The 142,905-nt window shown below is 49.0% G+C and overlaps 1 protein-coding gene across 9 annotated transcripts; it reads right to left on the reverse strand.

The window, feature by feature from the left end:
- Positions 1-14,462: 14,462 nt before the first annotated feature.
- On the reverse strand, positions 14,463-105,719 carry SLC28A3 (solute carrier family 28 member 3). 9 transcript variants are annotated; one of them, XM_089315055.1, is made up of 20 exons: positions 105,305-105,719; positions 82,604-82,718; positions 48,592-48,690; positions 44,537-44,631; positions 42,384-42,475; positions 41,977-42,027; positions 40,456-40,645; positions 39,010-39,154; positions 37,015-37,128; positions 36,414-36,491; positions 33,332-33,412; positions 30,995-31,075; positions 28,396-28,521; positions 26,730-26,860; positions 24,615-24,783; positions 23,931-24,128; positions 18,343-18,424; positions 17,257-17,355; positions 16,905-17,025; positions 14,463-15,942 (listed from the first exon to the last, which is right to left on the reverse strand). In XM_089315055.1, exons 1-20 carry the CDS (start codon positions 105,499-105,501, stop codon positions 15,819-15,821), a joined length of 2,388 nt encoding a protein of 795 aa, XP_089171181.1. In that variant the 5' UTR covers positions 105,502-105,719; the 3' UTR covers positions 14,463-15,818. The 9 variants fall into 9 exon arrangements, 8 of the variants coding, with proteins under 8 accessions (XP_089171181.1, XP_089171198.1, XP_089171183.1 ...); XM_089315072.1 differs by lacking the exon at positions 82,604-82,718 and adding an exon at positions 42,885-43,025 and having other exon boundaries at positions 105,305-105,384; XM_089315057.1 differs by lacking the exon at positions 48,592-48,690.
- Positions 105,720-142,905: the final 37,186 nt, after the last annotated feature.

Below are 142,905 nucleotides of genomic sequence, written 5' to 3' on the forward strand. Positions count from 1 at the left end.
AGGGCGTCTTGTTCTTGTTCCTTGAATCTGGCTCAGGCTCAGAGCCCAGGGGGCGGCTGCGCCCCAGCAGGCTGCTTTTCAGATTCTACAGAGGATGACTCCTGGAGCACCTGCTAAGGGCTTTAGTGAGTTTCAAAGGCTTTGCTATTGTCATCCTCACGATGCTTCTCCAGCAGTTCTTGTCTTAATCATCACTTCTAGCACAGGGCCAAGCTGCACGGGTGGGATGACACCGCCCCACGCTGGACTGGAGTCTTCTCTCCTTGCTCGTGGCTTTCTGGAGAAAGCTCAACTCTCCAAATGAGTTCCAGCTATTCTGAGAAGAGACAAAAGTTCGGCTCTCGGCTCTGAACTAACTTCGCTGTCTCCTTTGGGAGCCTCTGGCAACAGCAGCTTCCTTCTTGGGGAAATGAAAATGAGTGCATTAAAACAGGTAACTTCCCACTTACCACCTGACTTCTTTAAAAAATTATTTTATTTATTTGAAAGAGTTACAGAGAGAGGGAGAGACAGAGAGAGGTCTTCCATCTACTGGCTCACTCCCCAAATGGTCGCAACAGCCAAGGCTGGGCCAGACTGAAGCCAGGAGCCAGGAGCTTCTTCCAGGTCTCCCACGTGAGTGCAGGGCCTCGAGCACTTGGGCCATCTTCTACTGCTTTCCCAGGTGCATTATCAGGGAGCTGGATCGGAAGAGGAGCAGCTGGGACTTGAACTGGTGCCCGTATGGGATGCCGGCATCACAGGCAGCAGCTTTAGCTGCTACGCCACAGTGCCGGCGCTGGCCCCAGCCCCAGCCATCTGACTCACATGGGTGACCTGGACTGAGTTCTGGGTCCAGCCCTGGACACTGTAGGCATATGGGGAGTGAACCAGTGGATGAAAGATCTCTGTCTCCCTGTTTCCATCTTTCAAAGAAGTTTAAAAAATAAAATAAGAAATTGTTCAAGTATCTGGTTTAAAAAAATCATGAAATGAGGAGGATGGTAGGGAAATCCAGGTTTTTCAAGCAATTGATGTAGTTGAATTATATAAAGATGATTGATGTTTGGCTATTTTATGAATTATTTCACCTTTGTAAGAAAATATTCTAATCGGATGGTTCCAGTCATGGGGGGTTACTCCTGACACCCAAAATTTCTCTATTTATGTAATTGAACTTAGCATTCACTTGACTAGTTTTTATTTGGTAAGGATTCATTTATTTAGTTGAAAGGCAGAATGACAGCTGAGACCAGGCCCCAGGCAGGAGCCAGGAAGTCCATCCAGGTCTCCACGTGGGTGGCAGGAACCCAAATCCTTGGAACGTCATCATCTACCTCACAGGCACATTAGCAGGGGGCTGGCCTGGAAGTGCTGAGTAGCTGGGACTCGAACCAGGACCCCTGATGTGGAACGTGGTGCCCCAAGCACTGGCTTGACCTGCTGTCTCACAGCACCCAGCCCAGAGTTCACGGTCACCGGGAAATTCTGTTTTTGCACATGGGAACTTGATGACATGCCCGGTTGACTGTTCTGAATCAGAGCGGAGCAATTAAGCAGAAAAATGAGCTTCACAGAATTGTAGGCATTAACAGGTTTTGCGGTAGTGATGGTTGGAGCAGAGTGGTTGGTTGTCTTGGGTGTCAGACTTCAGTCAGCGCCCGGCCTGGGCAGGAGCTGGAGGCTGCTCCAGCCCACAGGATGGCTTGCCTGTCCTCACTGGTGACATCCTGCCCCCTTGTGGCCGGCCAGCTCTGCACCAGCTTTGCAGCACCGCCCTGAGAATGCACAGGCTGCCTCCTGCAGAGCCCAAGGGTGCAGAAGCCGCGCCTGCCGGTGATGGAAGGCACAACTCTCTGGGTTCTCGTCACTCTCTGTAGACTGTTGCACTGACTTTAAGACGTCTGTGCCGTATCTCAGCCCCTTCCCCTTCAATTCTTTAAGCCCGGCTTGCAGAGCTGGCCGGCTGGGGTGAAAGACAACAGAGCAAGGTGCACGGTTGGCAGTGTGGCTCTTGGTCTAAGCTCTTCTTGCTTCTGGTAGACCCCAGCTCTCGGGTTGAAAGGCTAGATGCTTTACTGGTTCTGCATCCTTGGGGGAGCACACAGAGCACCGTGCCCTCAGCTAAGAGCACTTGACTAGCATCCACGCGTCCATGACTGCCTTTCACAACATCTGTCTGTGGCAGGTACTACTTTCTGTCTTCATTGCAGAGATGTTGAGTCACTTGTCCAAGGTCACTCAGGCGGGAAATAGTAGAACCATGACCCAAACCTAAATAACCTGACTCTTAGCCCCTCTGCTCCCTGTCTGTAAAGTGAAGAAAAAAAAAAAAACCAACACTTCCTTTATTCCCTGCACATGGAGCAGGTGGTAAGGTGGGAGGAAACCAAAGGGCAGAGAGTGTTTCGTACTGAAAACTCTCTACCTAGAGGTTGCTTGATTTTCAAAAAATGTTTATTGTGGGGCCGGCGCTGTGGTGAAGGGGATAAAGCTGCTGCCTGCAGTGCCGGCATCCCATATGGGTGCCAGTTCGAGTCCCGGCTGCTCCATTTCCAATCCAGCTCCCTGCTAAATGAGCTTGGGAAAGCAGCAGAAGATGGCCCAAGTGCTTGGGCCCCTGCACCTGTGTGGGAGACCTAGAAGAAGCTCCTGGCTCCTGGCTTCGTATCGGCTCAGCTCTGGCCATTGCAGCCATTTGGGGAGTGAATCAGTGGATGGAAGACCTTTCTCTCTCTCTCTACCTCTTTTTCTCTCCCCCTCTGCCTCTCTGTAACTCTGCCTTTCAAATAAATAAATAAACAAATATTTTTTTGTAAAGAAAGAAATGACCTTAGGGATATAGTTACAACTACAGATATCTGGGCTCCTTTCCTAGAGGTTCTGATGCAATTTATGAGTTGGGGTCAGTTAGACAAATATGGACTAGACAAAACGTTCGACAAATATTGCACTAGCAGGTACTGCTTGCCCAAAGTGGAACAGTATTTCAAAATGGAATTAAACTTTTCCTTAAAAAAGAATGCAAACAGGGCAGGACGGGATTTGCCTTAAATGCCTCATTTTCAGGTTTGTTGGAGGGCCCAGAGGCTCGGTTCTGCCTCGCTCCCGTCCCTATTATGAAGCAGAGCCCTCAGACCCATTGCACACAATTCGGTGCCAACGTAAAGGTTAATGACTTGATGAAGGGCTCTTGGCAGGCAGGCAGCTCCCGCCGCCTGAACGCCAGGCGCCAATGGGCGTGCAGCAAACATCCTTCGAGTCCCTCACCATGGCAACCAGCGCGCGCCGCTGCCCGGCTGTCCGTGTCATAGCAACGGGAGAGAGCTGCAGCTGGCTTGGGTTGCGAAGAGGACTTTCAGCCCGAGCTCCAACTCCTTCCTCTCTGCTGGGCCCTGAGTGCGAGCACGTCTGGGTCCTGGGTATTGGTGGCCCGAGAAAAACAGGATGGGAGGGCAGACTCTGGGACTCCAGGGTGACAGCGCTGGCAGGACCTTTGGACCAGCAGGAAACCACCGGGAAGCATGAGTTTTGGGGGGAGGGGAGTGAATCGTGTTCACAAAGGCAGCTTGGAAAACCGGCCCGGAGGAGGTGACAAGTTCTTCACCCGATAGGAAAGATCAAGACTTGAGGAAAATCAATCAGCTTTTTGCATTTGAGCATTTGGAGTAGGATTTCGGGGAGGGCGAAAGAGAGAAAGAGAGAGAGAGAGAGAGTGAGCGCAAGCCCTGAATTTTTCCAGTATTCCACTATGAAAACATTTTTTAACATGGCAAACTGGAAAGACATTAATGTGAAAATTTAGATTCCAAGATTAACATTTTTTTAAAAACGTGCATTATCACATAGCTATTCATCTGTGAATCCCTCAACACATCTTATTTTGCGGAAATAGCTTTGATTTTTTAAAAAAAGATGTATTTATTTATTTGAAAGTCAGAGTTACACACAGAGAGAAGGAGAGGCTGAGAGAGAGAGAGAGAGAGAGAGAGAGAGAGAAAGGTCTTCTATCCAATGGTTCACTCCCCAGTTGGCCGCACAGCTGGAGCTGCGCCAATCTGAAGCCAGGAGCCAGTAGCTTCTTCTGGGTCTCCCACGTGGGTGCAGGGGCCCAAGGACTTGGGCCATCTTCTACTGCTTTCTCAGGCCACAGCAGAGAGCTGGATTGGAAGAGGAGCAGCCGGGACTCGAACTGGCGCCCATATGGGATGCTGGCGCTGCAGGTGGTGGCTTTACCCACTATGCCACAGTGCCGGCCCCAGTAGCTTTGATTTTAATATTCTGATTGCTCCTTACCAATTCTGGTATTTACTATCCTCTTTTTTTTTCTCCCCCTCACGCACCCAAAGACATCACCTTTAGTGATGACAATGATGATGATAAACCACAAACACTGGGGCTGGGTTTGTGGAGCAGCAGATTAAGCTGCTGCCTGGGATGCCAGCATCCCATACTGGAGCCCCAGTTTGAGTCCTGGCTGCTCTGCTTCTGATCCAGCTCCCTGCTAATGCACCAGGAAAGGCAGTAGAAGACGGTCCAAGTACTTAGGCCCTTGCCACTCACGTGGGAGAGCTGGATGGAATTCCTGCCTCCTGGCTTCAGCCTGCTGAAGCCATTTTGAGAGTGAACTAGTGCATGGAAGATCTCTCTGTCTCCTTCTCTCTCTGTCACTCTGCTTTTAAAATAAATAACTAAATATTCAAAAAAACACGTTTATTGAACACATACTATATGACAAGCACGGTGTTATCCATGTTCTTATATTTTCATTATTTGTCCGAATGAGAAGGAAATATAATTACCCCTGTTTTTATGATAAGGCCCAGAGATGAGTGGTTCAGCCAGAATTCCAATCCAGTCTTAGCTGAAAATTAGCTCTGGCAGGCCAGTTTCCCGGGGTTAAAGACCCTGGATTTCCTTCTCTAAAATGGGTAGTGAAAACCTCACTAAGGCTGGTGCCGCGGCTCAACAGGCTAATCCTCCACCTGCGGCGCCGGCACACCGGGTTCTAGTCACAGTCGGGGCGCCGGATTCTGTCCCGGTTGCCCCTCTTCCAGGCCAGCTCTCTGCTGTGGCCAGGGAGTGCAGTGGAGGATGGCCCAAGTGCTTGGGCCCTGCACCCCATGGGAGACCAGGAGAAGCACCTGGCTCCTGCCATTGGATCAGCGCGGTGAGCCGGCTGCAGTGCGCCAGCTGCGGCGGCCATTGGAGGGTGAACCAACGGCAAAGGAAGACCTTTCTCTCTGTCTCTCTCTCTCACTGTCCACTCTGCCTGTCAAAAACAAAAACAAAAACAAAAACACACAAAAAAACAAAAAACACCTCACTGAGACCGCCCCAGATCTATTCTCAAGGCCGTTGCTGGTGTCACTTTCTGCCTGTGAAGAAGCCTTGGGCTCAGGTGTTATGGGAGCCGTCACACTCCCAGAACACTCGGGGCACCTGCATTTCTGTCCACAAGAGTGAAGCAGACAAAATTCCCCGCCCCCCATGTGTCATCCTGTCTGAAATGTATTGAACTCTTCTATGGGCCAAGCATTGATCCCACATTTTATTTAATTCTTAACTCTCTGTTGTAGACATTATAATCTCGATTTTAGCATCCAAGCAATGGATGCCCCTGGGAATGGACAGATCAAGGGAACAGAACGCCCACACAACTGCAACATATAGGACTTTACAGTGTGATAAAAGTGCACTGTTAGAATCGCAGCCACATCATACCGTCTACCTGCACAAATCCCAAATGCATTGAAGAATTTAAATAAAAAGTAAAATCATAAAAATTCTACAAGAAAAATTTCTTTCTGGTTTTATAATGGGGGTTATTTTCCTATGGCACAAGATCTAGAAACTATTAATAAAAAATCAGTACCTTTAAACATGCAAATTTACATGTGGAAATTTCTGCATGGCCCAAAGGAACCAAAGAAAAATAAAAGTACCAATGACTAAATGGGGAAAATATTTTCAATTCATAGCCTAGAAAAGGGATCATGCTCCCGAATAGATAAACAGCACTTACAAGTGTCTGAGGGAGATGGCAGTGGAGAAGTAGAAAGGACAGGAACGCTCTGTTCCTAGGAGAGGAAAAGTGTGTAAGTAACACTGAGATACTGTGGCATTTTGTGAAGCTCTGGAAGTTTGATACAACGCTGTGCTGGGCATAGCCATCCGTCAAATCTCTGTGGCAAGCGAGTTGTCCCAGCTTTCACAGTTACTCAGGTACACACCCTAAGTTTCAGCAATTTCATTTTTGGGAAATGTTTCTTGTTTCTGATGTGACTCATGCAGAGGGTATTCACCATAGCATTTTTTATTTTTTTGCAAAGTATGGGATACAACACAGACAGGAAATGGGGCACTGAAAGATAGATGTCTGTGGGTCTCTTACTTGTTGGGGAGTTCTATTAGTTTTCCCTCACTGGAACTAAACACCCGAGTCGGAGTCCCTATAAAGAAAAGAGGTTTGCTTAGCTCACAGCTGTAGAGTTCAAGTGCATGGCACCAGCTCCATGGCTTTGTGATGGCAGGAGTGTGTGGAGGAACAGATCACAGGCAGAGCAGGGGCCAGAGAGTGAGAGGAAGGCACAGCTCTCTCATGAGAACCAGTGTGGGGTCCCACAAGAATTATGTTTATCTCTGCTGAGGGTACATCTCCAATGACCTAAGTCCCTCCCACTGACTCCCCCTCTTCAAGTCCCCTCACCTGCCGATATTGTCACACTGGGGACCAAGCCACTGACACTTAAACCCAGAGGGCACCAACCACATGCAACCACAGTGTGTGTCCTGCAGGGGACCATTCACAATTTGTGGAAAGATCTGACTCTGGCATTTACTACACATTTGTTAGCAATCATGAAAAGTGGGAAGCATTCAGATTGGACAAGCACAGAGGCTGTTAAAGTGTGGAGCATCCATCCATATGCTGGATGCTGATGGTATAGAAGCATATGTGACAAGATTCATGGCTTATGACATAGTAAAGGGGCTCAAAATTCATCACCGTAGGGAACTTGGTTGAAAAGTGTCACACACGCACAGTGAATCGCTATACACCACAGATTATAAGCACTCCTTATATATAGTTTTGTCATCAGACATGAATAAAGTATTTTCCTTTTAAGACTATATTTTTCTACAACAAATATGATGACATTTGCAATGAAACATCTTTGAAAACCTATTTGGAAAAGGAGTAGAGACAAAACTGCCATCCCAAGTCGCCTGTCCTTAACAATTGTAGGGACGACAAAGCGGTCTGGGGGAGCTCCCATCTCTGCCTTCTCCCAGACCCATACAGGCTCTCAGCCAGAGGCTGGGGAGACTACCCAGACATCTGCACGGTTCTCGTGTCTATAGCCTGAACAAAACTCCCCTGAAGCCTGTTCCTGGTATTGCCGGTCAGAAGGAGGGAGAAAGCATTTAGGAAATTAATTTCATCCTCATATCTAGAGGAACAGAGAAGAACGCCCTCTCTCTGCCAATTCTAAGTGGAATGTTGATTGGGTTCTTTCTGAATACTTCAATAGCTTTTGAGGGAGAGAGAAAAAAATTCTCTTTCCAGCTGCAGCCTCCAGCGAGCACGGTGAGTTCTGGCTGGCGGGAGACGCCGTGGGCCGTCGCTATGGAAACAGGGATGCAAGCCGACCTCGCTGAAGGCACAGGGCTCTCCTCACTACCCAAGAACGAACTGTTTCCTTCTGTTTGCTTCCCTTCCAGGATAACTTGTTTTCCGGGGCCAGACGTTGACGATTGCATGGACCAAGGCACAAAATAACTCTCAACTGTTTGAGATGTCCCTGTCCCAACAGGCTGCAGGTGGCATTCGGACGGGTGAATTCGAATGAGGATTAGAAGTGTTTTCAAGAACTGGCCAGCCTTTTCCATACATGGAATTAAGTTTATTATAAACCGAGTGACAGAATTTTCAGCGGTTGAACCAGCCTGTGTAACTTGCAAGCGGCTTGGGGCAAAATCTAGGAGCCCACAGAGCTCACTATGCACCTGTTATAATACTCCCAAACGACCAAGCAGTTTCCACCTTTCTTTTCTTTCTCCCTTGTAGCCATATGAGGTCATATGTTAATGTCAGTCCTACTTTTACCGGAGTTAAGTGATTTTTTTTTTTCAAAATGCAGTGAAGTGCCGTTATGTGACACAGACACCAGCTAATCAACCCTCTATTCAACTGTGGGTGACCTCATGGAGCTCTGGCTTTTCTGTTAACACCCCTTGGCGTCTCAGGCATCACGTCCTTCCAGTCTGTGGCCTGAAATCAACCATCTTCTAAGTCCCTGTGCAGAACGAGAAAGTAAAGACGATGAGAGAAAGAAGAGGAGAGTCAGGAGCAAAGCCCCATGTGGGTGAGTCACCCCTGCGCTCTCCGCCTGGGGCTCCTAAGCTTCAAGTTGTTTAAAACATCCAAATAAACAAAGTATTCTGCAAAAACAGCACACAACACACGTGTCCAGCAAAGGTAGAAGGGACACACAGATGTGGTATAGACAATCAGCCCAGCAGTAGGGACAGAATGAGCCACCTGAGAAAATTTATATACGCTGTCCTGAATGAGAACAGCAAGAAGTAAAGAAGCCTGCTTTGTATACTTCCACTTACAGGAAGTCATTTCTGAACCACTTATTGTGGAGGGGAAGGAAAATCAGATATTGCTTGCAGCGATGGGGGTGAGGTTGACTGGACATTCCAGGAAGCTATTCCAGGGAGATGAGCCATGTTCTAGGTACTGGAGTTCCCCATTCTGGATGGACGCATGGGCAGTTAGGGAGATAAGTACCCTGTAGCTGAAGGGATTCCTAGTAGATCAGGAAACACCGTCCCAGGTCTGCCTACAGCCATCGTAATCTCTGGGTTCGATGGCTCTGCCTGACTGGGGGATGAGAGGGGTGAAGCATTTCTGAGTGATCTAACGTTCTTTCGTCCTCTTATTTAAGGATTTTTATTTATTTTCACTTTTTTTTTTTGAAAGACAGAGATACACACAGAGAGAAAGACAACCAGAAAGAGAAAGATCTACTGTATCACCCTCCAACAACAGCCTGCAACAGCTGGAGCCAGGCTGGGCCCAGGCCAGGAAATTGAAATTCAGTCTGGGGGCCGGCGCTGCGGCACAGCTGATAAAGCTGCCGCCTGCAGTGCTGGCATCCCATATGGCTGCCGGATCGAGTCCCCGCTGCTCCACTTCCCATCCAGCTCTCTGCTATGCCTGGGAAAGCAGTAGAAGATGGCCCAAGTCCTTGGGTCTCTGCACCCACGTGGGAGACCTGGAAGAAGCTCCTGGCTCCTGGCTTCCGATAAGCGCAGCTCTGGCTGTTGCAGCCAACTGGGGTGTGAACCAGCGGATGGAAGACCTCTCTCTTTCTCTCTCTCTCTGCCTCTCTTTCTTTCTGTGTAACACTGACTTTCAAATAAAATAAATAAATCTTAAAAAAAAAAAAAAAAAACACCTCAATCTGGGTGCCAGGGACCCAGGTACTTGAGCCGTTGTCTCCTGCTGCCTCCCAGAGCGCTCATTCGCAGGAAGCTGAAACTGAAGCGGATGAGCTAGGGGTGAAGCAGGGACGCAGAGCCCCCAGGCAGCGTCTGAATCATTGTGTCTTGCTTTTTTACTGGAAGCCCGTCCAGGATGTGCAGGTTGCAGATCCTCATTCTGCATGTTAGCATGGTTTGCGAATCTTCCATTATTTTCCTAATCCTGCTTTCTCATGGGAAACTCACGGTCAATTACATTTCCCGATTGTTATTTGAGCCCTGTTCTGTGTTACACCACTCCAAACATGGTGCCTTGTGTCTTCCATTTTCCAAAATGCATCGTGACCAGGAAGGGGTGAGTTGATGTAGATGTAGAGTTTAATTTCCAGGGTTTCTGGAAAGGAAAATGCCAAGTAGCCCACTAATTTTTAAAAAGATTTTATGTATTTATTACTTGTTTAGAATAATTTATACATAATAGAGATTTCATCTTCTGGATTCACTCCCTAGATGGCTGCTATGACCAGGGCTGGGCCAGGCAGAAGCCAGCAGCCAAAACTCCATGTGGGTTTCCCACGTGAGCGCAGGGGCCCAAGTACTTAGGCCAATTTCCACTGCTTTCCCAGGTGCATTAGCAGGGAGCTGGATCGGAAATGGAGCAGCCGGGACTGGAACCGGCACTCATATGAGATGCTGGTGTCACAGATGGCAGCTTAACCCCTGTACCACAATGCCAGCCAGGAAGAAGCCCACTAGTGCCCAGTGCTTGAAAGTATTCCCTGGGGGCCGGCGCCGTGGCTCACTTGGTTAATCCTCCACCTGCGGTGCCGGCATCCCATATAGGCGCAGGGTTCTAGTCCTGGTTGCTCCTCTTCCAGTCCAGCTCTCTGCCGTGACCCGGGAAAGCAGTGGAGGATGGCCCAAGTGCTTGGGCCCTGCACCCGCATGGGAGACCAGGAAGAAGCACCCGGCTCTTGGCTTCGGATGGGTGCAGCGCTGGCCGTAGCGGCCATTTGGGGGGTGAACCAACAGAAGGAAGACCTTTCTCTCTGTCTTTCTGTCTAACTCTATCTGTTAAATTTAAAAAAAAAAAGAAAGTATTCCCTGTACATCCCCGGGGGGGGGGGTGGGGGTGGGGGTGGGGAGGGAGTGCAGGCACAAGGCCTTTGGGATCTAAAGGAAAATGTGATACTCACCACACACTCGTGTCTTCATTAGAGCTAGAAAAAGAATGGTTAGGGGCTGACTTTTCTTCCTGCCTGAGCTACGCCAACATTAAATAACAGGCTATAAAAAGTTGCCTTTCTCGGGAACATACGGTTCATTAGCACTGCAGGGTGCACCTGTGCCAGACACCGTTCTTCCTCAAGTCCCGTGTCCCCACTTGTTTAAAATGTGAGTGATCACCCCCCTGTCCCTCAGTCGAGTACACTGGGGTGGTTTAACGCTTCCTGGCACACCGTGTCCTTGTTGGCCTTGGATACCTTCCTCTCAAGCACGCCTGATTTTTTAAATTGTTCTGCAGTTGGAAATCAGCCTTACCAGGCAGGTGCACATCTTAAGCTCTTCACAGTGCCCTACCAGCCTAATGAAACCACACAAATATAAAAGCAATTAAGTGGCAGCATTTGCAAAATGATTGCTTGTTAGTAATCTGCGTAGTTACAGAGACCTTGTCATTCAGACCTAGCGGCTTGGATATTTTGGTTTTACCAAGGGAGGTAAAAAAAACATTCAAAGAAAATTCTCCATATCCATGACCCCTATCTATTCTGGGCTGAGATCCCCAGGCCACTCTAGGGCCTGACAATTTGTTTGCAACCATATTTCCTGGGTTAAGAAGAGAAGTACCTTTCTCCCCCTACCTCCTCACCTTTTTGCAAACCAATAGAAAACAGCAAGTTCAGCAAGAAGTAGTAGAGCAAACTTCTGTTGCTCATTTTGGGCGGAGGATAAAGCATGAGGGGCAAGCATCCCTCCAGCTTGGATGTCTGTAAACGGAAGTGAACATGTCCCCGTGCATCGTGAGCCTCCATCAAGGGGCTCCACCGCCATAGAATCTCCTGTAGCATTCTCCAGCTCGTGTGCCTGGCCCTCTGTCCTGCTGTCTCCTCTCATAGCCAAGGCTGCCTTTCTCAGTTCAAGAATGGGTGCTATTGGAAAGGAATCAGGACTTAAGTGAACATGCTGAGATTAAGAAGAAATATCACACACACAGCCCAGAGACAGACTAGTAAAACATGGTAGCAAGCGCCCCCAAGGCTGGTGAAAATGAAGACAACGTGTTGCTCCACAAAGTAACCTAGGAGAGGGCATTTGGCCCAGTGGTGGACATGCTGTCTAGAACACCTGCGTCCCACATCGGAGGGCCTGGGTTTGCGTCCTGGCTCCACTTCTGATCCAACTTCCTGCACCCTGGGAGGCAGCAAGCCAAGGTTCAAGTACTTGAATCCCTGCCACCTACATGGGAGACTTGGATTAAGTTCTGGGCTTCTGGCTTCAGCCTGGCCCAGCCCTGACTGCTAGGGGCAGTTGGGGACCGAAGGGTTAAAAGTTCTATCTGTTTCTGTCATTCAAATCAACAAAAAATTTATGAATAAATTATAAAAGGTAGCGCAGCAGGTTAACGCCCTGGCCTAAAGTGCCGGTATCCCATATGGGGGCCAGTTCTAGTCCCAGCGGCTCCTCTTCTGATCCAGCTCTCTGCTATGGCCTGGGAAAGCAGTAGAGGATGGCCCAAGTGCTTGGGCCCCTGCACCCGTGTGGGAGACCTGGAAGAAGCTCCTGGCTCCTGGCTTCCTATCTGCTCAGCTCTGGCCGTTGTAGCCATTTGGAGACTGAACCAGCAGATGGAAGACTCTCTCTGTCTCTACCTCTCTCTGAAACTCTGTCTTCCAAATAAATATAAATAAACCTTTAAAAAGCTATATGTAATGCTGGATTTATATTTCTAGCAGACAAGATTGCTATAGAAAAATAAAAGCACCAATATGTAAACTCAAAGTATAATTTACAGTAGAAAAACCCCAAAGCCTCAAACTCAGTGAATATATGTTCACAGTGGACTAACCTGATTAATACACATATATAGCATGCTACAGGCTGTAATACAACTTTTGAAAAAAAAAAAAAACATTTTGCCAGTGGAATGGAAGAACTCCCCACAAAGATTATTCTAAAAGAAATATCAACGGCATAGAAATGGCAGTAATGCCAGGTTCATAAAATTGCCCATCCCAATTCTCAGTAGGTGTGTCTGCTTGTAAACTATGGTTTCAATTTGAAAAAAAAAAAAAAAAAAAAAAAGGAGGGACAGGAGCTATGCATGTATCATGTTATTTAACCTGGGTTCACTGTGTGTGTTGAGCACAGGGGTGATAAGGGGATAGGGAGAGGGAAGCAGGTGAAAGAAATGGAAACACTGACTCCCTCCCTCACCCAGCGTATTTACATAGAAAGATACCGGTGTGTGTGTGCACACACAACAAACAAGGAAGAGGGGAGGGTTTGATGCTAGAACTAGAAGGAATGACTTGTAGAAATATCACCAACTGAAAAGAAGGAATGTGAAGGTAATATGTAAATTGACTATCCTATTTGCATAACGAATGCTTCATATGCATATGTATAAGTTCACATAGCCAAGGAGAACACTATGCGTGTGTCCTGCTCAGTTAACAACGGCAGTCTGAGGGCTGTGGTACTGGAAAGAGAGCCAGGGCAAACGGGATGGGGAGAAAGACATTTAGCCGTGCATGTGCATATATACGCTTCTGTATTGATTCTTCATTTTTATTCCAAATAGCTACGTATTTTATAAAAGTTAATAGGGTAGAAATTATTAAGTTTTCTTTAAAATAAAAAAGAAGAAGTCTCAGTGAGGGCTGCAAAACATTCAAGAATAGTAATGACAAAAGACAGAATTTGAAAATTAGTTGGCCAGGAGCCGGTGCTGTGGCATAGTGGGTAAAGCTGCTGCCTGCAGTGCAGGAATCCCATATGGGCTCTGGTTCAAGTCCCTGCTGTTCCACTTCCAATCTAGCTCTCTGCTATGGCCTGGGAAAACAGCAGAAGATGGCCCAAGGCCTTGGGCCCCTGCACCTGTGTGGGAGACTTTGAAGAAGCTCCTGGCTTCAGATTGGCACAGCTCCAGCCATTGCAGCTATTTGGGGAGTGAACCAGTGGATGGAAGACCTTTCTCTGAGTCTCTCCGTCTCTCTCTCTCTCTGCCTCTCAAATACATAAAAATAAAATATTGAAAAAAATTAGTGGGCAAGAGAGCAGCAGAGAGGTTCTGTTATGAAGAGATACTTGGGAATAAAATGGAAGAGAAAGATGCAGAGTTAAAAGGGATTGCAGGGGCCGGTGCTGTGGCTCACTTGGTTAATCCTCTGCCTGTAGCGCCGGCATCCTCTATGGGCATTGGTTCTAGTCCCAGTTACTCCTCTTCCAGGCCAGCTCTCTGCTGTGGCCCAGGAGGGCTGTGAAGGATGGCCCAAGTGCTTGGGCCCTGCACCCGCATGGGAGACCAGGAAGAAGCACCTGGCTCCTGGCTCCTGTCTTCAGATCGGCGCAGCGCCAGCCTTGGCGGCCATTTGGAGAGTGAACCAACAGAAGGAAGACCTTTCTCTCTGTCTGTCTCTCTCACTGTCTGTAACTCTACCTGTCAAATAAATAAATAAAAGATCTTAAAAAAAAAGGGGGGGGGGATTGCAGAGAAGATAGTAGCCATAGCACAGAAGAGAACCAACATTGAATAACTGGCACTCCCGAGAAATTTTGTCATCGGCTGCTATGCAACCTGACGGCAGAGCTCCGAGACTAGAAAAATCTAGACTGAGGTTCAAGAAAAATCGATACAAATGATCAGAAACTGGATACAGTTTGGTACACAAGTATTATACGTCACAGAAAAAGAGTCCTTTGGGCAGTTAGCTCCCTCCCCTTCGCCACAAACCTTCTTCTTCAAAAAAGAAAATATCAAATAGTTTCCCATGGATTTACAAAAATTTATTTTTCTGAATGGACACCAGGGAAAATATAAACAAAATAAATTACTTAAGGTATTTCAAAACCTTTTTTTTTCCCAGAATGTTTTTCTTGAGGTCATCTTTGAGTCATCTTTGATTCAGTTTTTTATTCCACATGATTGTCACACTAGTAAGGGCAGTAAAAACATTTCCACCACCGACTCTGGAATTTTCTTCTGAGATGCTGAGATCCATTAAGCAAGTTTGATGCTAACGTCTTCCTGGCCAATGAAGTATTAACGGAAGGTTTCCAGGTCTCTGCCAGGACTTGTCTTTCTCAGCTGCTCTTTTCATGACTACTTGATGGAAGAGTTGCTGTTTTCCCATCTTGTCACAGGGATATTATGGGATCTGCACGTGACTTATGCCGCAGAAGGTTGGCTCCTTGAAGGGAGACGTGGGTATCACGTATCACTGTGACCTATCACGCTGCTTGGCCCTGTCTCTGACAAGGTGGTCACTCATCAGTGGTCACTCGCTGTGCTTGTCATAGGACTGCCTTGGCTGATAGGGACGTAGTGTAAATTAAGGATGCGACTTCCTGGAGACGTTTTTGTCACCACCTGCCCCCGCCTGCCTCCCTTTCTAACTTTAGACCAATATGCCCCCATATAGGGTTCTGAAATTGAAGAAACGTGGAGTGCAGCCTAAGTCAAGCTTCACAAACATGCATGGGAGTGAAAAGGAAATTGGTGAACTGCTGAGGTTTGGGGGCTGTATGTTACTGCAGACCAATTTAGCTTGCGCTGACTGTTACAACCCTTTAAGCAAGGGGAGTTGAAACCCTTGTTTCGGTAGGGTCTGTGTGATCTCCTGAAGCATTCGACGACCTCTTCAGGACTTCCTGAGGGTGACTGGTGTTGACCATTTCTCCCTGTGAAATGCAAGTTCCGGCTGTTTCAGGTAAGCTACGGTGGATACAGAGCGATCTCACCTGAGAGGTGCTGGCAGTCAGCCACTTAGATGTTATGAGGATGTGCTTGAATCACAGCCCAGCTGTTGCAAGCCACGATTTACATCTGTATTCTCATGAAATGTTCTGAAAATCTAAGCTAAGAAAATCTTGTTGGAACTGGAGATGGCTTCTCAGGGGGGAAGGGATGGACTGGGGGTGGGCAGAAGGGGAGGAGGAAGATAGTGTAGCCCTGAAGGATGTACTCTTCTTTTTCTTCTTTCCATGCAGCTAAAACTGATTCCCCACTGAAAGTATCAATCCAGGCCCCATAGCCTCCCCCCGCCCCACCCACCCTTCTTCTGTCTCCAAAGGAGAAATTCAGCACCAGTGCTCAGAGTTCTGGGGGGAGGTGTGTGAGCTCAAAATGTATTCGGGATCCAACTGCAGTTAAATGTCAATGGGTTCAATTTGCAGCAGCCCTTCAGAGCGTACAGGCTATAGTTTCCTCCTGGGATGACCTCACCGGGTCCCTTGGCAACAGCGCTGGTGGGAAACGAAATGCAACAGTTAAGCCTTGGATGGTGGAAACAGTAGGTAGATAGAAGCTGAAACATTAAAAAATATAGCACAGGCCAGGAAACTGACTTCCTGCTTCACATTCTGGTTAGGGCTAAGGACAGAGGAACCAACAAACTCGTTTTGGATGACCTCAAGGACACCCCCCCCGCCCTTGGAACAAAGCAAGGACAGAACCAATCCTTACAACACACTTGCACCTTAATGAGGGCATATAGAGTGGGAAGAATAGTTTTGCACATGGAATTCTGCACGGTGAGGGTGGTGGCATGCATTACTGGTAGTCTCTAATAGACCATAGCCTATCACCATTTGTCAGGATAGAGGAGGGTAGCCATGAAGGGCATGGTCTTTGTGGACAGATAGACTTCATGTTTGCACTCATTTTGCTTGAGTGGGCATAGCCTCCCTCAGTCTTGATTTCATCCAATGCAAAGCAGTGCTCTAGAGTTTAATTTGTCCGAGTGTCTGCAAGGGTTAGGTGGTGGTTTACTTCACAAAGTAGGCCAATGCAATACCCAAGCAGCACTAGTGAGTCTTACAGTTCCTAGTCTTAGCAGAGAAAAGTCAATGCGGAAGGCTGTTAGAGCGGTAGCACAAGTTCTTTCTTTAAATGAAGAGATAGACAGTTGTGGCCTGGGAAAGCAGTGGAAGATGACCCAAGTGCTTGGGCCCCTGCACCACATAGGAGACCTGGAAGAAGCTCCTGGCTCCTGGCTTCGGATTGGCGCAACTCGGCCGTAGTGGCCAACTGGGGAGTGACCCAGCGGATGGAAGACCTCTCTCTCTCTACCTCTCCTTCTCTCTTTCTGCAACTCTGACTTTCAAATAAATAAATCAATCTTTAAATAAAGAGATAGAAAGCGATAATAAGGGAGTGGGGTCTTTGGGTTGGAACTGATGATGACGGAGTGCAAAGAAGGCAATACCTGGTCCACAGACTTTGGCAACAAGCTACCACTTCAGGTGTGCTACTGGGCAAGCTGGAGTTGAAGGCATTCTCTAAAGCGTGCTGGCAGTTGATGTCTACGGGAGTGGCGGACAGGATGCCTAAGGGCAGGAGAGAGTGCCTTTGATGGTCATGGTCGACGAAGTCACGGAACCCTCCTGTCCCATGCTCCTCCACCCCATCTCACACATTTCACTTCACAACATGCCGCTCAGCGGTGCTGGCCCCCAGCTCTCTGCAGCAGCTTAGGCTCCAGTGCAGGCTGGAGACCCTGCCTCCCCCAGAGGCTGTCTCCCTGTAGGCACCCAGCACCCCAAGGATGGACGCAGTACCTGCGATGCAGGCAGTCATGAAGCAGGCGGTGGTCCCCGCGATCAGCGCTCTCACTGCCCCAGCAGCGATGTCACGCTTCCTGGATGGAGCCATGGATGCTGGGGAACATGGGAGGGGGTGTTGTGAGCGTGATGCTGGGAAGTTCAGGGCTCAAGAGCTGAGCGATGAGCTCTGCCTCAGAGAAGCTGTCTGCTGTGGGAAGAAGGGAAGAAGAGACTCTTCCACACCAAAGGGCTCAGAGGCTTCTAAGCTCTGCGTTAGTGTCTTCAGGTTCACCCGAGGGGCTCACAGTGTACCTGGAGCATAGCAAGTCAGATGGGTTGCAAGAAGAGATCATCTGATGAGCTGATCTGCAACCCAACTGCCCCCAGACATTTCTATGCCACGGCAGACATCACTAATAAATCGTGGCATTTGGGGCCAGTGCTGTGGCGTAGCAGGTAAAGCCACCACTTATAGTGCTGGCATCCCATATGGGCACCGGTTCAAGTCCCAGCTGCTCTACTTCTGATCCAGCTCTCTGCTATGGCCTGGGAAAGCAGTGGAAGACGGCCCAAGTCCTTGGGCCCCTGTGCCCACGTGGGAGACCCAGAAGAAGCTCCTGGCTCCTGGTTTTGGATTGGCACAGCTCCGGTTATTGTGGCCATCTGGGGAGTGAACCAGCAAATGGAAGACCTCTCTCTCTCTCTCTCTCTCTCTCTCTCTCTCTGCCTCTCCTCTCTGTGTAACTCTAACTTCCAAATAAATAAATAAATCTTTAAAAAACAAACCCAGGGGGTTTCCATTGTGTCCTCCGAGTCTTTCTCCAGGCAGGCCAGCATAAGCCTGTTGGGATTAGCACGCCTGGTGAAATCTCTGTCGCCCCTGGGCTGGGAGGAGCAGTTGCACATTGGACCTAATTCTTCCCCAGTTAGCTGACTTTGGAAGGCTATACTGCAGAGCTGGGACCAAAAATAGCCCCTGGGGGGTTTACTATTGTGGCAGGACCTTTCTGTCCTGACGTGGATACCATTATAGAGCAAGATGCAGATTCTCAGCCCTGTTTGGGTCACCTCTGGGAGCTGCAGAACATTCTCTTCACTTACTGAGTCCACCAATCACTATGCCTAGGGAACCGATATTGGCGAATCCACAGAGGGCGTACGTGGCAATTGTCTCGGCGCGGATCTGCAAGGAAGCATAGACAGAGACTCACAAGATGTGGCCCCGCCTCGTAAGTCAAGCAGACATCGTAGTGAGCTTCATATTTTGACTAAAGCATCAATAGTGGCAAAGAAAGACACAACACATGACATGGACTTAACCTGATACTTCCTGACATCCCCTGGAATTTTTTTTTTTTTTTAAAGATTTATTCATTTATCCAAAAGGCAGAGTTACAGAGAGGCAGGGGCAGAGAAAGAGAAAGAGAGAGAGGTCTTCCATCCGCTGGTTCACTCCTCAAATGGCCACAATGGCTGGAGCTGTGCCTATCTGAAACCAGGAGCCAGGAGCTTCTTCTGGGTCTCCCACGCAGGTGCAGGGGCCCAAGGACTTGGGCCATCTTCTCCTGCTTTCCCAGGCCACAGCAGAGAGCTGGATTGGAAGTGGAGCAGCCGGTACTTGAACTGGCAGCCATAGGGGATGCTGGCACTGCAGGTGGAGGCTTTAGCCCACTACGCCACACGCCAACCCCTCCCTTGGAATTTTAAGGGGGGAGGGTGGGAAGAGGTTGTGGGGATTCCTGGGTTTCATACGCGCAGCTCTAGCTCCTGACTTCAGTTTCCTGATAAGGTAGCGGTGATGGCTCAAGTCAGTGGGTTCCTGCACCCACTCAGGAAGCCTGGATGGAGTTCCTGGCTCTAAGCTTTGTCCTCTGCCCAGCCCCATCTGTGGCAGGTGCCTTTGGGGAATGAGTCAGCGGATGGCAACTATTTAGCTCTCAATAAATAAATAATTCAAAAAATTGTTTAGAAAGGAAAACATTCAATGACATACAAGAATCTGTTCAGCATCATTAGTTATCAAAGAAATGTAAATTAAAATTGCAATGCAGTGTTACTACTTATCCACCATACTGGCTAAAATTTAAAAAGACTGGCAATGTTAAGTGTTGACAAGAATGTGAAACAACTGGAATATTTCTGGGAGATATGTAAATGACCCAGCCTACTAGAAGAACAGTAGGGTTTTTCTTCCTAAGTTAACACCCACTGCCCGTGAGACCCAGCAATTTTCTATAGGTGAGCTAAAAGCAGGTATCCACAGAGAGACTGTACAAGAATATTACAGCCATGTTGTGCATAATAGCCCCAATGCGAGAAATGACTAAAGTGCCCTCCAAAAGTCGAATGGATGAACCCACTGTGGATGTCCATAACATAAAATGCTCTCTGTAAGAAATAGAAGATGACACATAGAGCCATACGAATGCCACACGAGTCCACTTATATAAACTCTGGAACGAGCAAGAATGATTTACAGCAAAAGCAAGATCATCGGTTGCATGACAGCAGGTGGTCAGGGGGAATTCTGACCACAAGGGGCCACAGGCACCTTTTAATCACAATGGGAAATGTTCTACACCTGGATGGTGGTCATAGTTACACACAGATGACCCTTCATTATAGCTCAGTGTGAAAAAAGGAGTTATACTGGCCAAAAAAGGAACTTCTCAGGTCATGGGAGCTTCCTGTCCATGTCCGTCCGTGGCATGTGCCTGCTGTGCCTCAGCTCTGACCACCTCATGGGGATGTTATCATGCTCACTCGGGAGAGTGAGAGTGGATGGTTGGTCCCTTCACCGGCAGTGAGAAGATGGAAGTGAATTTGTAAAGTGTGCATGTGGTCCTCTGGCTCTAACCCAACAGCTGAGAGGTGCTGCTTCAGGTTCACAGATTGAACTACAGGAGGCTCCAAGGAGTCACTGGGCCCTGCTCTGCAGCAGAGACTTACCCAACCTGGCAAAGCTACCCTTGCTATTGGGGCAATCATTTTTTCCCCAGTATTCTGGGGGAAAAGATAATCTATGTTTTGGTTGAAAGAAGAAACCAAGCCAATGCTACATTCGAAAGTAGCAGTGCCCTTTTTCCTTTTGCTAAACGGAATTTTTTGAAAGCTCACATTCAAGACTCAAGTGGTCAAGGTAAGCTTTTTGTTGATCCTAAGGCCTCTCTTCTCTCTCATGGTTTCTGAGAACTCCTTTGTTGATATTTTCCATCAGCCGCATAGAGCGGGAAGGGAGAGACTCTTCAAGTATTTGTGCAGTCCACTGTTCGTGGAAAAGCTCATCCTTGCCCACTGCTCTCTCTAGTGCTTTTCAGTCCGTTCAATTGGCTTCAGAACCAGACATGCTCGTTAAGAGACTGTGGGGAGAGGGATGACGTAAAGGGGCTTGGAGTCAGTTCTTCTTTCTCCTGCCTGAATCTGCGCAAAGGAGACGCACAGCACTTTGACTTTGCCCACAAATGCGCAAGACTACATGATGGAAATATGTGGACGGCCCCCCAGGGAAACTCCCAACCAACACACGCTGTGGCTGTCTTAGCTCGTGAGCAAAGATGACCTACGTGCAGGACAATCACCAGGCCATGACTTCCATTAGTGAAGACTTGCTAACAGTGGCCGTCAGCACGGGCTAGTTAAAATGAATTACGGCGTGGTCGTACACCAGAATACAGTGTCACAGGCACTGATGTGGAAAGATAGCGGAGACGTGTTATTAAGTGCAAGAAGCAAGGTTAAGAACGGGGAGCGTGACATGTGCCGGAAAGAAGAGCAGAGAACTCACTTTTCCCTCTGCATCTTTCTGCACCTTTCGACTACTACTCCATGATAAACATCACCTGTCAACAAGGGAGCGAACATGCAGAGAGCAGACAGACCTCCACACCCACAGATTCTCAGAAGCAGATTCAACCAGCCCTGGATAGAAAATATTCAGGGAAGAAATTGCATCTGTACTGCACACGGGCACACTTTCCCCCTTCTCATTATTCCCTACCCAAGGAAGCATAATGACTCTTACACAGCACGTACAGTCATGGGGTGGAGTGAGCACTGCAGAGATGACCTAAAGTGTATGGGAGAATGTGCCTAGGTTTCAGGCACATACTACACCATTTTATAGAAGGGACTGGAGCAACTGCAGGCTTCGGTATCTCGGGTGGGGCTCCTGGGACCAATCCCACGTGGGTACCACAAGACAATTGCATTGTCTTTACTCTAAGAGAGATGTAATGAACAGCTCATTCTAGGTACATGGGCGTTACATTCGGTTCTGACCTCTTGTTTTCACAGGGGCGGAGAAAGGACAGCCATTGGGTTGTAAAAGGCCCATAAAATCATTTGGTCACAAGGTTAGCATTATGGCACAGTAGGTAAAGCCACCATCTGCAACACTGGCTTCTCATATTGGCACCGGTTCGTGTCCCGGCTGCTCCACTTCTGATCCAGCTCCCTGCTAATGCACCTGGGAAAGCAGCGGAAGATGGTCCAAGTGCTTAGGCCCCTGTCACCCATGTGGAAAACCCGGATGAAGCTCCCAATTCCTGGATTTGACCTGACTCAGCCCAGGCTGTTGTGGCCATCTGGGAAGTGAACCAGTAGATGGAAGATCTCTCTCTCTCTCTCTCTCTCTGACTTTCAAATAAACAAATAAGTAACTCTTAAAAAAATCATTTGGTTTCGCCCTGGCAAGGCAACCACAGGTAGGACTCGATATTCAATAAATCCTTTTTAAGCTGATGATTTTGTATGGCCCATGAAAGATGTTATAAATATCCAAATGGTCCTTGACAGAAAAAACAGGTTCTCTGCCCCTGTAGGCGGTCACCAATGTGCACAATTAGGTGGACATCACTGGGGCTTTGCTCTGGGGCCCACACAGTACTTGTAAGCTTGTCGTGTGGCGCCTTTACAGGAAGCTGTTGGACGGGCTCCTGCACTCTTTAGCTGGCAAGCAGAAATTGCTGGGATTCAGCCCCGTTTGTTGAGTGGAGATCAGAGATTTGGAGGAACAAAACGTTTCCTCCCTCCCTCTGACTGAACAATAGCACAAGCCACTGGGCTTGTGCTCCAAGTGGTCTCTGTACACCTGGCCTTCGGCTGGGCTCACCCCCAAACTCAAATCAGCTCCACTGTCTTGTCTCTACCTTCCTTACCTTCCTGCTAACCTTCTCCCAAAACTGCTTAGCACTGCCAGACCCCCCCCCCCCCCCCCCCGGCTCACTGTTCATTAACAAAGCTATTTTCTCCTGGCAACTGGCAGTCGGGGCAAAAATAAATCAATAAAAAAAATAAAAAACCCACTTCCCTTAATTTAGCTTATTATTTACTTTTGGCAGGAAAACAGACTGGTTCTGGTGGCCTGCACACAGTGAGGATATTCAGCTAATACCACTGGGAAAGGACCCCCCCCACCTCCACCGCCGGAGGGCTCCCCCAGTCACATCAGATGTGCAGGACAAAATGCCCCCAAGCATGCTACACAGATGAGGGCTCTCCCGGAGAGGCTGTCATCTTTGTGTAACATGTAGGAGGAAATCCCATCGTCTGCACTTCCGGAGGCTGGGAGGGGATGGCGTGGTGCTCGTCGGGGTGTCTGTCTCAGAACCTCAGGCAGCCTGTTTTTCCTCCCCTTTCCTTTGAAATCCATGTTTGTGATAGCAATGCTAATTCCAAATGGGTCACTCCGATGAGCGATGGTGGTGGTTGAAAGGTTCACCACCCATTGCCCTAAGAGTTGCCCCATGGGATGCTATTAATCCTCAGGGGAAATAGCTGGACACTCAGCTGCAAACATGACCTCACCCGAGTACCTCACCCCTCCAAAGGCAGGCAGACAAGAGCATGCGTAACAGGCTATTGAGCTAAGTCCTGGCTTAATTGTGGAGTGGCTGTCTCAAGGTCATCTGATCCCAGAGCCTGAGGTTTCTCCTTCCTCAAATCCACTTGGAGAGCAGCAATGCTGTCCTACCACCTGCTGAGGTTGCCCAGTCACTGTATTACAATTAGACAGCTTCTACGTTCAAGGAACCCTTTAGCTAGAAGAAGCCATTAAGGGACCAGCGCTGTGGCATAGTGGGTAAAGCCTCCACCTGCAGCGCTGGCATCTCATATGGGTGCCAGTTCAAATCCCAGCTGCTCCACTTCTGATCCAGCTCCCTGCTAGTGCACCTGGGAACACAGCAGAGGATGACTCAAGTGCTTGCGTCCCTGCCACCCAAATGGAATTGCTGGCTCCTGGCTTCAACCTTGCCCGCCCCATCTGTTGTGGCCAGTTGGGGAGTGAATCAGTTAATGAAAGATCTCTGTGTCTCTCCTTCTCTGTAACTCTGCCTTCCAAATAAATATTTTTTAATAAAAGTAAGTGTGCTTGTAGGAGGCATTTGATAAATATTTATTGATTCGATTGTAGGCTTAGATCTTGTAACTCTGCGTCCACAGTGCTCAAAAGTAAATGACCACCCTATAAGGACATCCGTGTGTCTACACACCCACACACACACAGAGCAACGGACAGAGGACCCATACATACTGCCCAATTCAATGTAACGGAAAATCACCCAGTGCCATGGACATTATGATAAAAACCAAGGGCCCATATAGTTCCTGACACACAGGGGCACACGTAACCCCTGATGAACCTATGAATGTGATGAGGAAATGTAATGGAAAAGCAGAATGCTACTCACCGACATATACTGCTGCACACCATTCACAAATTTAGGTCCAGCCTCTTTTCTCAAACTGATCAATCTGGAGAGGTGCTCGTAAGCCACAAACTCATTGAAGAACGTCTTATAGCCTATGAGCTTGGCAACCATGAAGCTGTCTTGCCAGTCCACTCCCATCATGAAGGAAAAAGGCATGAAGATGTAGGAGCATATGAGCTACAAAGACCAAAAGTTGACACTGCAGTTGAGGTCATGGAGCCCCTAAGAAGAACGAACGTCTTTCTCACGAGACTCGGTTAGTTCTCGCGGGAAGGGATCAGCCCTTGGGAGAGCAGGTTATTACAAAGTGTGTCAGCTCCTCTGTTCCCTCTCCCTCTTTGCAAGTGCCTGCTTGCCCTTCTCATCTTTCTACATGCAAGGAGCAGCTCGTAAACCTCACCAGAAACCAAGCAACGGAGCCACCTGACCTTGGACTTCCAGCCTTCAGAACTGTGAGCGACATAAACCTCTCTTCTTTATACACACTCAGTCTCAGGGTTTCCGTGACAGCAACAGAAAACAGACCAAAGCAGATGTCAGGACGGGAACTGGGTTGTTTGGAGTAGCCTGGGTAAGTCAGCTGTCTGTCTTCTGTACTGTGTTAACAATGTGCTGCAGGACTTTAGACAGAAACCAGAGGACCAGAGCACAACAGAACTATACCTCGAAGCTCAGCTGTGGGTAGTCAAACATGTTTCCAAACCAGGACAGGGCTGAGTTCACAAAAGACAGCAGGGCCAGGAAGGCAATCAGATTCACAGTGATGTTGGCCACCAGAGCGATGGAGGAGGATGCTCCCTGGGTCGCAGCTTCCAGCAGGTTCCTCGAATCGCTTTTGTCAAAAAAATAACAATTCCAAAATTACCAGGGGCTGGCGGTGCACGGATATCACAGGTGTAGAAGTGGAATATTGGAGTTCATTGAAGGGTGAGATGAACCCTCAGATACATGCCCTTGTGGTCAAAACTCTGACCTGAATGCCTTGGAATTGTGATGGAATTGTGATGGGTTATAGTCGTTGAATACAGGTGTGAGCGTATGAATGTTTGTTCTAATTTGGGAGCATTTGTAATACAAACTGGAAATGATAAAAAACACTTACAAGCTTTAAAGAAAATATTTATTGCAAGTTGCTACCAGGGGCTGGAGCAGTGGCGTAGTGGGTAAAGTTGCAGCCACCTGCAGTGCCAGCATCCCATATGGGCTCTGGTTTGAGCCACGGCTGCTCCTCTTCTGATCCAGTCCTCTTCTATGGCCCCCATCTTCTAGCAGTAGAAGATGGCTCAAATGCTTGGGCTCCTGCACCCATGTGGGAGACCTAGAGGAAGCTCCTGGCTCCTGACTTTGGATTGGCCCAGCTCTGGCTGTTGCGGCCATTTGTGGAGTGAACTAGCGGATGGAAGACCTCTCTCTCTCTCTCTCTCTCTGTGCCTCTGTCTCTCTGTAACTCTGCCTTTCAAATAAACAGATAAATCTTAAAAAAAAATATTCTGACAACTCAAGGAAGGCTTGCATCACCATGGCCTCACATAAGAAATAAACTATCATGTCACCTTGGATCTCTGTGTGTTCTCCTAATCCTTTACTTCCCCTCCAATCTCAGAGACACCTGCCCTCCTGAACTCTACTGGACATGGTCTTCCTTTACAATTTTGCTACATGCCTGAACCCCTGAGTAGCACATTCTGTAAGGCTGCATGTTTCCATTTTGGAAAATATGCTTGGGATAAGAAGTGCTTTGGATTTCACATCTTTGAACATCTACACATATGTAATGAGGTATCTTGGGGATGAGGTCTGCCTAAACACACAATTCACTTATGTTCCATAGAGGAAGGATCTTCAAAAAGGTCATTATGACAATGTACGGATTTAAAATTTTGGGGGGCCAAAATAAACTTTTTTTTTTTTTTTGACAGGCAGAGTGGACAGTGAGAGAGAGAGACAGAGAGAAAGGTCTTCCTTTGCTGTTGGGTCACCCTCCAATGGCCGCTGCGGCCAGCGCACTGCGCTGATCCGATGGCAGGAGCCAGGTGCGTCTCCTGGTCTCCCATGGGGTGCAGGGCCCAAGCACTTGGGCCATCCTCCACTGCACTCCTGGGCCACAGCAGAGAGCTGGCCTGGAAGAGGGGCAACCGGGACAGAATCCGGTGCCCCGACCGGGACTAGAACCCGGTGTGCCGGCGCTGCAAGTTGGAGGATCAGCCTAGTGAGCCACGGCGCCGGCCCTAAACTTTCTTTTAAAAAATTGTTAATTAACTTATTTGAAAGGCAGAGGGAGAGAGAGGAGAGAGAGAGAGAGATCTTCCATCTACTGATTCACTCTCCAAATGGCTACAACAGCCAAGTCTGAGCCAGGCTGAAGCCAGAAGTCAGGAACTGCAACCGGGTCTCCCATCCAGGTCACACGGGCCCAGTGCTGCCTTTCCAGACACATTAGCAGGGCACTGGATCAGACGTGGAGCAACTGGGACTCAAAACAGCACTATAATATGGGATGCTGGCATTACATGCTATGGCTTAACCCACTGGGCCACAATACCAGCCTCCAAGATTATCTTTTAATTTCATTTTCCAGGAACTTTTTGAGGTGTCTTTGAATTTACAAGGAAGTATGTTTAAAATGAAAAGTTAAGGGGATGTACTGAGATTAGAGTGCTTAGACTTTGATATCATAATTCACTGTGTTGGCCGGGTATCCCATTTTGGCTGCACTTTGACTTCGGATTCCCCATCCCAGCTGTGTCATCATTAGTTAGGTGAGCATGTCTCACTCACCCATGTTCCATTTTCATGGCATTCTTGAGGGTTATTTTAGGCTTTTCTGTCTCAGGCCAAAAGAGTTTTGCTACAGCCAATGACGCAGGCGCTGACATGACTGAAGCCGTCAACAAATGGGTGGAAGGAATCTGAAATTTCAGGAGAAAGAGGACAAACAGGTTTTTGCTTTACTCTTGTGTTCAGAAGAACGGGCCAGAGGCCTTCCCTGGGAAGAGGTAGGGCAGGAGTTGACACTCAGCCAGAAGTTGATGCTTCTCTAGACGGCTGAAGAGTAATTCCAGCTCAGTGAGCCAAACCATGGACATCACTTGGGAGTCAGAGAAGAGGGAGGATTTGGTGCTGATGGGCAGGTACACCCTGGGGCCAAAGCATCGAATCAAAACCCGGTCATTTCAGAAGAAAAACGAACCCTTTCCAAGAAGACTGCTCAAGCTCTCCGCTGGCCTTTGGGACATTCCAGTGGTCTTTCATTGCACCCTCTATTGCGACAGAGCAACCGTGGGTGTGAGAGGCGACTGGAGAAGGGACTCTGGACCCAAGCGCCAGATCAGATAGTTCCTTCTGCACTCCAGAAATCCTTCCTCCTTTACACCACGTTCACCTACCCAGAGTCCCTTTACTCTGAGAGCTACTTCTGTCTTTCTCAATAGAAACCTACTCTCCCCTTCCCACTCCACTCCCTTGCACGGTCTTGGATTTTTCCAGAATTCCAGAGTCAGCACCTCCCTCCCCATCCCCCTCAGGCCTGGCACGATTCTGAAGGCAGCATTCTAGCCGTAGGATGCAGGGACGCATCTAGGAGTCGCCAAAGTGCCCACCCCTAACATGACTTCTGCCTTGTCTTTCCCTACCCCTTCTTCATCGTGGGCTCTCCCAGGCTGCAATGACCTTGTAAGAGACCCCAATGACCACAGTCACACTGTGAGAACTCTGTTGTTGGGTTTCTCCACTGGAAGCTACGTCTATGTCTTCTACCTCTGTCAGCTCTGTGCCTGGGGTACACACACCAGTTACCCTAACATTCTCCAGTCCAACACCATACATCGCCCAATTTCAAACTTGGTTGTGTAAAAATATATTGATGTCTTGGTTTCATCCCAAGAAAATCTGCATTAATGACCCAGGAGTGAGAGTCTTTGAAAAACTGGATGATTTTAGTGTGGTAGTAGGATTTAAGAACCAGTGCTCTGGGCTAGGGATCAGACAATAGATATTTTTAGCTTTGCAGGCCACACTACCCTGTAGCAGGAAAAGTGCCCCAGACAAAAACAAATCAAAGAATCTGGTTTCCAAGAAAGCGTCATTTACAAATCCAGCAGTGGTTTGGATGTGGCCCATGGGTCCCATTTTGCTGACCCCTGGTTTAAATCACCTTTACTAATGCCAGTAATTGTTTGTTTTTAAACAAATTTAGATTTTCAGCAAAAAGCAACTTCAGAATATGATTTTGAAAATTAGGCTACGTTTGGATACAACCCACGCCGAGGGGACAGGAATAGGAAAGTGAATTCCTCGGGGTCCACATTCAAATGCCACAACAGTGGTAACAGTGGTAATCAGGACACTCTCTTGATCTCCTTCTCCCGCTAGCAATGATAAAGAAAACAAAACCCAAAACAACAGCCAAGAAGGAAGAGATTACATTTTCCAAACGTCATCTCACCCCGAAAGAAATGTACGCGCCTAGGACACTTCCTGCGATGGTGGAGAAGCCAGCAGTCATGATGGCGTGCAGTTCAGACCTGGTGACGTGCGGTAGATACGGGCGGACCAGCAGTGGAGACTCTGTCTGGAGACAAAGAAGGCCGGCCTGATGCAGCGCTCGCTTTTAAACCTCGGGTGACGCCGACCTGCCCAACACTGCATTCTGCAGGCAGAATTTCTTTCTCTTTTTGATTCCCAATAATTGTACCAATTTTTTTTTTTTAACTTGAAAGGTAGAGTGACAGAGAGAGAGAGAAAGAGAGGAGGGAGAGAGAATCTTAGATCTCCCATCTGCTGGTTCACTCCCCAAATGGCTGCAACAGGTGGTGCTGGTCCAAGCAGAAGCCAGGAGGCTGGAGCTCCGTCCAGTCGCTCACATAGGTGGCAGAGGCCCCGGCACTTGGGCCATCTTCTGCTACTTTCCCAGGTGTGCTAGCAGGGAGCTCGATCGAAAGCAAAGCAGTCAGGAGTCGGAACCAGCACTTGGGTACGGAATGCCAGAATCAGAGGCAGAGGCTGAGCTGGCTGGGCCACCACTCTGGCCCCTGACTGTACGTATGGATAGGGTACAGTGTGGCATTTCACCATCACCTGGGGACAGGTGAAAATTCTTCGACTTACTGAAGCAGTAGTCTGCGTTTTATCCAAGCTTTCATGTGACCGTGATGCATGTTCAAGCATGAGACAAAACTCTATCCATACCTGGGTCATGTGGACTTGAGCTCAGTGTGTGTATAGAATCATGGGTGAGTTTTGCAAAATCTGCACTCATAGGGGGCCTCCTCCTCAGGGAAACAGAGACATAGTATTTAAAAACTAAACTGCAGCAGTAACCAGGATGGGCATCGGCAGGCACCTTCGTCCTGGGGAATGAGAGACCTCTCTCTCTGGTGGGTGGGAAGGACCCAGACGTGATGTAGCTTTAAAAGCTTGAATCTCATTAAAGGAAGACAGGCAGCCTACAGTGTGGGTCTCTCCATGCGTAATAGCTGTACTTTCAGCATATTAAGTATCAAATTGAGCACCACAGAAGCATGTGTGCAATTTTACAATTTTCTCCTCATTATTTCTAATTGTTCTATAAGATTGAATGTGTCGAGCCTCAATTTATAGACTAAATAGGGACCCAGTACGGGAGCCCTCTCACCCCACAGCTAGGAGCAATCAACTCAAGAAGGTGCCCTAATTAGTTCTGAGATTTTATGACTATAATTATAATAATTTCAACTCCTTGGGAAGGAAGTGTGGGCCACTCTTCCCCTCCCACTCTGTGAACTGTGCTCCAAGCTCACGGGGCCTGGCTCACCCCCAGCAAAGCTCAGCTGCCTGCAGCAGTTGTCAGCCTGGGGTATGGAGTCATGTGTTTTTCTGAGTGACTTGATTTTTGCTTCAAATTCAGTTTCCTTGGGCAGTGGTGCTGGCTAAGCATTTGCGTACTTCATTCCTGGGTGTGTGATTCCATTCTGCCCAAAGCTATATATCCTGAGTGTGGAGCAGCTATCACCACGTCTTGTTTGCACACCCCTTAGGCAGGCTGTTATTTGAGGGACACCCCCTAGCATCATATTTCTTTGATTCAATGGACCCAGGCCAAAAAAATAAGAAATATCGATCCATGTGATAGACCAAGAAGGAAGAAAATTGTAGCCTAAAGGCTTATCTTGGATGAGATGAGGAAAAAAAAAAAAAAAAAAACAAACAACACCTGAAAGCATTTGTCTTCAGGCTTGTCAGACAATTCCTGCCAGTTCAGACAGGCTGAGAAGGCACCAAGCATTTGCCCCACTGCTCCGCTGTTGGTGGAAAGCTCTTGGTCTCCATCATTGCCGCAGGTACCACAGCACACAACGTGAGGCTGCCTGTTACGTCTTTCGCAGTTTCAAGATGTTGAAATCTTTTTGAGTGCAAGAGCTGCTAGCCTTTGAAGAGTTGACAGAGATCTCAGTGACTCAATGAACTCAGAAGAGATTTGCTGAGAATCTAGATGTGAGAAGCCCTACGATTTAATAAAATGACTCAGAACTTCCTCTAAGAAGCCAATTCCATACCAACGCCATCCCTGGAAAGAATTTCTCTCTCTAAAAATCTGAAGATTGCCAATACCTGCCGTTTCTTATTTTGACTCCCTTTGCTCTACGCTAAAAGAAGTGACAGGGGCCGGCTGCTGTGGCACAGCGGGTTAAAGCCCTGGGCTGCAGTGCCGGCATCCCATATGGGCACTGGTTTGAGTCCTGGCTGCTCCACTTCCAATCCAGCTCCCTGATAATGTGCCTGGGAAAGCAGCAGTGGATGGCCCAAGTCCTCGGGCCCCTGTACCTACATGGGAGACTTGGCTCCTGGCTTAGGATTGGCTCAGCTCCAGCTATTGTGTTCATTTGGGGAGTGAACCAGCAGATGGAAGCCTTCTCTGTCTCTACCTCTCTATAACTCTGTATTTCAAATAAATAAAATAAATATTTAAAAAGAAATGACAAATTGCCATGTATTCTCCTTGCCCTTACTGGAAGTAGGCTGTCCATTTCAACAGGCGTCTTTAGGTTTTGGGTGTGATAACTTACTTGTCCAACAAATATATTGCCAGAAGCAACTACAGATTCAATAGGAGATGAGCCCATGGTAACCAGCATTACCCATCCGACCTAAAAAGGAAGAAAAGGACAGCATCAGTGAAGAGCTCTTTGCATCAACAACCCTTCAAAAGTTGCCGAACTGGAATAAAAAATGCTGAGGCCTGTAGCAGTTGTTGGTGGGCTAGTGATGGCACGGTATGGAAGCGTAACCCACGCAGCAGGTGGTGCGGCCGGTGAAATCCTCCCGTTGGAGCGAGAAGTTTCAGTTGCTGGGCAAATTTGAACGTTCCACAAATGGATTTCTTTAGATACTAGGGGTCTTTGCAAAGTTCATGGAACAAATGAGTACTATGAAAAAACGATGTGTAGATTATGAAAAATAAAATTGTTGGCACCCAAATAAGCTTACCTTCCAAATCTATTTTTCCCACAAGCTTTGTGAGGTACTCCTCATAGTAGACTACAAATACTAATGACAACTGCTAGCCACCATGCAGGCTTTACTGACCTATCTCAAGCCCTTGACCTAGGTAATGCATTTAATCCTAACAATGACTCTTGGAGAGAGGCCCTGTAATCATGTCCATTTCCTAGAAGTCTCTGTGTTCTGTCAAAGGCCACCCTGCTGATCGGTGGCGTGGTGTAGCGGAGGTTTGGCCTTCTTATTTCCTTCACATGAACATGGTTTTTGGTTCTTCTTTGTGTGTTGGTTTTTCTGCCAGGGACTGTGGTCCCCACCCCAGGATGGGGACTTCCTGTGGGATTCTCTCCCTCTGCGTTCCTTTGGCTTAGACAGGAGTGCATTGATGCTAAGTGTGACAAGGAGGAAACTCTGGTGCTTGGAGTTCTTGCCGGGTTTTTAATTCTCTGCTGGTTTTCTGGTTCTCTCTTTCCCTACGCTCTTTTCTCATGCTTCTTGCAGATCCATCTGACTTCTCGGTGGAGAGGAAAGGGGGGTTGTGGGCTGCCCCCTAACTCTGAAAGCATGCTTTTTCTCATGTGCACGCCGGCTAGTTCACAAGGTCCTTGCTTTCGGATCTGACATACAAGTGTAGGATGCGCAGTTAGCAGGGATGAGATGAACTCTTCAGCCTTTTTAATTTTTCAAAATGCCTGTGTGGGGGCTGGCGCTGTGGCACAATAGGTTAATCCTCTGCCTGTGGCACCAGCATCCCACAAGGATACTGGTTTGAGTTCTGGCTGCTCTTCTTCTGATCCGGCTCTCTGCTATGGCCTGGGAAAGCAGTAGAAGATGGCCCAACTCCTTGGGCCCCGGCACCTGCGTAGGAAGACTTGGAAGAAGCTCCTGGCTTCTGGCTTCAGATTAGCCCAGCTCTGGCCATTGCAGACATTTGGGTAATGAACCAGTAGATGGAAGACCTCTCCCTCTGTGTCTCTGTCTCTGACTCTGTCTCTCTCTCCCTGTAACTCTACCTCTCAAATTAATAAATAAAATCTTAAAAAAAAAAAGGAAGACTGGAACAGGCATTTAGCACATTTTTTTTTTTAATTTATTTGACAGGTAGAGTTAGACAGTGAAAGAGAGAGACAGAGAGAAAGGTCTTCCTTCTGTTGGTTCACCCCCCAAATGGCCGCCAAGGCTGGTGCTGCGCCGATCTGAAGTCAGGAGCCAGGTGCTTCCTCCTGGTCTCCCATGCAGGTGCAGGGGCCCAAGCACTTGGGCTATCTTGTACTGCTTTCCCAGGCCACAGCAGAGAGCTGGACGGGAAGAGGAGCAACCGGGACAGAACCCGGCACCCATATGGGATGCCAGCGCTGCAGGGGGAAGATTAACCAAGTGAGCCATGGCGCTGGCTCCTAGCACAATTATTAATGCTTGGGATGCCTGCATCTCCTATAAAAATAAAATAATGTAAAATATAAAATAAAATAAAATGTTTGTGTGCTTACAAGTCTCCCTATGGAAAAAAAGAGCAGCTTTTCCTGTTTGCTTTGTTTCACACAGCAGGAGCAGAAGTGTCTCGTTGTGTAACACCCTGAAGATAAGGGGCGACTTTGTCTAAGACACGTAGCAGATAACCAAGAGGGACAGAGAATGCTGTTTCCTCCCGGCTGGTGTCTGGCCTCAATTCTTCGGTGGAAGAAATAACTGCTAGGTTTTCATGAAGGCAGCCACCGGGCTATAAACCGAACCAGGGCCCTGACACAAACAGGTCCTCCCTGGGCATGGGTAGGATTTCGGGGTTGACTCTTGTAGCATGGATGACGGAGGTAGGTCTTGGCAGGAAGAGAAACACCTGGATCAAAGGCATTTATGACCTTGTGCTAACACAGTCGGCACCCAGCACCCCCCAGAACCAGTACCTTTCTGATGACCCATTGCATGAGCCCCAGGTAATACAGCATGGACATCACAGTGCTGAAGAAAACCACAATCGGCAGGACCTAGGGATGACAGAGGGGGGACAGAAGTGACCATGGCTCGGCTCAGTGCTGGTTCTAGAAGCCTCTGCGGGCTTCCTATCAGGTCTCCTCTGGGCCTGCTTTCCTCCCTCTGCACTGGAATCTCCTCTCAACTTTACCAGGCGGCTTCCCCGTCGTGGGATCTTATTCTAGTGTCTTCCAAAGAGGTTTGAGTACTGCTACAGTCCGTGTGTTGGAAACTTAACTCCCCAATGCCTATGTTGATGGCATTGGAGGTAGGATTTGGGTAATTAGGATTAGATATGGCTCTGAGGGTGGAGGCCCCAAGATGTGGCTGTATAAGAAGAGAAAGGGGGACCCTCTTAGTCTTGTGGTGGGATGCCCTCGGCCACATTCGGTTGCAGCCTAAAGCCCGTCCCAGCTGCTAAGCAGAGGCTGGCCCCATGCTCCTGCATTTCCCAGTCCCTAGAACCATCAGCCAAATAAACTTACTCCTTAGAAATTACCTGGCCTCAGGGATTTTGTTCTAACAAAAGAAAATGGACAAAGCCAAGTGTGTTTCACATCAGATGAGACCTTCTTTTTTCTCTCATAGACTCTCTTCCCTTACATAATGCACGTGGCTTTGCGGGGAACCTGTAATAACTGCATCAACAGGCTGAAGACAGCTGGCACACATTCCTGTCGCCCTAAAAACACATGGATTTCGCCACTCCTTGGCAGAGGAACCCGGGCTGAGGCTGTGGTCACCTCGGATGCTTCTTTGCGGTGCTCACACAGATCAGACAAGGCAGGTCCGGGCTCCTAGCCAATGCCTTCTGTAGAGTAAGCACTCAGTCTTTTAGCTTTTTTTTTTTTTTTAAGATTTTATTTATTTATTTTAGAGGTAACGTTACAGACATAGAGAGAGAGAGGTCTTCCATCCACTGGTTCACTCCCCAAATGGCTGCAACAGCCCGTGCTGGGGAGATCTGAAGCCAGGATCCAGGAGCTTCTTCCGGGTCTCCCATGCAGGTGGAGGGGCCCAAGGACTTGGGCCATCTTCTGCTTTCCCAGGCCACAGCAGAGAGCTGGATCGGAAGTGGAGCAGCTGGGACTCGCATAGGCACCCACATGGGATGTCGGCACCTCAGGAGGAAACTTAGCTTACCATGCCACAGTGCCAACCCCAAGTCTTTTAGGTTTTATAATAATAATCCTTTGGGGCACACTTTTGGCACAGTAGTTAAGAGGCCACTTAGGGTGCCCACATTCCACATCTGAGTGCCTGGTTCGAGTCCTGGCTCTGCTTCCAATCCAGCTTCCTGCTGATACACACCCTGGGAGGCAGCAGATGATGGCTCAAGGACTTAGGTCCCTGCCACCCACTTGGGAGACCTGGATGGGGTTCCAGGCTCCTGGCTTTGGCCTGGCCCAGCGCTGGATGTGCTGCCATTTGGAGAGTGAACCTGTAGATGGGAAATCTCTCTCTCTCTCTCTCTGTGCATCTATCTTTCTAATCAAATTAAAATAAAGACTTAAAATAATGATTGTGAATTTCAAATCACCAACAACAAGTGACGGCAGTTTGGAAGCTCGTTTAGTTCTGCTGTCATAGAAAAGCTGTCTTATCCTAGAGCCCATTTTCCTGGAGTGTTCTGATGCCTGCCAGGCAGCCGGTGATTCTAGGGGGAGCAGTTTTCTGGTCTGCATAGTGCTGGAGGCTGGGTCCCTTGCTGCGCCCGCCCCACGGCAGCCCTGGCCACTGTTCCCCAGACACACGACCAGACACGAGCTGCCACCAGAGGTACAGGATGATCGAGGACAATTTTTTCAGGATCTAATTTAGAGAGGCCTATTAATAATATATATTAAAAGACATTTTGTGCCAGTACTCAGAGCTTGTTCTCTTAGGAGCATTTGATTGCATGGAGTGGCTAAGCTATGGCTCATCCCTGTGATATTCCTGGGTGGGTTCTGTGCTGGCGGGAAGCAATCAAGGCAGTCCCTCGTGCAGAGGTCATGGGCAAGGCCAGAAGCAGACGTCAGGCGTGATTAGAGCCACCAGCAGGGAGCTGGATCAGACATGGAACAGCTGGGACTCGAACTGGCGCCTATGTGGGATGTCAGCATCACAGGTGGTGGCTTTACCCACTGTGCCACAATGCCAGCCCCGGCGTGAGCATATTTTTATCTCAGCCTATAGACGCTTGATTTTTTTTTTGGAGATGGTGTAGTTACCACAACACCAAAGCATCACGCCAACAGCTTAAGAAAAGACTCAGGTGGTACAGTGGGGTGAAGCTGCCTGTGATGTTGGCATCCCATCCGAGTGCCGGTTCCAGCCTTGGCTGCTCCACTTCTGATCACACTCCCTGCTCTTACGCCTGGGAAAGCAGCAGATGATGGTCCAAGTGCTTGGGCCCCTGACATCCATGTGGGAGACCTGGATGAAGCTCTTGGCTTTGGCCTGGCCCAGCTTCTGTGGTCATTTGGGGAGTGAACCAGTGGATGGAAGATCTCTATCCCCTGACCCCTGCCTCTGGTAACTGTCTAGACCAAGGCTGTGCAAAGGGGCGATGAGAAGGGTTTGGTGTGAGGATGGCTGATGTGGGTGACCAGCTAAGCTATCCTGGTCTGCCTGGGATGGGGCTGGTTTCTGAGTGTAGAACTGTCACGGGTCCTGGACGTGGAATTCAGCAGGGACCACAAGTTTGGTCATGAACAAATACACAATCTTCTCGCCCCTGAGGTACCAGATGCTACTAGCCTGATGATATTTTTCATTAGCATCTCAGGCAATGCTACAAGCACCCCACATCCTCCCCAACCACCACTACAAAATATCTAGATGTTTTCCTCAATGCTACACAGTTGTAAGAACGTAAAAGTATTCAGTCTACTGAGTTCAGATAACGATGAAATGCAACAGCCTGCAGGAGCAGACCTGGGTTTGGGTCAGGGAGGTCCTATCTGAGCACCTGCAGAGACCAAGAAGCTATTGCCAATGTGGCAATTACGTAGAAAAGGGGTGTGGCTTTACCTTAAATGCAAAGAAGTGGTCTGTGTATTTCTCACCAAAGACAAACGACGCGCCAGCATCAGTGTACCCCAGAAAAGTCTGAGTTAGAGAAAGAAAGAAAGAAAGAAGTTATTATGATAACTGGAGGCTACAGTGCACAGCGACACCAGGCTCTGCCAAGGATGGACAGAAATCTGGCTGACTGGACTTGGAAAATGCACGTTCTCAGCTTGGTCCCTCCAGGGAATGGCACAGAGTGCATTCTGGAATTACACCTGCCGTTTCTGACACTCCGCCTGACTCCAGGATGCAGAGGAATGAGCTGAGGGTGGTGATTTGCTCCAGCAAACTATGAAACTCGCGTGATGGTACCAGTTCCCACTGAATACAGAGCAAGCCTATTGTCAGCAGAGCCACATCGGAAGTGTGCTACCCCTTGGGCAGGATGCCAGTGGGGACAGGTGAACACGTTCAACATAAACACAGTTATCTGATTCCCACTATGGGGTTTAAGCCTGAATCAACTAGGGCAGACGAGGCAGCCTATTTCAGACATATGTTGAGCTGTGGAGTAGATCCAAACATATCATGGAAGTAAGGTGTTCCACTGAACCAAGCTTACCTGAACTTGTTTTCCCAGCCAATCGAAAGCTATAAATCCGGGTTTGGTCCTTAGAATTAAGAGCCCAAGAAGAAACTGTAGCCCAATTCCCCAAAAGACAGGTCTCCAGTAAACCTACGTAGGAAGATGAAGAGAGAAATCTTATTAGATGATTGCTGACCTAGGCACACATGTCCAAAGCGTCATATATTTCCTTGGTTGCATTCTCATATGTAGCCTGGGACCTACCTTTTTTGAGAGGCCAGAGCATTGATGACAAGAGAATCCCTTGATTAAAACCGTACTTAAAAACCTTAGGATTGGGGCTAGAATGGTGGCGTAGTGGGTTAAGCTGCTGCCTGTGGTGCCAGCATCCCACATGGGTGCCAGTTTGTGTCCCGATTGCTCTAGTTCCAATCTGGCTTCCTGCTAATGGCCTGGGAAAGCAGTGGAAGATGGCCCAAGTGCGTGGGCCCCTGCAACCCACATGGGAGAACTGGAGGAAGCTCCTGGTTCTTAGATTCGGCTGTTGCAGCCATCTGGGGAGTGAACCAGTGGGTGGAAGACCTCTCTCTCTCTCTCTGCCTCCCCCTCTCTGTAACCCTGACTTTCAAATAAATAAATAAATAAATCTTAAAACAACAATAACAACTCGGGATTTGGAACAGGTGTTTACCCTAGCAGTTACGAAGCTGGGTTCCATGCCTGGTGCTGGCTCCTGACTCCAGCTTCCTGCCAAGGCAGACCGCGGGAGGGAGCAAGTGATGGCTCAGGTAATTGAGTTCCTGTCTCTCAGGTGGGGACTGGATTCCTGGCTCCTGATTCCAGCCTAGTCCAGCAGGAATTTGGGGAGTGAGTTGGTGGACAGGAGCTCGCTCTTTCCCTCTCTCTCCCTGTCTCTCTCTTAAATAAATAAAAATATAAAACAGCAACAACAACACAAACAGCTCAGGCTTGGACTGAGTCTAAGTCAAAGCCTTCAATCCCAGTAAAATAGGTAACCACTGTGCCCCAGTAATGTCCACGCGAAGCAGCATAAGAAAGGCCATTAACAGAGGAAGGCTCTGGCTGTCCCAGTCCCATGTCAATATCAGCTACATATAATTACTTCTCTTGTCTGGCAAATGGAAAGGCAGAACACGACTTCTCTGTGTGTCCAAGGTTTGTTGACCCGGCAATTTGAAAGTGAATTAAGTGAAATTCTGCCCTGCTGTAGGAACTGCTATTTCTCTGTAAAAGGAACCAATTAACTCTGATGCGGACCCGGTAATGGACAATCATCTGCTTCCATTTGTGGTGGAGAGCTGAGCGGCCTGAAAAGAACAGTGAGCTCAGAGGCAGGTACAGGGAGACATCCACCTGAACAGGAGAGAATCCGGACCACACCAGTGAACACGGTCTCTGATGAATGCTTCCCACCCCCTGCCTTGGGTCAACCTTTCAGCCAGAAAAAAGAATTTAGTTTCTGGTTAATGCTTTTTTTTTCCCCTTGGGTCAACCTTGTAGCCAGAGAATCCCTCCAATGGCTTGCCATTGTGCAAGTCCTGTGCGAGAGCAATGGGGCTGGGCGGAACGAGAATGACAATCGGGCTCAATCGGAAAGGCGCTGTCCAAGGACCGATTGTCTGGAATACAAAAGCTCACATTGCAAATGAGATGTTGATAAACTACCGCATCCAGTGGGAGACTATTAGGCTTTTTTACTGGTCTGGGGAAATCTGGATCAAAACAGAATGAGTTTTCCTGTGTGTTTGTGTCGGGGAGGGGTACACGGGTTGGAAATCAGATGTGACAGCGAAAGAACATCTCACTGGCAGTGCACCTGCAAAATTACTGAGAATGCAATGGAAATGGTACCAGAGAGTTATGAAAATCCTGGAGGAAGGATACCTGAGAACCTTTAGGTAATCATAAAAATAGTGAACAACCAATTCTCTCACGATCATTATTTTTGGCAATTTTCACATGGGGCTAAATCGCGCAAAAAGTCTCCCCAAAGACCAATTTCCTACTTACTCTGGTCGGGTGCTTGGAAAATAGAAATATCAGGGTGACATACATTAGGAGCCCGCCAAAGGACACCAGCTGCTGTTGGCCCAGCTTGGCAGTATCGAGGATCAGCCAGCACATAACCGCCAGGATCAGTGAGCTCCAAATCACCCTACGAGAATGGGGATAGAGACACTGGTTGAGCTGCCTTGAAAAGCATCATTAGATTTGAACACACTAAAGACAGAGTAACGCGCCCTGGCGCAGGAACCGGTGCTTTTGGAAACTGCAAGAGACCCTATGATTGTGGCTATGGTGGCTCAGAGTTAAAAAAATTCATCAAACATTCTGCAACTCGGGGCCCTTTGAGCTAAGAATCTATGCTGGCTTGCAGCTCCCCTGGGGTCTAGTAGGCATGCTTGCATGGCAGAGTTGGGAAGAATGCTCTATTGGGATTGCACAGTCCTGGTCTATTCGGCCAGTGTGGGAAGTTTCTCAGTAGATCCCATGAGCATCTCACTGGAGAGTCCCACCCAGTAGGATCACGTGGAGGGAGAGAAGGTAGCAGATGGGATCTGGATGTGGGATCCGACAGGAGAGAGTTGGCTTGAAGAATTCCCAAGGAGGCCAACTTTGTGCCCGGATCGGGAAGGTGCCTCTTGGATCGGAACTGTCCCAGCCCTGACCTCTTCCTGGCTTTGGGGCTGGTTTAGAAGCAGGTTAGAGGGAGAATGGGGCTGTGCAGGCCCCTGCCAGGACACTTGGCCAAGTTCTGGTTTCATTATTGTGTGGGACAGGACGTCCTAATACTAAAAATATATCCTTGGAGAGGGCATTTAGCCTAGAGGTTGTGACCCCCGCACGAGAGTGGCTGGGTTTAATTCCGGGTCCTGGCTCCTGATTCCAGCTTCCTGCCAGTGCAGGCCCTGGGAGACAGGGGTGATGGCCCAAGCACTGGCGTCCCAGTCACTCGTGGAAAACCTGGCTTGAGTTTCCAGCTCCTGACCGCGGCCTGGCCCAGCCCTGGCCTTCTGTAGGTATCTGGAGAGTGATACAGTAGATAGGAGATATCTGTGTCTGTATGTCTGTCTGTCTCCCAAATAAAATACAAAAGAAAGTCTATTGACCATCGAACAACTGACTAAAGAAATGAGCAGACGGCCAAACCCATGCCTGCTCTGCCCATATTCTTGCATGGTGCTGTACTCTCCACTGCTTCCCGATACATGGATCCAGCATCTGTCATGGAGGACACGGAGGATTACTAATGTCTTTTGGACATTTGATCGTTAAGCAGCTCTTGAAATTATGGCAGTGCGTCACCTCTCATTGAGGCTTTGCTTTCTTCATTGTCCAACGGACTCCTGAGCTTCAGTGTCCCATAAACGAGGAAGCAATTTTAGGGCACAGTGTGGGAGAAGACGAACACCCCCCCCCCCCCGGGGCAGTAAGAGAACCAGGTGGTACAGTTACCACTTGAGCCAGAACCAGTGGCGGTTCAGAAGCCCCCTCCCAGGAGAGAGGATCTCGTCCATCCGACGTTCGTATTTGACCATCAGGCGGTCCCAGATGACAAAGAAGATGGCAGCCACGGTGATCACAAAAAGAGGAAGGGCTCTGTGGAAGTTCAGCACGCAGGCTGTGGTCACCAGCACCAGATACCCTGTGCAGGAGGCAGACACAGGCGTGAAACATCACCCACGCCAGCTGGACCCCAGCCTCCAGCCTGGTCTGACTCCAGCAAGGAGAGGGTTAATCAAGGAAACTGAATACATGGGGCGCTTACTATTTGCTTTCTTTGATGGGGGGATGGGAGTGGGTGAGGAGTTTGCGAAGGCTTTCTTTTTTTTTTCAAAGCAAGTCCCTAAGATTTCCATCATGAATCTAAGAGGACAAAGAGTGAAGTCTTTGCAAACAGCATCCTCTCCTGTTTGAATCTTGATGTTTGAATCTTGATGCTCGATCATGGGCCTGTCACATGGTAGGAATCAGCTTGTCCCTTGCCCAGCGAGACTCAGCAGGTGAGCTATGACCTGATGAGAGCTGGGACCAACGCAGATCCAGAGGCATAGATCCTCCTGGACTGGAGGTTAGATTTGACCCAAGCTTCAGCAGTGACGTGGCGACCTGTCGACAATCTCTGTGTGCCACAGACTCTCTAAGGAAGGGGTTGGGGCGGTTTCCCAGGTGGTTGTTTGGCAAGTGATATGGTTAGAATATAACCCCAGGGGCTGGTGCTGTGGTTGCAGAGGGTTAAGCCACCGCCTGCAATGCCTGCACCCCATATGAGCGCCGGTTTGATTCCCGGCTGCTCCACTTCCAATCCAGCTGCCTGCTAATGCACCTGGGAAAGAAGTGGAAAATGACAAAAGTCCTTGGGCCCCTGCAGCCACATAGGAGACCTGGAAGAAGCTCCTGGCTTCTGGCTTTGGATCAGCCAGGCTCTGGCCGTTGCGGCCATTTGGGGAGTGAACCAGTGGATGGAAGACCTCTCTCTCTCTCTCTCTCTCTCTCTCTCTTTCTCTCTCCATCTCTATCTCACCCTCTCTCTCTCCGTAATTCTGACTTATAAATAAATAAATAAATAAATTTTAAAAAAGAAAAAAGAACATCACCATGAAGTTCAGTGTTGGAACTCAGTCTCCCGATTCTTATTTTATTGATATTTGGAGGTGAGGATTTGGGGTGGGGATTAGGATTAGCCGAGGCCATGAAGGTGACATTATTGGCTCTATCATAAGAGGAATGGAGATGAGACAGAGTGCACATGGGATGCCTCCTGCTGTGTTCTGAAGCAGCAGGAAGCCCTCACCAGACACCTAGCTTCTAGAGCTGTGAGTGGAAGGAGCCTTTATTCTGCAAACATTCCCAGCCTTGGTATTCAGTTATAGCGACAGACTCGACTACAAACAGTAAGTGATTCAAACAAGTAGCTGCTGGCCTCCCAAATGGGCCTCCCCCCACAAGACCAAAGATGCAGGTGCCTTGATTTACTTCTATACTCCTCTGGAGAGGTCTGTGGGATCCAGGGAAGGGTCAAGGTTTCTGAAAGAAAGAAGTTAGTGGGGTTGGGGCAGGCGCTGTGGCGGGTTGCAATCCCTATGGACACCGGTTCAAGTCCTGGCTACTCCACTTCTAATCCAGCTCCCTGCTAATGCACCTGGGAAAGCAGTGGAAGATGGCGCAAGTACTTGGGACCCTGCCACCCATGTGGGAGACGTGGGTGAATTTCATGGCTCCTTGCTTTGATATGCTCAGCTTTAGCCATTGCAGCCATCTGGAGAGTAAACTAGCAGATGAAGACCACCCATGTCCCTTCCTGAAACTCTGCCTTGCAAATGAATAAAACAAATCTTAAAAAAGTAGAGACAATGGCCTTCCCACCCTGCCTTGGTATTTACCTGCTAATAAAATGCCCCAGATGATATAGCGAAGGGTGGTTTTGTGTTTCCTGCAAAAATCGCAGACTCTATCATACTTCCTTGCCAAGCACCTGCAACACAAAAGCAAAAAGGCACAGACAAGTAAACACCAAGGACATGGGATAACCTGGCACGCTAAGGCCAGTTTAGGCTTTGTTGCATGAACAGATAAATCTAGGAGGGGGCACATGTCTTACAAAATCCGAATGGGAAATTGGTTTCATTTCAGACGTAACTCAACCCCAGCTTGCATCAGTCTTCACTGAATGAGGGTACCAAGCCCCAAGGGATTAGGGAGTGGCAGAGAGCACATACTGGAGCGGAAGTGGAAGGCAGTCACCGAGGGTGGTTGTTTCTGGGTAGGAAGTGGATCACACGGACAGCGACCAGAATCACCGTGTGAGCCTTTCACAGTACGGGAGGCGTGTGACCACGCGTGCTCAGAATCAGAGAATATCGGGAGAAAGAGAAGGGTGGTACATGGCTGATGGCGGAGAGGCTGCAGATACAGCGACGGTGCAGCGGTCAAGGGATGTCGAGGGATATCCGGCTCCTGTGGGATGACGTCATCAGATTCTTTAATGGCAGGGAGGACGTGTGGTCCATTAGAGCAGCCCAACTCTGCAGAAAGTGAGGTAGTTGCAAATCGACACGCGGGCCACTGGGTCTCTGAGCTGGATCAATTCTCATCTCCCTGGTGATGGAGTCATCCGTCCCAGGAACATTAACGACACCTACGGGCCTCTGACCACCGACAGAATATACCCCAATCTCCTTGGCCACAAGCTCATTCATGGAAAACAAAACTCAGCTCAGCCTTCTGAGGTGGCAAATATTCCTGATGGTGTACGCGACTCTTTCCAAAAAGTTCATGGAAAAATGGAATTAAAAGATGAGTTTATTTTGGTGCAAAAAAAAAAAAAAAAAAAACTTAAAAGTTTTTCACAGTTTCCATTTTCTAAGCAATTAGAAAAATTTTAATTTTCATTTATTGGAAAGGAAGAGTGACAGGCAAAAAGAGATTTCTCACTTACTGGTTCACTACTCACATGTCTGCAAAAGCCAGAGTGCAGCCAGGCTGTAGCCAGGTCTCCCATGTGGGTGTCAGGGGCCCAGGCACTTGGGTCAGCTCCTGCCTCCCAGCGTGGCCATTAGCAGGAAGCTGGATCTGAATCCAGGACCCAAGCCAGCCTCTCTAACATGAGCTGTGGGCATCCCGAGAAGTGGCTTAAGCTGCTGTGCCAAATGCCCACTCGAATCTATGAGATTTTTGAAGTCACTCATACACAGAGATCTCAATACCTTTTGCACCAAAATAAATTTAGTCTTTCATTCTGTTTTCCACAAATTAACACACACACACACACACACACACACACAACCTTGTATGTAACTTGAACTGGATCAACCCAAGTTGTGGGCATTCGGAGAGGGAACCAGTGGATAGGTGTGTGTGCGTGCTCTCCCTCTCTCCCTCTCAAATAAATGAATAAAATTTAAAAAAGAAAGACAATGGACAAATACTGTAGTGTTAAGAGTACCCAGACAATCCTGGACTAAGAATCAGAGACTGACATTGTGAGCCAGCTCTGTTCCTACCCAGCTGACAGAACTTGGCTAAGCCACTTCTCTTAGCTTCACTCTTCTGGGCCCCAACCTTACAGAGCCATAGGCATAGGGAATGCTATCAGGATACCACAGGTAAGAGGAATAGTTTGTTGGGATTTAGAGTGGATTCCATCCTCAGGAATTGATTATTACTGACTGACATGGAGAAGATGCATTATCTATCTACTTTTGTAACACTTGGAGCTATTAGTTGGTAATTTCCACCTTTAATTAGAAGACTATCCTGGTACATTTAAACTGAGATAGTGGGTGTCCAGGACATGAGCAGCTTGAAATGACCCCACTGCTCATTTGAGAGCTCCATCAATTTTTCCAAAAAATGGCTTTGGGTGGAGTGTCAGAGTGTGGATGGTGGTGGCAATCTACTAAATCAGAATAAACCTCAGACATCAGAAAGGGGAAAGCCAAGTGCTAAACCCCAGCAGGAAGTGGGCGTGGTTAATAAATGTCAGATAAGCAAAGTGCTAAACCCCAGCAGGAAGTGGGCGTGGCTACTTCCCTACCCTTTGGCGTGCATTTCTTCATCCACCTCATTGTCATCGTCATCGTCATCTTTGTTTCTTGCAGGATCCTGTTCAATAATGACTTGTTCTTCACCCTGGAAATCAACCATCAGAAAGCAAGCAACAATGGGTGTCCTGGCACGATGGAACCCTGTCTCCTTAAACGCAGATTTCTGGCACAGAGCTTAAATTAATACCTGAAAAGATGGCCACCAATTATCTACTGCATAGACATTCTTCACCCTTCCCCTTATAATCACAAAAAAGTCCAGGATCACTCCTCTCTCTTTCTTGCAAAGGAATCATTGGTATTTTCTTCTTCTCTTGAGGGATCAGGCTTATGGATCTGCTTTTGGGTCTTGTTCCTCATTGTGACAGTCAAACCCAGCTCTGTTTCAGGCAAATGTAACTAAGGGGGCTGCATACCGCTCCCTCTGTTCTCTGCCGGTCCCAATTTCAAGACTGCAACCAAACAGTTTTATTTTGTTCTCACCCAAGGCCTGGTCTGCAGATGTGAACACTAGCTCTCTGCACCTTCAGGCTATCCTTGGGCTAAGGGGGACTAGTTCCCTCATTGGGTCACTGGGCAAGTCTTTGCTAGAAGTCAGAAGTGCCCTATGCACCTGGGTCATCTTTCACAGGCAATCTTCATTGCTGCAGTGTGACCTCTCAAATCTCCATGACAGGGCGTTGTGGGTAAGGTCGCCACCTGCCATGCCGGCATCCCATATGGGTGCAGGTTCGAGTCTCGGTCGCTCCACTTCTGATCCAGCTCTCCGCTGTGGCCTGGGAAAGCAGTGAAAGAAGGCCCAAGTCCTTGGGCCCCTGCACTCACGTGGGAGACCTGGAGGAAGCTCCTGGCTCCCGGCTTCAGATCGGCACAGCTCTGGCTGTTGTGGCCAATTGGGGAGTGAACCAACGGATGGAAGACCTCTCTTTCTCTCTCTGTCTCTGTCTTTCCTCCTCTCTGTGTAACTCTGACTTTCAAATAAAATAAATGAATCTTAAAAAACAGAATCTCCACGGCCCGTGTTGTTTCCAGGGCGGCCTGGAGGGTTTCCCCTCTCTCTTCACTCTGCTCAGTGCCTCAATGTGCAGTTCTGGCTACAGCCACCAGGGGCAGCAAACGCTGAGGAAGGAAGCAACAGTTTCCTTCCCAGCTGCGGCCAGCGTGGTGATTGTCTTGACCCTAACAAAAATCACAGAAAGAAATCACTAGCACGTTGCTGAGCGGGAAGGATCCTCAAAGAACAAGTCATCCTCCACTGCCTAACTCTAGCACAATCTGACTCCGGTATCTTGCACTTTCTAAACTGGCCCTTAGGGACCAGTAAGATAAGAGGAAAATTGGGAGCGTGCCCCGCTAAGTCCCACCTGCAGTTGTTACGGGGTAACAGTGAGTGCATCCTACTCATTTAATTCTACTGAATGCCCACCAACCGTCAATGTTTGGTAAATGCTTGATTACTGTGATCCCAATTGTTACTTTCAACAGCTCAAAGTACCCCAAGTTCCCTACTCTCCGTAGAATGTCTAGCCATGCTTTTCTTTTTTCCAATGCCTTTTCACATTTTCAAAGCAACAAGACCCCCACTCCAAACAGCTGCAGTCTTGGGACGTGGGCTCCTGCCTGCCTTTCACAGCCAGAGCAGCTGGGAGGAGTTGTCTTTGCTTTGTCTGAACTCCTTCTCACATCTGCTCACTTCTCAGCTCGCTGTGCCGCAGCTGCTGCGGGAGATGGCCTCTGCCAAGGTCACCCAAAGCTCAGTGCTGCAAAAGCCAGCAGCTCCCCCACTGGTATCAGGTTCCTGTCCCCTACTGCGCATTGTGGACATGTTGGTTTGTTGTGAATTTCTTAATAGACTCTTTTTTTTTTTTTTTTTTTTTTTGGTAACATGCAGTGTTACTTACACAGCAAAACTGAAGCTGAAACAAAATTGAAGCAGCCATGATTTTCCATATACCCCGTACCCACATATACAACAAGTCTCTGCCACTATTAATATCTTAAGAGATATTAATATATAAGATATATATAAGATTGATATCTTAATACCAGAGTGATGCACTAGTTACAGCTGATAAACCGACAGCCACAGTTGCGTTATCACCCCACGTCCACAGTTCACATTAGGGTTCATTCTGGATGTTGGGTGCTTGTGAGTGTGGACAACTGGATAACGACACAGATCTACCATTGCAGTGTCACAGAGAATGACTTTGTTGCCCCAAAAATCTACTTATTGATCCATGCCTCCCCCTGGCCCCTGGCAACCCCTCTTCTTCTGACTGTCTCCAGAGGTTTGCCCTTTCCAGAATGTCGTAGTGTGGGTATCATACGGTACTGGCCTGCCGTCACTCGGTAATATGCCTTTACGATTCCTCCGCATCTGTTTGTGGCATGATAGTTCATTCTTCAGAGCTGAAAACCATTGCAACCTCTGCATGTATCTCAGTTTATTTAGCTGTTCACCCACTGGCAGATACCTTGGTTGCTTCCAAGTTTTGGTGGTTATGGATAAATCCACTAGAAACATCTGTGCGTAAATGATTATGTGTTCACAAGCATTGTTTCCTATTTCCTTTGATGTAGAACAGTGATATGAATGCTTTTTATGGCTTATTAAGTGAAATAGACAGATACCAAGTGCTAGGCATTGCATTATCAACATACAAGGTGCTATATATTATTAGTATATACAAGTAGGCTCTATGCGTGTATAAAAAATACTAAACCCCAAGATGTTAGGCACTAACATTTTAAACTAAGATTAATTTTTAATTTAAATTGAATTTCATCTGAAGTTACAGCCCTTTTGCTGGTCTTCCAAATTTTGCTGCGGGGGTAATTTTCCAAATTTCCTACCCTACAGAGGTTCTCAAGAGAGGACAGCTTACAAAATGGTCCAAGTGTAGGCACACAGGACCTTTTTAAAGGCAGAGCTGCACAGGTCATTTTTTCACTCTTTTAGCAACAGAAAGCTTTCCTTAAACAAAAACTGACCCAGAATTCGGTATATAAGTAAAATAAAGAACTCCTCTAACTCGTTTAACTTAGGGAGTCATTAGGAACTCGTGGGACTTGAGGGACCCGGCTCTAAGAACTGTATCTTAGAGCCTTCCTCTGGTCTGCCTCATTTGCTTTAAAAATCGATTGCTCTTGCTGAAGCCAATGCCTTCTGCCTGGAAATGGAGCTTGGACTCTGGAACAGCGGGAAAGGAGAGAAAGCCGGGAGAGAGGGATGCGTGTTTGGCACAGCAGTCAAGAGGGTGCACGGGCCGGCAGCAGGCTAATCCGCAGCACTGGCATCCCGTATGGGCTCCTCCACTTCCGGTCCAGTGGAAGACGGCCCGAGCGTTTGGGCTCCTGCATCCACATGGGAGACCCGGATGAAACTCCTGGCTCCTGGCTTCAGCCTGGCCCAGTCCCAGCTGTTGTGGCCATTTGGAGAATGAACCCGTGTATGGAAGATCTCTCTCTGTGTCTCTCCCTTTCTCTAACTCTGACTTTAAAAAATAATGCTGCTTGGAGTGCCTGCATGTCATATGGGAGTTCCTGAATTTGGGTCGCAGCTCCACTCTCAATTCCAGCTTCCTGCTAATGCATACTCCGGCCGGCAGCAAGTGAGGGCTGAACTACTCGGGGCCCTGCCACCCACATGAAAGACCTGACCCGCGTTCCAACCTCCCAGTTTCAGCCTGGCACTGCAGATATTTGGGGAGGGGACTAGGAGATGGAATTTCTGTCTGTCTGTTGCAGGTTTCTGTTTGTCTGTCTCTCTACCTTCCAAAAAAAATGAAAAGAAAACTCAAAAGAAAGAAAGCGAGCCTGGGTGAGGTGGTTTCTTTAGGGACTTGGAGGTGTACAGAAACACAGTGAGTGTCTGGGCAGTGTTTTCTCCCTGATTCTGCCTAGCACACCTTAACTGCTGTTCAGTTCATTCCTCGGAGTGCCAGCTGAGCACCCCACCCTGTCCTCACAGCTCCCAGCTCCCAGGCGCCTGCCACCCGGCGGCTGCCACAGGGAATCCCTCACGCTACGTCGTCAGATCTACCTGCTTGGTGTTCCCTTGCTCCCCACTTGGTACAGCTCGATTCCTCACGGAGCTGTTGTTTTCTGACGTGTTCTGGTTTTCCAGGAAATTGTCTTCAATCTAATAGAAAAAAGAAAAGTACAGATTGTAAAAACACGTCAAAGGCAAACATCCTCCAATGAATGAAGCCCAGAATTCTGAAGGTTGAGGCGGCCCAAGATGAGGTGTGCAACGAAGCATTTGATTCCAGACTTATCCAGAAATGTGAGGTTGTTTTTTTTTTTTTTTCCCTTTGTTTTGTTCTGATGGCAAAGACTGGAGGAAGAGGAGGAGGGCAGTTGTGCTAGGCTAAGCCAGATGACTCTCTGCTTGAACTCACATGGAACCAGAGGCAGACGGTCCCTCCCCGTGCTGTCATATCACACAGGTTGTTCGGGGGTGGGTGTTGAACCTAGCAGTTAGGATATGCTGGGTGTCTCACAGCAGAGTGCCTGGGTTCAGTCCTGGCTGTAGCTCCTGACTCCAGCTTTCTGCTAATGCAAATGGCCGGGGGTGTGTGTGGGTGGGGGGGCAGCGGTGCTGGCTTGCCTGGTTGGGTTCTGCCACATGGGAGACTCAGAGTGAGTACCACAGCTCCTGGCTTACTCCCCTGGTTGCTGTTGGCCATTTGCGGGGGGAGTGAACCAGTGCATGGAATCTCTCTCTCTCTTAAGTAAATTTAACAGCAAAATTAAAAAGTGTACTAAACCACTGGCCAGAGAATGTTTCTTAGCTGTGTTTCATTTTGTTGAGAGCAAATGCTGGTAGGGATGAAAATCCGAAGTAAGAATCACGCCTGCTTGTTTGGGGCTATCTTGATTTTAAGGAACCCGGCTGCTCCCAGTGGGGCCGTCCGAATCCCTCAGCTGCCGTGGCCAGATGTGACAAACACCTGGCTCTCTTTATTTATTTTTTTTGGAGGTGTCCAATGTTTCTTCCAGCAGGTCCCAACTCGCCTTCTTTGCAGCAGCTGGTAGAAGGCACCGGGAACTTCCCCCTACCAGCCCAACAGCTGTGACCTTGTCTTTGAAACAAAGCCAAGTACATGGGTTTGGTTTTAACGTTAGATTTCTGGCTGGCCCCAAGAATGTAGAACTATGCAATTCCAGCTTATGATGGTCACAGTTTTTCACTTATTAAAGCACAAGGGTGTTAATGTCAATACGATCTTACAGCACGCTCATGATGTACCCACAAGATGCGCTGTCATTCTTCTCATGTTAGAACTGTTGCTATATTACATTGCCTTAATTTTTTCTTTTGCACAAAGCAGACACTAACAATTATTTGTTGTTAAGGAACCTTAAGTTAAGGTTATTTTTTAAAAAGATTATTTATTTATTTGATAGGCAGAATTACACTCAGAGAGAGGTCTTCCATCTGCTGGTTCACTCCCCAATTGGCCGCAACGGCTGGAGCTGTGCTGATCCAAAGCCAGGAGCCAGGAGCTTCTACTGGGTCTCCTACGCTGGTGCAGGGGCCCAAGCACTTGGGCCATCCTCCACTGCTTTCCCAGGCCACAGCAGAGAGCTGGACTGGAAGAGGGGCAGCTGGGACTGGAACTAGCGCCCATATGGGATGCTGGCACTGCAGGCGGCAGCTTTAACCACTATGCCACAGCTCCAGCCCCATGAACCATGGTGATCTTACGGTTGCATTAGTACAGGCCCTCCAGGGCCTCTAGGTACTTGGTATAGAGTACGGAAGACAAATTGCTCATGGCTGAAGGTGGCTGATGGGCACTTAGGGGCTCATTTTGCTGTTCCCTCTCTTTGATGCATGCTGACATTTTCCATAACATCAAGTTAAAAATAAAACCGAGCCCGGGTTGCCGGAAAAACAACTCGGAGCACTGAAGGGCTGGGCCTGAGGTCCCTCTTTCAGAATCCTGACATTTTCTGGTTTCTCAGCTTCCTGATGCTGGCCGCTACTGCCATCTGGTGGCTGGACCTGAAACTAACTAGTGCGACACAAGGCAGGCTCCCACCTCTTAGCAGTTAATGAAAGTGGGAGGAGGGTGTGTGTGTTTTGGGGAGAGAGAGTTATGGTATCAGGGCACCTCGGAATGCAGAAATGCAGTTTTCGCAGGATAATGTGCTCGTTCTGCCCCCAGCAGAGGAGATGCCTTGGTCTTGCAAGATCAATGCCTGCCCTTGAGAGTTTCCAACAGAATAATAGAGTTATTGTGCGCCTTGAATAGGACCTGAAAAATAATCAGTATGACACCTGTTTTCCTGCTTCCTTTCCGGTTGAAGTCCTGGGACCATACCTGGTGGCTATAATGACTTCTTAGTCCATTGTTTGACTCCGGGTATTTCGCAAATCTCATGCCGACAACCATGGCAAAGCCCATCGCTCTACTGAACAGGTGGGGAAGTGGTGGGAATTATGTACTCGTCTTTTACAGCAAACCACTGTAAAACAGCTGTTTATCTGAGAAGCAGACAAGGAGAGAGCTCCTATCTGCTGGTTCACTCCCCAAACGCATGCAGTGAACGGTACTGGGACAGGAAAGGAACTCCATCAGGGTCTCCCACATGGATGGCAGGAGCTCAACTACTTGAACCACCAAGCGCTGCCTCTCCCAGGCCTGTGTTGGCAGGAAGCTGGAGTTGGCAGTGGGAGCCGGGTATCCCACCCAGGTTCCCCTACATGGAACACGGGCATCTTAACCACAAGGCTAAACACACACCCTGGTTTTACGTATTTTACATTTTCTGAAAGGGGTCCACAAGAAATACCAGATTTCCTACTTTAGGCCTAGAGATTGCACACAGCTTTGATCACATTGGCAGAACCTAATCACAACCAAGACAGGGGCAGAGAGGGGGGGCCTGGACACCTTTTTCTTCTCTGCAGTGGTAGGTCCTGCTGAAATTCTAAGTCATGGTTCTACAGGAAAATGGTGAACGATAACTATCGGAGACAATTAGCTGACTTGGCCACAATATACTCTCTGTTCAGATTACAGAGCTTAGAGGCTACCAGCTGTGAGGTTTTTTTTTTTTTTTTTTTTTTTTTTTTTTTTTTTTGACAGGCAGAGTGGACAGTGAGAGAGAGACAGAGAGAAAGGTCTTCCTTTGTCGTTGATTCACCCTCCAATGGCCGCCGCGGCCAGCGTGCTGCGGCCAGCGCACCGCGCTGATCCGAAGGCAAGAGCCAGGTGCTTATCCTGGTCTCCCATGTGGGTGCAGGGCCCAAGCACTTGGGCCATCCTCCACTGCACTCCCTGGCCACAGCAGAGAGCTGGCCTGGAAGAGGGGCAACCGGGACAGAATCTGGCACCCCAACCGGGACTAGAACCCAGTGTGCCAGTGCCGCTAGGTGGAGGATTAGCCTAGTGAGCCGCTGTGCCAGCTCCAGCTGTGAGTTTTTAAACGATTGATTGATCTGAAAGGCAGAGTGAAAGAGAAGCATAGGAGGTGTGGTGGGGGTGGGGAGGAGAGAGAGATCTTCCATCGCTGGTTCACTCCCCAAATGGCTGCAATGGCCAGGGCTGAGCCAGATTGAAGCCCGGAGCCTGGAACTCCATCTGGGTCTCCCTCATGGGTGTAGGTTTTATTCTTCACCTGTAGTAGCCTGAAAGGGGAGGAGAGAACCTCTTGATGGATGTGTCTAGATATTTCCGCCTCTATTTCCTTCATCTATGCCATTTGTAAACAGACATTCAGGCTTCTCAGAGTTTGAGAGTGGACCCCCTGAGCACACCCGTCAATTCCTTTTCATGTCCTAAATTCAGCCTTGCTGGGTGACGACGCGACCGCTGCCTTTTTCACCTTTCTGAGTCAGTGAGGCGTTTTCCAAGTCCACAACTGCTCTGCTGTTCTGATTCAGTCCAGGCCTTGGCTGTCAGGCGACTGAATGCTCTCAGCTCTTGCCTTCCCTTTCGTGCTGTTTTTTCAACAGCTCCATTCAGATGTGATTTTTCTGTTTTATTTTTGCTTTTCTTCTCAAGACTTGCACTTCTTTTTGTTTGAATGGTTCTCTTTATGGCCAACATAACAGGATCTTCTCCAGCTCCCTTCTTTTTTGCCTCATTATTTTTACTCGATTTTAGCTGAGTAAATAAATATATATATATACACATATTTTAGTATTTAGTTTTCTGTCTTACACTGCAACTAATAACTCCTTTGACTTCCCAAAATGAGGAAACTGGCCTACTTACTATGTGTTCTTTTCTCCCCATTCAAAGAGTGTTCCAATGATCCATATTGTCAGGTGCTTCAATGTTTTTAATTTGTTCTGTATTTTTAACACCTTGAATTGTTTGCCATTCAAAATGGACCATCCCTTGGGGCTGGCGCTGTGGTACAGTCAGTTAATGCCCTGGTCTGAAGTGCTGGCATCCCATATGGGCACCGGTTCTAGTCCTGGCTGCTCCACTTCCGATCCAGCTCTCTGCTGTGGCCTGGGAAAGCAGTGGAGGATGGCCCAAGTCCTTGGGCCCCTGCACCTGTGTGGGAGACCTGGAAGAAGCTCCTGGCTCCTGGCTTCAGATTAGTGCAGCTCAGGCCATTGGGCCAATTGGGGAGTGAACCAGTGGATGGAAGACCTCTCTCTCTCTCTCCTTCTCTCTCTCTGTAACTCTGACTTTCAAATAAATAATAAATAAATCTAAAAAAAAAGTATGGGAGAAAATGGAATTAAAAGATATAATTTATTTTGTTGCAAAAAAGAAAAACAACTGAGATCCATGTGTAGCTTCTTCATAGTACGCATTTTCCTGAACTTTTTGAAAACGCCCTGTAGGTAGGTGAGTAGGCAGTTGACCAAATGAGCAGCTGTGATCAGCCATCAGATCTGACCGACTGTGTGAGGTCTTCTGGTCGAGGTTTATCATCCTGGCTACTCTGCATCTGATCCGACTTCCTGCTAATCCAAATTCCTGCTGGGATTCAGCAGAAGACGCTTTAAGTACGTGGGCACTTTCCATCCACCTGGGAGACCCGGATGGAGTGCCTGGCTCCTGGTTTTGGTCTGGCCCGGCCCCGGCTGTTGCTAAGAATTTTGAGAGTAAACCCGTAGATGAAAGATCTCTCCCTCTGCAGACCCCACAATCTTTTTTCATATAAAAAAGAGCCGAGAAATGGAAGCCAAGTGACACAAGCCAGACATAGCAAGAAGGGGAGACCAGGGAAGCTCAAACCAGCAGTGAAAGCAAGAGGTGTTCACAAATGCAGGAGCCTCACTCCTGCCAAAGGGCAGACCCACTTCTTAGAGAAGTGTGCAGGGTGGGCACAGCCTCTGCACTGGCCTGAGAGATGGCCTCCCGCGCCTAACGCAGCCTCAGGCATTTCTGCCATTTTCAACACTTCCATCATTTCCACTCCTGTCTTTGCATATCTACAGTGCAAACTAGGCTTTCGCGACTGAATTGGAGACGGTGCACTTTGCATACTGGCCACGGCCAAAGGACCAAGCAGGTTTCATACGATTCCCGAGATGGCCAGTCTGAGACCAGATCCCACCCCGGCCTCTTCGGGCTGCAAAACCCGAGTCACATGATATCACACAGCTTACCTTAGAGGCCTCTGAGGAGGATCAAATACCCAACTCAAGTGAAGGTTTAAATAGTGACTGGATATAGGAAATACTGTGCAGTGCAAAATAAAAGCAAAAACCAAGTTACAAGGGAGAAGTGAGTTTCACAGGACCAGAGTCGGAAGGGGAGTAGCCTGGAGCTGGTGTGAGTGGCCTATGCAATGTTTCCAGAGATCCTGGACCTCCCAGCTCACTGCTGTGACATCACTAGCATCTGGTCTTGTGTTCACAAAACCATTCACACACCAGGCAGCCAGCCAGAGTGAAAGACAAAAGAGACCAGGTGCACCTGCCAGCCATCCCTGAAAGAACCTCCCCTAAGGGGCCTCATGAGGGCGCTGCTTCTATTGATGTTTCATTGGCCAGAATCTAGTTGCAAAGGACTCTGGGAAATCTAGTTTTTTTCCCCCTGGGTGCTCATGTGTCAGCTAAAATCCACTGAAAGGAGAAACCACAGATGAGGAGCAGGGACTTTCATAAGTTCCAGTTTTCCAGAAGATGGTGTGGGATGTAGAGATGGACCCCTGCCTTCCTGCATCTCCCTGACACACCTGCTCTGGATCTGCAGTCATGCGTGAAGTGTGGAGCCGAAGGCAGGAAACAAACCCAGGGACCACACGCACCTGGCTGCAAGGATCTGCAGGGAGAACGCGCTCCAGGATGCTCGCCTTCCAGCACACCTAAAGCTAATGCTAACTAGAGGACGCACATGTGCTGTGGGGGTGGGCGTTTAGCCTAGCGGCCAAGGCATCTTCAGAGTAAGATGCCCGGATCCCGTATCTGAGCGCCTGGATTCGAGTCCCCGCTCCATCTCCTGTCTCTAGCTTCCTGCTAATGTGCACCCTGGGAGGCATCAGCTGAAGGCTCAAGTAATTGGCTGCTTGAATCCCATGGGGGAGACCTGGATTGGTTTCCCACTCCTAGCTTGGGACCCCCCCACCCCCGACTCTTGTGGGCATTTGGAAGAACGAATTAGTGGATAGGATCTCTCTCTCTCTCTCTTTCTCTTTGCATGTCGCTGTGCCAGCCAAATAAACAAACAAAAAATTTAAATATACAAAATCAAATGTGTGGAATTAAAAGGTACTATCGTTTTAACCAAAACTTCATTTTCACCTGTTGTAAATGTCTTCCTTGTATGTTGTCTAGGGTGACCATATCTAATAAATAAACTCATCTTTGTCAGAAAAGCATTCCAGGCTGGTGTTGTGGTACAGTGAGTTAAGCCACCAACTACAGTGCTGGAAACCCTTATAGGCGCCAGTCCTTTAGTCCTGGCTGCTCCACTTTTTATCCAGCTCCCTGCTGATGTGCCTAGGAAAGCAGTGGAGGATGACCTAAGTGCTAGGGCCCCTGCATGCACGTGGGAGACCCGGACGAAGCTCCTGGCTCCTGGCTTCGGCCTGACCCAGTCCTGGCCTTTGCTGCCATTTTGGGGGTGAACCAGCAGATAGAAGATCTCTCTCTCTCTCTCTTCAACTCTCCCTCTCGCTTTGTAATTCTGACTCTCAAATGAATAAATAAATCTTAAAACAAAAACAAAACAGAAAAGCATACTGAGATCCTTGGCTACATCTGAGAAAACCTGAAAGCCAAAAAGTGTAAATAAATATGACTAATGCCTGCAACTTACTTGGGCCAGAAAAATTGGATGGATGGATGGATGGATGGGTGGGTGGATGGATGGATGGATGGATGAATGGGTGGATGGATGGATGGATGGATGGGTGGATGGGTGGATGGATGGATGGATGGATGGGTGGATGGATGGATGCATGGATGGGTGGATGGATGGATGGATGGATGGGTGGGTGGATGGGTGGATGGATGGATGGATGGGTGGATGGATGGATGCATGGATGGGTGGATGGATGGGTGGGTGGATGGATGGATGGATGGATGGGTGGATGGATGGATGGATGGGTGGATGGATGGATGGATGGATGGGTGGATGGATGGGTGGATGGATGGGTGGATGGATGGATGGATGGGTGGATGGGTGGATGGGTGGATGCGTGGATGGATGGATGGATGGGTGGGTGGATGGGTGGATGGATGGATGGATGGGTGATGGATGGATGGATGGGTGGATGGGTGGGTGGATGGATGGGTGGATGGGTGGATGGATGGATGGGTGGATGGATGGATGGATGGGTGGATGGGTGGGTGGATGGATGGATGGGTGGATGGGTGGGTGGATGGATGGATGGGTGGATGGGTGGATGGATGGATGGGTGGATGGGTGGATGGATGGATGGATGGATGGGTGGATGGATGGATGGATGGATGGGTGGATGGATGGGTGGATGCATGGATGGATGGGTGGATGGATGGATGGATGGGTGGGTGGATGGATGCATGGGTGGGTGGATGGATGGATGGATGGGTGGGTGGATGGATGGATGGATGGGTGGATGGATGGGTGGATGCATGGATGGATGGGTGGATGGATGGATGGATGGGTGGATGGATGGATGGATGGGTGGGTGGATGGATGCATGGGTGGGTGGATGGATGGATGGATGGGTGGGTGGATGGATGGATGCATGGATGGATGGGTGGATGGATGAATGGATGGATGGGTGGATGGATGGGTGGGTGGATGGATGGATGGATGGATGGGTGGATGGATGGATGGGTGGGTGGATGGATGGATGGGTGGATGGATGGATGGGTGGATGGATGGATGCATGGATGCATGGATGGATGGGTGGATGGATGGATGGGTGGGTGGATGGATGGATGGATGCATGGATGGATGGATGGATGCATGGATGCATGGATGGATGGGTGGATGGATGGATGGGTGGGTGGATGGATGGATGGATGGACAGATGATGAAAGTGTGGCACAGGTGAATGCCTATGTTATGAGGCAAGTAGGGTAGAATGTTACTGGGAGAATGTAGGTGGCAGGTACAAAGGGCATTCCAAAAGTGTATGGAAAGATGGATTGAAGATTATTTTGTTGCAAAAAAATTTCTTTTTGCAATTTTTACATAATACAAATTTCCCATAAACTTTTTGAAGATTCTTTGTATATCGGTTTTCACCATGAAATTCTTTCAACTTTTCCATTTGAAAAATTTTGTAAAAAGGTATAGGAAGAAGCAATGTTTGTAGCTGAATATTATATATTGCATGGAAGAAAAAGAATGTTTGTCCATATGATGGAGTGAGTGTATCCCCATAAGATTCATGCGTTGAAGCCTAGACTCCCAGTGAGAGGGTACTTGGAGGTCAGGGTTTGTGGTGGGGGCGGTGGGGGGTGAAATCTGAAATCTGACATGATTAGGCAAGGCTCTGCCCTTCTCTGTCTCACCACGCGGGGAGGTGGCAGCTCTGAGACCACAGCAGAACCTCCCTTGGTGGCACCATGAGTTTCAATGTCCTAACCTCTACTAGGGTGACAATGATTAGGGTCAGCCAGCCTATTATGGCATTTTGTTTTGGCCAAGAGAAAACAGATAAATCTATTCTTTTCAGAAGAATGAGAGTTAAATGAATATAGAACAAATGAAAAAATCACCATTTCAGATCTCAGGGCAATTCCTGATTCGGGGAGGCCACTGAGCTGTGCTGGGGAACTGGATATTCACACAGTCTGAGATATCACTCCCCCGGATGTAGATGCAGTTATGAGTACTGACTGTCAGGTACATGATGTCTCACCACAAATGCCGTATGAGAGGCTGGTGCAATGGCGTAGTGAGTAAAGCCGCTGCCTGCAGTGCCGGTATCGCATATGGGCACTGGTTTGAGTCCTGGCTGCTCCACTTCTGATCCAGTTCTCTGCTATGGCCTGGGAAAGCAGTAGAAGATGGCCCAAGGCCTTGGGCCCCTGCACCTGTGTGGGAGACCTGGAAGAAGCTTCTGGCTCCTGGCTTCAGATCGGCCAGCTCTGGCTGTTGCAGCCAACTGTGGAGTGAACCAGTGGATGGAAGGCCTCTCTCTCTCTCTCTCTTCTTCTCTCTCTGTGTAACTCTGACTTTCAGACAAATAAATAAATCTTAAATGCCATATGAGTCAAATCCTGGGGAAACCAACGGGCAAATGCTGACAGTGATTTTTTTTTTCCCAGTGCACAGCTGCCATGCCCCTCTGAGAATGTCGGTCGCATGGAAAGCAAGCATAAACAAATGCTGGAGGATGTTGTGACTGCAAGAGACATACACAACCAAATGAGCTTTTCAGAGGGTGGAAAACATACTGTGGGACACTGGAGCAAGTGGAACTCGAACAATGAGTAGACATTGCTGAGTGGATGTTCGCTTTCTTGGAGAAAGAATCAGTCGCTTTTATGAAGGTGAACCCAGAAGAAACGCCAGGGGTAGATCCGATGTGAGGGTTGAAGGCGTGTACCTGTGCATGCAGTACCCTGATCTGCTCTTACGTCAAAGCGCTCAGTGACCTAGTCCTTCCTTTTAATAAAACACTACTCAGGCTCTCCTGAATTCTCTTCCTAACTTAGGCGCCGATCTTGTGCTCCAAAAACCAGAGGCTCGACACGCGGTCTCGTCCACCCTTCCCACACTGAGACTTGCGCAAACGCCGGCACAGTTTCTGAAAGCTCCAAGCCTCACCTGAGGATGGCTCCAGCTCCCGCCCCATCCCCACCCCCGCCTGTCTGTCTATGCAAGCTCATTGCTACCTGTGAAGTTCACTGTGTGGTCCATCTGCACCTGGAGATAGTCAGACTGGCTCCTGGATCCTCCCTCTAGATTCAGCAAGGGTGTGTGTTTGGAAGAGTTACAATTATAAATCCTACCGCTGCCCCTTTGAGATGGAGATATTCTCCTGGGGAGCTGCCTTCAAGGATTTTTGAAATGCAAGTTGTCAGAAGGATCCAGTCTCTCTCGCTCCCCATTCCCCGCTAGGGTAGGAGTTGAACTCTGAAAGGGCCCAGGAGCCCAGTGAGCAAATCCAGTGGGTTTCACACAGGCCAGGCCCCACTCCTTTCCTGCTTTCATAAAATTTCCTCTTTTCTGCCTCTACTGGACACTTCCAGGATGCTCTGTGCCTCTCCTCCCTCCAGACTCCTTCATTTTCCCTTTAAATTGCCGAGTCGCCTCTCCATTAATTGGGGTTGAGTTCTGTTCTCTCTGGAGCCAATCCCCACTGCCTTAGTTTGCCACTGAAAAAAAATCTCCTCTCCTGTGTCTTTAGCATTTAACCACATCTGGAGATACTATCAAAAGGTCAGGGCCGGCGCTGTGGTGTACTGGGTAAAGCCGCTGCCTGCAGCGCTGATATCGCATATGGGTGCCGGTTTCAAGTCCTGGCTGCTCAACTTCCAATCCTGCTCTCTGCTGTGTCCTGGGAAAGCAGTGGAAGATGGCCCAAGTCCTTGGGCCCCTGTGCCCATGTGGAAGACCTGGAGGAAGCTCCTGGCTTCAGATTGGCACAGCTCCAGCCATTGCTGCCATCTGGGAGGTGAACCAGTGAATGGAAGACCTCTCTCTCTCTCTCTCTCTGCCTCTCCTCTCTCTGTGTAACTCTGACATTCAAATAAATAAATAAATCTTAAAAAAAATCCCAAAAGATCTAGATTATACTCATCTGAACGCAATGGTGTTTTACGTTTCTTTTTAATATCCAGGGATTCCAAAGGTGCCGCTAAAAAGCCGTGAATGCAAAGTTGTCCAATCCAAGACAACAGCACCCTTGCTTCCGCTGGGTTATCTTTCATGTTCACAGAAGCTTTTCTATGTTATAGCTGGTCATTTGTGTTTAGCAATATGTCATTATTTTAGCCCGGCTCGAATCTCCCACGATTGTTTCCTGGCTTTCTCGGATTTGGGTTGCTCTGTTTGAGTGGAGGAAGACATTCCTAAGAAGAACTCCTCTTGCGTGCCTTTGGGAGTGGGAAGATGGGAGCAGGTGCCCCTGACAGCGCCTTCACGCCTCACTCTGGGCCAGCCGCTGTGGGTTGTGCTTTCCCGTACCCCATACAGCCTCTCTGCTGTGGTTTAAGCATGTCTCCAAAGTTCACCGGATGCAGCAGTGAGTGGTGACAGCTGAGGCCTCCCTGCCCTCCAGAGTGGATTCTTAGGAGTGGGATGGTTGAAAGGAGATCAAATTTGCTCTGTGAGTGAGTGCTGGTCTCTCTAGCCTCTCTCTCTTTTTTTTTTTTTTTTTTTACAGGCAGAGTGGACAGTGAGAGAGAGAGACAGAGAGAAAGGTCTCCCTTTGCCGTTGGTTCACCCTCCAATGGCCGCCGCGGCCGCGCATTGCTGCCGACGCACCACGCTGATCCGATGGCAGGAGCCAGGAGCCAGGTGCTTCTCCTGGTCTCCCATGGGGTGCAAGGCCCAAGCACCTGGGCCATCCTCCACTGCACTCCCTGGCCACAGCAGAGAGCTGGCCTGGAAGAGGGGCAACCGGGACAGAATCTGGTGCCCCGACCGGGACTAGAACCTGGTGTGCCAGCGCCGCAAGGTGGAGGATTAGCCTATTGAGCCGCGGCGCCGGCCTCTCTAGCCCTCTCTAGCCCTCTTACCCTCTCTCCTTCCACTGCGGCGTGATGCAGCCATGCCTGATGCTGGCCCCTTGATCTTGGACTTCCAGCCTTCAGAAGAGTGAGAAACACATTTCTTTTCTTTGTAAGTTACCCAGTCTCTGGTTTTCTGTGATAGCAGCACAGAATGGACTAAGACACACACACTCTCTCTCTCTCTCTCTCGATTTTCTAATATTTGTATCTCTATCAGCTTACTGCCGTGGAACCAACAATTCATAGATCAACAGCCTTTCTCCTTCCGTTGAAAACCAATGTCCTATCTAACCCTGGTGCCCCCATTTTCTTGCCTTATAACCCCTCTTTAGCTCATTCCAGCTGGGCTTTCCCTGCCGCCACTCCATGGACATGATGCTGGCCAAAGCCACCAGTGGTTTTCACATCTGACTCTAGCTCTCGGGCACAGCGGACCACGTCCTCTTTTGCTGCCCCCGACTCATGTGAGGTCACACTCGGCTGGCTTCCTCCTGCCCCTTGGCCGTCCTTTCTCCCTTCCCTGTGCCACACAGCAGCAGCCTTGTCTACTCAACCCCGAATGCTGTGCACAGTTCCTCAGGGCTCTGTCCCAGAGCGTCTCATCCATTCTTTCCACGAGTACTTATTGTGCACCTGCTGCAGGATACACGTGTGCTGGGCACTGTGGATTGCATAGGAGGTCCCCGAGCTCAGAGTCTAGAAGAAAATCCATCAGCCATAAATTACACAGTTCACTATTTCCCTGCAACTGTAGTAAGGACTATTACAATTCAACAAGCTACTTAGCTAATTGGCTACCTCTGAAATTTCAACGATATGACCTGTTCAGTCTTGGGGAACTGGAAATGTTCTCACCAGTGAAACATCTTCATCTTCCTACAGATGAGACAAGCGTGCGAGTTTAGAATTCCTGTGCATCTGTCCCTCGAAACCAGGAGTTTTTCTGAGTCTCATTTCCTTCTCTGATTTGCGTTTAATAGGCAAATCCCAAGTCTGTCTGAAGGGATCAAAATTCAGGCTGTAATGCGACTCTAGTATTTTTTTTTCTTATAAAAATGCCTTTTTCACCCTGGGCACAGCAGGCCAAGAGTGTGATCCTTTAGGTCCTTTGACCATCTAAGCTTGAAACTAAGAAACACCACCTGTCATCTAGTGTTTACGGTATATGAAGGAAAAAAAATAGAGCCACCTCAGTCTTTGAAGGAATTTACTCAGGCCATGAAAATTTACTTGTAAGGTTAACAAGGATTGGGGCCGGTGCTGTGGCATAGCAGGTAAAGCTGCCACCTGCAGTGCCAGCATCCCATATGGGCACTGGTTCGATTCCCAGCTGCTCCACTTCTGATCCAGCTCTCTGCTGTGGCCTGGGACTGGGAAAGCAGTAGAAGATGGCCCAAGTCTTTGGGTCCCTGCACCTGTGTGGGAGACCTGGAAGAAGTTCCCGGCTCCTGGCTTCGGAATGGCCCAGCTCTGGCCGTTGCAGCCAACTGAGGAGTGAACCAGTGGATTGAAGATCTCTCTCTCTCTCTCTCTCTCTCTCTCTCTTACTCTCTGCCTCTCTGTAACTCTTTCAATTAAATAAATAAATCTTTTAACAAAAATATTAACGAGGATCACTTCAGTTCTCCACTGGTGTCAGATTGGAGGATGACCGAGTAGGGAGGGAAAGGAAAGCAGTTATAAAGGGAGTGTTAAAAAAACACTGGACAGTATCGACGAGACCTTTAGCCTGTAACCTCACCTTGGGGCATCTTGAATGATCCCTAAGCTATTCAAAATCTGGTTTTCTTCTGTAACCAGTGGCTTGCACAGATACCACAATTCAGGATCTTCCCGCAGATTCCATGGAATTAACCTTAAGTCTACATTTGGGAAAACAGCTTTGGGGCATTTCTAAAAATCACCTTGGCCATCACACTTGTGGTTCCAAGGTCCAGCGATTAAATGAGTGTAAATTGAGTTGGAAACCCATGGACTAGATTTACAGTTTATAAAAATGTTAAGAGATGCCTTTGTGTAAATAGAAAATGAATCAAGGTGACCCATTTGAAACATAACATTACAAAGCTTTTTGATGAGTCTCGGTCATCGAAAGCCAAGGTCCCTGTCTGGCTGGGACCTCAGGACTGAAGTTCACATTTTGCTGGGTCAGCAACGATTCACAGCTCTTCCCTAGTGCATTAGTGCATCCTAGTGTTTGCTGTGAGAAGAGGCAGGTTACACACCTGAGTTTCAACACCATCTTTGGCCTCTACCAAAGTAGCGTCTCTAATAAATGGCCTTAGAGAACAGTTGCAGATACGTGAGCATTTGCCGAGTGCCAGTGCTTCCCATGGGTTTCCCAACAGTCCTACAGTCCAAGGTATGAGGATGCCTGTTTTGCATGAGCAAACAGGTGTGGAGAAGCTGAGTAGCTTGCCTACACGTAGGCCCCGGCAGGTCCAGCAGCCTGAAGAGTTGAAGAGTTGATGCTTTGCTTTGTGGTACTTAGCCTTCTCATCTGCTGTGGCCCTGCCCCCATCATCTGGCTTTTCTCACGGGTTCACGATCTCCCCCAACACCTCTCCCCCCGCCCCACTTCCTGTTTGGCAAGAGACCACTTCTCACCCTCAGCCAAGGTCTAAGGCACACACACAGTCCGGTCAGCACTTGGAACGCTGCACCCTACTTCTACTCTCACCTGCGCTTTCTCAATTCTTCTTCCTCTTGTGTGACCTAAAATGTATAGGGGAATGAGGAAGTGGCATCGTGGGCAACAGGAAGTCCAACATTTGCTGGCTATAGAAATGTTTTTGTTGGCACCACTGTCTTTGCATTCTGCCTTGCTGCAACCAACGTACCACATAACAACACTTTTGTTTTGTCTGTATGGAGCTGGACTTCAAGGCAGCAACCTGCCTGGTTGCGCGGATTAGGCTGGGTGTTCTCTAACCAGCTTCCTCCTTGCACCTGTTCCTTAACCAATGGACGCTGGTGGAAAACTCTGTGCTTGGTGACTTTAATGAGAAATATAAAAAACAATTGCGACAGCTATTGTAGCCGTAGGTATTGGGAGGGACACTGATAAGGAGACCGGTAAGGCCCATCAGCAGAGAGCTGTACAGTGTCATAGGTTGTGCTGCTTGCAACTCGGGTGTCTTTCCAAGGCTGACCAGGCCAGGAGAGTCCACCATAGGATCATGTGGGGGACGCTGAATCCGGAGAGGCCTAGAGAACTTCCCGAGCCTGCCTCAAATTTGAAAACCTGACTTTAAGTTTCAAATCCCTGGTAGCAAACACCCCAGCCCCAGGGCACTTCTGCCTAAGGATCATCAAGGTGGTATAACAGGAGTGGCTAGGACCCTTTTGCAGGCTGGCGCCGCGGCTCACTAGGCTAATCCTCTGCCTAGCAGTGCCGGCACACTGGGTTCTAGTCCCGGTTGGGGTGCCGGATTCTGTCCTGGTTGCCCCTCTTCCAGGCCAGCTCTCTGCTGTGGCCAGGGAGTGCAGTGGAGGATGGCCCAGGTGCTTGGGCCCTGCACCCCATGGGAGACCAGGAGAAGCACCTGGCTCCTGGCTCCTGCCATCGGATCAGCACGGTGCGCCGGCAACAGCGCGCCGGCCGCGGCGGCCATTGGAGGGTGAACCAACGGCAAAGGAAGACCTTTCTCTCTGTCTCTCTCTCTCACTGTCCACTCTGCCTGTCAAAAAAAAAAAAAAAAAAAAAAGACCCTTTTGCATCACAACACCCCACCCCTTGCCCGCATCCGCTCATCCACTCTGTACCATCTACTCTGTACCTCAGCTATATTTGCGCCTCCCTTTTGCAATACAGTGAGACCCTGCTTCAGCTGGGCTCCACACCGCGCCTGATTGTCCCCCGGGTTTGGGGAAGGCTGAGTGGCGGGTGGCGCACTTGCCCTCCTCGGTCAAGGCAAGCTGCGGGCAGCCTGCCTCATTCTCCGGCGGTGGCGAGGAACAGTCACCGCAGCTGGCGCCCAACGTGGGGCACACGGGGCACGACCAGAACGTCTGGCCGAGGCCAAGCGGTTTGTTGGGGTAAGTGAAACCCTAGAAATATGGGTAATGCAACTTCAGCAAGAAATGACCCAGCCCTGAAGGCCTTGCGCCTCATGCTCAGGTTCAGAGGCTTGGAACTCTTTTCCTGGACCACATGGGCAAGGGTTGAGAAAATGGCCATAGATAGAGAAAAACATTTGGGGTCGCCCTCCGCTGGGGTTCTTCCCTGCCATCTGGGCTCTCAAAGCCTCATTTCACCCGGAGCGCCAGCTTCCCCAGGAAGGGAACCAGGCTGTGAGGCCTCCTCCCTAGCCTGCAGCGATGCTGCTAAGGCCTTCTCCCAACCACAGGGAGATGATAAGGGCCTTGTGTGGGGAGCCTTAGGTCCTGTTCGGCCTTCCCAGGGGCTGGAGGAGGGCTCACCCCATTGTTGCCGGGAGGGTGGGCTGGATCAGGTGTCGGCCACAGAGGAAGAGCACAGGGAGGAAGAAGCCTGGGCTGACTTTAGGAAACGGGGAGCCGCTCGGAGCCTGAGGAAGGCAGGAGGAGCAGGGGAGGCAGGCGTAGATGTGCCTACAGCCACAGCTCCCCCTCCCCCTGAAAGGGCTCAGGGACGAACGGAACTTCCTGCCTCCTATGTTCCGAAAGAGGCGGCTGAGGTGGGGATGGGCAATCCTGGAGGGGATTGGGCATGTGCATTGGATCACCCCCCTCCTTCTCTACGGGCAGGAGGGGGCAATTCACGACCAGCACCAACTAAAATCCAGGCCTTCCTGGTCAACTTAGAGCCTGGGGGAGCCAGGCCGCAAGCTTGGTACCCCTGGGAGGCCAAAGACCTCAAGGAGCTCCACAAGGTGGTTGCTGAGGACGGCCCCAATTCACCATGGGCACTTACTCTCCTTCAGGACATAGCATATCACCCCTGTGTGCCTACGGATTGGCTTGATTGCGCAAGGGCTACTCTCAGTGGCCCACAATTCATTAAATGGGTGCAATATTACAAGGAGAAGTACAGGAATCGGCCAAAGCTAATAGGCAGGCATGGCCAGGTGTCTCTAGAGAGAGCATTCCCTAGGGCTGCTTTTTTCCTCTCCATTTACAATCCAATGCCCTCTGCACTAGGAGTGGGGAAGGGAACTGGCCTTACCTAAGGAAACAAAAACCTCAATCCATTAATCCAACCTGATGAGTCTGTCTTTGCAGTTCATAAAACTTTTCCTCCAGCCCTACAGAAGTCTCTCATTCCCTGCCGCTTTGTTTCAGATGTGTTCCCCTGTCCTAAGCTCAGATGTGTTCCCCTGTCCTGAGCTCAGATGTGTTCCCCTGTCCTAAGCAATGGGCTCCTACGCTGATGATCAGCTCTTCTCTGTGCTGCTGCAGCTGACTTATCTGAGAGTTTGCAGGTGTCTTGAAGGCGTTTTATTGGATTTGTCTGTCTTTAATGTTTGAGTGATTACCTAACCCTAATCAGATCTACCCCACAGCCTTGGTTAAAATACTCAGGTTATATGTACTAGTTTTGGCTGAGTGGTTTGGCTCTCTAACAGTTTAAATACTCAAATGCAGTCTACCAACTTTGGGACTTCCAGTAGGATCCCTGGAACTCTCAAAGGATGGGACTCTAAATTTGTTAAAGTAACAATTGTTTGAGTCAATTCAAATTATACAAAATGTATTAAAATATTGTAAATGATGTCAGACCTATGTTGTATTCATGTTTTTGCTTTCCAGCTAAAGTGGTCTTATATTCTGTGTATACAAGTCTTTACATGTCCTTAATATGCTTTAAACTTGTTTCCTTTACAGATCTGTTTTTGCAGAAACTGTAGTGTCTCTTTTTAACAGTGTCTACTTAATTGGTTACTCTGCTATTTCTAGATTTAGGTCCTGTAAGCTCTTTTTAGCTCTGTTAAATAGTTCTGAGTTATGTGAGGATTTTTTGTGCTGACTCCTATGTTCAAGGTTTTTATTTCTGGTTTACTCAACAACAAAAAACATAAAATTCATGTTCTGCCAAGGTAATCTATTGTACTCTACTGTCTCAGTTTAAATTAATAAAAAAATAAGTCTTAAAAAGCTACATAAATATCATCAGATCTGGTCTAAAGATGTTAAAATCACCCTAATTAAATAAATGACTGTCATTTCAGGATGTTAAAAAATTCTATTTTAACCAGATACTCTAAGTTCTCTTGGCAACTTTAACAAACTTTCTAAAAATCAAAGTTCTAAATTCTCTAAACATTTGGTATCTCCAAAAGGGCCCCTGGAGATGTCAAAAGATATATCTCTCATCTTACAGAGATAATAACCAATCAGAATGTTTAGATTAAAAGTGCCACCAAGATGTAAAATAATTCAACACTCTACTAAAATTCCTCACAACCCACAGGGACAGGCTATGGTGGAAAGAAACCATCAATGCCTCAAGAAACAGTTATTAAAACAAAAAGGGGGAGTGGCTACCCCCCATCTACAGTTACATAAGGCCTTGTTTACCATCAATATTTTAAATTTTTCAAAAGGGTCAAGGGAATCAAGATTCCAAAAACACTGGGGACATTTAACCCCTAAACCACAGATGCTCGTTAGATGGAGAGACCCTCTCACCCGACTCTGCAGAGGGCCTGACCCACTGATTCAGCTGGGAAGAGGATTTGGCTGTGTGTTCCCCATAGGGGAGTTGACTCCGATTTGGATATCGGCCAGAAATATCAGGCCTATGCCTGATACAAGTAACAACCCACCCAGGGAGCGGTTTGCCCCTGAGGGAGATCCCCTTGTCTTTCCTCTTCCAGAAACGGACAGAGATCCAGAGGCAGGTGATGATGCGGACGCTACTCTTCGCTGTGATCCTGAAGTGCCCAGCCCAGTGATGGGGGATTCGATGACCCAAACGTGATCATCAAAACACTTCAGGAGGACCTGGAAAAAGACGAAGAGAACTCCAAGAAAGCCCCTTTTGGATGGGCCTTAATGGACTCTTGCCCTACCTCCTCCCTCTTCTTGGACTGCTTCTTGCCCTGCTTTTAATCCTTGCTATTGGCCCATGCATAATGAATAGGCTTATACAGTTTATACAACAGTGCATAGAGGCAATAAGGGTGAGACAGGTTGAGGTTCACTACCAGAGGCTGGTAGCCACAAAGGGCTATGATGCCCTGAACTAGGGAAGCGCCCCGGTGCTCTCCATATTGCCAATGACAGGTAAGATTCCGGATGGACCGGAATAACCTAAGACAGGCGGTGGAGAAGGCTCACCACGCTCCCATAATTACAAGTCACGCGACACCCCAAGATGGGTAAAGCACCCAGCGTCCTGTACCAACCTAAGACAGGGCTCATGGCCAAGCGGCCTGGGTTACCAATGATGGATAAGAACAAGGACGACTGGGGGCAACCTAAGACAGGGACCGCGTGTTAAAACAAAAAGGGGGAGTTGTGGGGGACGCTGAATCCGGAGAGGCCTAGAGGAACTTCCCGAGCCTGCCTCAAATTTGAAAACCTGACTTTAAGTTTCAAATCCCTGGTAGCAAACACCCCAGCTCCAGGGCGCTTCTGCCTAAGGATCATTAAGGTGGTATAAGAGGAGTGGCTAGGACCCTTTTGCATCACAACACCCCACCCCTTGCCCGCATCCCTCATCTGCTCTGTACCATCTGCTCTGTACCTCAGCTATATATGCACCTCCCTTTTACAATACAGTGAGACCCTGCTTCAGCTGGGCTCCACACCGCGCCTGATTGTCCCCCGGGTTTGGGGAAGGCTGAGTGGCGGGTGGCGCACTTGCCCTCCTTGGTCAAGGCAAGCTGCGGGCAGCCTGCCTCATTCTCCGGCGGTGGCGAGGAACAGTCACTGCAGGATCAGCTGTGCCTGTGTTGGCCCTGGACCCTTAGGCGTAGTGTAAGGAGATCTGATGCCATGCATGGGCTGCTTTCTGATCTTGTTTACATTTATTAGAACCCCTCATCACCTGAGCTAAGATTTCAAAATGGTCCTGAGCCCAGAGCTTAGAATGTAAATCTTAAATTGGAACATATTAATGGTTTTTGGATTCCTGAGACCAGCGTCTCGGGCCCATCAGGAGAAATGGCCTCTACTCCTGCCTGCATCTCGCTCTCCTTTCTGTCGTCTTAGCGTCTCCCATTCGGGATCCGGATGCCTCCACACACTGTCATGTGCAGAAACAGTTCTGGGCAAGGCGGCTGGAGGGGTTCTGCCGCTGTGCTTACTGAGTGATTTCCCTCCATCAACCACAGCAGTTGCTCAATCTAATTTGCTAGCTGAATGAACATGAGAATGAAACATCAAATGTTTATCTGGAACATTTGGAAAGTAGTGTGACCTCCTGACCTCTGAACTCGAGGCGAGGTCACCTTCCTCAGTCCTGAATAGTACTCTTGACAATCTGCTTTGGGTGAGTTTGATATTGTTGAACTCCCTTGAACCCAACAGTAGCTTTCTGTTAGAGCTGGCACCATGTGTGAGCTCCATCAGCTTTGGTTGAATCAACCCATCTCACCCATGATGTCACTGAGTTTTGCATCTCAGAGGGAAAGAAACAAACACAAAGCTTGGAATTTACAGAACCAAGAGGCTGGAAGGAAGATGGAGCTTATCTTCAGGTGCCGCTCCCTGCGTCCCGGCTCAACCATTGCCGACAGTCGCCGGCTGTGTTCCGATCACCTGCGGGAAGCTCCTTAACCATGGCACAGGGAGGAGTTTCCTAAGAATTCCCTGTCTCACTCAGTTCCAAAGGCTTGCACACCACCCTTTTCAAACCCCTAGTCCCCAAATGGAGGAGAACGAGATGATACCGAAATTCCAGAAACCTGGCTTAAGTGAAAATTGTGCCATGTGTATGGATGACTGCAGTGTGAAGGCAGGGTCCCAAACTTCCGGGGCACAGTAGAGATTTGGGGTTCAAGCTCACAGCAGTCTTTTCTGTATAGCATCCTGGACACTCTCAGCTTTGATTTTTTTTTTTTTCCAGTTTGATGAGTAATAGTTCAACTAGCAGTCAGGGCATAGCTTCTTCACTTAGAACCATCTAGAGTGTTGGTGAGGTGAGTCAGCGGGACCACCACTCTCGTTTTAAGTGAAGAGACCATGCAGTGCAGGTTTTGACATCAGAAATGAAAAACGAAACCATAGCCTGGAAGTCTTCGATCTGGTGTAACTAAGAGAAGAACTTTTTTTTTTTTTTGAAAACCTAGGCAGCTTCCTCCTTCTGGTTTGGGGTGGTGCTCACCGGAAGCATTGACCTGTAAGCCAAATAAAACTGGTGGCCCTATGGCTGATCGGGGGTTTTCCCTCCATTACTGACATGACATCTGCAAGCAACCCATGCAGACCCAGAGAGGTTCAGCAAATCGCATCCAATCCCGTGCAGGCAAAATAAAGAGCCTTAGAAGACTCTTGGAATCAAGAAAGTATGTCTCTTGGCAAATTCTTAGTAGGAGAAAAGGAGAAACAGCATCTGATCTCTTTCTTCTTCCCTTTGTGACCACTCGATGATTAAGTTCTCGGGCCGGTTTTGGTGAAAGACAGCAGTGACAGCTCTGAGTCCCAGAACCTCAGCCCTCACTCTATCCCTGACAGACCAACTCACACATTACAGCCTGGAGATGTGGCCAGTACTATTCATCATACTGACAAACTGTCAACATCCCACTTCCAGAATTCGGGAGAAAGCCAAAGGCTTACAGCAGTCCATGGAGCTTTTCAAGTAAACCAAATGAATCCCTTCCTAGCAGAGCAAGCCTTGGAGTGTCTTTAATTGCCCTCCTGGTTCCATTCCCCTCCCCAGACTCGTGAGAGCCTTGGGTAGGTGGGGGTGGGGATTCACACACAACTCTCCAGTCACAAAGAAAACCAGCAGTCTATGGACAGGGGAAATGGGGTTGAAGCTCACACTCAAATCCAATTCCCAGACAACCACAGTCATGACTAATAGTCCTTGTCAGCAATCAATACTAAAGGGATCCTTTGGGCTGGAATGAAACAACACTAAGAAGTAACTCAAATCCACATGAAGAAATAAAGAATGCTGGCAAAGAGAACCATACAGGGAAATACAGTTTTGTGGTGCTGGCGCTGTGGCACAGAGAGTTAAAGCACTGGCCTGAAGCGCCGGCATCCCATATGGGCACCGGTTCTAGTCCCACTGCTCTCTGCAGTGCCTGGGAAAGCAGTAGAAGATGGCCCAAGTCCTTGGGCCCCTGCACCTGTGTGGGAGACCTGGAAGAAGCTCCTGGCACCTGGCTTTGGATCGGCGCAGCTCCGGCCATTGCGGCCATCTTGGGAGTGAACCAGTGGATGGAAGACCTGTCTCTCTGTTTCTACCTCTCTCTGTGACTCTTTCAAATAAATAAAATAAATCTTTAAAAATATGTAACATTAAAGGACGAAATGGAGATGACTGCAGATCACACACACACACACACACACACACACAGAGTAGTAGATGTGGATCCTCAAGTACTGGTGACAACATTAACTGTCACTGGATTAAGCCCTTAGATTAAAAGGGAAACACAGATTGCATAAAAAGCATGATTGAGTTACATGCTGCTTACAAGAGATATAGTTTAAATTGAAAGAGACAAATAGGTCAACACACAAGAATGGGGAAGATAAGCCTTGGAAATAGCAGCGGACAGCTCGAGTGGTTGTAATCCAAGATGAAGCAGATTTCAAAACAAAAACTGCTACTAGAGACAAGGGACATTTTAAAATGTGAAAAGGGTCGATGCAAAGACCTAGCAATTGTAAACATACTTGTACCAAATAACAGAGCTCCAAAGACATGAAGCAAACATTTACAGACTTTAAAGGAGAAGAGACAATGCAAAAATACTTAAATATCTCAATATCCACCTTCAAAGATGGGGCAAACTGGGGGGGGGGGTTAGTTATCAGGGAAATGGAGGAATTGAACAGTGCTCTGAACCAGCCAGAACTAACAGGCATACAGCACACTCTGTCAACAGTAGAATACACTGTAGCTGCACATAGAATGTTCTCACACTAGACTGGATGTTAAGCCACAATAAATCTCACTAAGCTTAGAAAGCTGAAGTCATATGAAGTGTCTTCTCTTGTCTAGAAATAAACAACAGGAGGAAATTTGGGAAAAATTCACGGAATATGGGAACACGGACGCTCCTTAATTAGAAAGTTGTTAAACATGAAAATGATGGATCAGACTGAAACGTATGGGATGTAGGACAATCAGTGCTCAGTGGGAAACTGATAGATATAATTGCATTAGCAGAGAAGGAAGATGATATCTATAACCCAGGGGCCTGTGTGGGGGATGCAGCTGGTTGGGCTGCTGCCTACAACACTTAGCATCCCATATGGGCACTGGTTTGAGTCCTGGCTGCTCCACTTCCAACCCAGCTCCCTGCTAGTGCAACAGAGGATGGCCCAAGTGCTCGGGTCCTTGCTGCTCCTTGGGAGACAAAGATGGAGCTCTGGGCTCCTGGCTTCAGCCTGGCCTGGCCCTGGCCATTGTGGCCATTTAGGGACGTGCACCAGCAGATGGAAGGGTTGATCTGTCTCTCCCCCTCTCTCTACTATGTCTTTCAAATAAATAAATAAATCTGAAAAAAGAGAAAGATATCAATAACCTAGCCTTCTACTGTGAAATAACTAGAAGAATAACAAAGCCAGCAGCAGGGCAGGATGAAGATAAATGAAACAGAGAATATAAAACAGACTCAATGAAACAAAAAAGTGGTTGTTTGAAAAGAACAACAAACGGAAAAACATTTAGCTAGACTGACAAAGAAATAAGGACTATAAATCACAAAAATCAGAAATACAACTGAGATTGTTAGTACCTGTCTTATAAAGATAGGAAATAGAAAATCTGAACAAACTAAAACAAGTGAATACATAAACCTCCCAACAAAGAAAAGTCCAGAAAAAAAGACAAATAAGTAAAAGTCAGAAATGTAGAGAGAACATTGCTATGCTCTTACAGACATACATCTGAGGGATAAAGTAGGTGGTCAAATCTTTAGTGGGTATGGATAATCAATTTTTTTTGTGGGGGGAGAGCAGGGTGGTAGGTGAAGAGACCCAAACTCCAAAATTATAAGGAACATGTCTTGGGGCCAGCTGTAGCGTAGCAGGTAAAGCCGCTGCCTGCAGTGCCGGCATCCCATATGGGCACTGGTTCAAGTCCTGGCTGCTCCACTTCCCATCTAGCTCTCTGCTATGGCCTGGGAAAGCAGTGGAAGATGGCCCAAGTCCTTGGACCCTGCACCCATGTAGGAGACCTGGAAGAAGCTCCTGACTCCTGCCTTCACATCGGTGCAGCTCTGACTATTGCAGACAATTGGGGAGTGAATCAGCAGATGGAAGACCTCTCTCTCTCTGTAACTCGGACTTTCAAATAAATGAATACTGTGGGGAGCAACCCGGACTAGACTGAGTTACTGGAATTAAGACTTATTCTATGCATCTGCTCTCCCACAATATGGCGCTGGGAGAGAAGTAAACAGCTTCTGCACAGCTGCCTCCAGTTCAACCAATAAACTGTAGGACTTGCTCCTGATTGGAGGAGAGCAGCGTACTCAGCGTGTGGGCAGCCGAGTTGGGATTGGCAGAGGAGGACTATAAAGGAGGAGAGAGACGGCATGCACCAGGAACATCTAAGGGGAACATCTAGCTGAAGGAACACCTGTGCAGCCCCCGAGAAGAGCCGGCCGGCGGTGTGCCGCTCCCCTGCGGAAGTGGGGAATGTGGCCAGGGGGAACTGCCCTTCCACGGAGGTGGAAGGGACAGTAGCCAACCCGGGAAGAACCAGCAGCAAACCCGGGGAGGGCCGAGCAGACGAAAGAACAGCGCAGGGTTTAGTGTCGTTCCTCCACGAAGAGGGGGAGCGACATAATGGTGCCGTGACTCGGATATGAAGCCTAGGCAGGGTTTAGTGTCGTTCCTCCACGAAGAGGGGGAGCGACATAATGGTGCCGTGACTCGGATAGGAAACCTGACTTGGATAGGAAACCTAGGACGGATCGGAAACTTAGGAGGGAAGAAACGGGAAGAAGTGGAAAATATCGGAGAGAGAGACTAGCAAAGAGCCTAGGTGCCGGAAGAAGCTATTGAAAGCCTAGGCATAGACTCGGATATGGACTGTGGGAAAGAAGTTAGGATTGAAAGCGAAAGTGAAAGCTTTCATAGACTCGGATGCGGACTATGGCGGGGAAGCTAGGAGATTGAAAGCGAAAGTGAAACCTGGAGGAGGCTTGGACTCGGATACGGACTGTGGGGAGAAGCCAGGAGAAGTGAGAGGAATATTGTTGGAAGAAAACTTAAGGAAACATACCGGGTAGAGAAAAATGTTAGGGAGGATGAAGCCCCGAGTGCAGGCCAAGGCGGAAACATAAGCCACCTTGGAATTCTTCAAGTCACCCCGGGGAGCAAGAGGCGAAGATCTGGAACCAGAGGCAGAGACGTGGGCCGCCAGGTTGAAATTCGCCAGGTTAGTCCGGGGAACTTGGACTGAATGCCGGTGGTGGCGGAAACATTTGCGGAAGCCGCCGCGTGCAGAGAGAGCACGGGGCGTGAATAGATAGGGAACGCGGGGCTGGCGCGAGGCCATGGTGCGGGCGCGAAGTGCGTGGAGACCGCGGAGTGTGCGCGCGAAGCCGAGCCATGCAGAGCCAGGAGCCCGCAGGCGGGGCGAGGCGCCGGGAAGCCGCGCAGAGCCGTGAAGCTGCCGCGGGGCGAGGTGCCGAGAAGCAGCCTCGGGGCGAGCGCCGCCGGGAAGCCGCAGGGATAAGAGAAACAGAAGTTTAGAAGTAAAATGAGAGAAATAGGAATGCTGGAAGATAGAAGTAAAATGGGAGAAATAGGAATGCCCGGAGATAGAGAAATAGAGAAATAGAGAAATAGAAAGGCCTCCCCTCAACATGGCAATGAGAAAGCTTGGATTCGGTCTGCCTGATTAAGTGAGGCGATGAGCACCTGTGGGCGGCTAGCAGCTTATGCGCCGCAGGTCACCGAAGACAGGCACGAATTAACATCAATAAGGCCTCCCCACAACACAGCAATGAGAGAGCTTGGATTCGGTCTGCCTGATTAAGTGAGGCGATGAGCACCTGCGGGCGGCTAGCAGCTTATGCGCCGCAGGTCACCGAAGACAGGCACGAATTAACATCAGTAAGGCCTCCCCACAATACAACAATTAGGAGGCTTGGATTCGGTCTGCCTGATTAAGGCGGTAAGCACCAGCAAGCGGCTCGACCAGAGTGTGAGCCGCAGGTCACCGAACACAGGCACGCATCAGCGCCTAAAAACCTCCTCACAACATGGTGAAGAGAGGACCCGGATTCGGTTTGCCTGATTGATAGGACTTGTAAGAACCTGTGGCAACTCTAGCAAGCAGAGCAGAGTGTGTGCCGCGGGACACCGAAGACAGGCGCGTATCAACGCCAAAAATAAAAAGAAAGGGGGATCTGTGGGGAGCAACCCGGACTAGACTGAGTTACTGGAATTAAGACTTATTCTATGCATCTGCTCTCCCACAATATGGCGCTGGGAGAGAAGTAAACAGCTTCTGCACAGCTGCCTCCAGTTCAACCAATAAACTGTAGGACTTGCTCCTGATTGGAGGAGAGCAGCGTACTTAGTGTGTGGGCAGCCGAGTTGGGATTGGCAGAGGAGGACTATAAAGGAGGAGAGAGACGGCATGCACCAGGAACATCTAAGGGGAACATCTAGCTGAAGGAACACCTGTGCAGCCCCCGAGAAGAGCCGGCTGGCGGTGTGCCGCTCCCCTGCGGAAGTGGGGAATGTGGCCAGGGGGAACTGCCCTTCCACGGAGGTGGAAGGGACAGTAGCCAACCCGGGAAGAACCAGCAGCAAACCCGGGGAGGGCTGAGCAGACGAAAGAACAGCGCAGGGTTCTGTGTCGTTCCTCCACGAAGAGGGGGAGCGACATAATGGTGCCGTGACTCGGATATGAAGCCTAGGCAGGGTTTAGTGTCGTTCCTCCACGAAGAGGGGGAGCGACAAATACATCTTTAAAAAAAAAAAAAACTCATTGTATCAGCTTCATTTTTTGGGTTTAGTGAACCTGTAGAACAACTTTAAATTACGTATGTGGCTTGTGCTATGCATCCATCAGACAGTTTTACCTTAGCTCTTGGCAAATATCTTTGTCTAGCCACACTTAGTAATATTACCCTATTTTCTTTCCAGTGCTTGAACCACTGATGAGTAAGTGGGTCTCTTTAATGGGAACCACTTCCGGAATGTTTGAACGAGGAGGAAATAAAATCCCTAAATCTGTTTCCTCTGATGTGTCACAGCAGCGATTTGCAGTCATTTAGGTTGTTTACTCCCTAACATTAAGGCAGGAGAAAAACTGTAGCAACATGAGTGGACATCCTGCTGGCATGCCAGGCTTGTGTGCAGAGAATGAAGATACTAGCCCGCACTAGCCCGCTTGGAACCACGACTTCCAACCTCAGATCTTCTACATCCTAGTACCTAGGTAAATGGTGTAGACCAACGTGATCCTTCTTGGGACATCTCAAATGTTGACCTTGTTTAACGAACTCTCCAAAACAGCTTGGCTGATTCACCGAGCATTTGTTGGGTAACACAGCTTCCCTATGAGTTTGGGTAGAGTGGAGGCTCGTTCCACACCTAGTCCTATCCCAAGGCTTTTATGAGTGGGTTCCACCCAACTGACCAGGAAACAAGTCAGCTCTGAGCAGCCTGGCTGCTTACTCATGGGGAGGAAGCACTTGGGTTGCTTCTGACCTACAGGTATTCTTCCAAACACTTGCCTGAATTTCATCTTTTGAAATTCTGAGGTTTTTGTGCACTCCCATGTTGTCAGCCCTCATCTCTCTCTTCTCTGTCTCTCCTTCAAGCAACGAAAAAAAAATCTTTCAGTTGCTTTATTCCAAAAAGCCTTCCCCTCCCAAATAGGAGCCCTTGACAAATCTATTTGGTTGGTGAGCAAAAGATGATTTATTTTTGTTTAAAAAATAAAGGCAGAGTTAGACAGTGAGAAAGACAGACAGAGAGAAAGGTCTTCCTTCCATTGGTTCACCCCCCAAATGGCCGCTACGGCCAGCGCACTGCGCAGATCCGAAGCCAGGAGCCAGGTGCTTCTCCTGGTCTCCCATGGGGTGCAGGGCCCAAGCACCTGGGCCATCCTCCACTGCACTCCTGGGCCACAGCAGAGCGGGACTGGAAGAGGAGCAACTGGGACAGAATCTGGTGCCTGGACCGGGACTAGAACCTGGGGTGCTGGTGCCGCAGGCAGAGGATTAGCCTAGTGAGCTGTGGCACCGGCCTAAAGATGATTGTTTTAAAGAAGTGATGTTGAGGGGCTGATGCTTTGGTGTAGCAGGTAAGGCTGCCACTTGCAATGCTGGCATCCCATATGGGCACTGGTTCTAGTCCCAGCTGCTCCACTCTGATCCAGCTCTCTGCTATGGCCTGGGAAAGCAGTGGGAGATAGCCCACGTCCTTGGGCCCCTGCGCCCACATGGGAGACCTGGAAGAAGCTCCTGGCTTCAGATCAGCTCAGCTCTGGCCGCTGCGACCAACTGGGGAGCGAACCAGAGGATGGAAGATGGCTCTCTATCTCTGCTTCTGCCTCTCTGTAACTCTGCCTTTCAAATAAAATAAATATTAAAAAAATAGAAGTAATGCTGAAATGACTGTATATTCATGTGGAAAAACAAAACAAAACAACAAAACCCCTGACTCCCAAGCTACACTATACATTAAACTCAATGTCAAGACCAGAGATCTCAATGTGAAAGAGAAAAGCAGGAATTTGGGAAATTAAGGGCAGTATCTTCACAGTTTCACAGAGAAAAAAATGATAGAAATACTTTATAAATGAGAGCACCATGAGATTAACTTTTGTTCATGAAAATGCACCAGAGTGGTAGAAGACACTCACAAACCATAACTCACAGAGGCTTGGAGCCAGAACATTGAAAACAATAAGAAAAAGGTAAAATCTAGTGGAGAAAATCTAGTGGATGAGAAACTGGAACATGTGTTGGTGTAAAGTTGGCATCTCATGACCGTTAACACAGAAAATCTGAAGTGAACCCTGAGTGCACAGTCACACGCCTGGGAACATTTTGGCCAAGGACAGATCACATATGTGATGGCGGTTCCAGAAAATTAGAACAGAGCTGAAAAGTGCCCACCACTTCGTGATGTCATGACCACGGCAAGGTCGCAGTACGGGGACTAGTCAAGAGTCTGTGGGGACGCTGGGGTAAACCAGTCCTATAAAAAAAGTACGGTGCCTCCCGTTAGGCAGAGTGCACGGTACTTGCTAAGGATGGGACATGAACAGATTACTAGTTCGTGCATTGACAATGCAAACAAAATGTTTGAGAGGCCAACAGACAGACAGAACTAGCGCAGGAGAGAGGGAGGCACCCTATCTGATGCTCCACTCCCCAGATGCCTGCAATGGCCAGGACTGGGCTGGCCAAAGCTGGAAGCTGGGAGCTCAACCCAGGTGTCCCACATGGGTGGCAGGGACCCAGCCATCTGCTGCCTGCCAGGATGTGCCTTGGCAGGAGGCAGGAACTGGGGAGACGGATATTGAACCCAGACACTCCTGTGTGGGATGTGGCCATCTTAACTGCTGGGTTCGATGCCTGTCTTATCCTGTATGTTTCACCCTTCTTTTACAGTATGCATTACTTATTTTAAGAAGAGTGGACTGTGCTGTGTCCGCAGCAGCCTCTTGTATCGGTGTGTGTGTGTGTGTGCTGCATCTCAACTACTTTTCCTCTTGTGTCTGATGTCAGCTCGTGTTTTGTTCATCATGGCCCTGGGGGACCCGGCTATACCATAACCTACCCAACATCTACAGTGACAGCTGTGTGGCAGGCTCTAGAATAATCAGGACTCACATTCTGCTGAGACCGCTTCAGATTGGCAAAAAAAAAAAAAAAAATCATTTAGGAAACCGGATAGATGCGATCAGTCAAGTGTAACACGTAACATATTCCACTGACCTAGCAACTACACTCCTACATACAATCAGAGCACAACGGGTCCCAGATGCCCCCAGAGGCACAGAAAAGAATTTTCACACTGTTTGTAGAATTTTTCACACTGTTTGTAGAAACTGCAAAAAAATAAAAAATAAAAAAATAAAAATACATCCTCCAAACCTACCAGCTCTAACATCCACTTGCGGTTGAAATGTTGATGTCACGCACATGCAAGAGAGTGGGTGAGCTGCAGGGACACCCAGCTCCATGGCTGGATCTTGGGGGTTGAGGCCGAGGAGAAGAGACCAGGGACAAAAGAGTTTCGTCCTGTTTAATACCATGTAGATTTAAAAATAAACAAAGAACACATCATGTGTGTTTCTGGTTATATTCCAAAACACAGCGAAAGTGCTGCTTAGGGATTTACAATTAAAAGTTAAGGTACAAAGAAAAGCAAAGAAGCAATGATCTTAACTTAAAGTTGGGGTGTAGTTGGCCCTGGTCGGGGTTACCCTGTGGGCAGGAAGTGGTTCTGACAGTGTGTGTGGAGTTGTGGCTTATTTGAAAGATTTATCTGAAAGGCAGAGTGACAGAGAGAGAGAATTGACAATCTTTTGGCTGATTCACTCCAGATGGCCACAACGCCTTGGTCTGGGCCAGGTGGAAGCCAGGAGACAGGAACTCCACGCAGATCTCCCACGAGGGTGGCAGGAGCCCAAGTACTTGGGCCGTCTTCTGCTGCCTTCCCAGGTGCATTAGCAGAGCTGGGTGGGAAGCGAAGCAGCTGGTGCTCACTCATATGGTATGGTGGGGAGCTTAGCCTGCCGGGCCACAGCGCTAGCCCAGGTTGGAGCTCCTGAGGGACAGCAGTGCCTGGCTGTGGACCTGGAGAGCAGTTCCCCTCCTGATAATCAGAGAGCTGACACCATGTGCGACTGCGAGTTACAATTCACAAGGAAGTGCCTCTCCATCTTGTCTCTGCGGAGTCTCCCCCCGGCCCCCGACCTCTGACCCTGTTTGCACTTCCTTCATTTTTTCCCGTCTAAAGCATAAAATAAACTTCCCTCCTTCCCTCCCCCTCCCCCTCCCCCTGGAGGTCCCCAGCCACCCGTGGTCTCACTCTATGGGCTGCCCTGTCCTACCAGGGTCTTTGCTGCTGCTGGTTCCTTTCCTGGTCCTTCTGCCTCGGCCTCTGACCCGGAAGTAATTCCCTGACATTCCCCACTCCTAAACACTGAAGTTTCCCGCTTTCCCCTGCCCGGCAGGCTTTTCCACGCCCCAGCTGTCTGTGCTAAAAGCAGGGAGTGCGTGCTCCTAGCTGCCGGCTTCATCTTTTGCTCACCCAGGTCCTTGGCATCTGCCTAGCTCTAGAGGAACTCATCTGACTCCTTGCTCCCACTGCACACCCAGATTTGCACCAGGCTAGAAATGCTGACTCCTCGCTCTCTGAACCGGCCGCAGCGCCAGACGCTATTCTATGCTCCTACTGTGTGCCAGGCACCTGGTTTGTCGTCAGCAAGAACATTAATATTACGTAAATTTTTGTACAGGTACTAACTCCACGATCCCAACACCATTAATCCACTATTGTGCAGAAGATGGAAATCTTCAGACCCAAAGCAGCACTTATATCCTCATCCTCCATGGGAAAGGCCTCTTAAATCTGTATTATGGGGTCAGTGCTGTGGCGCAGCAGGTTAATGCCCTGGCCTGAAGTGTCAGCATCCCATATGGGCACCGGTTCTTGTCCCGGCTGCTCTACTTCTGATCCAGCTCTCTGCTGTGGCCTTGGAAAGCAGCAGAAGATGGCTCAAGTCCTTGGGCCCCTGCACCCACATGGGAGACCTGGAAGAAGCTCCTGGCTCCTGGCTTTGGATCGGCTGTGCTCCGGCCGTCATGGCCAATTGAGAAGTGAACCAGTGGATGGAAGACCTCTCTCTCTCTCTCTCTCTCTCCCTCTCCTCTCTCTGTGTAACTCTGACTTTCAAATAAATAAATAAATCTTTTTAAAAATCAGTATTATGAGCCCCTCTGCCCCTGCATCTGTGTCCACTACCTCTAGCCTAGCCTGCAGTAGTACACTAACTTCCTAACACACAGATGTCTCTCAATTTTAAGTGTCTTTGAACAGGGCCACCAAAGAGGAAATTGAGGGGCGGGTGTAGACACTAGCATCCATCATCAGAGTGCCTGAGTCCTAGTCCCCGCATCCTACTGAGGTGTCCCCTGGCAAGCAGCAGGTGATGCATCAAACAGCTAGGTCCCTGTGCACCGCGTGGGAGATCCAGATGGAATTCTGGGCTCCTGGCTTTGGCTTTGGCTCAGCCTCAACTCTTGCGAGCATCTGGGGAGTGAACCAATGGATGGACGGTCTCTGCCTTTCAAATAAATAAATAAAACAAGAACTGATTGATAGCTGAATGGTGGAGACTCACTCCGCTTACGTCATCTGCGAGGTGGAAGTGGCAGGAGGTCTTCAGGTTTTGGGAGCTTCCCCTCGGGATGTAGTTGTCATGAGAGGGCTGGGCACACAGGCTGAGCTGGCTCCCTCCCAGGCGCTCATTCCTCCTCCTCTGGTCCCACCAAATGCCTGAACTCAAGGGGTGGCCCGATCTTGGGCCTTATGACAAAAGAAAGCTTCGCTCCTGCTCCTCGGTTGCTTGTGTCAGGTATTTGAGTTGTGTACCCCGGGCACCGCTTGTTGGTGTTCACGTGGTCAGTGTGGAACTCTGCTAGGTTTGAGACGCCCTCGTGGCCTGGGGGTGCTCGCTTTTGCTAGAAGGCCGCAGTACGCTTTCCCTCTTCACCCTCTGCCTCTCCCTCTCTGTAACTCTGCCTTTCAAATAAATAAATAAATCTTTTTAGAAATACATAAGATAGCCCTTATCTTCCATGAGTTTCCCTATCCTCTCCTCATCACCTTCCCCTAGCTCACTGCATCTAAACCCCCAAGTCCTTTCTGTCTAGAAACTTCCCCACACTAAAATTGCATGAGCTTCTGGAGCCAGCCGCATCTTGGGGAACTTTCTCTTGTTTTCTGTGTGCCCCCCATCACACATTAATATGATCTGTACTCCTTTTCTCCTGGGAATCTGCCTTTGGTCAGTTTAACTCGCAATCCTTGGGAACGTTGGGGGGACTGAGACGTTTAACCTCCCCAACACCTACAACTCGTGATATGATCATTGTGCAATCAAACTGAGGTTTGGGGAAGTTACAGAAATTTACGGGTAGAACAGGCAGGAGTTGCATCAAAGCACTTTTACCTCTCTCTCTCTCTCTCTCTCTCTCTTCTTCTAACACCTTAAGCTTTTCTTTTGCTCCTCCAGGGAGCACGCTGTGCGTAGCTGCTCCTGCTGGTTCCTCCCAGCTGTGAGTCAGGACAGGAGAGGAAGCACACCTCCAAGTGACTGAAAATCCCCATCCCAGACTCAGTCAGAGGAGCCGGTTCCCAGCTCTGGGTTTCCGGCCTTGCACCCGGAAAGCGTTAATCACTCACTGAGCTTTGATTGATTAGTGAGAGACTGGGTTACACCACCCAGCCCTTCTGGGACAGGCATAAGGGGGCACTGAATGACACAGGCTGGGGAGCCTGGTGTCAGAGAAAGGCATCCAGCCCCCTGCAGGATCTGAACCCACTACGCCGCCTCCCACCTGCTGCTCTTCCATTTGAGTTCTTTAGAAAGGTACCTGCAGGTGAACACTGTAACCCTGCTGCGAACCCATGGAAACAAAGCGGGAGGCGCGGCAGTTTGGCGCGGGGATCAGAACAGGTTGTTCCAAGAGACTTTTCAGGTTTGTCCACCCAGAAGAGCTCAACAAGAAAAAAAAAAAACCATGGGCTTCCAGCGTGCCACTGGAAAACAGTCCCATTGCTTCAGCTCAGGACTCGCCGAGGGGTAAGGCAGGTGCGCTACTTCCAAGCGCTGACCCAGAAAGGGGAGGTTCGCTCTCACCTGGAAGCCGGTGTTGCTGAAGCCCTCAGCCCCGCGGGCCGCTGCTGTACCCTGCAGCTCCATGCTCCTCCCGGCTGCTGCGCTCGCTGGTGTCTGCTCTCCAGCACGTCGGTGCCTGGGGAGGAGAACAGCGGATGAGACGCCACCTGCCGTCCGCGGACCTGGGCGCTGCTCGGGCTGGGAGCTCCCGCGTCTACCTCGGACCGCCCGGGGCTCACCCGGCTAGTCCAGGAGGGGCGGGCTGAGCTGGGGTGGGGGGTGGAGGCTTCGGCTGCAGGCCCGCCCACCCCTGCCTTCCCTCTCTCCACAGGTTCGGGTCCGCATTTCCATTCCACACCTGGAGTGGCTAGGTCAGGAATGGAGGAACAGAAGGGCTGGCTGCTCCCTGGGCCTCTCTCTCTCTCTCTCTCTCTCTCTCTCTCTCTCTTTCTCTGCACCAGGCACATGCTAAGTACTTGGGATTATCAGTTGATGGAATTGAACTCCTTATCATCCCTTTAGGAACTTGGAGAGCCTGAACACATTGCCAATTTTCCTGTACCTCCATGTGTTCAAATGGAATTTAGAGATAAATCAAGACTAGGATAAACATATCACCGTATATACTGTAGGCTATGTACTATATAGTATACAATATATTTTACTCATACTTACCATAATAATCATTGCTATTATACTATATGCTATATAATACATACAATATGCTGTAGTTGTGTAGTATGTATTATAGGTATTTATATATTACACTATATTATATATATACAGAATCACAAATATACTTTAATTTATATTCTATGAGGGAGCTTCAAAAAAGTTGTGGAGGAGCTGGGGCTCTGGCGTAATAGGTTAAGCCATGGCCTGCAGCGCCGGCATCCCATATGGATGCTGGTTCGAGTCCTGGCTGCTCCACTTCTGATACAGCTCTCTGCTATAGCATGAATGTAGCAGAGAATGTAGTGGAGGATGGCCCAGGTGCTTGGGTCCCTGCACCCTAGTGGGAGACCTGGAGGAAGCACCTGGTTCCAGCCTGGCCCAGTCCTGGTCATTATAGCCATTTGGGGAGTGAACCAGCAGATGGAAGACCTCTCTCTCTCTGTGTAACTCTGCTTTTCAAATAAATGAATAAATTTTTAAAAGAAAAAAAGGTTGTGGAAAATGTGTATTTTTTAAAATACTGTATTTATTTACTTGAGAGATATAGCTACAGACACAGAGAGAGACAGAAAGGTCTTCCATCTGCTGGTTCACCCCCTAAATGGCTGCAATGGCTGGAGCTGGGCCAATCCAAAGCCAGGAGCCAGGAGCTTCTTCCAGGTCTCCCATGTGGGTGTAGGGGCCCAAGCACTTAGGCCATCTTCCACTGCTTTCCCAGGCCAAAGCAGAGAGTTGGATTGGAAGAGGAGTAGCTGGGACTAGAACCAATTCCCTTATGGGATGCTGGCGCCACAGACAAAGGGTTAACCCACTATGTCACAGTGCCTGCCCTATCTCCGCCCCCCCCCCCCGCCTTTTTTTTTTTTTTTTTTAAAGGAAAAAGATTTATTGGGGCTGGTGCTGTGGTTAAGCATATTAAAGCCCCAACTGCAGCGCTGGTATCAGCTGCTCCGCTTCCAATCCAGCTCCCTGCTAGTAAGCCTGGGAAAACAGCAAAGGGTGTTTCAAGTCCTTGGCCCCTGCACGCACGTGGGACATCCAAAAGAAGCTCCTGGCTCCTGGCTTTGGCCTGGCCCAGCCCTGATTATTATGGACATTTCTGCAGAAGACAGATCAATCTCTCTGCTCTCTCTCTGTCTATCTCTCACTCTCTGTCTCTCTGCTTCTCAAATACATAAATATGAGCCACCTTCCACTGTCTCCAAAGCACATAGCACAGTTTAGATTGGAAGTCGAGTTTGTTAGGAATTGAATCGTGCTCTGCTGTAGGTTGCCACTCTCTAGCTCACTGCCTATACTGCTTCACCAAAATTATCTGAAATTAAAATGTAAGTGCCCCAAATACAATGTTGCTGGAACACAAGCCCACCCATCAATTCATGCATCGCCGATAGCAGCTATCGCTCCACAAGGACAGAGCTGAGCAGTTTCGACAAAGTCTGCATGGACCAAAGACTAAAATCTTCACCAGCTGGCCCTTTGTATGTCAGCTTGGGCACAGCTGTAACCTGGAGATGGCAGAGGTGGTAAGGGCGTTAAAATCCTTAGAAGCACCTGGCAGAGTGCTTGACACATGGTTCAACACCATCCCAACCATTTTATGCTGCAGCTCTTTAGCACTTCTAACTGAAGAGTGAGACCTGGGCATTGTCAAGATTTTGGTTGTCCTTGAATTAACAGCACAATTGGAAGTGATTAAGAGAGGTACAGAGAAGCAGAGAGCAGGTATATAGATGACTTTCATCATGAAACAGTTGGGAGAAACCAGTGGCTGCAGTCTGATGTCATAATCCAAGACTCAACTGAGTTTAAGGTTATGGGTGATCATCACTTTCTGTAGAAGTAATCTCATTCTACCATATTTTATAGCTAGAATTGCAGGGACTGAAATGCCTGACATGCTTGCAGATACCTGTAAAACGCAACCATCCAGTGTGTTTTGAAAAGTTTGAAAAGAATGCAATATTCAGGAAGACTGTGCAAGCAAGAGCAATACGATAGTGCTGGTTGAAAGATATAGTAGACTCCTCCTTGTGTAATGAATGTATCAGATGAAAAATATTGAAATAGAGTAAATTGCACATGCAGCCCCCATACTAAAATTCCAGAATAATGGCCATATCTAGAGAAGCATTTATTTAAAATAGCATGTATCTGAAGCCTGCATTTAAGGAACCTCCAGGGGCCAGTGCTGTGGCGTAGCAGGTAGAACCGCTGCTTGCAATGCCGGCATCCCATATGGGCACCGGTTCGAGCCCCGGATGCTCCACTTCCCATCCAGCCTAGGAAAGCAGTAGAAGATGACCCAAGTCCTTGAGCCCCTGCACCTGCATGGGAGACCTGGAAGAAGCTCCAGGCCATAGCAGAGAGCTGGATCATAAGTGGAGCCAACTGGGACTCAAAATGGCGCCCATGATTTATTTACTTTTTAAATGTATTTGAAAGGCAGAGTGACAGGCAGAGAGTCAGAAACAGAGAAAGAGAGATCTTCTATCTGCTGGCTTATTCTCCTAATCACTGCAATTACTAGGGCTGAGCCAGGCCAAAGCCAGGATCCTGGAACTCCATCTGGCTCTCCCATCTGGGTGGCAGGGGCCTAAGCAGTTGGGCTATCCTCTGTTGCTTTTTCAGGCACGTTAGCAGGGAGCTGGATCAGAAGCAGAGAGGCTGGGACTTCAACTGTGATGGCAAACTTGCAAGCAGTGGCTAAACCCACTGTACCACAACACTGGCCCGATGTTGTATTATGTCTTATAGCATGGCTTTATTCACTTGCTTTTATATTATTTGACTGGTGGAGAGAGAGAGAGAGAGAGGAGACAGACAGATACCTGTTGTCTGTTGCTCATTCCCCGAATGCCCACAATAGCCAAGGCTGAACTAGGCTGAAACCAGGGGGTCCAGAACCCCATTTGGGTCTCTAACATGGGAGTCAGGGATCCAAACATTTGAGCCATCCTCTGCTGCTTCCTAGAATGCATGCTAGTGAGAAGCTGGATCAGAGGCGGAGTAGCTGGGGCTTAAGCCAAACACTCCAAAGTGGGCATCCCAGGTGGCAAGTTAACCACTGTGCCACACACCTGCCAAATAGTGTCATTTCAACGTGCCTTCTGCTCTCCTCCTCCCTGAAAAACATTTCATGCATCACAAATTAATCTTTGCGGACACATTCTTAGAGTCAATAAATCACAAGACGTAATAAAAATGTGATCCTGAGAGGTTTATAAGTCTAATCTAATTAGTCTATTTCAATAATTCAGATCATCCAAGAGAAAACAAACGCAGTTTAAGAAAAATGCAGGGAGTGGGCGCTTAGACTAATGCATCTCTGCTTGGAGTGTCTAGGCTTTGATTCCCATCTCTGGCTCCTGACTCGCGCTTCCTGCAGAGCAGATCCTGGGAGGAGACACTAGTGGTTCACGTGGGTCCCTTCCACTGACAAGGGAGACCTGGATGGAGTTCCTGCCTCCCAGTTTCAGCTCCAGCTAAGCCCTGGCAACAGCGGATTGGAGCTCTATGTCTGTCTCTCCACTTCTGAAATTTAAACCTTTTTTAAAAGTGTGTTTGACATAGGAAATACTTTTGCACTTGGTTTTCCCAAAACATCTTTGCAGTTAGGTTTTCCAACACTGTTGCTATCCACAAGCACTAGATCACCAATGGCAACCAAAGACTCCCTGAAGAATCTGCCAGCCCATAATGCCTACCTGGGCTTGAATGATGGTTGACTATCTATCTGTCTTTAGTCAGAATCCTGGGAAGAATGATTTTAGCAGTCAGGGAAAACCGATGAAGAATGAAGAGAAGAGAACAAGTACTGGTTGAGTGCTTCAGTGTCCTTGTTATGTGCCCAACTCTGTCCACGCCGTCCTCACAACAGCTCTTCCCATGAAGCATTAATGGCCCCATTTCACAGGCAAAAGACAAGAGGCTCAAGGGCAAGGTGACTTCTCCAAACAGCTGAGAAGTGACAATGCCCCTTAGTTTGGTGTGCGGATGGCACCAGGAGAGGAGGAAGCCCCTGGGACCTGCATATTCAAGACACTTGCTTGATTCACTCCCAAGAACACCCCAGGGGGAAAGAGGGCCCTCCCCTTCGTTCCAGGTTACATGCAGGAAGCATGGCTTCTAAGAAGCAAGACACAAGGCCATTTTCATCACCTTTCATACACAGGGGCTTTTTAAAAACACTACTTCCTTGTTACCTCGTCACTTGTCTTTTTAATTATAACCCTTGGTACCTGTGTGTGCCACAGATGAGCTGGGCTGTGCATGTAGATTATATAAACACATACATAGCTTTAAAGCTAATATGTTCTTTCTCTTCTACTTTCTAAACCATGCTGGAAGCCTCCTACTGTCAAGGGTCAAGTTCTGGAAAAAAGAAAAAAAAGCACTAGGTTGGAACCCAAGATGTTCACTGGGAAAGCCAATCACAAGAAAGTGATATGGAAACAATTTCTAGACTGGAAAGATCTGAAGATTATCAAGAAAGCAGAGTGTAATGGATCTGTGCACTTGGAAATCCTCAAAAGACTGGCCAGTCCATCAGTTCCTTGCAAAGACCTTGGCCTGGGGATTGGGCAGCAGCAGATGCGAGTCCCACTGTGTGCAGCTTTTTTTTTTTTTTTTTTAAAGATTTACTTATTTATTTGAGAGAGAGAGAGAGAGAGATTGAGAGAGATTGAATCTTCCATCCCTAAATGGCTACAATGGCTAGAGCTGTACTGATCCAAAGCCAGGAGCTTCTTCCAGGTCTTCCATGTAGATACAGGGACCCAAAAGCTTGGGCCATCCTCTACTGCTTTCTCAGGCCATAGCAGAGGGCTGGATCAGAAGTGGAGCAGCTGGGACTCCAACCAGCACCTCTATGGGATGCCAGTGCTGCAGGCCAGGGCTTCAACCCCGCTGCGCCACAGGGCCAGACCCTGTAGTGACTCTTAAGGCACAGGTATAAGCCAGCCACACTGATTCCCATGGGAAGGAGAGCTGATTCCCATGGGCAGGGATTGTATTCCTCTGTCTCTGGGCTCTCCCCCAGTGTCTGGATTGAAGTCTGCTCGAGAAGAGCTTCTCCACTGAAGAAAGGAAGAACGCTCACATCCCTGCATTCTCATTGTCCCAGGGATTCTGTGTGAGTTCCAAAGTGCAGCCGGTCAGCTCTCTGGGTGAACCAGGCTGAGGCTAGGGTATAGTAAGCAAAGAGCTTGCTTGGGTGCAAAATTTAAGAAGAGACTCACTCTCTGGGCCAAGTGCAAGGTCAGCACCTGAGAATGTCTCCTTAGGTTTTGTGCCCTAATCCAGGGTCTGTCAAGGATGTTCTATGGCTTTGTTTTAGATGAGTGTGATACAGCAGTTAAGAGTGCAGGCTCTGGGGCCAGCGCTGTGGCGTAGTGGGTAAAGCTGCCACTTGCAATGCTGGCATCCTATGTGGGTGCTGGTTCGAGTCCTGGCTGCTCCACTTCTGATCCAGCTCTCTTCTATGGCCTGGGAAAGCAGCAGAAGATGGACCAAGTCCTGGGGCCCCTGCACTGGTATGGGAGACCTGGAGGAGGCTTCTGGCTCCTGGCTTCAGATTGGTGCAGCTCTGGCCATTGTGGCCAATTGGGGAGTGAACCAGCAGGTGGAAGACCTCTCTCTCTGCCTCTCCTTCTCTCTCTGTGTAACTCTGACCTTCAAATAAATAAATAAATCCTTAAAAAAAAAAAAGAGTGCAGGCTCTGGACTCGAAGTATCTTCTGGTTTAAGCTTTACCTCTGACTAGCTGGAACTTCAGGCAAGTTATTTATCAATGAACTCTATAAACATCTGGTGCTACCTGAAGAACTAGGTCAATAAGTTGCACCTGTCATTGGGTAGGCCATGAGAGTTACATGTAGTGCTGCATGGAAAGTGTCTAGCATCATGTAGCAAATATCAAAACACTCAAGGCTTTAAGGGAAAATGGCCAGCAGCTACCTCTGCAGTTAAGTTCCTAATGTCCCTGAAATTCCTTGGGCCCAATCAGGTTAAGCGTGTTAGTGTGACACCTGACTGGAGAAGGTTAAGAGAGATAGTAAAGAATCAAAGTTACAGCATGAACTTTTGGATGAACAAAGACAATTCAAGAAGCCTGTTCAGACAAAGTGAGATTTCCAGACACAAAAAAATCTTCCCTTCTAAGCTGGGGGTCTTGAGGTGCAGCAGTTTAAGCTGCAGCTTGGGAATCAGGCATCCCATGTGAAAGTGCTGGTTTGAGTCCTGGCTGCTCCACTTCCAATGCAACTCTCTGCTAATGTGCCTGGGAAGGCCGTGGAGGAGGGCCCAAGTGCTTGGACCCCTGCCACCCACATGGGAGGCCCAGATGGAGTTCCTGGCTCCTGGTGTTGGCCTGGCTCAGCCCTGGCTGTTGTAACAAATTGAGGAGTAAACCAACAAATGGGAGATCAATCTTTCTCTCCCCACCGCGTTTCAAATAAATAAAAATAAATAAAGCAAAACACTACCTGATGTAAAAAAGAATTCTTCCCTCCTAATAGTATCAGCATCTATCTACGACGTACAGAGAAAACAACTGGCACATGCATGGATATAGACAGTTTTGCTGGGCTAGGTCTGTGTGTAGATGGTCACCTGTTCTCATCTTTACACAGCAGTGCCAGCTGCGAGGCTCTGGAGTGGTCAGGTTGATCACACACTACAGTGTGATTTCAGTCTCCACAAATACTGCCCAAGGTTTGAGCGCCTCAGGCTTCATTTGCTCAGCACCACCGAGATGGCCATTCTGTTGTGACAAATATTCTTTGTCCTTTTCACGGATGAGAAAACAGGATAGGCCGGCGCTGCAGCTCACTTGACTAATCCTCCGCCTGTGGCGCCGGCACCCTGGGTTCTAGGCCCGGTCGGGGCGCCGGATTCTGTCCCGGTTGCCCCTCTTCCAGGCCAGCTCTCTGCTGTGGCCCGGGAGTGCAGTGGAGGATGGCCCAAGTGTTTGGGCCCTGCACCCCATGGGAGACCAGGAGAAGCACCTGGCTCCTGCCATCGGATCAGGGATCAGCGTGGTGCGCCGGCCGCGGCGGCCATTGGAGGGTGAACCAATGGCAAAAGGAAGACCTTTCTCTCTGTCTCTCTCTCTCACTAACTCCGCCTGTCCAAAAAAAAAAAAAAAAAAAAAAAAAAAAGAAAGAAAGAAAGAAAAAAGAAAACAGGACAAACACAGCTCACCAGGGAGTGAGGTGGGTGGTTTTGGGTGGTCAGCTGCCAACTGGGTAAAATATCACCACCTTTGGAAAAGAGAACTCTCAGATGTTTTCTCCACTAATTTGCAGCCATCATGGTGGGAGCTGCGTACGGATACTGTACTAGTGGTTGAAAAAATCTGATGGCAAAAATGTTTGCATGGATTTTCTGCCCACAGATTACATATTAATCAAAGATATGGCGTACCCGAAACTATAATTTGGAAACCTGACAGATACTGCTTGAACTAAGTGATGACCAAAAATGGGACAATGGCATCAGGTGCCTCCCGATATGAGCACTAAGAAGGATGCAACATCATTTTTTATTCCTTCCAAAAGTGCATAGTCTGAATCTCATCATAAGGAGACATTAAATCCAATCGAGGAATGTTTTACAAAATAATTAGCCTTAAGGCTGGTGCTGTAGCGCAGTGGGGTTAAAGCTCCAACGTGTGGTGCAGGCATCCCATATGGACGCCAGTTCGAGTCCCAGCTGCTCCACTTCTGATCCAGCTCCTTGCTAATGGTCTGGGAAAGCAATGGTTGGACCCCTGCATCCATGTGGGAGGCCTGGAGGAAACTCTTGGCTCCTGGCTTTGGATTGGCTCAACTCTGGTTATTGCGGCCATCTGGGGAGTGAATCAGCAGATGAAAGACCTCTCTCTCTCTCTCTCTCTCTGCCTCTCTAGTAGCTCTGTCTTTCAAACAAATAAATAGAAAAAAAAAATAATAATCGGCCTGAATTCTTTGGAAGTGTGAAGGTCATGAAAGACTCGTAAGGCAGAGACCCCATTCCAGATTTCAGGATACTAAAGAGGCAGGAAAAATAAATGCAATGCATTATTCTGTGTGATGTCTGGACCAAACGACATGCTTGTAGGCACAGTTGATCAAGTTTGAATATTGGCAAAAGAGATACATCAATATTAAATTTCCAGTTCTTGATCTCGGCACCGTGGTTACTGTCAAAGAATGTCCTTAGGAAACACCCATCAGAGTATTTAGGAATAAGGAGGTATGAGGTCTACAATTTACTCCCAAGTAGTGCCAGCAATAATGGTACAAATAAAACCACTCCCATGTAATCTTGTGAGCATGAGAGAGGACACAGTGGATTACAAGGACTCATGAATCTGTTACGGGAGTTTGGTATTGTTCTTGCAACTTTTCTCTAAGATTGAAATGATATCAAAATGAAAAGTCACAAAAAGATGCTTTCAGAATTATTCATATATGCAAATGCATACATTTTATTTATATATGTGGGTAGTGAAATGATCAATATATATTCAAGTCTCAGCCATATATGATCCTTATATTTCCCTCTGTTCCTAAGAACAAATTCTATCCATGGAATTTTACTGTTTCAATTCAGAGTTGGGATGGATTTATTTAACAACATACATATAATATTCTGCTACTGATGGGGATTCAGATTTTGGGGAAAGGGATTACTCCTTACATGACATTTCCATAATAGTAGCACTTATCATCACTGAGTCAATTCATATGACTCAGAATTACTAAAACTGGGGCTGACACTGCGGTGTAGTGGGTAAAGCCTGCAGTGCCGGCATCCCACATGGGCCCCAGTTCCAGTTCTGGCTGCTCCACTTTCAATCCAGCTCCACGTTAATGGTCTAGAATAGGCAGCAGAAAATGGCCCAAATGCTTGGACCTCTGCTGCCCACATGGGAGACATGGATTAAGCTCCTGGCTCCTGGCTTTGGTTTGGCCCAGCACTGGCTGTTGCAAGCATCTGAGGAGTGAACCTGTGGATGGAAGATCTCTCTCTCTTCCTCTCTCTCTCTCTAGCTCTGAGTTTCTTTCTTTCTTTCTTCTTCTTTTTTTTTTTTTTTAAGATTTTATTTGTTTGTTTGAGAGGTAGAGTTACAGACAAAGAGAGGGAGAGACAGAGAGAAAGTCCTCCATCTGCTGGTTCACTCTCCCAATGGTCACATTAGCCAGAGCTGGGCTGATCCAAAGCCAGGAGCCAGGAGCTTCCTTAGGTCTCTCATGTGGGGGCAGGGGTCCAAGGACTTGGGCCATCTTCTACTGCTTTCCTAGGCCATAGCAGAGAGCTGGATCAGAAGAGGAGCAGCTGGGACTAGAACCCAGCATCCCAACGCAAGTGTACTTAGCCTACTATTCCACAGTACCAGCCCCAACTCTGACTTTCAAAATAAATCTTTAAAAATAAAGAATTATTAAAATGTTACTTACTGCTGATACTAAGTTTAAAGAGCTTAAAGATAAACCCCAGACATAATTTGTCCTTGAAATTTGTTATAATTCAAAAAGTAGATGTTTCAGATCTCGTTTTGAGCAAACATTTCCAGCTTTACTAATTTCTTTTATTTTACTCATACCCTTTTATTTCTCCTTAGTGGAAGATTTGGGGAGTGTCTTGGCTCTTTAACCAGGTGGTTGAACATCTGGGACCTGAAGTGTTAAGGAACACTAGTGTAGGACTGATAGGTTTTGTTCTAGTCCATCTATCGTTCTAGAAACAATTTATGAGCCCAAAAGGACCGTGTCTTAGTTCTACATTTTAACAATCAGAAGTGCATGAAGCCAAGTCTCAGCTAGAGTTTTCGTGTCAGCATGGTTCACTAGCGTGATTCAAGACCTTGTCAAAACTAGTCATTCCTGGTAACTTCCATTCAGGCCTTCATACAAAGTATGAAGACATCTGATTTCCCAGCACTCCCTTGTAAAGGCTGTGTGAACTGAGATACTGGCGCCATTGTTCTCTGCTCCTGGAGGAACATGGCAGAACACCTGGTCCTCACCTCATCTCATTCTAACTCTCTCTTCCTGGCTGGCAAATCTTCCAGGCCCTGTGGGCTTCGTTTCCACCTCGGGGCGTGTTCACTTGAACCTGAACTGGACCTGGAATGGTTCTTCCTCGTCAGCTGGGTCTTTGCTGCTCAGTGGTTGCCGTCCAGGTCACTCAATCCTCTTACCAACCCAGCTCTAGTTGAGGACACTGTGGTGTACCTTGGGCTCTCCTGTGTTGCCATGGAGGCAGCACAGAGAGCGGGTTTGAATGCTCAGATCTCAGCTCCTAAATACCATCCCCTCCACGGGAACTCAATAGGTTGTACCTAGGACTTCTCAAGCTAGAAACAAGGAAGTTTCTAAAGCTGCCTGAGGTTGGATCTAAAGGTTGCAGGAGTGAGCTGGATTAAACATATGGAATCTATGAAAATTTGTAAGTCCATGGTGATTCTTTTTTATTTATTTATTTATTTATTTTTTTTTTTTTTGACAGGCAGAGTGGACAGTGAGAGAGAGAGACAGAGAGAAAGGTTTTCCTTTGCTGTTGCTTCACCCTCCAATGACCGCCGCAGCCGGCGCACCACACTGATCCGAAGCCAGGAGCCAGGTGCTTCTCCTGGTCTCCCATGGGGTGCAGGGCCCAAGCACTTGGGCCATCCTCCACTGCACTCCCGGACCACAGCAGAGAGCTGGCCTGGAAGAGGGGCAACCGGGACAGAATCCGGTGCCCCGACCGGGACTAGAACCCAGTGTGCCGGCATTGCAAGGCGGAGGATTAGCCTAGTGAGCCGCGGCACCGGCCCATGGTGCTTCTTAAAACCTAAAACTCTAGGCCCGGCATTGTGGTGTGGAGGGTTAAGCTGTTGCCTGCAAAGCTGGCGTCCCATATAGGTGCTGGTTAGAGGCCCAGCTGTTCCTTTTTCCTGACTGTTACAGACATCTGGGGAGTGAACCAGCAGGTGAAAGACCTCTCTCTCTTTCTCTCTCTGCCTCTCCCTCTTCCTCTCTATAACTCTTTCAAATAAATAAACAAACCTTCTAAAAAAATTGAAAAAGGAAACTCTAGTCAGAAACCTAATGGGGGGAAAATATTTATATTGTTCCCAAAGAATTGCATTTCAGTACAACCAAATAACTCCTGTTGGCCAGGAGCCGCTACACCATCTAGAATCATGCCAGCAGCACACAGAAAAGGAATGGGAGAATCTGGAGGCCCTGGGAACTGCCATTATATAAACCACTGGTTGAACAGTTGGTGGACATCATGTGAAGCTGAAGTCGCAGCAGGTACTGGCACCTAGGGGTAGTGAAGTCACACAATGAAGACATCAACATCAGGCCAGTCCTAATTCACATTGGCAGTCGCCTCTACCGGAGTGCACCAGATAGCAAAGCTTCTGGTATCCAACAGTATGAAGTAGATATTATCTGGTTTTATATGTTATGTGTTTTTTTAAAGATTTATTTGAAAGTCAGAGTTACACAGAGAGAGGAGAGGCAGAGAGAGAGAGAGAGAGAGAGAGAGAGGTCTTTCATCCGCTGGTTCACTCCCCAATTGGCCGCAACGGCCAGAGCTGTGCCAATCCAAAGGCAGGAGCCAGGAGCTTCCTCTGGGTCTCCCACAAGGGTGCAGGGGCCCAAGCACTTGGGCCATCTTCTACTGTTTTCCCAGGCCCTGGCAGAGAGCTGGATTGGAAGTGGAGCAGCTGGGTCTTGAACTGGTGCCCATATGGGATGCCGGTGCTTCAGGCCAGGGCATTAACCCATTGCCGGCCCCTATACATTATGTCTTAAGAGTCCATTAAGTCAGGCTGTCCGGTTCTAACCCTAATCCCTCCACTTCTGGGTTGGGATTCTGAATTGTTTATGCAGCCTCTTGGAGTCTGCCTAGGATCTAATGAACACTGTGCAGTTGTTGAGATGGGGCCCAAAACACCCAATGCTCAATAAGTTAGCTCTTACTACTGCAAACACTTGATTAGTTCTGTATCTTCTGTAGTCATAATGTAGTCAGTGTGTTTGTATGTTGTTTCCTCTCCTCCCACAGCACCCCAGTCCAGCCCATGGGATTGTCACCTCTCACTGGGAGGTGACAAGAGACACATCAAGACATCAGGACCCAGGTTTGAGGCTTTCCCACCAGTAGCCTATATGAGTTAAGTCACGTAGGAAGTCTGACCCTCAGCTTCCTTGTTGTAAGCCTGGAAGACAGGTTGGGTGGGTTGGGAAGGCCTCACTCACACCTGGAGGAAGGCATTGTTCACTGCCTGTCTCCACTGCTCCACCGTGAGCTTCCTGAACTCAGGTGCTTTTTTGCTCCTTGATGCATCGCGAACACCTATTTGCATAGTAAGTGATTGATAAGGACCAGTGTAGGCGGTCCAGCCCCAAGCTTGGGTATTATTTATAGCTGCTCACTGAATGTGAAAATGCTCCTCACTTATTGCCACACTCTCGACATCAGGAAGTAAAATCCGGGACCTGGATTCTCAGCCCGTAAAATGGGCGTGGCTCTGTCCAGGGCTGCTTTGAGTTATGGAAGCGTCAGGGGAGAGTCTTGGTGTCAGTATGTGAAATGTGTGTCTCCCTGCTTGGCAGCTTTGGGCTTTCCCTGCAACTCTCCCTCGGTTTATGGTAGTTATGAGTCAGAACGCAATCCCCAGCCCTGCCCCTCTCTCTCTGTTGACTCTGAATCGGTGTGACTGATCACAAGCCCACAGACCAAGGCTGGGAATCTCCAGAGGGGGTGGAGACCATGCTTAGCACAACCTTGGCTGGACAGGGAGGGAGTGAGCAGCTTTGGAAGCAGAGCAGGGAATTCCCGCTCTCCAAACACCTTTGTCTCTCCTGTCTCACCTGAATTTTCTTCCATGGTCCTGTCTTGGAGCATTAGAATCTGGGCTCTCTCTAATGATCAGACATTGCATAGTGTATGCATAAATAAAAATAGCACATGGCACCCAATATTATGTGTCACTTAAAAATAAAACAAACAAACAAAACACCCTGTTCTCTAGACAGATCCCTATCAGTCCTTGCAACTCCGAATACACTTCCTGAGATTTCAAGTACAACAACCAAGGAAGGGGTTTTGGTGGAGAGAGGAGCCGTGGATAAGTATTTCTTAAACTGGACACAAATAACAGGGAAGGGCCCTGTTCATGCTGTAACTAAAAATCAGAGTACACATAGGTACTCATGTGCCGTGGTATTGCAAAAAGTCCGTGGAAAATGATGTGAAAAAGACACATTTTGAAATCTGTGCCCATGAAGGGCAGGCTATTCAAAAAGTTTTTTGACAAATGCATCTAATGGAAAAATGCATGGATTTCAAAACCTTTTTTGCATCAAAATACATTTTTTTCATTCATTGTCCATAAACTTTTGTAGCAAAGCTTGCTACCAATCAAACTGGAAGAATGTAAATTAATTTGCACTAATGAGTGATTACCCATCACAAGAGAAGGAAGGCTGGTTCCATGGCCACAGGGTACTTGATGACAGAACTGTTTATCTGTGTGTACTATTTTTGGTTCTTCCATCTGTCAGAGACATCTGCAGTCCCATGTTGTCAGACTACTCACCATATTCAGGAAATGGAAACAATAAGTGTCCACCAACTGGCGAGTGGATAAAGAAAACGTGGCACAGATACACAACGGAATACTACTCAGCCATAAGAAGAATGAAAGCATGCTACCAGCAACAAAGTGGATAGAACAGAGGCTGTGAGGTTAAGCAATGTAAGTCAAACGTCCCATGATCTCACGCATATGCAGAGACGAAAAAACATATAGGCGATCTCATAGTAGTTGAAACTACAATTGTGGTTACCAGAAGGTGGGGAGGGAGGGATCAGGAAAGGTGGTTTGACAGGTGCTAGGTTCTAGCTAGATAGGAGTAAGACATTCTGTGGTTCTAGTGCACACGAGGGCAAAGATAGATCATGTAAGTGTGCTATATATTACTCTACGGAAAAAAGAAACCTCTCCTTCTGCATTGGAAGGACAGAGTGGATCTGCGTGGAAAGCACTCAGACCAGCACTCGCACACAGCTGCTGCTGTCTTACGACTAGGGATATTTTTAAACAATTATAAAGTCATCAACGCAAGGATTCACAGGAGTTCTGCGAAGGCTCTGCAACCTGGATGCCCCAGGGGAAAAAAAAATAAGATTCCTTCCTATGGTTCAGAGAAGAATCAGCTTCTACGGAAGGTGCAGATTCCAGGAAGCAAGACACAAGGCCATTTTTATCACCCTCCACATGTAGGGGCTGTTTGAAACAGGGGCTTCCTACTCACATGTAGTACAGTGCATGTAATTATTTAAAGGTATGTGTACCTTTAAAGTTAATGCACTCTTTCTCTGTTAGCTTCTTTTTTTTTTTTTTTTTTTTTTTTTTTTTTGACAGGCAGAGTGGACAGTGAGAGAGAGAGATAGAGAGAAAAGTCTTCCTTTACTGTTGGTTCACCCTCCAATGGCCGCTGTGGCCGGAGCTACGCCCATCTGAAGGCAGGAGCCAGGTGCTTCCTCCTGGTCTCCCATGGGGTGCAGGGCCCAAGCACTTGGGCCATCCTCCACTGCACTCCCGGGCCACAGCAGAGAGCTGGCCTGGAAGAGGGGCAACCGGGACAGAATCTGGTGCCCCGACCGGGGCTAGAACCCGGTGTGCCGGTGCTGCAGGTGGAGGATTAGCCTATTGAGCTGTGGCGCCGGTCTCTGTTAGCTCTTAAGCCAAATGCCTTTCTGCTGTCTTTGCTAAAAGGGCGAGACCTTATTTGTATGTGGCTTACTAAGTGAAATGACTCTCCCCCTCAAATGTTTATGAATTTCGGATTTCACTACTGCAGAAAACGAAGGATGCAGATGCTGGGAAGAGCAATGCACTGTTTAAGAAAGACATTCCATGGGGTGGGATTGAGGTGCGGTGGATTAAGCTGCTGCTTCCGATGATGGCATCCCATAGCAGAATACCTGTTCGAGTCCAGCTCTTCCTCTGATCCATCTTCCTGTTAAAGAATCTGGGAAGGCAGTGGTGGCAGTGGAAGATGGCTCAAGTACCTGCCAACCGTGTGGAAGACGAAGAGAGTTCCTAGCTCCAGGCTTTGGCCCAGACCTTCTCTTTCTGCCACTCTGATTTTCAAATAAATACATGAATCTTAAAAAACTAAGCTATTTCATTCACATGGACAAAATTGTTAACTCTCATTATAACACTATCTCTCTGTTCCTTTAGTTTTTCTTCCCCACTCTCAAATTTCCTCAACTTTACCCTCCTCAAAGTATTCTAATCTCAAATCTCACTGAGTTTTAAAGGGACGTTAGCAGTATAAATAAATATTGGCTGCTGGTTGTTATAGCTTGAACGCAACGTGTTTCCCCAAAGTCTTCCTTTAATGGTTGATAGTCGGTGGATAGAGGGTGAGTACTTGGTCCAACTACAGTGTGTGGAGGGAGGGCCTTTGGGAAGGGACCGGATGGGTCAAGTGACTCAGCTGGGGCTTCATGGTGGACTCATGATGCAGGTGCGTGGGGACCAAGCATGCTGCCTGCCTCTCTCTGCTTCCTGGCTCATCAGGTGATCCACCCTCTCGAGAGGCCAGGCCGCTGGAGTCGTAGATCTCAGACTGTGCATCTCCACAACCGTGAGCTGAAATAAACCTTCCTTCCTAAGTACTTCCTTACTGGTACTGCAGTGACAGTGCTAACAGCTGACTAACCCATGGGTTATTCACAGCTGGCAGAAGCAATCACTCTGCAAGGCGCGGGTGAGTAATGACCTCAGGTCTAATCAAGCCCTTAATGAGAGGAGGCTGTGCTTGCCGATCCCCTTCATCACTTCCCAGCCCTTGGGCCCTGATGACGCCACTGACCCTGCATGCATTAACGTCACAACAATCATTGCAAATCAGCAGATCCTGGGTTTGGCAGTGCTTTTTCTGATGCTGAACTCTGGCCCTGCCTTGGTGCGGTGACTCCAGTCTCACTCACCCTCCTCTCCCTGATCCCTCCTTCTCGGTTACCTGCAGCGGCAGCTGCTTCCTCTACCCGCTTTTGGAGAGTGAGTGTCCCTGAGAGCTTCCTCGTACCCTATCAGGAGTGTGAGAGTCAGAATTTCTCTTCCAAGGTCCACGAAGGGACTCCCCTGAAACCAAACGTTTTACATGTTTGTCCGTAGGCTTTTCCAGAGACCAGGTCTTGAGCATTGATATTCCCTGAGGACAGATAACCCCCTAGGAACCCAAAAGGAAGGTAGGAGGCAATGCAAAAAGGATGCAAAAGAGGCCAGGCCTGCAGAGGACAAGTGCTCCGCCCCTGTATTGGAAACTGCCCGGTGGACATCTCTCTCTCTCTCTCTCTCTCTTTTTTTTTTTGGACAGGCAGAGTTAGACAGTAAGAGAGAGACAGACAGAGAGAAAGGTCTTCCTTCCGTTGGTTCACCCCCCAAATGCCAACATGGCTGGAGCTACGCCCATCCGAAGCCAGGAGCCAGGTGCTTCTCCTGGTCTCCCATGGGGTGCAGGGCCCAAGGACTTGGGCCATCCTCCACTGCACTCCTGGGTCACAGCAGAGAGCTGGCCTGGAAGAGGGGCAACTGGGACAGAATCTGGCACCCCGACGGGGACTAGAACCCGGAGTGCCGGCGCTGCAGGTGGAGGATTAACCTAGTGAGCGGTGGACATCTCTACCTCTATGTCCTGCAGGCTCCTCCAATTTCACAGAGCTAAAGCTGGAACCTAATCCCCCCCACACGCTCCCAGTTCTATTTTGGATCTGGTCTGTCATACAGAACTTCTGGTGGCCCCTGGATCATTCTTTCCCACACTGCTTTGCACCTGCAGCTTCTGTGCATGGGACGTCACCCCCACAACTCTTGCCTCCATTTGGTTCTCCACGTGCAGTCCATCAGGCAAACCTCCTCTCCCTTCCAGAACCTTCCCTCTAGGGCGGCTTCCTCTCTGATGCTTTCCTGGCTGCCCCCGTGCCACAGGCCAGGCTGCTGGGCTCGCCCCGCTTCCCAGGAATGCCCCACTGGTTACAGCTTACAAGTGTCACGTCCCTCTTTGGCTACATTTTCTTTCTTTCTTTCTTTCTTTCTTTCTTTCTTTCTTTCTTTCTTTCTTTCTTTCTTTCTTTCTTTCTTTCTTTCCTTCCTTCCTTCCTTCCTTCCTTCCTTCCTTCTTTCCTTCTTTCTTTCTTTCCTCCTTCTTTCTTTCTTTCTTTCTTCCTTCCTTCCTTCCTTCCTTCCTTCCTTCCTTTCTTTCCTTCTTTCTTTCTTTCTTTCTTTCTTTCTTTCTTTCTTTCTTTCTTTCTTTCTTTCTTTCTTTCTTTCTTTCTTTCCTTCTTTCTTTCCTCTTTCTTTCTTTCTTTCTTTCTTTCTTTCTTTCTTTCTTTCTGCTGGAGGGAAGCTCTAAATCCTTCAATGGTTTACAGGCAGCAGTGAACTCGTTCTGTGTATAAGGAACCAAAATAAGGTAGTGGACAGAACAGAAGGACAACGCGTGCGAAGGTCCCAGCCTCCAAGTCTTCCCAAGCTACATGGCCGTGGCGTGGAGGCAGGAGCATTCTGAAACTCACTCCCCTAATTTCATCTGCATCCTCACTTCCCCTTTTATGGGTGTATCTGTGGCTGTGAGGATTAAACAACACAGCAAAATGATATAGTACTCCTTTACCTCCAAGGCTGGCACCTTGCAGACAAGTAGGTAAGTTCTCCGCCAATGTGGGCTAGAACTCCCTTTGGTCATTTAACAATGAGCTTATTGAATGCCTGTCCAAAAAAAAAAGAACTGGAAAGAGAGGTGTTCGAATAATTCTCACAAAGATGATCCACTGCGCTTCCGAGTAAGCAGAGTCTCTACCACGCAATGCTGGTCAGCCAGGGGCAGGGGAGAGAACAGTGAGTACCAGCAAGCACGCCTGTGGTGCTGTGTGCCAGGCACTGTGCGATGCCATTACCTCCTTAGCCCTCACGACGGTCTGCCTGCTGTGGGGCTCCTCGTCCCCAGGTCACGGCCAAGGTGACAGAGCACAGATGGGTTAGTCCCTGCCTCCCTTGAACTTGTCCATCAGGGAAGAGCACTTTCTGTTCTTGGCTCACCCGAGAGGTGATCTCATCTAATTATCACACCAACCCCGTGGTGGGTGCTGTGATGGTCTACCTTTCAGACAATCAAGGCTTGGGTAACTAGGCCACATCCCTTGGCTTCTAAGAGGTAAAACCCAAACTTAAGCCCAAGCAGCCTCTGGTGTCCAGCGCTACCTCACCCTGACGTGCCGCCTTTCTCTTGACCCACAAAAATAGCATAGTCTCTGCTTGATCTGGGATGGGCTTATGTCCTGGTAAACCCATTTGAAGTTGAATGGGCTGAAAATGCACAAAACCCACCAAACCTGCTAGACATCAGAGCTCAGCAGCACAGCGCCCCCTACTGAGCCTCCATTGTTCCCCTCCTGACTGTGACCCTGGGGCTGAGCAAGAACCCCATTCCCTGCCACTGCCCAGCATCGCAGGAGAGGATCAGACTGCTCCGCGCTAGCCCGGGACAAGACGCCAACGCAAGACTGAAGTCTCTCCCAGAAGTGCATCGCTCTCACACCATCTGGAAGTTGGGCCATCCAGGCGGGACCACCAGAAGCCAGGATCACTCCGACAGTCAGAGAAGTGGTGCAGCCAAGCGAGGTCTGCTGGGAAGAGTCGCCCCCAGCCCTGGAGGGGTTGGTCCTGGTGAGCATGGGCCACCAGAGTGGGACGTGAAGGAGGCTGGATGCCGTAAGCCCTTCGCAAGGGGGTGGGGAGGACCAATCACAGCAAACACCCTTGGAGTCCAGATCTGAACGGGTCTGGGGCAGACTTGCAGCTCCCCCTGCCCTGAGGGGCGCAGGAGAAGCTGTGAATTAGCAAACAGACTCCAGTCTCTCAGTAGCTGTTCCACACGGAGCCGTAACCTTGGTGGCTTATGAGTAAGTCGCCAAGGCACAGTAATTGTTTCCATGTCAGAATCTCAAACACATCCTCAGAGGAGCTGAATTCACACCCTGCTCCACCAAAAAAAACAAAACAACAAACAAACAAAAAACAACTCCTGGGTGTCTTTGCTCAGGTCTTGTTCTGCTTGGTCTGGGCGGCTCCTGGCACTAATGATGCAGCTGCTCTTTGCTGGGTCTTCTGGGCCCTGCTTCTCCACCTTGTGACCTTGAACACTCCTCTGCCCCTGGCCACCCCTCGTGGTGCCTCTTCCTGGAGCTGCCGTCACTCCCCGGGCGCCACAGCCCACACCAACACCCCTGGGAGATTGCAAACACACAGCTGCAGCCCTACCCTCTCATTCTTTCATCTCCGGTTATAAACAGGAGACCTTGGGCCCCGTGCCCGCTGCAAGCCATTTCCGCTCTAGAACTGTGCTATGGCCACCGGACTTGAGAAACTGACCACATTTAAAAGAGGTACACCTTGGATACAGGAGTGCTGGTGTTCAATTCCCGGCTCCAGCTCCTAACGTAGACCTTGAGGGGTAAGGTGTGATGGCTCAAGTACTTGGATTCCTGACAACCAAGTACTTGCGAGACTTGGATTGGTTTCTGATCTCCCAAGTTTTGGCCTGGCCCAGCGGTGGCTGTGGCCAGGCACTTAGGGAATGAATCAGAAGAATGAGAGTTCTTTGTCACTCTGCCTCTCAAATACATATTAATTTTTTAAAGACTTATTTTATTGAAAGGCAGTGTTACAGAGAGGCAGAGGCAGAGAAGAGAGAGAGGTCTTCCATCTGCTGGTTCACTCTCAAATGGCCACAATGGCTAGAGCTGCGCCGATCTGGAGCCAGAAGCCAAGAGCCAGGAGCTTCCTCTGGGTCTCCCATGCATGTGCAGGGGCCCAAGCACTTTGGTCATCTTCTACTGCTTTCCAGGGCCCTAGCAGAGAGCTGGATCAGAAGAGGAGCAGCTAAGATCGAACAGGCGCCTTTAGGGGATGCCGGCACTGTAGGCGGCGGCCTTACCCGTTACGCCGCAGTGCCAGCCCCAAATATATATTAAATTAAAAAAAACTATACAATGTCTATGAGTCAACATTTCACTTCTAGGAATCTATCTTATAAAAATACTAACACAAATCCTGAACACACGTAACCAAATATGTTCATTTATAGTATTAATAAAAGAAAAATAAAAAGGACAGTTTATAGGAGAAATGGTGGGTTATTACACATTTATGCTATCAGACAGCAAGTAGCAGTTAGAAGAAGGAGGCACATCTATAAGAATGGATATAAAAAGATTTTGCAAAGTATGTGTGAAAAAAAAGTACAAGCTATTTGCACCATTATCTCATTTTTGGGTATATGAAGGTGCTTCAAAATGTTTGTGGAAAATGGGCTTAAAATATAAATTTATTTTGGTTCCAGAAAATTTTAAATCCTTGCATACTATGGAATATGGAAATGCATATTACAGAAAATAATGTGCGTGGATTTCAAATTTTTTTGCACCAAAATAAACTCCTGTTTTAATTTCGTTTTCCCTCACTTTTGGAAGCATCATTGTATGAGCGAGAAGCATGTGTAGGAATCGAAATCAAAGCTTGAAGTGGGGTGACTGACCGAAAACATCTTGGAGCTAAACTGAAAGCTACAGAGCAGGTGTAAACGCCCAAGAAAACGCGACAGGACCTCATTTTAAAAAGGATTAAATTGCAAAACCTTCAAACAGAGCTTTCATGTTAATTCCCTGAGAATATGGAGGAAACTTGGACCCGAGGAGCTGAGAACGTGTCTGGACCAGCGGCAGCGACACTCATCCCCGGCTCGGGGTGCAGGGTGAGGGGCGGCTCCAGGGCACAGTCCTCTTAGGTGTAGATGCTGGAATCTCTTAGGTAAAATGACATAGTATTTGCAACATATCCTACGCACATCTTCCCACATGCTTTAAACCATCACTAGAGTGTTGAGAGAACCTAACCCAATGTAAACGCACTTTGTTTAGCAATAAGACGCCACCTGGGGCATCTCATCCTGTATCCTCATACCTGGGGTCAAGTCCCGGCACCACTGCTGATTCCAGGTTCCTGGAAGGCAGCAGGTGATGGTTCAAGTACCTGGGTCCCTGCCACCCACCTGGGAGACCCGGATTGAGTTCTGGGCTCCTGGTTTCAACCTGGCCCAGCCCTGGCTGTTGCATTCATTAGGGGAATGAACCAGAGGATGGAGAAATCTTGGTTTCTCTGTTTTGCAAATAAAATAAAAACAAATGCCTGTATAGTTTAGGGAATGAGGATAAGGGAAAAAAGTCATCTTCACATATTCAGTACAAACGCATTTTTTCCCCTGGATATTTCAACCAGTGATAGGAGTAGGACCCGCCCCTGCTGCAAAGCACAAGCTCCCCTTAGGGCATCCGCATTCTAAGGCCCCAGGGAAGCCACTGGGAAGGTTTGGGTGCAGCCGAACAGATGGGAGCAGAGCCCGGACGGGGGTCTGCATTGGGAGAATTTGTGAGGGTCCAGGTCAATGATTTTGATGGCTGTGCCAAGGTAATGGCAACAAAGAACAGGGCTGGGAGACAGAGAATGTGGCCGTGGTTACTGAGATAAGCAATGGTGGAGATTAGCGGTTGGGTGGTGTGGGTGGGGCAGGGCGTGGAGAGTCCCGGCGATGTCGGACGGTGTTAGGGCCTCCAAGGAAGACAGGTAGAAAGAACTGCACCGAGAGGAAGTTAGCCGTGTAGAATGAGCAGGAAAGAAAGTTCCAGGCTTCATCAGCAGCTCCAGCGCTCCCGCTTACAAGCACTCTCTGAGCTCACACGCTTGGAAGCCCCGCACAGAGCCTGGACCGCGCGGTCACCACTCAGTCGCTTTCCGCCTTCAGGCAAGGCTGGTTGAAATGAGCCCCAGCGTGCATGGGTTCCCCCGAAACCAGGCAGCCCGCGAGGTACACACATGCAAACAGGAGGCATCGCATTGCTGAGTCACTTCCAGAAAACAGGAAACAGGATTGCCAAGCGAACACGTCTTTCCTGTTTTCAGGAAAGGAAACTGCTCCACGCACCCACCGTTTAAGCCGCAGGTGGTCCCGGCGCCGTCCGGTGTCCGATGCGTCCGATGGAGAGCCAGGCTTCAGACTCGCTTCCCAGCTCCCAGCCAGATGGCTTTTATACACGAGGAGACCTGCCTGGGCGTGGATAGGTCTATGTGAAAGGATTGGCTTGTTTCCATCCCTCTCGCCCAATCGTCCCACCCTAGGGGACATCCCCAAAGGATAAACCAGAGGAGCTCCTAGATTCTGAGAGAGGAAACTCTTTGCTTGGAAATGAGCTGCAGAGGTGTCTCCCAGGCTTCCCGTGACAGAGAGGAGTCCAGGGGTGATGGCACTTGTTAATCTTTTGTGAAAGGTGTTACTGCTGTTCTGAAGGTGGCTGGAAGCGGAGAGCAGTGACTTAGTTCTACAGTTCTGGCTTTGACAATTGAGACGCTGATTGGAGGAGGAGGGGGGGAGGGCGCGTTTCAGGGGCGGGCCCCAGAGCTTGCCTTTTTTTTTTTTTTTTTTTTTTTGCCTGTGTGTTGCTGACAGGAGATGCTATTGGCCATCCAAACGGAGATACCAATAAGTGGAGATACCAAGGAGAAAACAATTTGAGGCCGGAGCTAGGGCAAAGTCAGAGCTGAAGACAGACATTTAAATCAAGGGTGGGGGCTGGCGCTGTGGTGTAGTGCGTAAAGCCATTGCCTGCGGTGCCGGTATCCCATGTGGGTGCCGGTTCGAGTCCCGGCTGCTCCTCTTCCGATCCAGCTCTCTGCTATGGCCTGGGAAAGCAGCAGAAGATGGCCCAAGTGCTTGGGTGCCTGCACCTTGTGGGAGACCTGGAAGAAGCTCCTGGCTCTTGGCTTCAACTCAGCTCAGCTCAGCTCAGCTCCGACCATTTGGGGAATGAACCAACAGATGGAAGACCTCTCTCTCTGTCTCTACCTCTCTCTGTAACTCTGTCTTTCAAATAAAACAAAATTTTAAAAAACTTTAAAAAATATAATTCGATATGAAAAAATTGTTATACAGTAATGTAACATGCTCCTGTGCTGATGTGTTAACACAGATTAGAATATCAAATAACCTGCCATAGTTTCAAAGTGGCCAACAGTGGTGTTACTCTCAGATATCTGGACCAACCGTCATAGAACAGAAACTGTGCATGGTTCCTGACAGTGACAGTCACAGGCGACTTGATTCCCAAGTGTAAGAACTACAACCTGTGCACAGCAAGGAGCAGCCAGAGAACAGTCTTCCACATCCGGGATCATGGATCCCCTGGCCTAGTGTTTGAAGCAGCAGAACACGTGAATATGCACTAATGAGTAGATAAAGAAATGTGGGGTTCCCAGGACTCTTCTCTGGGATGCTCTGATGTCAAGAGGCTGAGCAAAAGAGACTGAGAAGCACGGGCAGGCCAGCCAGCAGAGGGAGAATTCTGGAAGGCAGGACAAGACAATGTCCACGGGGGGAACCCAAAGGTCTGGGTCATTCATAACCTCCCCAGGGATTTACCCTGCGCATTGAGTAGGTAGAGTCCATCCTTCATTCAGTCATTCATTCATTCACTGGAAGGTATTTCCAATCCTAAGGTTACACCATGTGTTGGTGTCTTGGGGCTATGATCATGTACTCCAAGCCAGGCACTCAGTAATCATTGATTTAATCCTCACACAACGCAGTCATTGGCATCCTTACTCCACTCTGCAGACGGCATCAAGGCAGGAGAGGTTTAATGATGGAGACTGAATCTGAGCCTCTTAAGCTCTCTGCTATAAGCAAAACAAAAGCTTTGACTCCTGGTGGTCTCAGTGTGCCTGTTTCAGCCTGACAGTGAGTCCTGATTCATTTTAATCAAATAAATATATTCATTTATTTGAAAGACAGAGTGACACAGAAAGAGAGAGAGAGAGAGAGAGAGATCATCCATCTGCCAATTCACTCCCCATGTGGCCACAAAGGCCAGAGCTGGGCCAACCCAAATCCAGGAGCCAGGAACTACATTTGGGTCTTCCACTAGGGTGGTAGAGGCCCGCGCACTGGGGCCGTCATGGGCTGGTCTCCCAGGTGCACCAGCAGGGACCTGGATCAGAAGTAGAGTAACTGTGGGGCTGGCGCCGTGGCTAACTTGGTTAATCCTCCGCCTGTGGTGCTGGCATCCCATATGGGCGCCGGGTTCTAGTCCTGGTTGCTCCTCTTCTAGTCCAGCTCTCTGCTGTGGCCCAGGATGGCAGTGGAGGATGGCCCAAGTGCTTGGGCCCTGCACCTGCATGGGAGACTGGGAGGAAGCGCCTGGCTCCTGGCTTCGGATCAGCGCAGCTCTGTAGTGGCCATTTGGGGGGTGAACCAACGGAAGGAAGACCTTTCTCTCTGTCTCTCTCTCACTATCTATAACTCTACCTGTCAAATAAAAAATAAAAGAAAGAAAGAAAGAAGTAGAGCAACTGGGACTTGAATTGGTGCTCCAACTTGGAATGCCGGCATTGCAAGCAGCGGTTTAACCCGCTGTGCCACAATGCCATCCTCATCCTCAAAACCTTTTTTTTTTTTTTAATATGGAACACTTCATGAATTTGTATATTATCCTTGTGCAGGGGCCATGCTCAAAGCTTTAAAACTTGATTTTATTTGAGAGTCAGAGAGGGAGACAGATAGAGATAGGGAAAGATAGACACTGAAAGAGATCCTGTCCTGTGACTTACTCTCCAAATGCTCACTACAGCTGGGGCTGGACCAGCCGAAGCCAGGAGCCAGGAACTCAATCTGGGTCTCCCACACCTGAGCCATCACCTGCTACCTAGCAGGGCACACATGATCGGGAAACTGGATTCAGGAGCCCCAGCACTGTGAGATGAGGAATGGCCGTCTTAACTTCTACATCAAGTGCGTGCCTCCGATTTTCATTTTGAAATCGTCACTTTGGCTGCTGTATTGAGAAAGGACTGACTCAACCCACCTCCTTTTATTAGTTGCACCTTCCGCTTTTGATTAAGTTCACCTGATCTGTTCTGAGTGTGGGCTCTGTCTGGCCTGCTTGTGGGTGATGTCAGATCTTCTTTCCCCATAGCAGCCCTCACTTCTCTTTATTTATTTACTTACTTACTCACTCTACTCAACCTCAGCTTGACCCTTGGAGAAGCTGACGGGTCCCAGGGCTGTTCTCCGAAAACGCTTCGTTCTGGTTGGTTCCAGTATACGTCTGCATTTCAGGACAAATGAATTGTATGTATCTTCACATTTTTGAAATTCGTGTTCACTTCCACCCTGGCAGACCCCACAGATGCTGGAGAAAGACTGCGTTCGACAGTGTAAGGAAGGTATCATCTTATTGGATTTTCTTAACCCCTGGACTCAGCCAGGAAGCCGGGTAGCATTCACGCAGCGGCAAGAACAAGGTGGCGGTGATTTACCTGTGATGACAGACTGGAGAGGGCTGTGAGCACTGATTGAAATCAAACGTTCGGGACAGCCTGGTTGCTGAGCTCCCCGGATGGATCCGTGAGCTGACTCCCCAGTGTGGTGTCATGGCTCAACTCCTAAACGTGTCCTAGCTCCTCCCTCGTCTTCTATGGACTTTCTTGGAAGGGAGCAAGCCCTCTGAGCCCCATGGATTCCCTTATCCCTCCCTGGCGTTGCCTGCCCCGAGTTTCTGGTTTCCTGACACCTGTTTGTCTTTGAAGGAGAGTGGCATACCGAGGTGATGTCTTCAGCGTGTTCCCATCGTACTTTATAAGGACAACAACCGTGCATTCATGAAAAATGCCCACAACTCCCTAGGTTCTGCAGCTCGCTGGCAGCACGGGGTTTCAATCTCTCCTCACATCTGTAGTCTGGCACCATTCTATTCAGTTTTCCAGATGTGAAAAGTGAGCCCCAAATTGGGTCCCACGTCCATGATTATAATCATCCGTCGATGGGTGGACACCTCTCTGCTGTGTGGATGGCTCCTGTCATCGCATGAATACACTGTTGCGATTTGTTCACCTGCCGTCTCCTCCGCGGGTTGCCTACTTGAAGAAAGACAGTGACTTTCGCTTGTGTTCTCCGAAGCTCCTGCCGCACCACCGTGCACGCACACGGCGTGTGTGACAGAGCGGTGCTCAGCACGCCGACCCTCACCCCCTCATCCCCCAGCCGAGGAGCGGATGTTAGGAAGCAGCATGAGAGAAAGTAATAGAGATGAACAGAAGTTTGCTGGGAGAGTCTGCCTTCTCCGGTGGGTCCCGAGGCTCAGTCGAGGGCGAGGGAGGAAAAGGCCGGTTCTGCAGGGGGTGTCTGGCAGGAAGGGGGCTTGTACACAGCAGAGTTCTCCGCTGCTGAGTCTTGACCTCATAGGGCTGGGATCCAAATCCCCTCTTGTGGATTAAAAGGCCTGAATGCCACGAGCGATAGCATGCGGTTGCCTGGGGATGGATGTGCTTTGTGAAACTGCTATCAAGCTGTGCGGATCTGATTGACACCGTCTGGGCAAGATTTGCTGGTCACCCTTGCGGGGCATTGCATCATGGGTGAACCAGTGGCTGTAAGGTGACCGTCTTAAAGTAAGCGTCTCAGAATTTGTTAGAAATGTATTTCTACATTAAAAAAAATGGTTTGTTTGTTTGAAAGACAGAGTGACAGAGACACACACACACCTACACGCCCACGGGGTGGGAGGGAAGGACAGGGAAACAGAGAGACTGAGAGAGGTCTCCCATCCTCTGGTTCACTCCCCAAATAGCCACCACAGCCAGGGCTGGCCAGGCCAAGGCCAGGGGCAAGGGCGCATGCACTGGGAGCATCTTCTGCTGCTTCCCCAGGTGCATTAGCAGGGAGCTGGATCAGAAATCAACTAGCCAGGACTCGAGCTGGCACTGATGTGGGATGCTGGCCCTGCAGGTGGCAGATTAACCTGTTGCATCAAACACTGGCCCATCCACTTTTCTCAATCGATTCGACAAGTATCTCAGTCCAGGTCTGCTTTGTGGGTGGAAGGGATGCAGCCACTTGAACCCTCGCCCCCACCTTCCAGGGTCCCAGTGTGCATTAGCAGGAAGCTAGATTCTGAAGAGGAGCCGGAACTTGCATCCAGGCACTCTGATGGAGTGTAGGTGTCTCAAGCTACAGCTTCACTGTTGTGCCAAATGCTTGCCTCTGATACTTTAAAAAAATATTTATCTTTTTATTTATTTGAAAGAATTACAGAGAGAGAAAGAGATCTTCCATCCGCTGGTTTACTCCCCTATTGGCTGCAACTGCTGGAGCTACACTGATCCAAAGCCAGGAGCTTTTTCTGGGTCTCCCACATGGGTGCAGGGGCTCAAGGACTTGGGCCACCTTCTACTGTTTTCCCAGGCCACAGCAGAGAGCTGGACAGGAAGTGGAGCAGCCGGGTCTTGAACTGGCACCCATGTGGGATGCCTGCACTTCAGGCGGCAGCTTTACCCGCTACGCCATAGTGTTGGCTCTGATGAAGTAATTTTCCTAAGCAAAGAGTCTTCTAAACAAAGCTCATTCTGGCCCCTCCTTAACCATTCTCAGGTGCGTCTATACCTGCCCTGACCCCAGAGCCCCATTCCTTAGGGAAAGAATTACAAGGCTTAGCACTTTCTGTGCGTTGACCCCTCATTTAATCCCTTCTGGAATTGGCAGGAAGGCTTTGAGGCAAGGGATCGGTCCAAGATCACAGGTCACAGAGCTGAAAACCAGCAGGAGTCTGCTCTCAGGAGCCAGTGGTTTTCAAAGGCGGCTGCAAGAAGGGCCTTGTGGGGGTGATGGAGCCCCTGATATCAATACCTGATTATCCTGGGGCAGCACCTGAGTTTATTCCTCCTCTCACTCCTCCCTCCCTCCCTCCCTTCCTCCTCCCCCCTCCTCCCTCCCCTGTATTTTTGGTTTTTTCTTTTCTTTCATCTTCCCCTTCCTCTGTGTTTTTAACACCTGCTCAGGATGCTGGTTATCTCTTCATTGAGGTGAGTGGACAAGAGTCCTGCGCTGCCAGAGAGCTGTGGGTTCTAGTGTCCTCATTCTTTCTTTTTAAGATTTATTATTATTTATTTATTTGAAAGTCAGAGTTACACAGAGACAGAAGGAGAGGCAGAGAGAGAAAGAGAGAGAGAGAGAGTTCTTCCATCGCTGGTTCACTCCCCAATTGGCTGCAATGTCCAGAGCTGTGCCGATCTGAAGCCAGGAGCCAGTAGCTTCTTCCAGGTCTCCCACGCAGGTGCAGGGGCCCAAGGGCTTGGGCCATCTTCTACTGCTTTCCTAGGCCATAGCAGAGAGCTCGATTGGAAGAGGAGCAGTGCTGATCCTAAGCCAGGAGCCAGGTGCTTCTCCTGGTCTCCCATAGGGTGCAGGGCCCAAGGACTTGGGCCATCCTCCACTGCACTCCTGGGCCACAGCAGAGAGCTGGACAGGAAGAGGAGCAATCGGGACAGAATCCAGTGCCCTGACTGGGACTAGAACCTGGGGTGCAGGCGCCGCAGGTGGAGGATTAGCCTATTGAGCTGCAGCGCCGGCCTATTTATTTATTTTTTAAGATTTATTTTATTTATTTGAAAGACAGTTATAAAGAAAGGTAGAGCCAGAGAGAGAGAGAGAGGTCTTCCAGCTGCTGGTTCAGTCCCCAGATGACTGCGGCAGTCAGAACTGAGCCAATCTGAAGCCAGGAGCCAGGAGCTTCTTCCGGGTCTCCCACGCAGGTGCAAGCACTTGGGCCATCTTCTACTGCTTTTCCAGGCCACAGCAGGGAGCTGGATCAGAAGAAAAGCAGACAGGACTTGAACCTGCACCCATATGGGATGCTGGCACTGCAAGTCGGGGCTTTAACCTGCTGTGCCACAGCACTGGCCCCAGGCTGGGTTTATTGTTAAGACATTTTTTTGGATGCCCTCGAGTCAGTCTAACCTCAACCCATACCCTCCCCAACCCCATTCCGTCAGTCACCACTTTATGAGCGTGGCCTGCTTTTTATTGCATTGCACTGGACGTGTCTTCCTGTTCTGGGCTGGGTCATATTTGTGCTGGTTTTGCCCAAACTCGGCACAACGCTCAGACACAAGGCTATGCGCTCAGTAACGCTGCCAGCTTGACGACGTGAAGGCATTTGCTGTAGGCAAGGATGGATTTAGGACTGCTGTTGTCTTAGGTCTGCTCTCACACCCGAGATGAGGATTTGGGTACCACCCATTTATGAAGGGAGTGCGCCCCCCGGGGTGGACCAACAAGGAGCCGAGGACATGTGAGAAAGGAGGAAGCTCAGGAAGCCATCATCTCAAGTCAAGTCCTGCCCGTGGTGACCACAGCCTGATCTGGGGACACTGTGGAGATCAGGTCATATCACAGAGCACTACAGACCTGAGGCCAGGAGCTGGGCTCTAACAAGCCCACATCCAGGGGTCATTGTTTACAGACCACCCAAGGGGAAGGGAGACAGGGGAGAAGGGGGCCATGCTCCCACATCCCCACCAAAGCTCATGTTGAAACTAGCTCTCGGGGCCGGTGCTGTGGCGTAGCGGGCAAAGCTGCCACCTCCAGTGCCGGCATCCCTTATGGGCGCTGGTTCGAGTCCTGGCTGCTCCACTTCTGATGCAGCTCTCTGCTATGGCCTGAGAAAGCAGTAGAAGATGGCTCAGGTCCTTGGGCCCCTGCACCCACATGGGAGATCTGGAAGAAGCTCCTGGCTCCTGGCTTTGGATTGGCACAGCTCTGGCCATTGCAGCCAACTGGGGAGTGAACCAGCAGATGAAAGACCTCTCTCTCTCTCTCTGCCTCTCCTTCTCTCTGTGTAACCCTGACCTACAAATAAATAAATAAATCTTAAAAAAAAAAAAAAACTAGCTCTCCATTGTGAGCTGTTAAGAGCTTAGCAACTTAATCCAACTGTGGTGTTCACAGGTAGGTTTTTGGGAGGTGATTAAAGTTCGACGGGGGCATGGGGGGTCCCCAAGCTAGTGGGACCGTGGCTTTATGAGAAGAGAAGAGACCTGAGCCAGTATGCTCCACTCAGTCCCTCTCTCCATCCATGCCCTGAGCAATCTCGGTACTCTGCAGAGTCCTGACAGCGAGAGTTGCCCTTGGTAGAAGCGGCTGTCGAATCTTGAACTTCTTGCCTTCAGAACAGTAAGTTGAATAAACCTGAATTCTTGGTAAATTTCTCAGGCTGTGGTATCCGACAGAAAGAGGACTAACATACCCCCCTGTTGTGTGCCACAGATATTGAGCAACCTTTAATCCCAAGTGTACAATCCGGGCTAACTCTGCAGAAGTCACTGTTGTTGGACATAAGGTGTACAAGGGCAGAAAGGTGGTCAGTTTTGTCTATAGTGGAACCTCTTTGCTTTCTCTTTTTAAAGATTGCTCTATTTATTTGAAAGGTAGAGCTATACACACGGGGTCGGGGAGAGATGGTTCATCCACTGCTTTTGCTCCCCAAGTAGGATATAACAGCTGGGACCGGGCCAGGCCAAACCAGGAGCTTGGAACTCTGAGTCTCCCACATGGGTGGCAGGAGCCCAAGCAATGGGCCATCTTCAGTTGCCTTCCTAGGCGCATTAGCAGGGAGCTGGATTGGAAGTGGAGTAGCTGGGAATCAAACCAGTGTCCATATGGGATGCTGGCATTGCAGGCCGTGGTTTAACCCACTATGCCACCTCACCAGCCCCAAACCCTCAGGTTTTAGAACAGTGAGCCTGGCATTGTAGGGACTCATGACTGATATGTTGGGTGAATAAATGAGAGAGATAGGCAGAGAGAGGGACAAGTCATGATTTTCACATCCTATACTCCCCAGATAGTATTTTTTTTTTAAAGATTGATTATCTGAAAGACAGAGTGACATAGAGATAGGGAGGGAAGAAGAAGGGTAAGAGAGAGAAAGAGAGAGAGAAAGAGATTGATTTTCTGTCTGCTGGTTCACTCCCCAGATGGCTGCAATAGCCAAGGCTGGACCAGGCCTCGAACTCCATCCAGGACTCTCAGGTGGCAGAGACTCAAGTAAATACTTGGGTGTGCATTAGCAAGAAACTGGAACTGTACTGGGATTTGAACTGGCGCCCGCAAGGGAAGCTGGCACTGCAGGCGGTGGCTTTATCTGCTACGCCACAGCACCGACCCTGAGAGCTAGTTTCAACATGAGCTTTGGTGGGGATGTGGGAACATGGCCCCCTTCTCCCCTGTCTCCTTTCCCCTTGGGTGGTCTATAAACAATGACTCTGGATGTGGGCTTGTTAGAGCCCAGCTCCTGGCCTCAGGTCTGTAGCGCTCTGTGCACACCTTGGGAGTCAGGGATGAGGTTCAAATAATCAGGTTTCTGTCAATCAGACAGGAGACCAGGATTGAATTCTTAGTTCCTAGCTTTAGCCACAACTGTGGCAACACTTGGGGAGCGAACCAGTGGCCCATGGATTCAGACAGAATTGCAGCCCCCCCCCCCCCCATGGATTGAATACACAATTGTTAGTGAGCAGTCACTGTGCTCCGGCCCTTCAGGTCCTACCAGGCTCAGGTGCACGTGTGATCTGGAGGCAGATTTGTCTGACAAATATTGTACCCAATGGCTGTATGGGGGATAATTTTTTTAATAGGACACGCCTGGTATCCCCTAAAGGGATACTGACCCTGTCTGTGGCAGCCTGGGGCCATCTCTGTTGCTGCTAAGCCCGGTTCTATTAAGGTTAGGGGTGATCAGATTTGTGTTTTGAAAACCTGGGCTGGCAGCCTTACAGGGAGACAACTGCTGGGAGACGAAAGGGTGTGAAGCAGGCTCGTGGGTAGCTATCTTCTTTTACTCTCTTTACCAAATTAAAAAAAAAGAAAGCGTTACATTTCTTAACATCCTATTAACATATCCTTGGTTGAGTTTTTGAAAATATGCCAGGGCACTGGAATGGGAATTTTTTAAAAAAGATTTATTTATTTATTTATTGAAAGTCAGAATTACACAGAGAGGTAGAGCGAGAGGTCTTCCATCCGCCGGTTCACTCCCCAGATGGCCGCAACGGACAGAGCTGCACCCATCCGAAGCCAGGAGCCAGGAGCTTCTTCTGGGTCTCCTACACGGGTGCAGGCGCCCAAGGACTTGGGCCAACTTCCACTGCGTTCCTAGGCCATAGGAGAGAGCTGGATCGGAAGAGGAGCAGCTGGGTCTTGAACCGGCGCCCATATGGGATGCCAGTGCTTCAGGCCAGGGCATTAACCCGCTGCGCCACAGCGCCGGCCCCTGGAATGGGAATTGTCACCCTGCAGTTCCCTTGGAGAGGAAACCAGAAGGCATCTGCTGGGTTGTGTGTATTTTTCCTTCTGAAGAAGCCAGGGCAGTTTTCTGAGTTTTTCTGCCGTGGCGGAAGCGGTGACCAGCACAGGGGACTTGAGCAGGGCCCTCATCTCACTGTGGGGACAGAAGCCAGAAGAGCCCGCTCCTTCCCTACCTCCAACCTGTTCCGCATAGGGAGATGCATTTTATCTGAACAGCAGATTGCTCAGCCCTCCTTGAAACATCCAACCACACCAGAAAATCCAGTAGGGAAGGAGGATATTTGGGGTTAGTCCTTGGGAAGGCCACCGCTCTCTGTGGCCTGGGGGTGGCCCATTCCAGGTATGTAATGGGGGAGGGGCTGTCACTAATCCCTGCAGGACTCACCTTATGGAATGAGGACAATGACACAAGGGTCAACTAGCTGGAGGCCCTAGAAAACTGCTGCAGCTCAGGTTGCCTCCAGGCCTGGTTCCTTGATAGAGAGAAGGGCATGGGGGGAAGGGAGACCAGCAGGTGCACAGATGCAGGGTGCTCAGCCCGGGCCAGGCTCCTGGGAGCTGGTGGGAGTGCAGGACAGGGCAGGGCGTGTCCCAGGCTTGGGGTGCAGGGTTCCAGAGAGCTGGGCCTCAGTGTGTTATCTTTTGGGAGGAAGCGGCCCTTTGCATGGACAGCAATGAAGAAGGGAACACTGTTGTCTCCCCAGAAAAGCTTGGAGCTCAGTGCTGGCCTGGTGCAGACATGTTCACAGCTGGCGGAACATTCTTCTTTCTCTTCCCATCTCCCGGCTGTCCATCCCACCTAGGGCAAGACTGCACGCAGAGGGGAGCACCTTGAAGTACTGGGTCTGAAACAGGCTCTGTGCAGGGCCTTGAATGCTGGCTACCAGAGAGCACTGGGCCCCAAGACACCACCCTCCCCACCCCTTTAGCTTCAACAAAGCTTCCTTGCCCTTCTTGGTGATTGCCAATCAGGCTGACACTAAAATTAGCTCACTGGAGGGAGTGGTGCAGGCAGCCCTGTGGGGCATTTATCTCCCCTGTAGATAACTTCTTGGTGTTTGATCCTGTCTTGAGGGTTTATCTAGGAATGGTAGGCCTTGAGCAGGAAGTAACTATCACCCAACCAAGCCCATTTTGCTTTCATCAAAACTCCCCCCCCCGCAAAGAACCTGACCCATCCATGAGAGTTGTGGACCTGCAGGGGCCTGCGTGTGCACCTCCGAACCCCAACTTCAACCTCTAAGAACCCTGGTCCCCCTAGGGGTCTGGGAACTAGGACCTGGCTGCCTGGCTGCTTGCCTTGCACTTTGCACCTAAATGCCTACCTTCTGCCACCATCCTGGTGTCAATAATCGGCCGAGTGGACCCCAAGTTCTGGGGTTTTTGTCACCTGGGGCCTTGGACAACCCTAGCTCGGATGGTTGCTCCTCTTTATGCATTTTATGCTTTGGGTTTTTCCAGTTGCTTCTGTAACCCTTGTCTTCAAGGCCCTGGTTAGGAAAAGGTGGCATTTGAGTGTCAGCTCTCCTGTTGGCAGCTCAAACAATGCCAACAGGTGGAGCCAGGTGGTCGGCCCCTGGGAGAGGGTGTGGGAGAAGGAGACCCTGGAAGAAGGTGACAGAGACCTTCCTTTTGGTGCCAGGTGGCAAGAGCTGCCGGGTACCCAGGGCCTTGGCTTTGGTTCAGGAAGAAATTCAGGAGCCACCAGGGAATGGCGAGTTAGCGACCAGCAAGTGTTTCACTGAGGAAGCAAAGATAGGCGCTCTACAGACTGGTGCCCCTCAGAGGGGGAATGGGCCTGTCTCCGAGCTGTGTTGGACGTTCTATGGGTTGCTTAATGAGAGGAGAAATACATTCGTGGTGTTCTGGGAAGTAGGTAGAGTTTTCCCAGAATCTAGCTCCTTGTCACTCCCCATGTAGCCCAATGTGTCCTGTCCTAGTGTTGGCGAGTGTGTCATCTAACCTGCGAAAGTATCCCAAGGAGCTGTTGAGCTGAGGGTCAGTCTGAGTCGGTGTAGCTTCCTGAACTGGCATCTCTTCATCTTCACTGCCAGGGCCAGCCTGACTTTGGGCTTTGCTTTCCGTCCTTTGCGAGAATGCAGTCTGAGCCAGCAAGAATCCTGCTGAGTCAGTTTCGTGACAATCCCACCCCCGCACCCCCTACCCCTTCCACCCCACCCCCTCCCCGCCCTGGGATGCCTTCAGCCAGGATTGTATCAGGTCGGTTCAGGCAAAAACCTGTGGCCTTGCCGCCTTTCTGTGTGCTGACACTGAGTATGGCCAGGCTGCAGGCTCGGAGCTGCCCTAGGAGTGTCTGCCCATTCAGGGGCAGGCGGGAAGGTGATGGTACCCTCCTGTGGAGCCTCTCTCTTGGAGCTCACCACGTATTCCTATTCCAGGTACACCTGCTGAGACAGCCTCAGCTACCCCTAAAATGGTATAGGAAAGTTTGCCATCTTGGCAATAGTTTCAGTCTATAAATAACCATCTCCACACGCGCACACACACACACACGCGCGCACACACACAGGAGAGACTTGTGTTTCCGGGTGGGATGCTTTGCGACCCCACATTGGTGGTGCTGGAAGAGACTTTGGCTGTGGGTGCGGTTGTCATCCGCGGGCCTCGGGGGCTGTGTGCTCTGCCTGGCTCCGCTGCCCCATCTGGTGGGCGGTTCCTGCTCCTGGACTGGGCGGGCTTGCAAGGTGTCTGCTGCACCCGTCTCCGGGGTAGGGAACAAGCTGTTTGGGAACAATGGCCTCAGCCAGCTGTGGAGGATCTTCCTTGGGTCAGGCTCCTCTGTGGAGGACTCTGCATTGTCGTGTGGCAAAAGCCATGAATGAGAAGGACGCATGGTGGTGGAGGTGCCTGCTGAGAACCCAGCAAGAGGGTATGGACTGGTGATGGTGCAAAGCCGTGGACACTGATGCCTGCCCACCTGATGCTGACAGTACCGAAGGGAGTTTTGGGAAAATCATACCTAGGATGACGTCATGGAGTATCCCAGCCAGGTCCTGGCTGAGTGACCATAACTCAGAGACCTGGGACCCTCAGCCAGTGTCCCCAGGGGCCTGTGGCAGGGATGGGCTGTGAGCGAGTCATTTCAGTGCCCTGGACCCAGGTTTTCCATAAGTAATATGGAGTAGCTTCAGTAAGTTTATGGAAGATGCGTATTATGAAAAACCATACATGGATTCATTTTTTTTTGAAGATTTATTTGAAAGAGTTACACACAGAGAGAAAGAAAGGCAGAGAGAGAGATAGAGATAGAGGGAGGTCTTCCATCTGCTGGTTCACTCCCCAGATGGCTGAAACGGCTGGAGCTACACTGATCTGAAGCCAGGAGGCAGGAGCTTCTTCGGGGTCTCCCATGCAGGTGCAGGGGCCCAAGGAGTTGGGCCATCTTCTACTGCTTTCCCAGGCCATAGCAGAGAGCTGGATCGGAAGTGGGGCAGCCGGGTCTCGAGCCGGCGCCCATATGGGGTGCTGGCACTGCAGATGACAGCTTTACCTGCTATGCCACAGCTCCAGTCCCAAGTAATTGAATTCTTGCCACCCATGAGGGAGACCTGGATTCAGTTCCTGGCTTCTTTCTTTGGGCCTTGCCCAATCCTGGCCATTGTGAACATTTGGGAAGGGAACCAGTGGATGGAGGTCCTTTCCCATTTTCTGTCTTGCTCTTTCTCTCTGTTTGCTTCTCAAATAAGTAAATTAAGCAAAACAAAACAAAATAACAAACAAACAAACAAACAAACAAACCCTGGGCCGGTGCTGCAGTGCAGCGGGTTCACGCCCTGGCCTGAAACGCTGGTATCCCATATGGGCACTGGTTCTAGTCCCAGGTGCTCCACTTCTGATCCAGCTCTCTGCTATTGCCTGGGAAAACAGTAGAAGATGGCCCAAGTCCTTGGGACCCTATACCCTCGTGGGAGACCTGGAAGAAGCTCCTGGCTTTGGATCAGCGCAGCTCCGGCCATTGCGGCCAACTGTGGAGTGAACCAGTGATGGAAGACCTCTCTCTCTCTGCTTCTACTCTCTCTGTGTAACTCTGACTTTCAAATAAATAAATAAACCTCTAAAAAATAAAAAAACCCAAAAGGACAATTTCTTAGTTGATGTGAAAGTGAGTTGTTATATAACGAAAAGTTAAAACTTACAGCACATCCAATTGATTATGGAAACTATCAATTAGGGAAACAGCTACCAATAAGAGTATTTTGGTTCCTTTCCTCACGAAATGGAAACATAAACTATTTTGCCTGTAACCCCTGAGTTACCTTTTTTAAAATGCACTGCCAACTGTGGCACAAATGGTTCACCTAGACAAATCTACCCACCCCAAGTGACTTAATAAAATAATCCTCAGAAAGCATGTAGTGGACGCATGTTGGAAAGTGACTTCCTAATGCAAGTGAATTCCTCAGGCTCCTAGGTTAGTTAGCTTTTGCCCGGTCTAGTATGGCATTTTAGATTCATTATTATACGTAGGCGAATTTCACAACGTAGTTGCATTGCCAAGATCTCCGGAGCAAATCCTGTTGGTCCCACGAGCCAACCAGTTTGGCCGTTAGAGGGATTTGTCCTTGTGTAGACTACAATTCTGCAAGGTAGCAACATGTGGGACAATCCCCCTTAGGGACTTGTTCAGACCCGGGATGTTCCTAGGAGTTGCCAGCTTTAGCACCAGTCTTTGCTGCCGAATCAGCCCCTATTCGCGGTCAATGCTAAGAAGGGGGCCGGTGCAGGGCACTTCAGAATAGAGCCCCATAGGACTGGGAGTGGTGCTAGGGGAATGGCAGGTGTGGGAGACTTGGCAGTGACCCCCAACGAGGCCCTCAACTTCCTTCACCCGCATTAGTCCTGGAAGCAGCCACCAGCACCACTCTGGACCTGGAGTTTTGCACCACGGGGATGCATTTCTGTGAAGCGGTTTTGGGACAAAGAAGGAACGGGGCCCTCTGCTCAGTCAAGTTGTGTCTCTCTCAGGTGGAGCTGCAGGTGCGTGGGGAGGTGGCGGCAGGGTGCGGTGACGCAGAACGGCCACTTGGTGGAAGTGTTACACTTTGATGGGCCAAGGCGACTTTAATGAAATCCCCGCAGCTGTTTTATGGGGCCCTCCCGCAAGGCTCAAGGGTGGAAAATCATGGCTGTAACCGATACCCCCTGGCTCCTCCCTGCCTCTTTTCCTAATAAAACATCTCCCCTCTAAGAGCTGGCTCCAGCCATTTCCGGCCAGGGTGCCCCACGAGTGCAGTGAGACCCCCGGAAACCAAGCCTGGGGCTGGGGGAGAGGGATAAGGCCAAGGAAAGGGAGTGAGGTCCCAGGACCCTTCTCAGCCACGGTTCCCTTTTTGTGCCACGGATCTCGATGTGCGTGGAAGTTCCATGGCCCTCAGGTCAGCCCCGAGACACCCGGATTCCGAGGCCCTGCCTCTGTTCCTCGGGTTGGAGCCCAGACATCTGTGCGTTTACTGAGCCTCCAGGAAGATGGGCCACCGTGTGGGGCGCTTGCTGTGGCCCCTTCTCCTGTGTCACTGAGGAAGTGACGCAGGCGGGCCAAAGCACCTTGCTCCTTACTCCAGGTTCTTGTGTCTCAGAGAGAGAATTCAAAGCAGAGGCCGACACTGGGATTTCCATGACACCTCTGTGTTCAATGTCCACATGGCCATCATGGTGTCTCTTCCTTCCTGATCCTGGGGGAGCCACAGGTGCTCCTGGGAAGGGGGGTATTAGATTGACAGGTGCATCCTGGGAAGGGGGGTGTAATAGATTGGCAGGTGCATCCTGGGAAGGGGGGTGTAATAGATTGGCAGATGCATCCTGGGAAGGGGGGTGTAATAGATTGACAGGTGCATCCTCGGAAGGGGGTGTAATAGATTGGCAGGTGCATTCTGGGAAGGTGGGTATTAGGTTGGCAGGTGCATCCTGGGAAGGTGGCCTATTAGATTGACAGGTGCATCCTGGGAAGGGGGTATTAGATTGACAGGTGCATCCTGGGAAGGGGGGTGTAATAGATTGACAGGTGCATCCTGGGAAGGGGGCCTATTAGATTGACAGGTGCATCTTGGGAAGGGGGTGTAATAGATTGACAGGTGCACCCTGGGAAGGGGAGTGTAATAGATTGACAGGTGCACCCTGGGAAGGGGGTGTAATAGATTGGCAGGTGCATCCTAGGAAGGGGGTATTAGGATGACAGGTGCACCCTGGGAAGGGGGGTGTAGTAGATTGACAGGTGCATCCTGGGAAGGGGGTATTAGGATGACAGGTGCATCCTGGGAAGGGGGTGTAATAGATTGGCAGGTGCATCCTAGGAAGGGGGTATTAGGATGACAGGTGCACCCTGGGAAGGGGGGTGTAGTAGATTGACAGGTGCATCCTGGGAAGGGGGCTGTAATAGATTGGCAGGTGCACCCTGGGAAGGGGGTATTAGGATGACAGGTGCTCCTGGGAAGGGGTCTGTAATAGATTGACAGGTGTACCCTGGGAAGGGGCTGTAATAGATTGGCAGGTGCATCCTGGGAAGGGGGTGTAATAGATTGGCAGGTGCACCCTGGGAAGGGGGTATTAGGATGACAGGTGCACCCTGGGAAGGGGGCTGTAATAGATTGACAGGTGCATCCTGGGAAAGGGGCTGTAATAGATTGACAGGTGCACCCTGGGAAGGGGGCTATCAGGATGACAGGTGCATCCTGGGAAAGGGGTATTAGGATGGCAGGTGCACCCTGGGAAGGGGGTATCAGGATGACAGGTGCACCCTGGGAAGGGGGTATTAGGATGGCAGGTGCACCCTGGGGAGGGGAGGTATTGGGTTGGCAGGTGCAGGGAGACAGCTCCAGCTCACCTGTTTCTACCTGAATGCCTGCCTAGTTTCCCCACGTCAGTGCTTCCGTGTTGGAAGCACAGGGGTCCTGGACTGCACTGCACTCACTCGTTCCAGTGGGACTGGGTGTCTGTGGGGCACGAAGCAGGGTTGCTCCTGGTCATCCCAGCCTTCTTGCAACCCAGGTTTTAACTGTGAAACAGGGGCCCGGGAGCCCTTGTGGTCCTCAGAGATGGGGGCTCACATGTACTCTTTAAAGTGAATACCGAGGCCTTACTTACGAATGACCTCAATGCTCAAGATGCTGCAGGGTTGTCCCACCCTAGTCTCCGTTTTTTGTGCTTGCTGAGATGTTTGCAGGCAAAACGCAGACTTCTCGTCGTTGCTCTCCAACACAGGGCATTTTCTTCCTGGTTTCTGTGCTGTTCGCACAGTTTAAGAACTAGTTGGTGTGGGGCTGGAGCTGTGGCATAGTAGGCTAAGCCTCCCCCTGCAGTGCCGGCATCCCCTGTGGACACCGGTTTGAGTCCCGGCTGCTCTACTTCCAATCCAGCTCTCTGCTAGGGCCTGGGAAAACAGTAGAAGATGGCCCAAGTCCTTGGGCCCCTGCCCCTGCGTGGGAGACCCGGAGACAGCTCTTGGCTCCTTGTTACCGGTCGCGGAGGGGGAGGTGGTTGCCAGAGAGAATTTCGTGGGTTCTTTCCCTCAGCTCAGTAAAGAAATAAAAGGCCGGGAGACAATTTGCAAAGAAGCAGAGACTCTTACTTGATTGGCAAGTGACAGTGAAGCATCTGGTCGGAGGTTGGAGAGGAGAACAGGCGGAGTGCCCGAATGGACGCTGGCTTTCAGGCAGTGCCCAGGGTGTTTAAGGCATTACTCTCTGTTCATTGGGTCACTCTACAGGGGTGCCCATTGCATGGGGAGGTTACATACTGTGTGTTGATTGGCCTGGGGCTCGTGGAGATAGCAGGGGTCTCTTGGAGACAGTCCAGTTCTCCTCAGGGGCTCAGCCCCCTCCTCTGCTGGCTCTGGGTGAAGATTGCACCCACCCTGAAGGTGTGATTGAAAACCGCAGGGTCACACACGCAGCACAAGAAGCTGTGGGGGGAGAGGCCAGCCGGTCTGGAGACGGGCTTTCCAGCCTCAGCCGGCGGCCTGCTTGTGATGGACATTCTACCTATGTCTGAGGGGCCCACAGCCCCCCAGCCCCGCCTCCCTGCCCCACTGGATGGTCTCTCTCCTGGATTTGGATCAGCCCAACTCCAACCATTGTGTCCATCTGGGGAGTGAACCAGCAGATGGAAGACCTCCCTCTGTGTCTCTCCCTCTCTCTGTCTGTAGTTCTACCTCTCAAAAAAAGAAAAGAAAAGGAAAGAAAGGAAAAAAGAACTTCTTAGGGTGCAGACAGGGCTCAAAACTCTGTCTTTCCCCAGAGGGCATGCTGTGCCCAGGGCGCAGCCTCTGGGCTCGATTCCCCCCACCCCCACCCCAGGTGAGTATCTAAAGCAGAATCTGGGGAGGGGAAGCCAGAAGCTGTTGTGCTGTGTCTGAGCTGACAGCCTTGTGGAGCCAACTGTGTTTGTCCACTTTTCAACACCGAGTGCCCAGGCCGGGTCCCCCACCCCCTGTATGGCCATTGTCCCTCCCATCAGTCAAGTTCATGCCTATCCCGGTGGACTTTCCGCTGGTCTCCTGGGAATTAATGAAGATCATGCATGAACCCTCTTAGACTTCGGGCTCCCGTCACAGGACGTAGTGCCAGCTTACTCTGTCCAAACACTCCAATTTCTCCAGAATTGCCTCAAACTGCTTTGCTTACCTTTGTTTTGAGGCTTAGGCTTTTGATGTTTTCTCTTGATGTCTCCCAACATGAGAGTTGTGGGGATGTGTTTAAAATCATAGCATACGTTTTTTAAAAACATTTTTTAAAGATTTATTTATTATTTGGAACTCAGAGTTACACAGAGAGAGAGAGAGAGAGAGAGAGAGAGAGAATGATCTTCCATCTCCTGGTTCACTCCAGATGACTACAACAGCCAAGCCTGGGCCAGGCCAAAGGCAGGAACTTCTTCTCGATCTCCCACATGAGTGGTAGGGGCTCAAACACTTGGGCCATCTTCTTCTGCTTTCCTTAGGCTATTAGCAAGGAGCTGGATGGGAAGTGGAGCAGCCGGGATTTGAACCAGTGCCCGTATGGGATGCTGGTGTCACAAGTGGCTGCTTTACCCACTGTGCTACAATGTCAGCCCCTTAGCACAAGCCTTGAGCTCTACATGAACACAAAGCCATACGGTGGAGTGAAGTGGAGATTCTTGCAGATTCTGGGTTGGGGGGCCTTGGAGATCAGTCAGGCCCCTTAGTTCCGTGACCAGAGCCTTTGGAGAGGACAAGCCCTGCTGTTCATCTGACGTTTCTCCAACTCTGCCGTCCTCCTTCAGGGGAGCAGAGCGCCTGATGGCTCAGAGAATTACGGGCTGGACACTGTAGCAGGGAAAAGTGGAGCAGACGCTTGAATCTTGGATCGGCCCCGAGCCTCCTCCGCAGCTTTGCTCTGTGAGCTAATGGGTATCTGTGCCACGTGTAGGGGAGTGGCTGGAGGTGCTCTGGGGACTCCCATGGCCACTCCAGCCCCTGAAGTCACGGTGGTCCCCTAACCTGTGTCGTCAGTCCTGCTGATGAGGAAATCGTACAATGTCGTCAGCTCTTACGGAAGTTAATGGAACACGAATGCCCAGGCAGGCAGAGGGGGCCTGTTTCCCCCTTCTCTGAAATGGTTGGCTGCCGAGAAGAGATGAAGTCCTGTGAGTTGATAAAGTGGCCTTTGAGTTAGGAGGAGGTTATGAGACCTGGGAAAACGAGGAAAGCCTGGGAAAGGTCTCTGTTCAGATGGCTGCTTAGGGGTTGGCGTCTTGCTGCGTTTTAAAGCAATGGAAACTGGAAATGTGGTCAATACCTACAAGCGGAGTTTATCAAAGGAAGACCTTGTGGACTGATCAATAGACCTGGTCCCAAAGAAGGGCTTGGTTCATTGTAAGGCTGAGGAAAGAACAGCCATATGTACTGGATTAAAAGTAAATATTTAAGTGGCTGGCACTGTGGTGCAATAGGTTAATCCTCCGCCTGTGACACCGGCATCCCAAATGGGCACTGGTTCTAGTCCTGGCTGCTCCTCTTCCAACCCAGCTCTCTGCTGTGGCCTGGGAAAGCAGTAGAAGATGGCCTAAATGCTTGGGCCCCTGCACCCATGTGGGAGACCTGGAAAAAGCTCCTGGCTCCTGGCTTCAGATCGGCTCAGCCCTGGCCATTGCAGCTATTTGGGGAGTGAACTAGCAGATGGAAGACCTCTCTCTGTATCTCCCTCTCATTACCTGTAACTCTACCTCTCAAATAAATAAATGAAATCTTTTTTAAAAAAAGAGTAAATATTTAAGGTTTGCATGTATCATCTTCTGGTTTCCCCTGCTTTGATTTTCTTTCAACTAACCACCTATTTGCAGGTGGTTGGATGTACGGATCCTGTATTAATAATAGATGTTTATCTCAAAGGGCTATGCTGAGGGAGAAGTGAGCTTGCCTGGATTTCCTGGTCTGGCACCTTGCCTGCTGCGGGCACTGGGTAAATACAAATTCGCATTCCCCTCTCTTTCAGTGGTGAGACCTGCGGCTCCCACTTACCTGGGTGCTTGAACCTGTCACTGGTCTTCACCCACATGACAGGTGCCTGCCCACCGGCTTGGCAAAATGGTCATGGGCTCTCTCCTTTAAGGAACACTCATGAGGCTTTTGGAACTCTTGCAGTTTGAAGGGAAATTTCTCCATTTCCAAGTGAGCAAACTGTGTTAGCATCGGTCTTCAGCTCTGCAGTTGCTGTTTCTTGCCACTTGGGGGCGTTGCTGAACACAGATTATGCTCCATTCACTTGACCCTGTAGTCTGGCCCCAGGATCAGGTGCAAATGTTACCCTTCAAAGCAAGAATATTTCTCCCTTTCACCATCACCTCTGACTCCCCTCAGTCCAGGGTGCTGCATGCTGGGTTCTCTGGAGCAGTACTTAGCGCTCAGTCATTCTCCCCTGAGATGAATCCTTAGGAATGGCTCAAGGGACCTCCTGCTAGGGCCTAAGACCCTGGCCTGTCTTTAGTCCTGAGTGTAAGGTGGAAAGATTGGTTACCTGAGCCGTTTCTCCCATGCATTTCTCAATGCTGACGTTTATTCCTGTGTCTTTTGAGATGATGTTAACTGATCCGAGTTCTTCCCAGTTCTTTCTGATCTAAAGTGGAAATCTGATGATTTCCAAAGGGAGGGGATGGGCAGTGAGGCGCCACTGTGGGGTGTGCTGCTGGCCAGCATGCAGTGTGGGGTGGTGGTGCTGGAGTGGCAGAGAGGATGCTGGGCAGAATATTTCAAACCTGAGTGAGTGAGTTATCATCTCCTAAAGGTCACTCAGGTGTGGGGAGCAATTCGGACTAGACTAAGTTACTGGAATTAAGACTTATTCTGTGCATCTGCTCTCCCACAATATGGCGCTGGGAGAGAAGAAAACAGCTTTTACACAGCTGCCTCCAGTTCAACCAATAAACTGTAGGACTTGCTCCTGATTGGAGGAGAGCAGCGTACTCGGCGTGTGGGCAGCCGAGTTAGGATTGGCGGAGGAGGACTATAAAGGAGGAGAGAGACGGCATTCACCAGGAACATCTAAGGGGAACATCTGAGGGAACGCCTGTGCAGCCCCTAGAGAGCCGGCTGGCGGTGTGCCGCTCCCCTGCGGAAGTGGGGAATGTGGCCAGGGGGAACTGCCCTTCCACGGAGGTGGAAGGGATAGTAGCCAACCCGGGAAGAACCAGCAGCAAACCCGGGGAGGGCTGAGCAGACGAAAGAACAGCGCAGGGTCCTGTGTCGTTCCTCCACGAAGAGGGGGAGCGACACTCAGGGACATCTTGTGCGTTTTTACATATCAGTGACAAATCAAACCAAACCAAACCAAACCAAAAAACAAACAAAAAAACTTCTGGTCTTCTGAAACATAGACAAGTGTACTTAACAAGCTCACGGGAAAGAAGAAGTAAAAGATAAGTTGTGGGGCCACCGCTGTGGTGCAGTGGGTTAATGTCATGGCCTGCAGCGGTGGCATCTCATATGGGTGCTGGTTCGAGTCGCGGCTGCTCCACTTCCTATCCAGCTCCCTGCTAGTGCACCTGGGAAAGCAGTGGAAGATGGCCCAAGTGCTTGGGGCCCTGTACCCACATGCGAGACCTGGAAGAAGCTCCTGGCCCCTGGCTTCAGATCATTCCAGCTCTGGCCGTTGCAGCCATTTGGGGGAACGAACCAGTAGATGGAAGACCTCTCTCTGTGTAACTCTTTTAAATAAATAAAATAAATTTAAAAAATATGATTTGATGCAAAAAAATTTGAAATCCCCATGTAATCTTCATTATATACATTTCCCACGAACTTAAACAATTTTTTAAAGATTTATTTATTTATTTATTTGAAAGGCAGAATTACAGAGAGAAGAGACACAGAGAAAGAGAGGTCTTCCATCTGCTGGTTCATTCCCCAAGTAGCTGCAATGGCCAGGGCTGGGCCAGGCTTAAGCCAAGAGCCAAGAGCTTCATTCAGATCTTCCCTGTGGGTGCAGGGCCCAAGCACTTGGGCCATCCTCCACTGCTTTCCCAAGGACATTATCAGGGAGCTGGATCAGAAGCTGGAACTTGAACCAGCGCCCACGTGGACCTCCCAGGGTTTGCGTTTGTAGGAAGTCGAGAGCCAGAGCTGGGAATCGAAGCCAGGCAACCTGAGCCGGGATGCTGGCATCTTTTTTTTTTTTTTTTTACCCATTTATTTATTTATTTGAAAGTCAGAGTTACACAGAGAGAGAAGGAGAGGCAGAGAGAGAGAGAGAGAGAGAGAGGGCTTCCATCTGCTGGTTCACTCCCCAAATGGCTGCAACGGCTGGAGCTGCACTGATCTGAAGCCAGGAACCAGGGGCTTCCTCCCGGTCTCCCATGGAGGCGCAGGGGCCCAAGGAACTGGGTCATCTTCCACTGCCTTCCCAGGCCATAGCAGAGAGCTGGATTGGAAGTGGAGCAGCTGGGACTCGAACCGGCGGCCATATGAGATGCCGGCACTGTAGGTGGAGGCTTTACCTACTACTCCACAGCACTGGCCCCAAGGGATGCTGACATCTTAAGCAGTGTCTTAACCACTAAGCCAAATTACCCGTGAGCAGCAGTTTTCCAAGTGGTATCTGGCAGGAAGAGGCTGGAGTTCTTATCCAGACCGAGTAGGGCTGGATGCTTATTTGCTACCCCAGAGAGACTCCCCATAGGACGAAAGACTGTATCTTAGGACTAGGGGCATGCAGTAGGACTGAGAAAGAGGACCAGTCTTCACAAAGCCAAAACCCGAGACTCAACGGGATCCCGGTGACATGTTAGTAATTTAACTGCATATTGGAACAGAGAGTCACATCCTTCAGAGAAAGACAACAACATCCCAGCTCTTCACAGCACGTCCAGTGTCTGTCCTAGTCTGTTTGTGCTGCTATATGACAACACACCTGACCCTGAGGAATTTATAGAGAGCAGAAATCTATTTTCCCACAGCTCTGGATGGGAAGTTCAAGGTCAAGGCAGAGAGAGGCACATTTGCTGTCTGACGAGGACCTGTTTCTCATCCTGACCCTTCTTGCTGTGTCTGGGAAAGGAAGTCGGGTGCTCCCTTCACCTTCTATAACAGCTCGAATCCCGTTCATGAGGGTGGTGCGCGCACCAGTGAACTGCTTCCCAAAGAGCTTTGCATCTTGATACTGTTGTATTGGGTCTCAGATTCCAACATACAGATTCTATTTTATTTTTTGCAGGTTTATTTATTTGAAAGGCAGAGTGAGAGAGAGAGAGAGAGAGAGAGAGAAACAGAAAGAGACACACACACAGATCTTCCATCTACTGTATCAATTCAAAAATTCATAGCTTGCTTTGGACCAGGCTAGACCCAGGAGCTAGGAACTCCATCAGGGTCTCCAATGAGGAGGAAGGGCCCAAGCGCTTGGGCCGTCTTTCACTGCCTTCCCTGCACATTAGCAGGGAGCTGGATGAGGGGGAGGAGCAGCCAGGGATCCAGGTGCTCCAATACGGGAAGCTAAAGTCACAAGTGGCTGCTTAACCGGCTGCGCCCCCTACATAAGAATTCTAAAGGGACATATACATTCAAAGCATGGAAGCATGTTATAAAACATGTTTAGACATACAGAGAATCCAATTAAATATGAAGACTTTCCTTATGATTATTTTAAAGATTTATTTATTTGAATAACAGTTACAGAGAGAGGTAGAGACAGAGAGAGATAGAGGTCTTCTGTCCACTGGTTCACTCCCCAAATGGCCGCAACTGCTGGAGCTGTGCCGATCTGAAGCCAGGAGCCAGGAGCCTCCTCCGGTCTCTGATGGGTGCAGGGGCTCAAGAACTTGGGCCATCTTCTGCTGCTTTCCTGGGAGTGTTAACAGAGAGCTGGATCAGAAGTGGAGCAGCCAGGTCTTGAACCAGCACCCATATGGGATGCTGGTGCTGCAGGCCAGGGCATTAACCCACTGCACCACAGAACTGGCCCCTTTCCTCATGATTTTTTAAAAAAGATTTATTTATTTATTTGGAAGTCAGAGCTACAAGGAAAGAGTGAGACACACACACACATACACGAGAGAGAGACAGAGGGAGAGAGGGGAGAAAGAGAGGAAGAGAGAGAGAGAGAGAGAGAGAGAGAGAGAGAGAGAGAGAATCTTCCACCTGCTGATTCACTCTCCAGATGGTTGCAATAGCCAGGGCAGGGCCAGGCCAAAGGCAGGAGTCAGGAGCTTCCTCTGGGTCTCCCACACGGAAGACAGGGGCCCAAACACTTGTGCCACTTCTGCTGCTTTCCCAAGCCATTAGCAAGGAGCTGGACTGGAAGTGGAGCAGCTGGGACACGAACTGGGGCTCATATGGGATGCTGGCATGACAGGCAGCAGCTTTACCTGCTAATGGCACAGCGCTGGACCCAGACTGCCCTTATGATTTGAAAACCCAACGACTTTCACCATCCCTCTTTCTTCTCTGGCAGAGATAGAGGTTGACTTCAATGATTCATGGAGCTCTGCATGTCTGAGATCTATCAATGCGCTTGAATACCTATCTGATCTGGACTCACAAGCTGTCTGTTTTCTATTTGCTCTCAGTGGGTTGGCTGGTCTCCCCTGCGTCCGCTTGTTGGTGGGAAGTTGTACCAGCACGGACGACCCAGCCTCTGCAGTTGTACCTTTGTGGCTCAGGTAGAGGATGCTGCTTTGAACTATGTCCAAGAGTTTCCTCCTCTTCTTCTAAAAGACGGTCCTGTTGTCTGTTTCTTTTTCCCTCTAGGTAAGATTTTACAGAACTGGGATGGATGCTGGGGTAACACAGGCGGAGAATCATCTGTGTATTTAGGAGACTATCCTAGATTTTGTTGGCCATCTGGGTGGTTGATAGTAAAGTAGCAAGGAATCATAGTACTTGCGCAAAAATGATAAAAATCTGCAGAAGACACATCTTGTAGCTTTTTGGTGCGTGATAAGGATTTTTAGGTATTTGTCATAGGCAGCTTTAATTTGTGCTGCATGTTGGACTAATTTAATTTTTACCTATTGCATTTGATTTTTAAGCCTCTTGGTGCAGACATTCACCGTAGTGGCTAAGACACTGTTGGAATGTTCGCACCACATTTCAGTTTCTGAGTTTCTGTTCTGGCTCTCTTCTTGAATCCAGTTTTCTTCTTCTACGTGCACCCTGGGAGGCAGCAGGTGATGGCTCAAGTGCTTGTGTCCCTGCTACCCAGGCTGGAGACAGGACTGAGTTCTCAATTCTCGGTTTTGGCCTAGCCCAGCTATTGCTATTGTGCTATTGTGGGCGTTTGGATGATGAGCCAATGGATGAGGGGGAGGGTGGTTTCTGTCTGTTCGTCTCTCTCTGCATCTCAAATAAAATAATAAAATAAAATAAAAAAAAATTAAAAAAATTAAGAAAAGAGGCAGTCTTGGGGAGACTGAAAAAAGAAAACTTTTACTATATAATAAGCCTGCAGAGGTACAAAGAAGAGAATTTATTTCTAGTTCTCTCTTTTGGGATATAGTTAGTTGATCTAGTAAGCATATTTACGGAAAACAATCCTCATACAAATTGTATGTAGATTGTTCCTTTCCCTAAAAAGTAAAGGTGCTATCTTATCAGGCTTCTGTTGGGAACATTTTTATTCTGAAAGCTATTGGACTTAGGGAGATGTACTGTTCTTGGAATAAGCACATTTATTCAACAAGGAAATAAAATCAGCATTATTGACTATTGCAACACGGGACACATCTTGAATCAGGAAAACTCCTCATCTGTGGGTCTTAACCTTCCTCCGTGTTCCTAACTGCTGATGGCTCACTCTGTAGAATTCTGCCCCGGTGCCCTTGGAATGTGCTGTCATTAATGAATAATTTACGATGGGTGAAGTGAGACGCGGAGCGGGATTGGACGATGGTCCCAGGCTGGGGCCGGGTAAGATGCTGACTTCGGCAGGGATTTAAGGTGGAAAAACAGAGAGGCGGGGGTGGGCAGCGGTTCCCTGGGGGACCATGTGCCGGCCGCGTCTCAGTTTTCAGCCGGACCAGGCCTCTCCCACACAGATCTGCTGGGACTGCACAGACCCCAGCAGTCTGTCCTGGGCTGGGTAGACACTGAGACGGCCTTGAGATCTGGAATCTTTGAGAAAAGGCCCAGGCAAGCGAGCGGGCGTTGAGAAAAGGTTTGGGAACGGCGTGAACAGAGCTACGCTTTTCTTCTGATGGTTGGGCCGCTTCCATTTTAGTTTCAGCAAACGAGGAGTTTTTAGATGAGTTATGTGATGTTTGCTGAGGGTTGGGATTTTGGCAGATGCTAAATAGAGAAATTCTTTTTCTCCCTCTCTGCATTTCCGTACCATCATCCTATTATTATTTGGGCATCAAGCGGCTTGCCAGGACCACGACATAACCAATGTCCTCTGACGGACAGCTGATGCACTGGCGCAGAGTCCCGCGGCCCCTGGCTAGCTTTATGTTGAGGCTTCATAGAAGCAGCATCTTCTCAGCTGTCAATGGCTGCAAAGATTGAAGCTCAAGTTAGCTGGGAAGTCAGTTGGTCTGTCTTCCTACCTACAGCAGACTAGTTCTTGGGCATTTTGGAAATACACTAATGCCTTTACTTTGTTAAAAATTATATTGAACATTTAATTTTTATTTATTTGAAAGGGAGAGAGAGAGGGAGGGAGAGAGAGAGAGAGAGAGAGAGAGAGAGAGAGAGAATCTCCTGACTGCTGATTGTCTCCTCATATGCCTGAACAGCCAGGGCTGGGCCAGGTCAAGACCAGGAGTTCAGAACTCGCTCCATGTCTCCCAGGTGGGTGTGGGGACCCAGCTACTGAGCCATCACCTGTGTGCATTAGCAGGAAGCTGCATCAGACGTGGAGGAGCCGGGATGGAAGCCTAGCATCCCAAGTGGCATCTTAACTGCTACACCAAGTGCCCACCCCATAATGAACAAATGCTATATAAATGCAACAAATAACAAAGAAGAAAGTAAAACACTGCAACAATCCCCTTCCTCCCCACCAGTTTCATCCTCTATGGGCGGGGGTCAGCAAAAGCATGGGTGTAATGTGTCTGTACCAGGCTATATCTTTCCATTCCATTCCATTCCATTCCATTCCATTCCATTCCATTCCATTCCATCCCAAACTATACTTACATACAGAGATAAATATGGTCTCTCTCTCAACAGCTCAGCTCTGCACTTGCAACCTGAAAGCAGCCATGGACAATATACGGCTGTGTTCCAATAAAACTTTATTTGGGGCCTGATTTTGCACAGCACTTAATCTAAAGCAACTGTCGATTTGCATTTCATTTTCAAATCTCCTTCTTTCCTTCTCAGATCTCTGTGGATTTATTGATACAGAAAAAAACTAATTTTAAAAAAAGAAAGCACTTTTATAAAAATGAAAGCTATTTTTTTTAATTTATTTGAAAGACAGAGTTACAGAGAAAGAGAGAGAGATGGAGAGAGAGATCTTCCATTTGCTGATGGCTGCAATGACCAGGGCTGGGCCAGGCTGAAGCCAGGAGCCAGGAACTCCATCCAGATCTCCCACATGGGCCATCTTCTGCTTTTCCAGGTGCATTAGCAGGGAGCTGCATTGGAAGTGGAGCAGCCAGGACACTAACCAGCACCTATATGTGATGCTGGCATCTTTACCCTCTATGCCACACTGCTGGTCCCTGTTTCTTTTCTTTTTTTAAGGTTTATTTATTTATTTGAAAAGCAGAGTTCTAGAGATACGATAGAGTGAGAGACACAGAGAAAGAGGTCTTCCACCTGCTGGTTCACTCCCCAAATGGCCGCAACAGCTGGGACTGGGCCACAGTGAAGCCAGGAGTCAGGAGCTTCTTCCAGGTCCCCCATGTGGGTGCAGGGGCCCAGGCACTTGGGTTATCTTCTGCTGCTTTCCCAGGCCACAGCAGGGAGCTGGATCGGAAGTGGAGCAGCTGGGACTTGAACCTGCACCCACATGGGTTGCAGAAGTCACAGGTGCCAGCCCTCTTTTTGTCTTGAACAGGCTTGACATGAACAGTTCTGTCCACTTGGTGGTCAATATAGTGTAGTATAAATCACTTCTATGGAATTTTCTTCCTTATCTAAGACCTGTTTGTCTTTCCTCCTGATGGGCTGTCTGAAGGCTGTGTCTTGCTTTCTGTGAACTTGTGTTACTTTTATACAATTGGAGGATGTGGGGCTGGGGGTGCAGAGCTCAGGCTATCCTGGGTTTGTGCAAAACTTTTCTTGGAGGCCTCGACTTTGTCTTGTACCAGGATTCATCACGTCTCAGGTGTTCAGCTCCCATGAGGCTGGAAGGCCCAGCCTGTAGAGATCCCCTGTTTTAGCCCTGGTGATTTTCAGAGATTCCAGCTCCTGGGAGAGGCAGGTGAATTCTTGTCTTGACGGTTCCTCCATAACCTTTCCTGGGCCACCCACACCCCCTTCAATACTCTTCCCTTCAAATTAGTGGCGATAAGTGAGAATTTGAGAATATTGTCTGCTCATGTTCTTTCCCTGATGTTGATTGTCTCTAAGAGATGAGGATTAAGTTAAGAAGCCTGGAGCAGTTTCTGCTATGCAGGAAAAAATAAAAAAAACAGCTGCAAAATCTCAGCGGCTTACCACAAATATTTATTTCCATGCTCATGAACTTGTAAATAAGCTATGGTTGGTCTGGTGTAGGCTGGGCTTGGCTGCACTCCAGGTTCCTGGTCTGGTTCAGGGGTGCACTGAGTTGTCACAGGGAGCCCAGGAAGAAAGGGCGGGTGCAATCTGGTGGGATCACAATGGCATTGAAGGCCAAGTGAGGTCTACAAGGACATTTAAAGTCTCTGTTTACATCACGTCTGCAAGTGCCCAGGCAAGTCACTTGCCCAAGTCGAACTCTAGTGGGGCAAACGGCAAGGACGCAAAACCCTGTAAACGGGAGAAAGCAAAGAACTGACAACAGGCAGCTAAGTCCCCCACACCCTGTCTCCAAGTGGCTGGGTTTGAGTCCTGACTCTGCTCCTGTTTCCAGCTTCTCGCTGATGTCGTCTTGGGAGGCAGCAGCTAAGGGCTGGAGGACTTGAGTCTGCCACCCATGTATGAGGTCTGGATTGATGTTCCTGGCTCCTGGCTGTGGCCTTGGACGACATTGCTGCTATTTGGGGAGTGAAGTAGCTGAAGGGAGCCCTCTCTATCTGTCTGTCTCTCTGCCTCTCAAATAAATAAACAAAATTAGAAAAAAGAATTGAGAACATTTTTACGATTGACTCCAGAGACTCCATACGTTTTTTGAGAATGTTTTATTTCTTTTCTTTGCTGCCACTTTTGAAATTTAGGACAGGATATTATGTCATTTTCCTTGACTGGAATTTGGGTAAGATTTTTCTTTTGATTAAGAACATGCCTTTATTTTACTAAGGATTAGGAGAGAACCAGCCTCTCATCTTTACCCAGAGTTCCTGGAGAGGTTTTCTGAGCTTCTTGAAAAAGTCACCTCCGGTGTTAATTACAGGAACTTCCTTATCCTAAACCAAATCACCTCCTGCTTTGATAGAGACGTCAGTTCTGTGCTTTCCTTTGGGGACTGCTCAACCCACAAAAGCTCATTCCCGGTCTCATTGCTCCTGTTGCCTTGGGATATCGGCTCAAGCGTTGGGTCCATCATCTGCTACCTACCCAGAAGTGTCAGCAGGAAGTGTTTGGGTCGGAAGCCGAGTAGCAGGGACTCGAACTGGCTCTCAGATAAGGGAATATAAGCATCCTAAGCAGTGGCTTAACCCGCTGCACCACAGCACTGGCTCCAAAGTTTTCTTTTTAATTTAATTTTTTATTTATGAAGGGAGAGAGGGAGAAAACACCCCTATGATTTACCAGTTTATTCCCCAGATCCCCCAGTGGCCAGGGCTGGGATGGGACCAAAGCTGGGAGGTTAATCCAGGTCTCCCACAGGGGTGGTAGGGACCCAAGTCCTTTTTTGCTGTCTCCTAGGGTCTGCATTAGCAGGCAGCTGGAGTCAAGAGCAGAGAAGGGTCTGGAGCCCAGTCCCTCTGATCTGGGCTGTGGGTTTCTTAACCTGTGTCTTAGCCACTAGGCTAAATGCCCACCTCCCTCAAGTTTTCCTTTTTATACATTTTTGGTATTAAAAAAAGAAATCATAATTACTACAAATTACGAAATCCTGAAGCAGGCTGAGAATAATGAGTGAATCCCTTCATCACCCTGAAGGCAGGTCGTTTAGTAATAGGAATATTATAGTACAAGCTCATTCATGGATTTTGCCTCTCTCTCTCTCTCTCTCTCTCTCCCTTCCCCCCTTTAAGTGTGATGCCCTTGCAAATGGCAAAGATAATGTACCCTGAATGCAAGGTGATGGCTTCCTCTCCTTTGGGAAATGGGCTGTGAGTTCTTGCCTACCTTGCTGCTGCCATCAACATGGCTGAAGGAGGAAGACAGAAACTGGGGAAACCCAAGGAACCTTCCACACAGGACATGCTTTGGGAACACAGGGGGGGGTCTCTCTGCCATGATTTCATTTTTTTTTTTAAGATTTATTTATTTTACTTGAAAGGTTGAATTACAGACAGGGAGAGGCAGAGGCAGAGGCAGAGAGAGAGAGAGAGAGAGAGAGAAAGGTCTTCCATCTGCTGCTTCACTCCTTTAATGGCTGCAATGGCTGGAGCTGGGCCAGTCTGAAGCCAGGAGCCAGGAGCTTCCTCCAGGTCTCTCAGGCAGGTGCAGGGGCCCACGCACTTGGACCATCTTCTACTGCTTTTCCAGGTGCACCAGCAGGGAGCTGTACTGGAAGTGGATCAGCTGGGACTCGAACCGGTTGCCTGTATGGGATACTGGTGCTGCAGGCAGTGGCTTAACCTGCTAAGCCACAGCGCCAAGTCCTCTCTGCCATGAGATCTAAGCCTACATTTCTTGCTGCTCCTTGGTCTCCACCTCTCTGGACACCCCGTCTCAGGCTCTGTCCTTTTTAACAACATCCACTCCTCCATCCCTTTCTCATTTATCCAAAAGCATGTTGACTTGGCCAATCCTATGTATTCTGTGGATTTTACAGGAGTCTTTCTTTTAAATTTCTCCAACAAATTCTTTCCCTTCCTCTCAGTCAGTGGGTTTTCAGAGGAGAGCAGGGATTAGTGCCTGTATCCCGCCCACCGCGTCCAATCACGCCCTCCTTTCTGTCCTCTCTTCTGGAGCTCCGAGTCCTGCAGCGTCTTTGGTTTCATCTTTGTTTAGTGAAATCACAATCACCCTTCACGGGCCAGGTGGACGCTTCCTCTGCCTCTTATTTACAGAAACTTTGAGGAGCACCTGCTATGTACTCATGGAAATGCTTCTGAATATTTTCCAAGTCTACCCGGACTCCAAGACACACAGCTCCTGTTCTTCTTTTTTAAAAATTTATTCATTTGAAAGTCAAAGTGATAGAGGGAAAGACAAAGGGTTGGGGAACTGGAGGGAAGGAGAGGGAGAGAGAAAGAGAAATAGAGATAAATAGAGAGCAAGATTGAGAGTGAGAGCGAGAGCGAGAGAGAGAGCGAGAGAGAGAGAGAGAGAGAGAGATCTTCTATCTGCTGGTCCACTCTCCAAGTGGCCGCAATGGCTGGAGCTGAGCCAATCAGAAGCCAGGAGCTTCTTCCAGGTCTCCCGCGCAGGTGCAGGGGCCCAAGGCCTTGGGCCATCTTCCACTGCTTTCCCAGGCCAAAGCAGAGAGCTAGATAGGAAGTGGAGCAGCTGGGACTTGAACCAGCACCCATACAGGATGCGGGCGCTTCAGGTCAGGGCGTTAACCCGCTGCAGTGCTGGCTTTACCCACTATGCACAGCATTGGCCCCAGCTCTTCCTTTCAATATAAGTAAATAAAATTTAGGAAAAAAAAAAAAAACCGGAAGGGGACCCTCCCTGGACCACAATTGTGCTGGACTGCTGATCTGGGACTTCCCAGCATCCAAGACTATGGGAAGTACATTTCTATTGTTTAACCACTCTGTCAGTGTTACAGCAGTCTGCCTGCCTTAGACAAGAGCCTCCCTCAGTCTGCCTGGATACAGCCTGGAGGAGGCAGTGTCTGGCGAATCGGAGAAGGAGTTGGTGTCCCAGGGTGACCTGCATCAGCCACAGCTCTCAGAGTAAAACACAGGGCCTGGGTCCTGCCCCTAGTTCAGGGTGACACAAGGTCACAGTCATTGCCTCCCTGTCACTTTCAAGTTTACTGCTTTAACTTTTCTATGTGTGAAATCCACAGGCTGCCAAGTCCCCCAGCCTCTGTTTCTTTCATATCCAAACACAGTCTTCCAAATGCAGTTTCTAAGATTTGCACAACCCAGAGACAGAAAAGGGCCCCCGGCTGCCTTGTTCGCCCCAAGCGCTGATGCCCCAGTCCTTTGCTTCTTCCGTCCCCAGGCACTTTCTAGAGGTTTGCTTTGTGCTGCAGGGCTGACTGAAGGCCTCTGCCTGCAGCCACGCTGCTGGGGCTCACTTCTCTTCTTTGTTTTTTCAGAGTTATTTATTTATTTGAAAGGCCTCTGGTTCAAGTCCCAAATGGCCAGAATGACCAGGGCTGGGCCAGGCCAAAGCCAGGAGCATCTTCTGGGTCTCCCACACGAGTGCAGGGTCCAAGCACTTGGGGCATTTTCACTATACACGTCTTGCCAGGTGCATTGGCAGAGAACTGGGTTGGAATGGAAGCAGCCAGGACTTGTGCTGGTGCCCATATGGGACGCCAGTGTTGTAGGCACTGCCTAAGTCTACTGCACCATAGCACGGGCCCCAACACAAGTCTTTTCAATGTTGGAGAATGATTAAGCAACGAGGCTATTCATTCTAATAATAAGCCACCTTGAAAATGGAAGAAAGGATGTTGAATTGTAACAAAAGCTACACAGTTTAAATCCCCTTTTCCATGAAATATTAGTGCATAAAAAGTACTATGGAATAGCTAAGAGTTCGCCTAGGGGGGTAGCTCACAAGTCCCTTGCTTTGAGAGAACTAGAGTTGCAGGGATAGAGAAGGTAGGAAATAAGTGCCTCTCTCTGGCATGGCTCCTGCATTGTAGGGGCTGCGAGCTCAAAATCCGACATCTGTATGGGCAGACTGGAAACTCAGGCAGGAGGTCATGCCATGTATAGTCTCCTGTCTCTGCAGTTTTTCTTATTTTTCAGTCATCTGTAATTAACATAGGTCTGAAGACATAAAATGGAAAATTCCAGAAAAACATAATTCGTAAGTTTTAAATTGAGTGCTCCCCTGAGTAACGTGGTAAAATGTTTTGCTGTCTTGCTTTGTTCTAACTGTGATGTGGGTCAACTCTTTGTTCAGAGTATCCGTGCTGTATGTACTACCTACCCGTTACTTCATGGATGTCTCAGTAATCAGAGGGGCTGTCCTGGTATCAAGGTGCTTGTGTTCAAATAACCCTTTTTTACTTAGTCATGGCCCCAAAGTGCAAGGCAGATATGCAAAGAAAAGCTGTGAGGTGGTTTTTAAGTGCAAAGGTAAAAGTACAGTAAGATATTTTGAGAGATAGAGCACATTCACATAACCTTTGTTACAGTACATTGTTAACATCGTCCCGTTTTATTATCTGCTTTTTGTGCTGGTAATCTTGTACTGTGCCTAACTTATTAGTTAACCGTTCTAAGTATGTATAGACACAACACAGAGTATATAGGGTTGGGAACAGTCTGTGGCTTCAGACTATTCAGACACTGGGGAGGGGTGTCTTAGAACACCTCTTTGGGTACGGAAGCATTACTGAAGTTTCCAGGCGGAGTTTCTTCTTCCTCCCGGAAACCTTAGCTCCTTCCCCTGATTGGCTGAGGTCCGAGCACATCACTGAGCGCCATCTGACCGCCCATGGTACGACACCTACAACATCATCACCAATCGCGGCCACACCTAGGTTAGTGTTTGACTGCATCATTGGCTACTCTCACCTAGCCACGCTGACACATAAGTAAACATCCTAGGAAGGAGAGCTGGAGTGTTTGCAGTGGGGCAGCAGGAACCAGGGAGAGGGAAGCTGGCTTCCAGAGGAGAATGACTGTGGCAAGGAGTGTGTGGATTTCAGAGCCAGGATTCTGAGGATGGAGAGGAAAGACAGTTTACTGAGCTGGGACGCGCAAGTTGTTTCAGAACATCCAAGGCGTTTTCCATCACAGAGCAACTCTGCATTGTTGAGATCAAGGCAGCCAGCCGGTTGGGGGAGGCAGGTGGCCAGGAGTCTGTGAGTTGTAAAAGGTCAGTGGCAGAAATGTGTTTGCCTGGAGAACTTCAGTTGGAAAAAGCTGCCTCTTGGTTTCTTATTTAGCTGTGGATTCACCAGCATCTTTTTGAAGCTTAAGGAGACTCTTAGTAAGTATCAGTGGAGCCAAGAGGTGCAGGATGAGATTAGCCGTGTGGAGGGCGTTCCTACTAACGCTAGATGTGAAAGATGGCTCTGCTGTGTGTTAGCACGCTTAAAAAGCTTTATAAAACGTTCATCCAGAAGCCTACCCTGTGGACCTTGCTTTTCTCGGTCTCACTCTTCTACTCTCAGGAAGATTTCCAGGAAACCCAACCATGTGGATGTGGAAGGGATTCTGCTATTAGTTCTGAATGTCTCATGCATGGGGTAATGGGCAAGATTGTGGTTCAATTACTCACATGGTAGAACCATGAAAACAGTTAACAAAACTCATGTCTCTCTAGTGAAAGGCGACCATCACCATCAGCCTTTTCCAAACTAAGCATATCAACATTGGAAGTTTAAGTAGACTTCTTTAATAGCTGCATGATCTTATACCCACAGTAGCCTTGTTAGTATCTTCCAACTCCTACCGCATCCATTTGGAAAGAAGAATAGAAGAATGTTTTCCTTGTTTATGTGTTTGTCTCTAATCCATCCTAACACGAAGGCTTTGCTTTCTGTAGTTGTAATGAACATTGCATTCTGGTGAAGCCCAATAAAGCCTGCACGCTGCCTCCATTTCCGTCAGGACACAAGGTCTTAGCGTTTCAGAAGTCTTTGGTGTTATTGGTCCGTGCTTTTGGTCAACTTTGACTCTAGTTCAAAATTTCAAGTGGAGTTCCTTGTCACGTCTTTACCATTAACTTCAGCGCTAGTAGGCCTATAAAGCAAGCCCTGCGATGCTGTTAGAAATGTATCCATACTAAAACAGCTGCAATAAGAAAAGTTTTAAGAGTAATGTGGCCTTTGCAGCCCTCCCTTCACAGAAGGCTTCTCGGGGGGTGGTGTGGCTGTGTTCTGCCTGTCATGGGCAAGTCAATAATATTTGGGAATTAGGGAACCTGTGACTCCCCTTTATTTTCTCATTAGCAGTAAAGACTGTGGAATATTTCCCGGGTTGTAAATGGCAACAGAGCATGACACCATAATTATCCGGAGAAATCACCTCGGCTGCTTTGTGTATGTGAGATATTTGTGAGGCACAAGTTTTATGAGGTTGTTTTATGGGTAAGAGTCAAAGGCAGTAACAGCCTCGGGCCATGTAAGGAATTACGTGGGGCCTGCTGGACTAACTCTTGGTGTTGGGAGTAAAGTGACCCTGGATCTGCATCTCGGTTCTGCTGCTGAGGAGCTTTGCAATCTTGGGGTCTCTGTTTTGGGTCTTTGGCTTGGAAAATTGGGTTAATGACAATGTCTAATGTAAAAGAGACCAAAGACAACACACAGGAGGGTACTTCAAAACGTTCATTAAAAAGTAGAATTATAAGCAGGTTTGTTTTGCTGCAAATATTTTTGAAATCCATGAGCTTTTTTATACTATATATTTTAAAAAAAGATCTATTTATTTGAAAGTCAGAGTTACAGAGAGGGAGAAACAGAGAGAGAGAGAGAGAGAGAGAGAGAGGTCTTCCATCCACTGGTTCACTCCTGAAATGGCTACAACAGCTGGAGCTGGGCCGATCCAAAGGCATGAGCCAGGAGTCTCCCATGTGGGTGCAGGGGCCCAAGGACTTGGGCCATCTTCCACTGCTTTCCCAGGTCACAGCGGAGAGCTGGATCGGAAGTGGAGCAGCCAGGACTCAAACCGGCATCCATATGGATGCTGGTACTAGAAGTGGAGGCTTAACCTAACATGCCACAGCGCTGGCCCCTATGTTTAATTTCTATGATACCAACCCTTTGTATCCCACATATGTGTGAGATCAAGCGGTTCTTGGCTAATTTCACTTCACATAACAGCCTTTGGTTCCATCCATGTTGTTGCAAATGACAAGATTCCATTCTTTTTAATGCCTGAAAAGCATTCTGGGGTGTGTGTGTGTGTGTGTGTGTGTGTGGCACATTGTCAATATCTTATTATTTTTTTTTTTGGCCACTTAGATTTTCTCTGTATTTTTCTTTCTTCCCTACCCACCTTTCCTTGCTTCTACATTTGTGGGTCACCCGCTTGCTCGGATCTCAACTTTTGTGCTACTGCTCTGTAGATCTAAGCATCAGCCTGAACTAATGCTATTGATGAAAATCTAAGAGGCCTGACTCAGGAAGCCTGCGGGGAGGTGCTGGCCCGAGTGCTGTAATGTCTGAGTTCTCCTCTCAAGTCTGCCCTGCTTTGCGACCTCGGCTACCCATAATTGCTTTATGTCTTTGGGTCTCTTGTCTCTCTCCCTGGTTAGTGCAGCAAATTTGAAATGATTTAAAGCCTACTTTCATCTCTGGACATTTGTTCTTTAAAATTACGAAAGCAATTCTTTTATGTGGGGGCTGGCGCTGTGGCACAGCAGTTGAAGCCGCCACCCGTATCACCAGCATCCCGGATCACGGTGTTTGTGGCTGCTCCACTTCCCATCTAGCTCCCTGCTAATGTGACTGGAAGGGCAGCAGAGAGTAGCCCAAGTACTTGGGCTCCTGACCCCCATGTGGGAGACCAGGACGGCCTGGCCCAGGTGCATCCAGTCAAGTCATTTGGGGAGTGAACCAGTGGATGGGAGCTCTCTCCCTCTCTCTC

Source organism: Oryctolagus cuniculus, chromosome 1, assembly GCF_051225735.1.
Source record: "Oryctolagus cuniculus isolate XC-2025 breed Fujian yellow rabbit chromosome 1, ASM5122573v1, whole genome shotgun sequence".
Taxonomy (NCBI): domain Eukaryota; kingdom Metazoa; phylum Chordata; class Mammalia; order Lagomorpha; family Leporidae; genus Oryctolagus; species Oryctolagus cuniculus.

Bases quoted from the DNA above. Each gene is read 5' to 3' on its own strand.
- SLC28A3 (XM_089315055.1), bottom strand. From the start codon at position 105,501: ATGTCCCCTAGGGTGGGACGATTGGGCGAGAGGGATGGAAACAAGCCA. The intron at 48,691-82,603 runs GTGAGAGCGAAC...TTTTTCTATTAG, and splicing joins TCAGCAACACCGGCTTCCAG to ATTGAAGACAATTTCCTGGA. The intron at 42,028-42,383 runs GTAAATACCAAG...TCTTTCTTTCAG, and splicing joins CTGGGGCATTTTATTAGCAG to AAACCTTGACCCTTCCCTGG.